We start from the raw sequence: 144,179 nt of genomic DNA on the forward strand, positions 1-144,179 counted from the left end.
TGAAATGGTAAGGGGGTACAAAAGTACCCCTACCATTTCACAAAGAAAGTGTCAAAATGGTTAAATAAGACAAACACACTTTTGAAAAATTCCTTTATTAAAAATAAAAAAAAATTAAAAAAAGATTCCAGCGGTGCTAATCCACTCTTGCTATCCAGCGACGGGTCTCCGGGGTCCAGCGATGGATGATCATATCCAGCGACGGGGGATCTCTCAGTCCAGCGCTGTCCATACATCCTTCTTCTGTCTCCACTCCGGAGACACTGCAGAGATCCCAGCGCTGACGTTTCTTATATTAGGAGGGCGGGCCACCCGTCACCTGACCCCGCCCCTCTGACGCTGGAGAGGGAAGCCAGGGGTTCCCCAGTGACGTGTGGGTGACCCCGCCCCCTCTGATGTAACGGAAACCTGCGTTACATCAGAGGGGGCGGGGTCACCCACACGTCATTGAGTGTTCTCTGTATTACGGGACCCGACAATAGCCGCAAGTGATTTTAAAAGACTTTTTTTCCTGCACAAATGACACTTTGTGCAGGGACAGTTCTAAGCACCAGAAACATGCGCCCCTTCACAGGCATACTATAGATACCCCCCAGCTACGAAATTTAAAGGAATATTACACTTTTATTGTTTCACTTTAAACATTATTAAAATCACTGCTCCTGAAAAAACTGCAGTTTTTAAAACTTTTTTTTGCATTGATCCATGTCCCCTGGGGCAGGACCCGGGTCCCCAAACACTTTTTAGGACAGTAACCTGCATATTACCCTTTAAAATGAGCACTTTAGATTGTGAACTTTCGAGTCCCATAGACTTTAATAGGGTTCTAAAGTTCACACGAAGTTTAGGTCTGTTCGCAGGTTCTGGTGCGAACCGAACAGGGGGGTGTTCGGCTCATCCCTAGTCATACGATAGGTGCTTCCCAAAGGAGGCGGACAACCACACCATAGCAAACTAATTTTAATGTATAATATGGTGGGGACATCAAAAACAAAAACAAAAAAATCCATGGCAATGTGAGACCAGGGCTCCTTAGGAATGGGCAAGGACATGAGAAGACCAGCAGGAGCTTGTGTGGAGGATGTAGACTGAGCACAGACATGACAAGTCTTGACATAGTCCTTGACATCCGAGCGGAGAGTAGGCCACCAGTTGTGGCGACTGATGAATAGAAAGGATTGGAGGAACCCAGCATGACCTGCCACCTTGGAATCATGTCCCCAGCAAAGGATCTTAACTCTTAGCTCAGTGGGGACGAAGGTCTTGCCAGGAGGAATATTTTACTACAGGGTGGTGGATTGGGCAAGAATGAATGAGGTCAGAGTGATCGGCTCAGGTTCAGGTGTGGGTTTCTCTTTCAAATGACTTAGGCCGCGTACACACGCGCGGACTGTTGGCCCAACTTTGTCCGTCCAACAGTTTGAGCGAACAGTCCGCTCAAACTTAGCATGGACGGACATGGCCACACACGACGGACGAACAGTTTGCTGAAACCGTGCGCGATGACGTGAACGGCACGTACGACGGGACGAAAAATACGACGTCCTATACACTGCAATGCAACCTTCCGACGTGGAAATCCTTTCTGAGCATGCGTGAGACTTAGTTGGCCGAACAAGCCTACACACGAGCGAACAGTCCGCTGAAACCTTGTTTCAGCGGACAGTTTTTCGGAATTTCCGTAAGACCTTGTTCGGCCAACTGTCCGCTGAAACTGTCCGCTGAAGCCCCACACACGAGCGGACTGTCCGCCCAAACACTGTTCAGCGGACAAGGTTGGGCGAACAGTCCGCGCGTGTGTACGCGGCCTTAGAGAGAGCATAAGGCCGACTGTTGCAGCAACAAGGTTTTTACGTAATAGTAAAATTAAAACGGGAGAAAAAAAGGCTCCACCTGGCCTGTCTGGGATTCAGGCGTTTGGCATTCTGTAAGTACTGCAGATTTTTATGATCAGTGAAAATCGTTATGGGGTGAGGGGGGAACCCTCCAAGAGATGACACCACTCCTCTAACGCTAATTTAATTGCAAGAAGTTCCCGATCACCAATAGCATAATTTTTCTCTGCCTGAGAAAATTTTTGGGAGAAGAAAGCACATGGTTGACGTTTCTTCTCAAAGGACTGAAGAAACACAGCTCCCACCCCCATTGAAGAAGTGTCCACTTCAACAACAAATGGATCCCCAGGATTAGGTTTCCTCAAGACAAGTCCAGAAACAAAGGGCTGTTTCAAATCGTGAAATGCAGAGACAGCTTCAGGGGACCACTCCTTGGCATTTGCACCCTTCTTGGTCAAGGCGATAATAGGTGCAGCAATGGAAGAGTAATTCCTAATGAACTGCCTATAATAATTCGTAAACCCAAGAAAGCACTGTATGGCTTTGAGGCTGTCAGGAAGAGGCCAGTTGGTAATGGCCGAGACCTTTCCTGGATCCATACAAAGACCCAAACTAGAGACAAAGCATCCCAAAAACAGGACCTCAGAACATTCAAAAGAACATTTCTCCAGCTTGGCATACAGATTGTTCTCTCTAAGGCACTGAAGTACAATCCGGACATGGTTTTTGTGGACAAGCTGATTTTCCGTCATCCAGATAGATGACAACTAATTGATACAGCCGAGCCCCGAAAATGTAATTGGCATTACATAAACCAAAATAACCAAATATTTGTAATGCCGATCCCTAGTGTTAAACGTGGTTTTCCATTCGTCACCTTCCCGTATTCGGATCAGATTGTATGTATCTCTGAGATCCAACTTGGTAAAAATGGAGGCACCTTTCAACCTGTCGAATAGTTCAGATATTAATGCCCCTTTGACACTGGGATGGTATGTCCGTCTGTGGTAAAACGGCGATTTTTTTTGGGCGATTTACCGTCAATTTTTCAGTGCTATTCGACTGCTAGCGAGGCGCTTTTACCCCCTGCTAGTGGCCAACAAAGGGTTAAAACCACTGCAAAGCGCTGCTGCAGCAGCGCTATGCTGGCAGTATAGCCACGCTGCCCCATTGATTTCAATGGGCAGGAGCAGTGAAATAGTGGTGTATGCATTGCTCCTTCACTGCTCCAAAGATGCTGCTAGCAGGACTTTTTTTAGAGTCCTGCCAGCGCACCGCTCCAGTGTGAAAGCCCTTGGGACTTTCACATTGGAGACACAGCAGCGACTCTTTCAGGGTGCTTTACAGACGCTATTTTTAGCACTGTGGTGCCTGCAAAGCTCCCCAATGTGAAGGGGGTCGTAGGGTAAAGGATATTGATTTTTGATTGTCACTGGGTTTAAGCCTTGATAGGCAATGCAGGATCTTAAGCTACCATCTTTTTTGGCAATGAAAAAGAACCCTGCTCCCGCAGGTGAAGAGTATTTCTGGTACAGCCGCCTATTGGGATTGAGGTTGCTGAATCGAGGTTCCTAAGGAGGCCTGAAGCTGCTTGGACTGGGAAGCCAAATCCTGGAGGAATCGCATCACCTGAGTCTGATTAGATTCCTGGGATCTCGAGTCTGGGCACTATGCCATGCAATGGATCATCAGCGGGTAGCGGCACATCAGCCGGCTCCATGGCTGATCAAACTGTCAGGTCACCTGAGGCCAGGTGGAGGAATGCACACCGTTGGAGTCCGCTAAGGTAGTGGACCCTACAGCTGACTGCTGCGGATGGAGCTCTGGGTGGTTCAGGAAAGCAGGCCCACTGGAGCAACAACAAGGATCCCACTGGAAGCTAGAGCATAAGATTCCCCAGGGCGTGGAGTCTAAGAGCCAGCAGGTATTCACCAGAGCCTCGAGTGGTGAGGATGGACTGCTCTGCAACTGGCTCCAGGTTGCGGCCCTCAGGGTCTCCCAGCTCACGCTCACGGTAGGATACTGGAGGATAGAGAGGAAGCAGCAGTCCAGGGCAACAAGGAATAGTCAGGAGATAAGCCAAAGGTCGGAGCAACTAGCAGACAAGGATTAGACAAAGAACATGCCAAAGGTCAGGGTAACAAACAGGCAGGGATAGTCAAAGAACAAGCCAAGATCGGTGAACACAGACATAGAGCACACAGCAAGAAACGCACAGGAAGCCAAACACACAATATTGAAGGCGAATCTTGCAGTGCACAGGTTAAATGCATAGCTCCCAACTGTCCCTGATTTCGAGCAATGTCCCCCTGTCCCACTCCCCCCCCCCCCCCCCCATTTGTCCCTCATTTTGGACTGATCTATATAGTTCTATATAAAATTCAATTTTTATCTTTCAAAACAGTGTTTCCCAGTGCTAAACCTTTCATCCAAATTCTAAATTGCTGCATTTGTAAATATTAAAAGCCAATATAAAGGAATAGTAGTGGTAAAAAAAAAAAAAAAAAAAACCTTGTGGATTTAATGAACCTTTTTTTTGGTTAATTCTTCTTTAAGGGAATGTGGCGGGAGCGTGTCCTATGCCTACATATGTTTGCTAGTAGGTGTCCCTCATTCCCATCTCAAAATGTTGGGAGGTACTGTATGTTAATATAGTGTTCCTAGTTAGAGGCTGGGGTAGAGCCATACTTGAGGGAAGATTATTTAACCACTACAATACAGGGCACTTTCGCCCCCTTCCTTCCCAGCACAATTTTCAGCTTTCATCGCTCTCGCAATTTCAATGACAATTGCGCGGTCTTGCTACTCTGTACCCAAATTAAATTTTTATCATTTTGTTTGCACAAATAGAGCTTTATTTTGGTGGTATTTATTCACGACTCCGTTTTTTTATTTTTTACGATATAAGCGCAAAAAAAGCAGAAATTTGGAAAAAAAAATATTTTCTATTTTAAAAGAAATCCAATAAAATCAAATTTTGTCATAAATTTAAGCCAAAATGTATTCTGCTACATGTTTTTGGTAAAAAAAAAATCCGTTAAGTGTATAATAATTGGTTTGTGTGATCACGGACATATGTACGCAAATGATCACGTACATATGTGTGCAGATAATCATTGGCACATGTGATTTTAGTGGGACATATGTTTTTTTATTTGGGGTCATGCCTTTTTATTATTTGGGGACATGTGTGTTTTGGGGACATGTGTGTTTACACTGTGTGGTGATGTGTGTTTACACTAGACTAGTGATCAGTGAGTAAAAAGCTGTAAAAACAGCTCATACTCACTGATCACCAGCCGGCTGCAGCGATCTGCTCTCCTCTCCTCAGCGACGACTTCCGTGTGAGGAGAGGAGAGCCGATTGCCTAACAACCGGCTGTTTGTTTTGATCACATGACGGCTGTGATTGGACACGACCGTCATGTGATCAGGAGGGCCAATCACAGAGCCCTCCTGCTGATCCGAGATGCGCCGTGTCCGGGTGACACGAGCGCATCGGGATCGCGCCACTGCCAGGTGCCCGCGCGCGATCCCCCTCCTTCTGAAGGATGTTCCTGAACGTCCAGTTAGAAGGAGGCGGCTCCCACCTGGCCGTATATGTACATTGGCTGGGTGGGAAGTGGTTAAGGATGCAGGTGAACAGCGACTGGCCTCTCAGTTGAACACAACAGAAAGGTGAGCAAACAGACATGAACACTACTGCAGAGTCATGACACAACATGAAGCAGTGAAAACATGGAACGGCGTTCTCGGTTCCCCAGCGTAGGCTTCTCTTATTTTGGGCTTCCCTACATCTGAGGTGACCCCTGACCTGATGGTATTAGAAATTCAGTATTATGCCAAGGAATATGGGTTTGTGTGACAAGAATTGCAAGTATTCCCTTGTGTCTTGGCTGTTGCTTTTGTTTGGTAATATTATTTTACCATTTTGACTTGAAGTAAAGAGTAAAAATGTGGCTTCTAGTTGGTATTTCATAGGGAATGCCTAAATATTTGAGTCATTTCCAAAAAAAGGTAATTGGCGCACAAATGAATAGTCCCTTTGTAGAAAACGCTTATCCATATAATAGGATACTCGTTATTTAGGGAGATGTCCTGTGGTTGGTCTCAATGTGCAGCTGCTAACCCACTTTGGACTTGGTGGAATAGAGTGCAGAAAATAAACAATCAAAAAACAGCGTATCAAAGAAACTCTTGGTATAATATGAAAGAAACACTCTTTATGATTGATGGATTTTATGCTTTTCAGATCGCAGGAGGATTGGATGTCTTTGTTTTTTATAGTTTTTTTATATCTAATAAATGACTTTTTAAGTGTTTTTTTCATATTATACCAAGAGTTTCTTTGATGCACTGTTTTTTGATTGTTTATTTTCTAAATATTTGAGTGCCAGCATATGAAGTGGGTTTAGACACTGTCAGGAAGCAGATAGTATGGAGTACATTCTCCTAATATGCTGGACTGGTGAGAGTGCCAGGGTCTTGAATATCAAGGTACGTGATGTACCGCTCCTCCCAGGGCCTCCTGCTTTCTAGCTCCCTTGTTACCTCCTCCCATGCTCGCCTTCAAGACTTCTCCAGAGCCTCTCCCATCCTCTGGAACTCCCTGCCCCAGTCTGTCCGATCAGCCCCTACCCTGTCTACCTTTAGGAGTTCCCAAAAAACTCATTTATTCAGGAAAGCCTATCCCACACCCACCTAACTGTCCCCGAGCCTCCCCCATTAAATCATTCTCTGCAGCTATTACCTTTTGTACCACCACCCCCTCCCTTTTAGAATGTAAGCTCTACGAGCAGGGCCCTCCTGTACCTTTTTGTATTGTACTGTAATTGTGTTGTTCCCCCCCCCCCCTATACATTGTAAAGCGCTGCGTAAACTGTTGGCGCTATATAAGTCAGTAGCTGGTGTAAGTTAAGCGAGGAGGTGGCCCTCTTGGTGGTGAGAAGAGGACCCCTCAAAAGGAACATGTGTCAGGTAACTTGAGCCTCCATGTTCTATGGGTCCCAAGGGCATGGTTGGACTTTCAGAGCCTCAGCATGGAACCATAGGAAGAATGCAGGGCCCTGTGATGTAAGTAGCTCCTGACTGATCTGAGGGGTAAGTGCTGCTGCAGACGAGGGGGATGGTGTGATTTCCATCGGGCATTGAGGCCAGGAACTAGAAAAAGAAGGGGGGAGGCACCAACTGAGTTTAGTATTAGAGTATGTTTTAATACACAAGGTGAAGAAACACTTACAGGATGAAGGGTTAAAAATGGTGCTCACATCATGGATGTAACGCCATCCTAAAGGCTCCTCCGGCTAGGTCCTGGTTGCTAGCAATGGATGGTGGGAGACCACGGCTTTCTGCAGCTTCCGGAACTTCAGGGACTCATGCTGACCAGCGTGCAACTGTAAGGCGGAAATTACATCACTGAAGGATCGGACGTCGGGGCTGTACCATCAAGGCTATGCGATTGGAGCTCACAGCTTACTTTACTGGTCTTTTTTATGGACTCATTGGACAGAGTTTCATTCCCAATTACACTGAATTACCCAGAGACTATCTTTATAATTGGACACTCAAGCTCCATGTGCCAGATGTTTATGTTTATACGTTTATTATGTTTTTTCTTCTATAACTTTTGGGGCCGGGAACTGGCTGCACAACCCAACCATGAATGGCCCTGCTTACACACTGCACAAGTTTGCTGGAGTGATCTAAAGCCCCATACACACTATCAGATTTCCTGCTGATTTTTGTCTTCAGATTTACCAAAACCATGTAGTGCAAGGGCCTGCCTGATTGCATACACATTGAAACTCCTAAGGTTTCACCTCATATTATATGGTTTTGGTAAATCTCAAGGAAAAAATCAGCAGAAAATCTGATAGTGTGTATGGGGCTTAAGTCACCTCAACAGCTTGCACCTTTAATAACTTAATTTAGCCAATAAAGAGTATCAGATAAACTCCAAACTTTCTATCCACGAAGTGGGTTGAATGCCTCTGTATGACACTCAATCTGTAAACAGAAAGGTGATTCTTCAAGAGACATCACTGGAAATCGGATGAATATTGTAGCCCAATCTCCAGTGATTGTTTTTAACCACACTCAGGGCATTCTTTTTCTCCTTTTTTTTTGTCCTAACCTGAAACAGGGCTTTAGATGTTAGCAGTTATGAATAGGGGTTTAAAGTAGAATTCCTGCTTTAATATCACTTCAAATAGTTTGTTTGGGCATTATTTTTTTGGGTTGGGTAGTGGTAGGTGAATAGAATGAAAAAACATTATTAAATGCCTTGCTCTACTGCTATTATTCACTGCTTGGATGTTTCCATGAGGAGATCAAAATCAGTTAAAGTGGTGGAATAATTTTTTTAACTTTTACCTACAGGTAAGCCTATAATAAGGCTTACCTGTAGGTAAAAAGAATATCTCCTAAACCTGTACGGTTTAGGAGATATTCCCCTCACAATGAGCCGCTGACTTCAGCGGTGCATGCGCTCCGGGGATTCTCGGCCGAAAGTCTGGCAGACGCCGGACCTTGTCGCAAAGAAGTCTTCTTCACGCATGCACGGGAGTGACTACATCATGGCTCCGGCCACTCACAGCGCCAGAGCTGCAATACCCAGAAGATACGCCGAGGCAAAATGTCAGCTCCCTTGTCGTGGATCAAGTGAGATACCGGCGCCTCGTTCTAAGGTAATTATTTCATAATGAGCTAGTATGCGGTGCATACAAGCTCATTATGCCTTTTACTACCGCTTTAACTAAAGCCCACCATAGATGGTTTAAATCTTGTCTGGTTCATCAGGAACTTGGGTACAACCAGCCTGCCAGATTTTACATGTGATTATCACTAGTGGCTGTTATAGTGCCTATATGCTGTATGTTTTATATGCAAGAATTGGTTAATATGTTACTGTAACTTGTATATCCTCATTTTACCTTGTAGAACTTTAATAGCCACATTTGTATACAGTACACGGACCTCTGCTATGTGTATTGTTTCATTTCTTTCTTAAAGTATATCCTTCCTGCATTAGTGAAAAATTTATATACAAGTAATAGGACACAGAAAGGATTATTTGGAAGTAGAAATGATCCTCTGTGCATTAGCAATAATCCTTAGTAATACTATCTTTATCCTAGTTCGCCTTTATGATCTGGGTGGAGTGCGCCCAATTGTCGTGTGACTTCCTACAGAAGAGTAAGGGGGGGGATGCATATTTTTCTTAGCGAAAACATGGACACCCAGAGTCTTATGATTTGCATACATAGCCTGTCTATCGTAACCATTGCTGCATTATGATTCCACCTTTTGCAATCCGGCGGCATATATTAGGAGGAGTGGCTCATCTTTGCAGGTAAGTGCTAAATCCGTAGCTAGAGTACATTCCAAACCCCCTGTTTGATAAAGCAGGGACAGCAGCTACAATCACATGCCATGAAATGGCAGTACAGGCTTCAGTGGACAAGGCACATCAATAATTATTGAAACTCTTATTATTGATCTGAGTTCCTGTTGTGGAAAAAGTACAGGAACTCCGTTCCCATGTGTTCCTGCAGGACTTGAGCCCTATTGGATGTCGATTGTCCAAGAACATGAGTGGGGTGTGAAAAGTCAACCTCCTGAAAGTTACTACCTGCTATTAGTCTATACTATGACCTGGATAAAAGGAAACCTTCATAGACTTGCCTGCTTAGGGTATTTATTGTTAATTGAAGTTTAGATGTAGTGCATCTGGCTTCTCTACTGCCTGAATTTCCCTTGTTGGCGGTATTCTGTTCTGTACAGCACAACTGTTGAGACATGTGAAATAGCAAGCTGGCTGTTGTGAACCAGCCTACTGTAAGTATTCGGCTATCGCTCACAAACAGGGAGAGAAAGTTGCACAACAAAGGATCATGTAACATGATGCCACAGACCCATGCAGCAGCACACATGGGCATGCCATAGATTCCGGTTACACATAACATAAACTGATTTTGAACTCAGTTATAGCATCTCTTGGATAGCGTTAGCAGTTTGGTAATTGATTTCAATTGCTGCCAGTTATTTCTATTTATTTTCAGTGAGTTCACATTTTCAGTTGTTATTGTAACATTCATTGGAAAGCAATTTTTATTGCTGACACTCCTATTTAACTTGTTTGCTGTTCCGCATTTACACGAAGGTTATTTCATGCAAAGACTTTTACATTTTATGCTTCAGAATAACTGAGTTAAATCTAATTGCAGTAAATGTCAACCAGGGAATGTATTGTATTCTGTCAATTTATTCTACCAGAACTGTTATTACAGAAATTATTTAAGCACCCCCCCCCCCCCCCTCCTATGCCACATTTGGGCAAGACCGGATTAACGTAGGGGCTATTGGAGCTGCAGCTCCATGCCCCTACCATATTATCAGCACAATATATTGATTCTAGACACAATTACTGCCTGCCAACTGCTGGCCGCTAGATTGCCTTGCCGTCGCCAGACAGCTGAATTATAGGTCCAATACAGACAGTGAGCTGGCCGGAACCCACTACATACATTGCCCTGCAGAACGGCCTCTTTTGGTGCGGTACCAGTGTGCCGAGGCTGAGCGCACTCCTCCACTTGGAGTCCAGCACACTTCCCTGTCGGGTGCAGCTTGATGTCCCGGCCAGCATGACGTCATCCAGAGGCCAGCCCAAGAGGTTCGTTGGGAAGGGAGTGTGGGTGGCGCCACTGTGAGCAAGGAGGAGGAAGCACTATACAACAACTGCAAGTAAACTTTGCATGGGGCTGGGGAAGTCGGGCACATAATAAGTTGCATTTGTGCAGCTCAGTGTACTGGCTGAAGTGGGTTAACTCTTGGGGAGGAGGGCTATTAGCATTAGTGCCGCCTAATAGTGCCAATTAGTGCAGCTCATCAGTGCCACCTATCAGTGCAGCTCATCATTGTCACCTATCAGTGCCACCTATTGGTGCAGCATATCAGAGCCCATCAGTGCCACATATCAGTGCTGCCTCATCAGTGCCACCTTATCGGTGCCCACGAGTGCCACCTATCAGTGCCCATCAGTGCTGCCTATCAGTGCTCATCAGTGACCATCAATGCAGAAGTGCCACCTATCAGTGCTGCCTATCAGTGCAGCTTATCAGTGCCCATCAGTGCAGCTCATCAGTGCCACATATTAGTGCCGCATATTAGTGTTGCCTTATCAGTGCCCATAAGTGCTGCCTAAGAGCATCTCCTGTCTTATTAGTGCTGCCTATCAGAGCCCATAAGTGCTGCCTCATCAGTGCCCATAAGTGCTGCCTATCAGTGCAGCTCATTAGTGCTGCCTATCAGAGCCCATTAGTGCTGCATATTAGTCCTGTCTCATTAGTGCCACCTTATCATTGCCCATCAGTGCTGCCTATCAGTGCAGCTCATCAGTGTCCAATGGTGCAGCTCATCAGTGCCTCATATCAGTGCAGCCTCATCAATGCCACCTTATTAGTGCCCATCAGTGTTGCCTATCAGTGTAGCATCATCAGTGAAGAAAAATTACGTATGTTCAAAATGTTATGACATACTAAGAAAAATGTCAGTCTTTTTTTGATGTTTAACAAAAAATGTAAAACTCAGTGGTGTTTAAATACCACCCAAGAAAGTTATATTTATGTGAATAAAAAATGATAACAATTTCATATGGGTACAGCATTGCAATTGTCATTCAAAGTGTGACAGCGCTAAAAATGTGTCTGTGCATTTCCTTAAAAAGGGCCACTGAAATCCTCAGCACCAGGCCCTTAATGATGCTCTTAATCCGGCCCTGGGAAGAGCCCTTAACCGCAGTACGAAAGGCAGTCTATCTACCTAGGAGGAAGCATATACCAGCCGCTGTAATATTTCATGCCATACACAGAGTGGTGCACTGACGCACCTGGTACATGTGAGTACCCCATTGAGGGATTGTTCTTATTTGTTTAATAAAACTTTTAAAGCGATTTCACACTATCAAGGCTTTTTATTTCCCATTATTCCCGTGATACTGTGTGGGAAGCCCAGAATCCTGTCACCATTATAGAACCCAGGGGTGGTTCACAAGTGTGTATTGACTGAGCGTAATTGCTAAGTCAAAAGCTTCAAGGTGAGCATTCAGTACCTAGGGGGCTACTGGAAAAAGAGCACAAATGCATGATCTACAACACCTGTCAATCATTTCTAGAAGCATGGATTTATAAGCATGTCAGCAGTGCTATTACTGGATACCACACATATGCAATTTTTTTCAACAGGACTGTCACAGTATTGTTTATAAAAGGACTTGTCTTTTGCTATTTAAAGTAGGACTAGTGTTGTTCCCTATATACCACCTGACACTTATATCTGTGTTACAAAGCACTTGGATGCACATGAGCACTTTATTATTAATGTTTTAATTTACATATTTATTGTTTTATTTTTGTCTTATCACATTTATGTCACATATGTCAGTGGTCATCAACCTTGTCCTCAGGGCCCACTAACAGGCCAGGTTTTATGTATTACCTTGGGGAGATGCAGACTAGAATACAGTAATCACTGAGCAGCAAATGATATCACCTGTGATGTATTTCAGTTATCCTGCAAACCTGGCCTGTTAGTAGGCCCTGAGGACAGGGTTGATGACCACTGACATATGTCACTTAGGTCAACATTAACACTACATGTATTTGTTTTAATTTTCAGCACGCATTTATTGTGTAATATTCTAAAGCGCAGCGTATAATTTACTATAAGAGCCCTTAACTGGCAAGGACTCAGCACATCGTTTACACTGATAATCCAGACACTGATCATCAGTTGCCAGATTATTAATGCAGCCCCATTAGTGCACATTAGTGCCGCCTATCAGTGCCACCCATCTGTGCCTCCTCATCGGTGTCGCCTATCAGTGCCCATCAGTGCTGTCTAACAGTGCAGCCTCATAAGTGCACATCACTGTCTCCTCATCAGTGCTGCCTATTAGTGTTGCTTCATTAGTGCCTCCTCATCAGTGCCCATCCATGCAGCCTCATCAGCGCACATCAGTAAAGAAGAAAAATTACTTATTTGCAAAGTTTTAACAGAAACTAAGAAAAATGTATTTATTTATTTTTTTTTTTCTAAATTGTAGGTCTTTTTTTATTTGATAAGTAAAAAATAAAAAACCCAGTGGTGATTAAATACCAGCAAATGAAAGCCCTATCTGTCTCAATTTTTTATTTTATTTCACTTAAGTACAGTGTTGCATATCCATGCAATTCGAAAGTGCAACAGCTGGAAATTGGCCTGGGCGGGAAAGGGGGGGGGGGGAAGTGCCTGGTATTGAAGTGGTTAAATAATTTTATGGCCAAAAATGCAGATATTAGCATGTGTGCAAAAAAATGAGTAAAATCTCTTCAATGGGGGTCACAGACAAAAATACAATTTTAGCTTGTGCCCACTTTATCCAAAACTCAAAAAAAAAATTAGGTATAGTTAGGATTTAAAAGCCACAGGTTTGTACATGATAGTCGGAGGTTATGACACCGGATGGTGTTTGCTGTATTCTGGTCAGGACAAGTTTTATAACCATATAAGTTTGTATATTGATCGTTCTGTGTCATCAACGTTTCCCTCACCTTTCCTTTTCCACAAACGTAATAGCTGAAATATGATAATTAGGTGACATATAAATGATGGTAACTAGTATGTTAGAACATACGTGTTTGTACAAGCAGGCAGCTTTAGTGTTTTCCGGTTGCCTAAAACTCTGACAAGCATACAGGGGGAGATTTATCAAAACTGGAGAGTGCATATTCTGAGGCAGCTCTGCAATGAAACCCACTCACATTGCACATTATGGGTTTGATTTACCAAAACTGGAGAGTGCAAAATCTGGTGCAGCTCTGCACCAATCAGCTTCTAACCTCAGCTTGTTCAATTAAGCTTTGACAAAAAAAAAACCTGGAAACTGATCGGTTTCTATGCAGAGCTGCACCAGATTTTGCACTCTCCAGTTTTAGTAAATGAACCCCCGTATGTCTACCATAAGTATAATAAAAAGAACACTCCAGGAAAAGAAGTATTTGCATTACCATTCATCTGATTGCATAGTTACTTAGTACACAGTGGAATCTGTAGCTTTGTTTGCAGGCGCAATGTAAATATAGACTGTTTTCATTAACAACGGTTGTATGGCATGTGATGACCACGCAACAGGATCTCCGTAAGGGAGACATTTCAGCACCTCCCTGCTGGACAGCAGGACTGAACATACAGGCAGCCAAAGCCGTCTAGACATGAGACAAGTCCTTTTTGAACTCTACTATGTTTGCACTAAATGTATAGATAATATAATGTTATGTTGAGACTTGATTTAGCACAACTGACAGCATTGTATAATGTGGTGTTGCAATTTGTTAAAGCAGTATTAAAGTGGTTGTAAACTCTAGCAATAATATAAAAAAAACTGCAAGACAAAGGCATAATGAGCTAGTATGCAAAGCATACTAGCTCATTATGTATTACTTACCTTAGATTGAAGCCCCCGCAGATGTCCTCATTCACCGCTCCGGCCAGCGACATCGCTCCCAGAGTTACTTCCGGGTATCGCGGGCTACGGTGCTGTGATTGGCTGGAGCCGTGATGACGTCACTCCAGGACTACCACAAAAAAATAGAGCCCCCCCCCCCAGCAACAATAGATCCCACAGCAGCCAGCAACAATAGACCCCTCCCTCAACAGTAGATCTCTTCCAGCAACAATTGACTCCCTCAGCAACATAAGCCCCCTCCCACAGCAACAACAGATCCCCCACCAGTAACAGTAAGAGACCTCCTCAGCAACAATAGACTGCCATGCAAAAATAGATCTTCTTCAGCAACAATAGATTCAGCAGCCATGGACCCTCCAGCACCCCTTGCATACATACAGTACACTCAGTGCTGGAGGTGCCAGAACTGTGTTCCCCCACATTCCCATTGAAAAAAAGGCCTGCTGATATGTGCCTGCTGTACCATGTACTTGTATTAAAAAGTATCCTGTTCTCTTTGTATTGCTTCCTTTGTGTAAAATCGCTGGTGTTCCTTCCAGTCACTCTGCTTTCCTAATGAAAACTTTCTAGCTGTGCATGGAACTCAGCCTCCTCCCCCTCCCCACACACACGCACACAACCTTTCTCTGAGAAGATCAGTGTCCTGCTGTTTCTCCTCTCCCCAGCTCTAAGGCTGCTTTCACACTGAGTCGCTTTACAGGCACTAGAGCGCTACAAATACTGCCTGCATAGCGCCTGTAAAGAGCCTCTCCTGTCTCTCCAGTTTGAAAGCCCAAGGGCTTTCACACTGGAGCGGTGCTTGCAGGATGGTAAGAAAAGTCCTGCAAGCCGCATCTTTGCAGCGCTGTAGGAGCAGGGTATACACCGCTCCCAAAGCGCCCCTGTCCATTGAAAACAATGGGGCAGCGCTGCCAAACCACTGACATAGCGAGCAGTTTTAACCCTTTTTCGACTGCTATGCATCCATCGGTGGTTCAGTGTGTACCTCTGACACACCGCATCTCCGATCTCGGTAAAGAGCCTATCACGTGGGTCTTTACCATGTGATCAGCTGTGTCCAATCACAGTGTAAATAGGAAGTGCTGGTTATTGGCTTTCCTCTGCTCACTCTGACAGAGCATGTTAGGAGAGGAAAGCCGATAAGCAGCTTTCCTCACAGGGGGGAATAATCAGTGTGATGATTTTCAGTGCAGCCTCATCAGCGATGCCTGCGAGTGCCCACCAGTGATGCTAATCAGTGCCCATCAGTTCTGCCTTTCAGTGCCCATCGGTGATGCATGCCAGTGCCCGTCAGTGCTGCCTATCAGTGCACACCAGTGCCGCCCATCAGTGCTGCATATCAGTGCTGACTATCAGTGCCCATCATTGCCACCTATTAGTGCCCATCATTGTCACCTATCAGTGCCCATCAGGGCCGCCTATCAGTGCCCATCATTGCGACCTGTAAGTGCCCATCAGTGCTGCATATCAGTGTCACCTGTCTGTGCCCATCAATGCCATCAGTGCTGAATATTAGTGCCTCCTCATCACAACCCATCAGTGCTACCTCATCAGTGCCCATTGCTGAATATTAGTGCCTCCTTATCACAGCCCATCAGTGCTACCTCATCAGTGCCCATTGCTGAATATTAGTGCCTCCTTATCACAGCCCATCAATGCCGCCTCATCAGTGCAGCTTATCAGTGTCTGTCAGTGCAGCCTCATCAGTGCATATCAGTGTAAGGGAAAAAATACTTATTTATAAAATTTTATAACAGAAACTAAGAAAAACATTGTTTTTTTTCAATTGCAACTGTCGTTCAAAGTGTGAGAGCTCTGAAAGTTGAAAATTTGCCTGGGCAGGAAAGGGGTGAAAGTGCCCAGTGGTTAAACTCTCAGATACAGCTGTGAAAAAAAATGACCGGCAGGACAGTTTTAGTTAGCAAGAACATGAGAAAATGTACAAATGCAACATAAAACAAAAACTAGCACACATATTGTAAATTCCTCCTTGCATGCACTATGCTGGCTCCAGGGTTTGCAAGGCTGAAACAAGGCTTTGGTTTTACTATAATTCAGCAAAAACTTCCCAACAGGATCCTTGAATATTCTGATAGTTTCATATTTATATTCAGGTTCAATAAACAAGTGGATTGTTTAGGTACAACACTTTTGGTATCCTAGATAAGCATTTACCTTAGGAGAGCCTTCAAAAGTTTGAAAAACTTTATTACTTTTTCTGTTTAACAATATCAAATCGTTTCATTCACAAAAAAGGGTGTTAGAGACGGAAATCTTTGCATTGTCTGCCATCTAGTGGATATATTGCATATTGCAGCAGCCTAGAACATTTGAATTCATATACACTGGGCTTATTCCCTTGGGTGGCGTATGTTATAAAATTTCAGCCAACATTTTATATATATATATATATATATATATATATATATATATATATATATATATATAAAGTGGTGAAGAGTTAAAACCTCTGTCAGAATTTTTCTTCTATGTGTGAAGATTTTATGTGCATTTTCCTTCTTTTGCGGTCACTATAATGAAACTTGGACAGGGAAGTACAGATATAGCACAGTTAACAACATTGTCAGAAATAATAATTCCTACCTACTGCATTGAAGATGTGTTATTGTCATATCTGTGTCCACAGTGGAGAGATTTGCAGTAACTTCCTGTCCTGACTTGTAAATACAAATCTATGAGTGCTCCTTTTAGAGGAACCACCTGTGGTGAAGGTGATGAAAATAAAGCTGCAGCTCAGGGGCGGCTGAAGTGAGTGGCCTGGGTGGGATGTTTCTAGGTAGCTTATGTCAGAAGCCTAGGGAGGGGAGGAAAAGGTTTGTTCTCACATGCAGTAGATCACCTTTCAGAGGGAGATGATAGGTGGAGAGGAGGCGATATGTTGCTTCCTCACTGCCTGTTTTACCCTAAAATATCTGAACCATCGCACCTTAACTATGTGCATTGCACTCAGTTGCAGGGAAGGTACAGCTCAGCCACTTACACCTAAATGAGTTGTGTTCAGTGGCAGTACTGACTACCAAATGAGACATGCAGTTAAATTTTTGGCTTCAGCATGTGCACAGCCCCAAGCGGCTGCATGCTCCTCTTTAGGTGGGCGGTCAAGGGTTGGTAAAACTACTGCCTGCTTTTACTTTCCTGGCCACAGGTGTGAATAAGCCCTTAGTGTAATATTTCACTGCATCTGAGCTCCACAAGCCAAAAACTCTATTTTATTAATTTCTAATATTCAAAGCAAAATCCCCCATCCATCCATGTCTCCATGCTTTATTTTGCTGAGAAATCACTTTCAAGAAACAACCCCCTAGAAGTTTCTGTCCATGGCCATCTAGAAGAAGGGCAAATGATTCAAGAAGCATTTACTTCCTGGAATCCATCTGCCCTTATCTGAAACATGCAGGCAGCAGAGTGTGCTTAGGTGAGAAAACCCTCCTCCGCTCCCTCCTAAACACTCCTGGGATATATGACATAATTTGCCTAGGCAAGAAACCAGAAATCAACTGAAGAAATATATTAAAAAAAAAGTGTAAAACAAGTAAATATGATATACTTTCCTATGTATTTAGTAATGCTAGCAGCATGAGGATTAAAAATAATCAATGTTGATTGGAAGAGTGAAGTTCCATTTTAAGGGCTCATTCGTACCAGGTGCTCTGAATTGCAGTGATCAGCAATGATCGACATAGGCTCAACACAAGGGCACTTGAAAAACTGTCATGCATTGCGTAGCAATACATAATGTCTGCATTTTTGTATGGTGCATAGAGTTGAATGCCAAAAAATGTTTTAAAAAAAATAAACAGCACTATGGGGGTTACTTACTAAAGCTAGAGAATGCAAAATCTGGTGCAACTCTGCAAAGAAACCAATCAGCGTCCAGGTTTTAATATCAAAGCTTAACTGAACAAGCCAAAGTTAGAAGCTGATTGGCTACCACACACAGGTGCACCAGATTCTAAGTACACTAGTTTTAGTTAATCTACCTCTATGTGTTGTAACACCAGATTACTCTGCCTTTCACTTGCCATACCATCTTGCATGTGTTGTATGGAGCATAAGGACTTGTTTACACTTGCTTTGCTCTCTGAAGAGCAACTCATGTTCTGGTTGTCATTTGACAGGCAGTGAGGAGACATTGTATTGCCTTCTCACAGCCTGTTGTAACCCCCTTAATATCAGACAACCATGTGTGTTGTGTGCAATCGAGGGCCGATTACAGCGTGGCCCCATTCACTTTAACGGGTCCTGCTTGGTGGGCAGTACTGCCTGGCAAACGCGAGGGAAGGGTAACATTCCGTCTGTGAAGCCTCTGTAGAAAAAGGGGGAGAGCCCCCCCCCAATGGTAGGTGCAAATGAGCCTTAACGTGTGTGGGATGCTGTGACTGAGTTTTAATATCACACTTGTATTTTAAATCCTGACAGAGGTTCTAATCTTTCTCCATTCTATATAAAACTAAAACATGGAGCTTTAGATTGGCTTTAAGAATATGCACTCTACCACACACGATCTCTTCATTCCAGAAATATGATTATAGCATGTTCTGTATCCTGTAATATTTCAGATATTGTATATGGCTCCCACTGCTGGCAGACTGAGGAATGGCTTATATAATGATTTATACTAGTGAATACTGCATTGGTTGCAGGCAAGATGGTTGGGGTTCTCCACACACTGCAAAGCTGTTACCGGCCTGTAGGGAAAAGACAAAATACAATGATAGATTTTACAGAATGGAATACATATCATGAACTGTAAATGCGTTGTCTGCAAAAAAATTGGTATGTCTGATGTTAAATCAGTTAAATTTTATTAAAAATCAAATATAATGATCAATGGCCATAGAATGACTACTCTTATTTGCGGATGTTATTATTAGTTGTCATTGTTGATATTATCAGGAAACATACTGCTGTAGGACCAAGTATAAAGTGAGCAGGATAATTAAAAAGGGAATACTTAAAACATTTTGCCCGACTTTGTTCTTTACCCAGTTAGTCAACTGTTTGCCCCATTTCCCCTACAAATAAGCCCACAGTATGGGCGCAGAAAGCAAGGTAGATAAAGTCCATAGGGATCTGTTATAGTCCCATAAAATCCTGAGCTTTATGCAGACACTTGTGTCAGCCTTCTGTAGAGTTAGTGAGCATTAGTATTCAGGAACAGAGGAAGACATGAAGAATGCAACCATTTGAGTGTAGCAACTCAGTGTGAGGTGGCCCCAGGGTACCATCCAGCATCTTTGGCTTTCCTTGCCCAGCTCAACCTCTCTATCGTCTGACACAGAGGCCCCTGCAGAATGGAAACCCACTACGTTGTTGATCTATGATGAGCTTTTAACCCTTATATATCTTTGAATTTTTATAACCATTGTTGATTAAAGTGTGCTCTATTGCTGCACTTATAGTAGATGGAGCTTTATTCTATTCCTCTGTTCCTACGAATAAGTCCAATTGAGGTGAAATGCGTCAGTGGGTGTGGCCAATAGGTGGGTACTGTCTTAGGAAGCTGGCTTGGCCAAAAAAAGATTTACTAGGTGACAGTATCAGTGAGCAGCTCTGATTTATATTCCTGGTGTCTTGTCGAGTGAATATGCCCTCTTTTGGGCTGGCCATCTTGCAGATTGTCAAACCAGCATTAAAGCAGAACTAAACCTTCCGATTCTTTTCAGCCAAGGAAGCTGACATCTTAGTCTCTGTTTGATCTACAGCTGCCATGGTGCTGCATATGTGATCAGAATAGTGAGCAAAAAGATCACCATTTAATTCAGTTATGTACTTGATATGTTAAATGCATTTTAAATGTAGTATATGTACTTGGATCTGTTATTATACTTGTCCCCTGGGAGTGGGAGGGGGGGGGGGGGCAGAGAAAGCAGCAGTGTTTGGACCAATCTAGTTCTTCTGTGTTTCAGAGTGCAGTCATTATAACATTGGGTGCTTACTGACATTAAGAGAAGATATATTGATGACCTCATCAGTCTGGCGATTCTCTATTGTTATTCAATCAGAAGGGTGGGGGTGAGCCAAAATGTATTTCTTAACATTGAGTGTTTTCCATTACTATATAATATGGTTATGGCAAGCCAGAAAGTTGGTTGTAAACATCAGACATGAAATATGAACAAAGCATATCCCTCTATAGTGTGTACTTATCTTAATTAAGAGCTAAGTGTCATTTCTGTCTGCAGCTTCCTTACTCTGCTATCAACATTAATAATTTCTGACAGGTTGTCCTTACAGCAAGAGAAAAAGGGTAACAGGGGAGGGATCTCCAACTGATTGACAGCCTCAGCTCTGTGTGCTGTGTGAAGGGGGTGTGTCCCTTCCCTCCAATCATCTCCCAGAGCTCCCCTCACTGAGCTCTGCAGAGTGTGACTTCAGCTCTCTGTCCCCTTTATTTCTGAACTCTCAGACAAGCTTATGAATTCGGCACTTTGAATGGCTGTAGAGAGGAGAAGACCGTAGATAAACAGGTACAATGTATATAGGAGGATTTTCTTCATCTCTGTCTACCACCTGAGGATAGTCCCCTCACTGGGTATATGTACAGGTTTACAACCACTTTAACTTTATAGGTAATTTGCCTTTACTAAATAATTGTCAGGCTGGGGTTAGCCAAAGTCAAAGCAGTATTGCTCTACTTTATTAGTGGTTCCCTGTTACTTTACAGTTGGTAGACTGGGATGAACCAAAGACCAAGCCATGTCGTTTAACTTCATTGGTGATTCCTGATTACTATACAATTGGCAGTCTGGCGTGAGCCAATGACCAAGTTGCATTGCTTAAATTCACTGGAAACAAAGAATGCCACTGACTTGGTTATTTAGTCTGGCAGGGGCGTCAGGATTACAATATTGGTTGAACAGAATTACAGTTCTTTTGACTGTCCAAGTGTATGTTTAGGCATTTGCATGGAGCTCTGCAGTAGCAAGCCAAGAACAAAGGGGTGTGCTTACTTATAGTTGTCAATGCAGGAATACTTCAGGTTGTGCTCTTCAATGTAATGTTGAAGCTCTAGCAGTGACTCACTGTTGCAGGAATTTCTGAAATATAAAAAAGCTTTTTAGCATAATTTACATGTAAACATCCAGCCAAAGAGGGGGCACCATAGATATACACATACATTGGTAACATACATTGATATGTTTTCTATATCTGTAATGGAAAATGTTTGAATGGCAAGGCAATATATACCCAAGACATAATCATCAATGACATACAGGTGTAAAACATATTAGAGAGGCTCTGTTTCACACAGATGTGTACGGGCACATGCCGACCTGTCCGTTCTCTTGCGCTGCATTAGCACATGCTAATATGTGTTGTGTTAAGGCAGTCTATTGAATGGTCTGCAAATGCACCAAAACAGACAAAAAAAGATAGACAAACACAGTTTTTTCCGAGACACACAACATGTCAGTGCATTATCGTGCATTGTGGTGCACTGCAGCACATGTGCCTAGGAGGTGCATTGCTTTAATGGATTTGGAGTGCCATTAACAATGAATGACACACAACATGCTAATGGGTGTATGGTGCATTGCCGTGCATTGGGGCATTTGTTACTGCAGTGCCCAACAAGGAAAGATGTGTTTGGGCCTTAATTTGGAGGACCTTTCCTGACACACAGTTGACTTTTTGACTGAAATGAATTAAAGTGGTTGTAAACCTCAGACATGAAATATGAACAAACTATATCCCTCTATAGTTTGTGCTTGTCTATATCACGAGCACTAATGGGGGTTATTTACCAAGGGCAAATCCACTTTGCACTACAAGTGCACTTAGAAGTGCAGTCGCTATAAATCTGAGGGGTAGATCTGAAATGAGGGAAAGCTCTGACGATCACGTGCAAACTAAAATGCTGTTTTTTATTTTCCTTGCATGTCCCTCAGATTTACAGCAACTTTACTTCCAAGTGCACTTTGCACTTGTAGTTTGCACTTGTGGTGCAAAGTGGATTTGCCTTTCGTAAATAACCCCCTAAGTGTCATTTCTGTGTGCTGCTTTGTTCCTCTGCTATCACCATGAATCACTTCTGACAAGTTTTCCTGACAACAAGAGAAAAAAAATGACAGTGACAGTGGAGGGACCTCCAGCTAATTGACAGTATCAGCTGTGTCCCTTCCCTCCAATCGCAGAGCTCTCCTCACTGAGCCCTGCAATGTGTAACTTCAGCTCTCCCCCTGCTTTTTTCTGAATGCTTAGACAGCCTTATAGATTATTTAGTTTGAAGGGATGTAGAGAAGAGAACACTGCAGATAAACATGTACAACTTATGTAGGAGGATTTATTTAATCTCTGTGTATAACCAGTCACTTCACTAGGTATATGTAAGCGTTTGCAGACACTTTAAAGCGGAGGTCCACCCTAAAGTGGACCTCCGCTCATCGGAACCCTCCCCCCTCCGGCGCCACAATTGGCACCTTTCAGGGGGGAGGGGGGTGCAGATACCTGTACAGTACAGGTATTCTGCACCAACTTCCGGGATAGCTCTCTGCGGGAAAGGGGCGTAGATTACGCCCCTTTCCGCAAGTGCCCGCCCCTTTCCGCAAGTGCCCCGCTGCCTGCTGGGAAACACACAGATCCCAGAGGCAGCGGGGACCGTCCTTATTGCGCATGCGCAGTAGGGAACCGGGAAATGAAGCCGAAAGGCTCCATTTCCTGATTCCCATACCCAAGATGGCGGTGGCAGCACATGACAGACGATCTAGAGATCGGCTTCGGGTGCCGACATCGCGGGCGCTCTGGACAGGTAAGTGTCACGATTTTAAAAGTCAGCAGCTGCAGTATTTGTAGCTGCTGGCTTTAAAAAAAAAAAAAAATGCGGAGTCCCGGCGGACTCCCGCTTTAAGGAAAGTTGCAATCAGCCTTCTTTTTTAGGCAAAGCGGACCATCCTCCTCCCCCCTTACACTATCGGATATTATTATTTTTTTTGGTAGGAGGATGTATAAAGTACCTATTCAGTGGGTGGACAAGGCAGAATTTCTTTTTGACCGGGCTATTTTTGTTGCAGTATGTGCAGCTGCTGGCTTTTAATATTTTTTATATTTTTTAATAGTTTTCATCAGCTGTGGGGTGCATGCCGCCTCCATTGCAAGTAGTGCCACGTACACACGACCGGACTTTCCGGCAGACTAGGTCCGACGGGATCAGTCTGTCGAACAATCCGATCGTGTGTGGGCTAGTCCGACCGTTTTTTATAAAAAAAAATCAGACGGACCTAGAAATAGAACATGTTTCAAATCTATCCGATGGACTCAAGTCCAACGGACTAAAGATCAGGCAAAAAGCGTTCGTCTGTGTGCTAGTCCGATGGACCAAATACGATGCAAGGGCAGCTATTGGCTACTGAACTTCCTTGTTTAGTCCCGTCTTACGTCATCACGTTCAAAATTAATGGACTTTCGAAGGGACTTAGTCCTTTGTGTGTGGCCAAGTCCGTTTGTTCATAAAGTCGGTCGGGCCTCTGCCGAAAGTCCATCGGGAAGACCGCCTGACCTAGTCCGCCTAAAATTCCGGTCTTGTGTACGCGGCGTAAGGGAACCCAGCAAAGTAGCCTTTTGGCTTCACGCCGGGAACCCTAATGCGCATGTGCGAGGCTCCGCTCCTCTCTCCTACTGGCCCAGCGACAGGATCAGGAGGAGGTGGGTGTCCCAGCCGTGACATCAATATAAAGCTGGGGCTCCCGAAAGTGGGGAAAGCATACCTGTGAAAGACAGGTATGCTGTATCCCCTCACCCCCCTGGAAAGGTGCCAAATGTGGCATCGGGGGGGGGGAGTACAATGAGTGGAAGTTCCACTTTTGGGTGAAACAGCACTTTAAGTGATAGCTTAAAATGCTTAGATATGCTGACACCTTAAGAGTTCCCTTCATTGGAACTAAGGGGCCAAGCCCAACCCCTGAAAAACAACCCCACGCCATTGCCCCCCCCCCCCCCGCCACCACCAAATGATTTGGACAAGTGCGCAAGTTTTGGGTGGAGGAACTTGACTGGCTTACACAGAGTTGATCTCAACCGGATAGAACACCATTGGGATGAATTAGAGCAGACACTGCGAGACAGGCAAATATAAAATGTAGAGCTGGTATTTTTGCCTGTTAATGTTATACAATGTTAATCTATGGCAGTGTTATAAATTGGTATTTGGCACCATCTAGTGGCCTAAATGTGAAATGGACTTCATTTATTATCCTTTTCAAGAACATGGAGAAATGTTACAGGAAGTGACTGTTTCTTTACATTATACAAGTGACCTACCTACCCACAATGCCAAGTGACGTACCCATGAACACTCAGTACTGAAATGCATGCTGGGTAGGCTATAAAAGACCCAGCGCAGCAATTTTCTGCAAGGAGCTGTGGGTGGGTGTGTCCCACAGCACTGCGGCATGCTCGGTGTGGAGCAACATTTTTAAGCCAGAGGAGGACTTCACACCACAGCATGCTGGAGCAGTAGTGTGGTCGGATCGGGAAGGATCCAGAGGCACCCTGATGGAGGTAACTGAGGACTCCTGGTGACCTTGTGAAGCAGAACAGCATGACAGCGTGGCGGCAGCAAATAGACTGAGATCTTGTGGAGCCGAGGCATCCGTTTGGACCCAGTTTGGTGAGAGGGCTGCCGCCCATAATACTTAACGCACCTCTGCACACTTAGACTCAGACCACAGTGTTGCTGGGACCTGTAGTCCCACAGAGGACACTGTGGGACTACAGTAGACTGAGTTAAAGCAGGCATCAAGCCTGCATTCCACTGAGAACTGACACTGTGTGATTTGGAGACAACTACACTGGAGGTAGTTATAAGTGTGCTACATAACAAGAACAATTCCAATACTCATCCTACATTATTCTTTGTTGTTAAACACTTCGGATTACAATTACTTTGACACAATAGCTAGCAGAATACTGAAGACTAAAGACTGCATCTTTATTGCAAGGCCTTGCATTCGATTTCTATAGGAAAGGACTGCAATATAAAGCGGGAGCTAAGGCATTGTCACTTTGAGTATTGGTCCCACTTGGAGACACACGTTTAGGGGTTATCTAAGAATTATTTACATGTTAAAATTGTTTTGAATACCCACTGGACTGTCACATTACGTTTGTGTGACGGTGTAGTTATTGTAACTATTATTTTATACCAGTTTCAGTAAAAACACATTCTGGTTAATTACAATTTGTGTGCAGTGTTGTTCCTTTTCCTACAGGTGGAGCAACAGATACCCAGGTAAAGGTACACTATTGTGGTATTGTACATTGTGAGGTTATCCTCTGTTGTTAGCTTCACACCAACATTTCACCACAGCTCTGTCAAGGGGATTGACCTAAGTTATTAGGGGTGCAATAGCAGAATGCAGGCCCAATCAAATTCAGAAGCTCCTTCGGGGGCCATTGCTACATATATTTACACACACAGCAAAATTATAAACGCAGCCCTTTAGTGTTTGCCCCTATTTATCATGAGCTGAACTGTAAGATCTACGACTGTTCACAAATCTGTCTAAATCTGTGTTAGTGAGCACTTCTCCTTTACTGAGATAATCCACCCACCTCACAGGTGTGGCATATCAAAATGCTAATTAGACAGCATGATTATTACACAGGTGCGCCTTAGGCTGGTCACAATAAAAAGCCACTCTAAAATGTGCAGTTTTATCACAGAGCACAATGCCACAGATGTCGCAAGTTTTGAGGGCGCGTACAATTGGCATGCTGACTGAAGGAATGTCCACCAGAGCTGTTGCCCTTGAGATGAATGTTCATTTCTCTGTCATAAGCCATCTAAAGGCGTTTCAGAGAATTTGGCAGTACATCCAACTGGCCGCACAACTGCAGACCACGTGTAACCACACCAGCCCAGGACCTCCACATCCAGCATCTTCACCTGCAAGATTGTCTGAGACCAGCCACCCGGACAGCTGCTGTAACAATCGATTTGCATAAAGGCTTACATTTGATGGCGTCTGCCACTTTAGAGAGGTGTTCTCTTCACGGATGAATCAGGTTGTCACTGTACAGGGCAGATGGCAGACAGCATGTATGGTGTTATATGGGTGAGTGGTTTGCTGATTAGTGATGGACGAACTTCCGACGGGACGTTTTGAGAACCGCAAACGCGGCTAAAAGTTCACGAACCGCAAAGTTTGCGGCGGACCCCATTGACTTTAATGGCGGGCGAACCTTAAAAACCTCCAGGTCATATTTTCAGCTACAAAATACTTACTAGCTGTGCACACATAGTCCCACCACATGGACACTGACATAACAAATTAAGTGAATCTGGGATCGACAACGGCAAGCATTCTTTTTTTATCTGTGAAATTTTGACAATTCGGGAGCGCATGAAGGCCATGGAGGAGAGGCAAGGTCAGGGCAGGCTATGAAGGGGGTGCAGGAGATGATCAGTGCCACAGTCAGGGCAGCGTAGTCCTGTGCTAGTGTCCCAGTGTGCCAACCTGTGCTTGAGCCCCTCCCTCTACCCGGCCCTTACCCCCACCTATGCAGGGCTCCCCTGCGGTGGTCCGGAGGTGCCAGTCCAGTGCTGATCCTCAGCCATGGTGCTGGCACTGCCTGCTGACTGGCTTCTCCGCTGCTATCTCCCTCACTGTCTGAAACCAGCACCGTGATAGAGACTGAGCACTGACACCAGCACCGTGATAGAGAGCACTGACACCAGCACCGAGATAGAGAGCACTGACACCAGCACCATGATAGAGAGCACTGACACCAGCACCATGATAGAGAGCACTGACACCAACGAATCACTGCACGATCAACTTTAAGACGTGTGGGCAGTAAAGACAGTGGGCAGTAAAAGTTATATACCTTCCCTGCCCGTGTTTGCTAGACCACGTGTCTGTGGTCAGATGTATCTTGGCACCGACACTGTGTGCCAGAGATACATTCACTTGCCGCTGAACATGGCCATATAGCTCTGGGATGCCCTTCTGTGAGAAATACTTCCTTCCTGGGACCTTCCATTGTGGTGTTCCAATGGCCACAAATTTTCGAAAGTATAGAAAGTATATTATACATGTACAACCCTATATACTGTACACCTATAAAAGGACCTTTGTGGACCTAGTAGCTAGTGATTTGCCGACACCAAACACCAAACTGTCCCTCAGTCCCTACACTGATAAAAGACAGCTGCAGAATTGGTCAGCAATCAGCTCAGCAGCACAGCAGTCAAGTATAATATGCTTTCTATATTTGAAAGAAAGTATATTATACATGTACAACCCTATATACTGTACACCTATACCAGTCCTTAAAAGGACCTTTGTGGACCTAGTAGCTAGTGATTTGCAGACTGTCCCTCAGTCCCTACACTGATAAAAGACAGCTGCAGAATCGGTCAGCACTCAGCTCAGCAGTCAAGTATAATATGCTTTCTATGTTTGAAAGAAAGTATATTATACGTGTACAACGCTATATACTGTACACCTATACCAGTCCTTAAAAGGACCTTTGTGGACCTAGTAGCTAGTGATTTGCAGACTGTCCCTCAGTCCCTACACTGATAAAAGACAGCTATAGAATCGGTCAGCACTCAGCTTAGCAGTCAAGTATAATATGCTTTCTATATTTAAAATAATGTATATTATACATGTACAACCCTATATACTGTACACCTATACCAGTCCTTAAAAGGACCTTTGTGGACCTAGTAGCTAGTGATTTGCAGACTGTCCCTGCTCCAAACACCAAACTGTCCCTCCCTACACTGATAAAAGACAGCTGCAGAATCGGTCAGCAAGCACTCAGCAGCACAGCAGTCAAGTATAATATGCTTTCTATATTTGAAAGAAAGTATATTCTACATGTACAACCCTATTGTCAGGAACCATGAAACAGACAGAGACAGAAGTACACTAAAATCACACTTGTTTATTAATAAAAATAAAAAAGGTAAATAGGAAAAAGTGAAGTCAAGCAAGCCAGAGTCCAGTAACCAGATCGGGTAGTCAGCTAGTCCAAAGTTCATAAACCAGATCGGATAATCAGCCAGTCCAGACGTCAGGGATCCAAGGAGAGCAACTGGAAGCCAGGAGGGATGTAGCAAGCCAGTCTTGAAACAGCAGGAGATGGTTCCTAGTGATGTGACCAAACGTGAAGGCAATGGAGAAATTAGCTGGAAAACTTTAAATAGGCAGGCCAGACAAGCATCATCGGGAACAGCTGGTAACTGTGGAGAGAGAAGAGAGCTGGCAATTAGCCGACAGCTGAGCGGCCAGCCCAGAGGAGGAAGGGCTAAGCCAGCCCTGACACCTATATACTGTACACCTATACCAGTCCTTAAAAGGACCTTTGTGGACCTAGTAGCTAGTGATTTGCAGACTGTCCCTGCTCCAAACACCAAACTGTCCCTCCCTACACTGATACAAGACAGCTGCAGAATTGGTCAGCAAGCACTCAGCAGCACAGCAGTCAGCAGTGCACCATAATATACTTGATTTGCAGACTGTCCCTGCTCCAAACACCAAACTGTCCCTCCCTACACTGACAAAAGACAGCTGCAGAATCGGTCAACAGTGCACTCAGCAGCACAGCAGTCAGCAGCAGTGCACCAGAATATACTTTGTATCTTTGAAAGAAAGTATATTCTAAGTGTATTACAACCCTATATACTGTACACCTATACCAGTCCTTAAAAGGACTTTTGTGGACCTAATAGTAATAGCTAGTGATTAAACTGACTGTCCCTGCTCCACACAGCGTCCTGTCCCTACACTGACAAAAGACAGAATGTAAAATGGCCGCCAGATCAGGTCTATTTATAAGGTAGGGGGTATGTCCAATTGTCCATGTGCTGAAATGTCTCAATGGGCTGTCCCCCATGATGGATGTGTCATCATGGGTCAAAGTTCTTTCACAATCTAAACACATATGTCCACCGCGCACCAGAAGTCCGCCGGTTTGGCGAATCGCGAACGAGCAAAATTCGCCACGAACCGCAAGGCCATCTCTATTGCTGATGTCAACGTTGTGGATGAAGTGGCCCATGGTGGCAGTGGGGTTATGATATGGGCAGGCGTGTTCTATGGACAATGAACACAGGTGCATTTTATTGATGGCATTTTGAATGCGCAGAGATATGATGACGAGATCCTGAGGCCCATTGTTGTGCCATTCATCCACGACCATCACCTCATGTTACAGCATGATAATGCACGGGCCCAAGTTGCAAGGATCTGCACACAGTTCCTGGAAGCTGAAAACATCCCAGTTCTTGCATGGCCAGCATACTCGCCAGACATGTCACCCACTGAACATGTTTGGGATGCTCTGGATTGGCGTATACAACAGTGTGTTCCAGTGCCTGCAAATATCTAACAACTTCGCACAGCCATTAGAGAGGAATGGACCAACATTCCACAAGCCACAATCAACAACCTGATCAACTCTATGTAAAGGAGATGTGCTGCACTGCATTAGGCAAATGGTGGTCACACCAGATATTGACTGTTTTTCGGACCCCCCCAATACAGTAAAACTGCACATTTTAGAGTGGCCTTTTATTGTGGCCAGCCTAAGGCACACCTGTGCAATAATAATGTCTAAGCATCTTGATATGCCACACCTGTGAGGTGAATGGATTACCTCGACAAAGGAGAAGTGCTCACTAATGCCACGTACACACGATCGGAATTCTGGCTAGAAAAAGACAGATGAGAGCTTTTCATGCGACCGTGTGTATGCTCCATCGGCATTTAGCTGTCCGAATTTCCGGCAGCCAAAAATTGATAGCATGTTCTCAATTTTCCTAACGGAAAAACTATCTATCAAAAATTACGATCGTATTACGATTACGCATGCTCAGATTCAACTACGAGACAGAAGCTATTGGCTACTGGCTATTGAACTTCCTTTTTCTAGTCCCGTTGTGCGTCAGAGCGTTCTAAGCGATCAGAATTTGGTGTGACCGTGTATAGGCAAGACATGAGTGGAATTCCGTCGGGAAAAGCATCAGAGCTTCTTCCGATGAGAATTCTGATCGTGTGTACGCGGCATAACACAGATTTAGAGAGATCTGTGAACAATATTTGAGAGAAATAGGCATTTTGTGTACAGAGAAAAAGTCGTAGATCTTTGTGTTCAGCTCATTATAAATAGGGGCAAAAACAAAAGTGTTGCATTTATAATTTTGCTCAGAGTGTATATATATATATATATATATATATATATATATATATATATATGTAGCACTGACCCACGAAGGAGCTGTTAATTTGACTTGGGCCTGCACACTTCAGAGAAACCCCCTTTAGCGTAACTCTGTCCCCTTGGCACAGCTGTGATGCAATATACAGCACAATATAAATAGTATAAGATACCTGTATCGATCCCTTAGGATCTTCTGGCTCCACCTGGTGGGGAAAGACAGTATGCCACACAATTGTACTCTTAACCAGAAATACTTTTACTGAAAGTATAACAAGTAAATGGTTACACGGATTGCACTGTCGTCCCAACGTAGAATGTCAGTACAGTAAGAATCAACAGTCAAATATAATAAGCAATATACAAGTGTGTTATTATCTAGACCTGGGAGCTCCCGCTACTTAAAGTTTTACGTGAGGCCTCACTTAAAGTACTTTCTCCTTTATCTTCGTTCTTCACTAGCTTAAGTAGTTCCTCAGATATTTGTAATCCAAAGGGGTAAGTGAAAAAGTTAACTTATGCCGCGTACACACGACCGGACTTGGCTACTGGCTATGAACTTCCTTATTCTAGTCCGGTCGTACATCATCAGGTTCTAATCCGTCGGTGTGATTGTGTGTGGCCAAGTCCGTTCATTCGGAAAGTCCATCGGAACTCTGCCGAAAGTCCGTCGGACCTAGTCCCTCGAAAAGTTTGGTCGTGTGTACGCGGCATAAGAATGCTCCAGGTATAGTTCCAAGAACTTGTAATCACACTTGGGCGCTAGAATGAACTGGGCCTCAAACCTACTCAGTGTCAGTTGCTCAGTTACGCTTCCATGGAACAACAGGTTCCAGCAAGGCCTACGAGTGAGTCTAACTGCGTGCAATAGTATTGAACGGTGGGCCGCAACCTGCTCACCAATTGGATCAGAGTTCTGAATGATGACTTGAGTCCGGTAACTGCAGCTTGCTTCAGCTTAGACTGGGTCAGATGCTCTGTGTCGCTCCGCTGACTGGATCCGGTCTTCCTATACTCTGACAAGCGTTTCCGAACCTTCGCCAAATCCGATCACCAGCTCTCAGGCTCCGTCAAGTCACCTCGCAAACGGTCCGGTTTGCAGTCTGCGGTGACTTTCTGTCTATGTGTCCAAGGATCCTCCTCACATTTCCGCACAGGCAGGCAGCGTGGTCCCAAGAGACCAAATATGGCCACTGCAGTCCCTTTTATACCCTACCCATCATGCACTGCATATCAGAGTGTTCATGGGTAGGTCACACGGACTCCTGGATAACAAAGGTCAAATCTCTTAGCAAAACAAACAGTACTTCCTATGAAAGTCTTTGTCTTTATAATCACCATATCTTGTGCGTTACCAGATTTTGTCAATAGATGGCTCCAAACACTGAGCCATCTCAATGTCCACAGATTTAACATTGACATATGCATAACCACATTAAAGCGGAGGTCCACCCTAAAGTGGACCTTCCGCTCATTGGAATCCTCCCCCCCTCCGGCGCCACAATTGGCACCTTTCAGGGGGGAGGGGGGTGCAGGTACCTGTACAGTACAGGTATCTGCACCCACTTCCGGAGTAGATTCTGCAGAATGTACGCCCCTTTCCGCAGAATCTACGCCCTTTCCGAAAGTCCCCCGCTGCCTGCTGGGAAACACACGGATCCCAGAGACAGCGGGGACCATCCTTATTGCGCAGCGCGACTCGCGCATGCGCAGTAGGGAACCGGGAAGTGAAGCCGAAAGGCTCCACTTCCTGATTCCCATACCCAAGATGGCGGCGGCAGCACCCGAGAGACGATCGAGAGATCGGCTTCGGGTGCCGACATTGCGGGCGCGCTGGGCGGGTAAGTGTCATTATTTTAAAAGTCAGCAGCTGCAGTATTTGTAGCTGCTGGCTTTAAAAAAAAAAACGGCGGAACTCCCGGCGGAACTCCCGCTTTAATAAATGAATATGTCCCGCTACACATATATATCTATATATATCTATATAGATAGATAGATAGATAGATATCTTGTTTTTATGAAAAACAACTGATATATTATACGTATGCTTTTCTGCTTCTATTAAAATGTATATAAACCTAAGAACAAAATAGTTATATGTTACAGTGCAGTATACCAGTCCTTGCGGTGGCTGCATTAGTCTTTTTTTCAGGCTTTCCACTGTATGTAAAGAAGGTGTTATGGTTGCCATCCAGGCCAAACTTTAAACATGTCTTCCTCTCTTTTTATCCATTTCACACAGTTTGATAGGCATAGTAGTTCACAGAGGAAGATAACATTGATTGTGCTTCCAATAAAGCTCACAGCAATTGATGATAATGCTGCATTTCTGGCAAGATCAACATGCATTTTATGTACTTGAATAAAATTAAATCAGCCATTACACTGCTAAGCTGCAATAAATTATTTTTTTTTGTTCTTGGGTTTACATATCTTTTAGAAAAGCAATGTGAATTTTTTTTTTTTATTGTGAGTATATTTGTCTTACTTGTCTTGTCCTTCAATATCATCAATTACCCAAAGCTTCACGTTAGATACTGTATTTGGGTTCATACTTGGTATCTCCACTGTCCTTAAAATACTGGGAGAAAAAAAAGTAAACATCTAGGTATGCGTTTAAAAGGTGACAAACATCTCTATTATGAACACTATAAAAATACATAATTTCTCATGATTGGCAAAGCAATGTGCCTGTTTGCTTTTTCTGGTGCCATTTCTAAAAGAATTCAGGTCACTATTTTTGTTTTGGCCTAACAGCAGTATTCATACCAGGGTCCTGAGCCATCTTGGTGTGTTGCTTTGGCTTGCCAGGGGTGCCGTGCTGCATCTGCTATTTTCGCAAAGTGTTAGGTGTTTCCATAGTGCAGGTCGGTCAGCCATCATCGCCATAAAAAAAAGCATATTGCTAATCCAGGGCAGATGGCTCTAAAGTGAAAAGGGGTATAGGGACTCTGATGTGAGGGGGTGAGGTTTCTGATATAAAGGGTGGGAAGGCTAAGGACTCTGATGTGAAAAGGGGGGGGGGGGCACTCCGATATGAAAGGGGGGCTAAGGACTCTGATATAGAAGGGGGGTGAGGACTTTTATATGAATGGGGGAAGGCTAAGGGCTCTAATGTGATAAGGGGGGGACACAGACTCCAATGTTAAAAGGAGGGAGGCTGAGGACTCTGATGTGGAAAGGGGGATGAGGTCCACAAGCATGCACACATGGTGTGCTGGGTGTGCCTGGGCACACCCTAAACACCTCACGTGGTGCAGATCCCCCCTGCTGCCTGGACCCCTATGTCATTTACTGGCCGTATATGTAACTGAAGCATAGTAAACTGTTTTATTTATATATATATAAATAAACACATGCACACATGGTTGTGTGTTTGAGCTTTGGAGTGCAAACCCTAATGCGACAGGCTGCACACATATATGGTTGGAATTTTGATATGAAGGGGGGGGGGCTAAGGACTCTGATGTAAGAAGGGGGACATAGACTCTGATGTGAGGGCTGAGGACTCAGATGTGGAAAGGGGGAAGTTGGGGAGTGAATATTGCATTAAGAATTAGTATTTTCCATACACTGGAAGAGAAAATAACTCAATACCTTTCTTTTCTGGCGATGGCACCATCTGTAGAACCATTCAGCATGACATTTACTGTTCCACAAGATGCTTTAGCAAACTAGAAGGAAAACAAGACAAATATGAATGAGTAATGCCGCGTACACACGGGCGGACTGTATGGCGTACTTAGTCCGTCGAAACACATTTCAGCGGACAGTCCGCTCGTGTGTGGGCTTCAGCGGACTTTTTCAGCGTGCAGTCTGGCGTACTAAGTATTTTGGATTTTTCGAAATTCTGTCCGTCGTACTTTGGTTTCAGCGGACAATCCGCTCGTCAGTAGGCTAGTTCGACGGACTAAGAATGGCGCATGCCCAGAAAGGATTTACACGGCGGAAGGGTGCTTTGCTGTGTATTGGACTTCCTATTTCTAGTCCCGTCGTACGTGCTGTACACGTCATCGCGTAAGCTTTCGACGGACTGTTTGTGCATCCGTGTGTGGTCAAGTCCGTTCAGTCGAAAGTATGACGGACTGTCCGTCGGATTGTATGACGGACTAAGTACGCCATACAGTCCGCTCGTGTGTACGCGGCATTAGAATGATCAAGGATAGTAGAATATCACTGCATTTGCTGTAGATTATAAAGTAAAACAAATCTAAATACTTCTCCCAAAATGAATAGAACTTATCTTGATCAGGTTAGAACTTTCGGTAACAAATGTCTTTATATTCACTGCGTCAACTATAGAGCCAAGTTTACACATGCAGCAGATCTTTCCCTCCCTCTGAAAGGAGATTAATGGATTGTTTTTCAGAGATTTTTGACAGGTGGTGAGGAGGTGTTGTGTAGCCTCCTCAGCACCTGTTTGTAAATCTTGCACCATTGTGCCGCAACTGTGGTTGCAGGGTAGTTGCAGCCTGGCCCCATTCACTGCCCGCTAAAAATGCGACAGGGGGTATAACTTTTTCTGCGGTCAAGAAGCAAAGAATCATGGCCGCAGTATGTGTACATCCCTGTCCAGCTGCAGTTCAGCTTGATAAAATATTAAAAGTTGCATATACATGTAGAGCAGTGGTCTCCAAACTGCAGCCCTTTGCTTGTCTTTATCCAGCCCTTGGGGCATTGTTCCTCCCACTGATACAAGGCACTATTCCTCCTACTGACACCAACGATGAGGTACCATGCCTTCCACTGGCACCAATGACAGGGCACTATTCCTCCTACTGACACCAATGATAAGGTGCCATGCCTTCCACTCACACCAATGACAGGGCACTATTTCTCCCACTGAAACCATCGATGAGGTGCCGTGCCTTCCAATGGCACCAATGACAGGGCACTATTCCTCCTACTGACACCAATGATGAGGTGCCGTGTCTTCCACTCACACCAATGACAGGGTGCTATTCCTCCCACTGACACCAAAGATGGGGCGCTATTCCTACCCCCCCCCAATTCCAAAAATACCATTGATGGAGCACCATTCCTCCTACTGACCACAGGAGCTATGCAATTTGTTTTTACTTCCAGTGACTACCAAGCCTGAGCCAATGTTTACTCCCACTGATGCTTAGGCTTTTTTTTTACTCCCACTGGTCACAGTCTACCCCCCCCCCCCCCCCTCATAAGGTCTTTATGTACTTTATTTTAGGAACAAAATGATCCTTTAAAACCACATTAAAATATAATGTATACATGCAGTCTTAGACTACAAGAAAATGGTACCTGGCCGCACACAGGATCAGCAGACTAGTAGCTAAAATAGTTTCAGCTCGGTTCTCCACCTATAGAAGAACCTAATGCATTTCACCCATATGGAGCTTAACCCCTTCCCACCTGAGGGTAGAACAAATGTTGATGCCTAAGCACAATTTTGCCACTTTGTCATGTGTTAGTAAAATTACATATTGTCACAACTACTTTGTGTATCCAAGTGGATCACACCTCGTTTTTTTTTTTAGGACAAATTAAGCTTTCATTTGGTGGTAAATGGGAAGGAATATCTCCTAAAAAAGATTTTATTAGCAAAAGCAAACTGGCCCAAAATAGTGAAAAAAATAATATTTTTTTTAAATGTAGCTGTATATCTCTTGCTATTACCATAAGAACAGCCCAAAATAAATTCTTCTGCTCCTGACAATTGCAGCGATACCACATATGTGTATGTTAGTTGTTGTTCGTACCCATAGTACGGCCCAGAAACAATGGTACACATTTTGCTTCTTTAATGATCCTGCCTAAACACACTGACACTAATTTAAACATTTTTTAAAAAAAATTCTACCCAAAGTACCCTGGTTGTGACCTTTGACCTCAACCTTGACCTTTGAACCTGACCTTGACCCCAACACTAACCCTAGCAAACCTTGAAATAATTTTTTCTTTATTTTTTCTTTAATTTTTTTACACACTTTTTTTATATACAGCTCTATCTCCTGCAAAGAGACAAAGATACAATGTATCTTTCACTCCATTCAGAAGAGGAAGTAAACACAAGGGTGGACTCACAGTGACTCATGACCAATCAGAGGCTATCACAGTGATCAGGTGACCCAGAACCATGAGTTAGTACGAGGCCCAGGGCTCTCAATAAGAGCCCGGTCTCTGCAGGGAACGCGCTCCCAAAACAGAGACAGATATGCATGTAGCACGACCTGCTGAGGGACTGCTTGGAATTACCTGCTCTTCTGCACTGCCAGGACCTGGTGAACATTCCAACCCACCTGACACTTTGGGTTCCGACATGCTTGAACCACCTTAAAGTAATGAATCAGAAAACTCTGTGTATTTATGTTCTGAGAATATTTACTAGAACAGATTAAAAGAGGAGGTAATAGATCTATTGAGTTTTAGGCAACAGTGCCAACTCAGCAAAGTAATTCCTCTGAACGACACAAGCAAGATATTAGAAATGGACAGTATATTATATACTCTTCCTCAAAGAAATACTACTAGCACCTGAAGGGATAAGTACAGCTAACTTATTTTACTGACACACTTCTGAAGAGTGAAACCTTGGCCAGCCTATAACTGTTGCCCTAAGGTGAGGTCTGGCCTAGAGGTGATGGTATAATGACCCTTATGGCAGTAATAACAGTAATGTTCCCGTTGCAGATCTGATGGTCTTCACTGGCACGTAGGAGCTCATTAACTGTAATCCAATAAGGTGTAGTAAGAAACAATAGTTTTCTTGTAATGAATGAAAGCTAAAGGTGTCTACGCACAGTGTTCAAAGAAAGTTCAGTAAAAGTATTCCTAAGGTAAAGATGTCTGTGCAAAGTGTGCCAGTGAAACTGTGACAAAGAATGGGTAAAGGTTGGGCGATTGCCCTCTTACCAACGACCAGGCTGATATGTCTTCCGGACAGTATCTCATGTAGTGACACTCGTGTAGCGGATCAGCCATTTCGATCTCCCGATGTGAAGCTTGATACCTCGATTGGCAGGCGACTGGATTGGTGCTGGAAGGATGTCAGATTACAAGCAATGGAGCAAGGCCCCTCTCATACGGGTTGAAGTGTGTTATACCATGTGGTAGGCTCCGACCACTCTCAGCTAGCACGGAGAGGTCTGTTTCACATCAGGCCCAGGAGGAAGAGAGCTCCCCGTGGGCTTTTGCTTCTTTTATAGCTACGCCCAGCAATCTACCTGATGGTAGCAAAGATCAAAGATTGGTAGCCCAGGCGCATAATCACCTAAAGCAATTATCAGTCTGAGGAACTACTCATCCCACAATCCCTTTCGCTTGGCTCACAAACATGATGTCACCCAATAACACTGGGCACTAGAGGGACATGATGTATGGAAATACTGGAGAATTACTGTACTTTACAATTATAGTTTATATTGCTACATACATATATGAGGCCCCAAGGACAAAGACCCACTTCCGTTAGGCCACATATATATGTACAGTGAGCAGGAAGGGGTTATATATGATTAAGCCCCACATGGGTGAAATGCATGAGGGCGGTTCTTCTACGGGTAAAGAACTGTAGGGCTTAATTGTAGGCCTCTATGATTAAGCCCCACATGGGCAAAAATATTAGATGGGTTCTTCTATGAATGGAGAACAAATCTGAAGCCAATTCTCATCATTTTAGCTTTACAGTCCGCTGATCGTGTGTGCGGCTGGGTGACATTTTCTGGTAGTCTAAGATGAGTCTGAGGAGCCTTATATTGTATATTTCCTTCAGGAGCATTAGAGCGGTACTATTTTTTTAGTTTAGCCTACATTAGTATAGATGCAGCAGTCATTACACTTACAGTAGCAGAGGCCATCTTCCAGAAAGAGGAGCGAGAATTGTTGGTACATTCATTCCATGCAGGACATGCTTTATAGTTCATTCCTGAAATGAATCATATAAATACATAAGAGGCATATACACTGATTATGTCTCCATATCAAGTGTTGAAGTAGGCGGAGACAGCACTGTGCTTTTATACACCTTTCTATCGCTCATGACCATTTGTTCGGTGATCTATGTGGTACAAAGATTCTTACAGGTCTAAAATGGAAAGAAATACATCTGCTCTGCTGGAGACTCTCTGTTATCAAGACAATGCCCAAGGCTGGCCACACAAGATGCTTTTTTTTTTTTTTTTTTCGTTTCAACCAGCAAGTTGAAGGAAAGAAAATTAATTGATTTCTCCATCCACAAATAAGAGGTGAATGGGGAAATCCCTTCTGTTGAGCTATTATATTGGGAAGACTTTAATTTCCCCTGAAGACATTTTTTCTAACAAAACAATGCATTGGGCACAGTATCTGACATTATAATGTTTTCACACATGCACCCTGGTTACTGATGCTGATAGTGCCATTTTGTATATCGCCAAGTATTATTTTAATGTTTGCTGATTTTGTACACAAACTTTTTTTGAAAGCGTATACACTGAGATTAAGAGGTGTAGTGGTTTGAGTGGCTGAATATCTGCAGCCCCACTGTTCTGCGGTATCGGATGTATGCCCTGGAAGCCATCGATGTTGGTCCTGTGAGTTGTTTGTGAAATCCTGGGAAAGACATCGGAGCGGGTCTGAAGCAGGAAGAAGCGTGGAATCATGGTATAACAACAAGCGCTTTTTGACCTCCTTGTGTTTTAAGTGATCATGACAGTAAGGTGTTTGGCTATCTTTTCTGTTGGTGGTGGCTGGATTGGTTTGCTTGCATCCTGGCACAAGAGAAATGGAATCTTTTGTTTTCACAAGTATTTTTGTAGACTTTTTATCACTTTATTATTCTGAATATAAAAATAACTTTTTTGGGGTCTTTATTTGAAACATAAATTGCACGTGGTGTATTGTAGATTTAAAGGGACAATAGCTATGTCTGATGTTTGTGAACACCGAGAATAGCACATTTAATGTATGGTTTTACATGTAGCCAGTGGCGCAACTAGGATGCCCTTCCTTCCGAGCCTGGTGTCAGAATGCCAGGGCTTGGTCGCAAGTGCAACCTCTGTGACCCTAATAGTTCTATCTCTTGTGTTAGCATTTTATTTTTGTCTTTTTTTTTTTTTTTTTTTACTATTTTTTTTTTTTCATTCTTTTTTACAGTTTTTAGGAGCCCCAATGGGGGTTTTGGTGAGATATCAGGGATCTATACAGACCTCTGATGTTCCACCTGTGAGACAGAGAAGAAAGATTGAGGACTTCAATCTCCTTCTCTTCAGCCTCATCTGTACAGAATGAATGGACACGAATAGATCTGTACAGAGCTTCCCATTTATTCACAAATTGAAGCTCTCGGGTGCTGCCGTTGCCATTGTTTGTAAGGGAACGCGGTAGTGAAGCCTTGCTGTTTCACAGCCTGTTCTCTACTATGCATGTGCTGTGTGAATGGCCCAGCGGCGGAGGAAGGAGCAGGGGGCCGAACCTTCTGGGTGATCTAGCCGCGATACCCAGGGGGTCAAGTTCCTCCATCCATGTCTTTATGGACTTTGCTGAAGAAGTTTTGCTGGAAGACTTTCCGGTACATACTAGCTCATTATGCCTTTGCCTTACAGGGTTTTTTTTTATTTTTACCATGGTTTTTTTTTCTGCCATTATACAACCACTTTAAGTGGAATACAATGAGACATCTTCGAGAAACGATCAATCACCATAAGGATAACTGTGTTGCCCTGAGAGTTGGGTAACTCCACAATGAAATCCATGGACAGGTGGGTCCAAGGCCTTTCTCCATTGGGCATGGGTTGTAGGAGGCCCACTAAAAGGTGTCGTGGTGTCTTACTCTGAGCACACATGGAACAAGCAGCTAGAAGGAGGCTACATCAGCATGTATACTAGGCCACCAAAATTGTTGGGAAATTGCCCAAAAGAGTTGATTCTTCCCAGGGTGGCCAGCAACCTTGGGAGAATGGTAAGTCTGGAGCACGGCAGTATGGAGACATTCAGGGACAAAACAGCGGTCACAAGATTTCTCAGGAGGAGCATGGACCTGAGCGGCAAGAATTTTTTCACCCAAAGGAGAAGTGAAAAACAAGATATTTGGGGGGCACACCCTAAAAAATGCATAAAGAAGGTGCTGCCATAAGACCATACAACAGAACAAAAATATTACAGCGCACACTTGCAAAACTAACATTTACCTCCAGCAAGGCTTTTTAAAACACCTAGACATCTCCCAATCTATGGATAGTGTAGGACCCACTAATCATGGGGTACTTTGTCGCAGTAAGTGGGCTTAAGCACCATATAGCAATATGGTGTGACCAAATCCCCATATTTTTTGATGTTTTTTGAAAATGTCTAGGTGTTTTAAAAAGCCTTGCTGGAGGTAAATGTTAGTTTTGCATGTGTGTAAGCTGTAATATTTTCGTTCGAAAGGAGAAGTGAGACTGGTGCGAACCGTAGCCAGAAGATTGCAGACGAGACGCTTAATTTGCAGGGTTTTGACCTGCCTTGTGGCGCAATGGATTGCACCGGAATACTTCAACCTGTGGTACCACTACGGGTAATTTGTTCTAGCTTGGCAGAGCCCTAGGATATGGGCGGTCCTTTCCCTTCAAGTTACGACATCACTTCCGGTTTTTCCTGTGCCAGTGATAAACTGGAAATTATGTCAGCAGCTCCATGGACCACATGGCCCGATCGGAGCTAAGTAAGTAAGCAATGTGTCTGCAGTGCACTCTCAGTGTGTAGTATGAGTAGGCAACCGGTACCTATGCTCTATATTATAATTGTTTGACTAGAACCTCAGTCCTATAGTATGAGTCTGTGACCAGAACCTCAGTTCTATAGTATTATTCTGTGACCAGTGCAACAAGCTTCTAGAATTAATGTGGACCAGTACCTCAGTCCTATAGGATAAGTGGGTGATGGGCACAGCAGCCCCATAGCATCAGTCTGACAAGCACAATAGCCTGTGGCCCTATAGGATGACAAAGTCTGGGGAATGCTCGGAAAAACCCAAGCCTACTTACCAACCAGCTCGCAGACAACCGAATGAACCTGTCTAACAGTTCGTTAAAAGCAGGGGTTTAGTCTGCACGCATTTGCAAACGCATGCGTAAGCCACAGAGCCTCATCACGGCACCCTGGTATCTGTGGTCCTAACACTAAAATATGAGTGTCCCCACAGTGGAGGCACATGCATTCTGATGGATAAATGAGGGAAGGTGGACTGAAGGAGAGCCCACCCCTTCTTAAAGATACAGGAGTACCCCAAGCACCCAGCAAGTAGCACAATGGCTGCAAAGGTGTTGGTGCGCTGCTGGACCAATAAAAACACCAATGTGATAACAAAAAACTCGCCACCGTCCTCATCTATAGCTGGCTGTCACAGTAAGTAGCATTGGAAGGCTGAAACAGGTAACAACAAAGCCTGGGGAATGCCCAGGAAAAAAAAAACAAGCCTACTTACCAACCAGCTTGCAGACAACCGAATGAACCTGTCTAACAGTGCTTTAAAAACAGGAGTTTAGTCCGCACGCATTTGCAAACACATGCGTACGTTTTGTTGTGTTGAACTCTCTTGCTCAAGCAACTTGGAAGCACCTTTCTGTGCAATTTTATACTTTTAATACTTTTAATCTAAAACATCTGTTATTCCATCATATACCAAATGTTCTTGCTCAAATCATACCCTTGAAGAAGGAGAAATATATTTTCACTCCGAAACGCGTTGGCTACAAGAACTACTAGCTCATTATTGGTATTATGTTTTTGATGACAACGCTGAAAAAATCTGTTCTAACATACTGTTTATGTGCTTTTTATATATGTTCCGTACTTTCACATTAAATAAATATACCTTTTTCATTATAAGGTTTGTGCTTTAAAAGTCCACCACCAGGGGATCTGTTCTTGTTTCATGTAACAATTTGGATGTGGCACAACTACATGCTCGTTATCAACCAACATATCTTTTCATATTTTAGTGTTGGACCACAGATACCAGGGTGCCGTGATGAGGCTCTGTGGCTTACACAATTGCAAATGCGTGCGGACTAAACCCCTGTTTTGAATGCACTGTTAAACAGGCCCTATAGGATGAGTCTGTGACCAGTGCAGAAGCATTAGAGCATATATCTATGACTAGTCCAGCCGCCCCAAATGAGAGCCATACACCCAGCAGGCAGGAATGTCAGTAGCAGAGCTTAGCTATGCTTTATAGGTCAGAAGACTTGCTGTATGCAGATAACATTCCCCATAGAATAGTGTGAGCTCTCCCTTGGCATGTCACGTTCAGAGGTTTGCTGTACATGCTGGAACTAATTGCCTTTCATGAAGTATGACTTTTGTGTACATACAGTAATTGACTTGTGTGTTCATTGTATACAATGTACATATGCAGTATGTGACCTGTGTAGGTACATTGTACATAGAAATGGCCTGTGGCATATACATTGTGTGTGTGTGTGTGTGTGTGTATATGTGGGGTATACATTGTACATACTGTATATGACCTGTGGGTTATGCATTGTCTGTGAGGCTGTGCTATATTCCATGATCTGCGAGGCAGTGCTATATACCATGATCTGCGAAGCTGCGCTATATACTATGATCTGCGAAGCTGCGCTATATACTATGATCTGCGAGTCTGCGCTGTACCATAATCTGTGAGGCTGTGCTATATACCATGATCTGTGAGGTTGTGCTATATACCATGATCTGTGAGGCTGAGCTATATACTCTGTCCTGTGATGCTGGGGCTGTATACTCTGTCCTGTGATGCTGGGGCTATATACTCTGTCCTGTGATGCTGAGATGTATACTTCTGACATTATGGGTGGAAGCAAGTGGAATACAGGGGACGGAGTGGGTGGATTATATGAGGGGTGAGGCCAAATTGGCCACTGGTCGCGACAAAGCGTCAGCCCTTGCATTCTTAGTACTGAGTAAGATTGAGACAATGTAATTGAAACTTGACAAGAAAAGAGCCCATTGCGCCCTTCTGGGAGAGAGGCATTTAGCCTCAGAAAAGAATGTGAGATTCTTATGGTCATTAAAAATGAGAACCAGCACAGTGGTACCTTCAAGGAGAGGCCTCCATTCTTTAGGGCCTAAAATGATCACTAACAACTCTGTCCCCAATCTCATAATTGCATTCCACAGGTGAAAAATTCTTGGAAAAGTAGCCAGCCACAAGGATGCATAGCGCTCTCAGAGGTAGGGCGTTGAGAAAGAAGGGCACCAACTCCAGTCTCAGAAGCATCCATCTCAAGGATAAAGGGTAACGTAGGGTCAGGATTTGCCAACACAGCAGCTGAAACAAAGGCAGCCTTGAGACTCTCAAAGGCCTTAATGGACTCCAGAGACCAACTCTGTGGGTTACTGACCTTTCTGGTCATATCATTCAGGGTCTTTACCAGAGACGAGACGTTACGAACAAAACTTTTGATAATAATTGGCAAAGCCAAAAAAAACGTTGCAGATGACGTATATCCATGGGTCGGGCCACCGTAGGACTACTGAAAGTTTCTCTGGGTTTATCGAAAAACCGACAGTGGAAATTACATAACCCAGGAATTTAACCTGTTCACGATGGAACTCGCACTTATCCAATTTACAAAAGAGATTGTTCTCTCTCAGCTTCTGAAGCACACGACAGGTGGGGGCTCTCTAGGGAAAAAATGAGGATATCGTTGAGATAAACCACCACACATAGCTGCAACAAATCTCGGAGGACATCGTTGATAAATTCCTGGAAAACTGCCATAGTGTTGTAAAGGCCAAATGGCATTATAAGGTGGACATAATGGCCTGTTCTGTTATTAAATGCAGTTTTCCATTTGTCACCCTCCTTCATCCTCACAAGATTGTATGCTCCTCTCAAATCCAGATTTGTGAAAACCATTGCTCCCTTGAGGTGGTCGAATAACTCCGTAATCAATGGAATTGGAGAGCATTCTTACATCGTGAAACGATTGATACCCCTATAATCAATACAAGGTCTCAGTTCACCACTCTTCTTCTTCTCTTCTTCACAAAGAAGAAACCAGCACCAGCTGGAGAGGAGAACTTGCTGATGAATCCTCGAGAACATGCATTTGCAACATACTCCTCCATGGCCTTACCCTCCGAGACCGACAAAGTGTAAACCCGGCCACGAGGGGGTATGGCACCAGGTTGAAGGTCAATTGCGCAATCATATGACTGGTGTGGAGGCAAACTACCGGCTTGAATTTTGTCAAAGACATCGCTAAAATCGCAGGGAGGAGCGTTAAGAAGTGCATAGGACCTTAGCCGCATTCTGGAAACATGTCTTGCTACATTGTTGTGACCAGGAGAGAACCTCAACATGAAGCCAATCAAAAGAAAGGTTGTGCCTCTGTAACACAGAATAACCAATAACCAGCAGAAACTTAGGTGAGGAAATCACTTGGAATTGGATTATCTCATGGTGAAGAGCCCCTAAGGCCATGGGCAATGGAACAGTCTAATGAGTCACATGGGCAGGCTGTAAAGAGCCTCAATAGCTAGTGGAATAGCATGAAGCTGCAGTGGAATCGACATACACAAACAAAATTGAAGTCCTTTTTTCCCACAAATATCTTTTGGTGGTATTTGATCATCTCTGCGGTTTTTATTTTTTGCACTATAAACAAAAAAAGAGCGACAATTTTGAAAAAAAAGCACAATATTTTTTACTTTTTGCTATAATAAATATCTCCATTTTTTTTTTCTCAGTTTAGACCGATATGTATTCTTCTACATATTTTTGGTAATAAAAATTGCAATAAGCATATATTGATTGGTTTGCGCAAAAGTTACAGCGTCTACAAAATAGGGAATAGATTTATGGGATTTTTATTATTATTTTTTTTACTAGTAATGGCGGCGATTTGCATTTTTTAGTGCAACTGCGACATTATGCTGGACACATTGGATACTTTTGACACATTTGTGGGACGATTGACAATTATACAGTGATCAGTGCTATAAAAATGCACTGATTACTGTATAAATGTCACTGGCAGGGAAGGGATTAACACAAGAGGGCAATCAAGGGGTTAACTGTGTTCCCTAGTGTGTGTTCCAACTTTAGGGGGGAGGGGACTGACTATGGGAGATGACAGATCGTGATTCAACTCACGATCTGCATCTCCTCATTGCACAGAACAGGGAGGTATCTGTGTTTACACACACACACACGTCCCTGTCCTGCCTCTCATAACCACGATCGCATGTGGCCGGCGGTCATCACGACCGCCGGTCACGAGCATTGGCCCCCCGCAGTGCAGCGGGCCTGCTATCCCACTTAAGGGGGCCAACGTACAGCTACGATGGTTCGCAGGATCGTGCCGACCTGCTGCAGTATAATGGTGGGGGCTGGTCGGCAAGTGGTTAAAAGAGAGTCTTTCTCCGAGTCTGGAGTCAATGAGGATGGCAAACGTGATCAACTTCTCCAACTCAGTGGGTATATCTTGGACTGCTATCTCATCTTTGATGGTATCCGAGAGACCATGAGAATAAAGCACCCACGAGGGCCTTATTGTTCCACGCAACCTCTGCTACCAGAGTATGGAATTCAATGGCGTAATCGGCAACCGTTCTCGTACTCTGTTTGATGGACATGAGGCACTTGGCAGCAGAATTGGAGCATGCGGGAACGTCAAATACCCTTTTAAAAGAAGCCACAAACTCTGGGTAACTCAGGACAACAGATTTTTGCATCTCCGATAGAGGGTTTGCCTAGGCCAAGTCCCTCTCAGAAAGCAAAGATATCACAAAACCTACTTTACTTCTGTCCGTGGGAAATGCCTGGGGCAGCATCTTGAAGTATATCTCAACCTGATTGAGAAACCCTCTGCATTGAACTGGATCACCCCCAAATTGCTGTGGAAGTGGAGTGGAACCAGACATACCTCTTATAGGAGGTAATACTCGAGGTGGGTGACTGCACAGAGACTAGAGCAGCAGCAGGGACGTCCTGCAACACAGGTTGTACCAGAGCAGCCACAGTGGGAGATTCCAGGTGAATCGTGCGATTCAGGAGCATCTGTAACACTAAGCCCTTGTACACATGGTCGGAGATTCCGACAACCAAATTCCGACGGATTAATTCCGGAAGAGGTCCGGAAGTGATGTTGCATACACACGGTCGGACTAAGTTGTCGGAAAATCCAATTGTACATAACGTGATGACGTTATTTCGTTACGACGGGACTACGTTCAGGCTAGTAGCCAATAGCTTTGGTCTAGGAATTAGATCTGAGCATGCGTGGCACTTTGTCCGCCAGAGTAGGCTACACATGATCGGAGTATGTCCGATAGGAGCATTTTGGCAAGTTGGAAAACTTGGTCCGTCGGATATTCCGAAGGAAACAGTTCGATGCAGACCACACAGAGTCGGAATATCCGACAAAACGGTCCGATAGGACACATTCCGTCGGAATCTCAGATCGTGTGTACAAGGGCTTAGACAAACTGATCCATACGGTGATCCTGCTCATTCAACCTAGAAAAAACATTACCAACAAGTGGATTAACTGCATCTTCTGAATTCATGGGCTTCACCTACTGTCAGAAACCATGAATCAGACTGAGACAGAAGTGCAGTTAAAAATCACACTTGTTTAATAATAATAATAGTAAAAGGTAAACAGAGCAACGTAGTCAAATTATAGCCAAGACAGGCCAGGAAATCAGGAAACCGGAGAATCAGCATAGTGGAACAGCAAGCAGGATCAGGAACCAGAAGGGATATCAACCAAGCAAGTCTTCAACAGGTACGCAGGAGAGAGTTTCTGGATATGTTGACCAAGGCGAAGACAGAGAGGGACTGAACTGAACAGCTTAAGTAATCAGCAGCACTGACAACCAGGATATCATCATCATTTGAGTCACTGTGGAAAAGATTAGAGCTGGCAATTAACCGACAGCTGAGTGGCCTTTTCTGAGAAGGAAGGGCTGAACCCAGCCCTGAAACAATCTTTGCGAACCTTTCCTTGTTGTTTCACTGGGACACTGGTGCACAGGCAGCTTTACTTTGGGAACAATTCACTGCACCTTTATTTGTGCACCGTACATAAGCATCTTTAGCTACAGTCATCACCAGATATGATACCACTCTGTTACTACACCTTATTGGATACAATTAATGTGCTCTGACTTCTGGTGAAGACCATCAGATCTGCAACGGGGACATTCTGTCATTGCTACTTAGAAGGCCCTCATACCATCGATGTTTAGCTGTATCTCTTATTAGGCTGTAATGTTAAACAAGGCCGGCCTGGGTTTCTCTTTCTAGAACTATTGTCAGAATTGATACGTAACCTCTGCTTATCCTTTCAGGTTGTGTTCAAGTGGTACTCCACTGTATATATTTGTATATAATAATCTGCTGTTGCCACCTGTCTTAACTAGCATTTTATTGAGGATTCATTCAACTGAGTTTATGCTGTTATTCCAAGCTGAGTTGAACCATTACCTCCTTTGTGCAACCATATCATAACTGAAGTATTCCAGTAAACATTAACATTATATAAAAGTATTGAGTGTTGTCTTATTACTTAAAGGTGTTATCTGAACCCAAAGTGTTAGGTGGGTTGGAATCTTCACAGGGTCATAGCAATGCAGATGAGCAAGTAAATCCAAGCAGTCCCCAAGGGGGCTGTGCTACATTTGGGGGCTCGTCCGGGCTGCCATCTGCAGCAGGCCCTAGCCAACCTAGACATGAGCCACAATCCATGTGGGAGGCCGCTTGGGTAGCTGTGGCTGCCTGGGGCAGAAATCAGGGAGCTAAACTGGAGAGAAGCACTGTTCTAGAGATCTTGGGAGTGAGCACACTGAGGGAGAGATTAGAAAGTGGGTGAGAGCTCTGGCCCCAGGTCACCGGGCCTACATTGTAGACACATAAGCTGAATACAACTTGGACCAAAGTGGGGGGAGAGCCTGATGAGCAGCAGCTCCCATCAAGGGCTCAGGAAAAGCGCCCAGTCTCGGTGGGAGCCGCCCCAAAGGGGCCAATGTCCCTCCTGTCTCTTTATATGAGCTGGCTAGTCGATAGTTGGGTGAAGAATGGTGCTGGAGATGCCAGCCACAGATATCGGAGACTTAGGTTTTTCTCAGGCCAGTTAACGACTCCTTTAGGGAAAGATGAGTTTGAAACCTGGATGAGTTAAGCTCTGCAGGGCACAGAAGAATCAAGTGTCCGAGAGGCTGTGAAATGACAAAGGCTCAGTGAGTGTCTTCGAGACCCAGAAGCTGATGTGATTCGTAATCTGAGGATGGGAAAGAAAACTTGTGTTGCCATGGTCTACATCAGGGGTGTCCAAACTTTTTTCAAAGAGGGCCAGATTTGATGAAGTGAACATGCGCGAGGGCCGACCATTTTGCCTGACATTCTTTGAACAATTCTCTTGCCTTTGTGGCTGTGTGTGTTGAAGAGATGAGCTCGAGCGTGTTATTTGGATATACCGTATTTATTGGCGAATAGCACGTACCTTCACTTTAAGAGGGAAGTTTCAGGAAAAAAACATAACATTTTAAATAAAGAGCTGTGAAGCAAAATAAGGGTCAGAGCCCATCTGAGCGCCCACCATTGCTGGGAATGTAGCACCCACCATTGCCAGGAATGCACCCACCATTGCCAGGATTTCACTCTCTATTGCCAGGAATGCAGCCACCATTGTCAGGAATGCAGCCACCATTGTCAGGAATGCAGCCACCATTGCCAGGAATGCAGCCACCATTAGCCAGGAATGCACCCACCATTAGCCAGGAATGCACCCGCTATTGCCAGGATTTCACTCACTATTGCCAGGACTGCACCCACCATTAGCCAGGAATGCACCCACTATTGCCAGGATTTCACTCACTATTGCCAGGAATGCACCCACCATTAGCCAGCAATGCACCCACCATTGCCAGGATTTCACTCACTATTGCCAGGAATGCAGCCACCATTGCCAAGAATGCAGCCACCATTAGCCAGGAATGCACCACCATTAGTGAGGATTTCACTCACTATTGCCAGGAACGCACCCACCATTACCCAGGAATGCACCCACCATTGCTAGGAATGCAGCCACCATTGCCAGGAATGCACCCATCATTACCAGGAATGCAGCCACCATTGCTAGGAATGCAGCCACCATTAGCCAGGAATGCACCCACCATTAGCCAGGATTTCACTCACTATTGCCAGGAACGCACCTACCATTACCCAGGAATGCACCCACCATTGCTAAGAATGCAGCCACCATTAGCCAGGATTTCACTCACTATTGCCAGGAATGCACCCACCATTAGCCAGGAATGCACCCACCATTAGCCAGCAATGCACCCACCATTGCCAGGATTTCACTCACTATTGCCAGGAATGCAGCCACCATTGCCAGGAATGCAGCCACCATTAGCCAGGAATGCACCCACCATTAGCCAGGATTTCACTCACTATTGCCAGGAACGTACCCACCATTACCCGGGAATGCACCCACCATTGCTAGGAATGCAGCCACCATTGCCCGGAATGCAGCCACCATTAGCCAGGATTTTACTCACTATTGCCAGGAATGCACCCACCATTACCAGGAATGCAGCCACCATTGCTAGGAATGCAGCCACCATTAGCCAGGAATGCACCCACCATTAATCAGGATTTCACTCACTATTGCCAGGAACGCACCTACCATTACCCAGGAATGCACCCACCATTGCTAAGAATGCAGCCACCATTGCCTGGAATGCAGCCACCATTAGCCAGGATTTCACTCACTATTGCCAGGAATGCACCCACCATTAGCCAGGAATGCACCCACCATTAGCCAGGAATGCAATCACCATTGCCCTCAGTGCAGCATTGGAGGGGACATGGAGGGGGCAGGATGAGCGCCAAAGAACAGGAGAATCTCCTGTTTACACAGCGCCCTCTTTAAGAGAAAGTCCCACCTCCTTTGATGGACAGAACAGTCGTCCAATGATGGAGACGGGACTTCCTATTACAGAGGCTGCTGTGTAAACAGGAAATACTCCTGTGTGCATGGCACTCATACCGCCTCCTATCTCCGAAGCAGCCAGACTGAGCCTATATATCTTTTGTGACCCCGGCGTGGGAGATTGCCAGGGGCCACAAAAGATATATATGTTTAGATAACCAGGCAGGCCGTTCAAAACCGGACCGCCGGCCGTTCAAAACCAGACTGCGGGTCATGATTGGCCCACGGGCCGGACTTTGGACATGCCTGGTCTACATAGACACCCTGTATGCTGTATTTAGAAGAGTTGAAACTATTGCAGATCTGAGGTACACATTCAGCCACACCCACCAGCAGAAAGGGGAGAGTCTGAGTACATATCTCGAGTAGACAGAATGATGCATCATATTATCCTAAAGAGGGGTATTGATCCCAAAGATGCTGACCAAGCTCATCTAACCTGGGTTCTGCAAGGGGCTAGGCCAAATCATCTGATTGTAATAAAGTTGTTACTAAAGAGAACAAAAGTGACGTCTACATACCCTGAACAGATAAGAGAAGTACAAGAAGAAGAGGCTTTATTAGAAGAGAAAAGCCAAAGGACCAGGTAGGTGGGTCCTATTGCTGGAAATAGAGAGAAAGTGGTGACCCGAGCTGTTCACGCATAGATGAGTTACTCTGAACCGGTAGGGCTGGCCATTCCTGACACTAATAAGCCAGCAGGCAAACTAATGGCTCAGTTAGCTCAGGCACAAACTCAGATGCCTCATGCCTTGATGTGGGTAATGGAGACCCAAGCGAAAGTCCAAGGATAAGGGACTCGCCAAGGGGAGTCAAGATTTCTCCAAGGATGAGAGAAGAGATGTTACGGATGTGAGGAGGTTGGACACTTTTGGGCTGAGTGTCCCAAGGCCGGAATTAGCCCTCAATTACGCACGGACAGTCTGAATGCCTTACAGAAGCTACTCTTCCCAAAACAGGTGGGAAACTTCAGGGGACCTCAGTAAAGGAGCTAGTTGAGAGTCCCGAGGGAAACCTGAGCTCCAAGGCATAGGGAAGAGCTAAGAAGAAAAGGGGATGCAAGCCACTTGTTGCCCCTCCCTTTACTTCAATAAAGGAAAAAGCTAAGAACAAAAAAGGGACACAAGCCATCTGTTGCCCCTTCCCTTTCCTTGGCTAGGAAAACAAAAGAAACTAAACCCTCGAGAAAGGAGAACCCGAGGCAAGAAATCAATGCACACCATACTAAGCGAATAGTTAGACCAACTCCGCTACTTCCAAAGTGGCTGATTAGGGCCCAGACCATAGAGTCACCAGCTGGGAATCTACCAAAGAACCTAGTAGGGCCCTCCCCTATAGTCTCGATACAAGTGGAGGGCATTTATACTCAAGCCATACTGAATACGGAAGCCCAGGTGATGCTGCTGTACCAAGACTTTTATCACAAGTATTTTAAGCATAGCCCTTTATGCAAACTTGAGGAGTTAGAGATTTAGGGCATCCAGACCTAGAAATGCCCATACGATGGATATATACCCATCAAGATAACCTTTGATACTTCTCTGGCTGGAAAACCAGAGACTTTTGACACATTGGCTGTTGTCTGCCCCGACCCCTGGGGCAGGCCTAATTTCTTTGTTGATAGGCACCAGCACCAATCTTGTGAGGAGACTACTCACTCCACTGGCCCTGGAGGGCCCTCCAGTAGGGTAGATCCACCCTCAGCTCCAACAGGCCTTTCAGCGAGTAGAGAAGAAGGCCCCCCGTGGAAGGAGCAAGAAGACTGTGGTGATTGGATGCTGACAAAAAGGTATTGCAGAAAGGCAAGAGGATTTGCTTGAAGGCCACTGTTAAGCTATCACGGGACCAGCTGGGCCCATATGTGGTGATGAAAGCCAATTCAGCAGAAGAAGATGTGGGAATAGAATTGGTACCGGAGATTATACCTACTAGGGCTCTATTGACAAGAGGGGGAAAATCCCTGTCAGTATGAGGAACGTCAACTGATTAGCCTGAAGCCTCGGATGGTGATAGCGAAAGTTAGTGCTGCCACCCCAGTGACGGGGAATGACCTAGTGCAGAAGGGAAGTGGAGAAGAGACCACTGTCCATTGCCCAAATTTATCCTTGGGATGGGGGGAGAAGATTAAAGCCCAACTCTTCAGATGGGAGAAGATGTACTCCAAAGATGACTTTGATGTAGGCTGCACCAGGAGTGCCCAACATCGAATTTGGTTAACTGAAGATAAGCCTTTTCGTGAAAGGGCCAGGCGAATCTCTTTGTGTGATCTGAGGACCTTAGAGGACAGCTGGTTGAGCTGAAGAAGTCAGGGGTCATTAAGGAATCCAGGAGCCATATGCATCCCCTATTGTGGTGGTGAGAAAAAAGAATGGGTGTATTGACTATCGAACCTTGAACCAAAGGACTATCCCAGACCAGTACATAACCCCCCCCCCCCCCCCCCAACCCATATAGAAGAGGCTCTGCAGTGTTTAGAAGGGGCCAAGTGGTTCAATGTGCTGGATCTGAAGAGTGGATACTACCAGATATCCTGTATCCAGATTATCGAGAAAAAATGGCCTTCATCAGCCCTCTGGGATTCTTATAATTTGACCGAATGCCACAAGGAATAGCTGTGGTCCCCACACTTTGCAGAGATTGATGGAGAACACTGTGGGTGATATGACTCTGGTAGAAGTACTAGTGTACCATGATTACATCATCATTTTTTTTTAACAATGCTGGAGGAGCATGAAGCTCGGTTAGAGAAATTATTTTCAGCGGTTACACACAGAGGGACTGAAATTGTAGCTAGAAAAATGTCAGTTCTACCAGACCTCAGTTACGTATCTTGGACATGTGGTCTCAGCCGAGGGGATAGCTACGGACCCTCAGAAGTTGGAGGCTGTTACTTCCTGGCCACGCCCAAACACCGTCACTGAATAGAGTTGTTCTTGGGATTCTGCTCCTATTAAAGGAGATTCACAAAGAACTTCTCACAGATCACTTGACCGCTGAATGAACTTTTGCAGAAACAGACAGAAAGGGATCTGCAGAAAGCCCAGAAGGGAGGCCCCAGAAGGCCACAGGAATCCATTAAGAAACAATTGGCAGTGAAGTGCGAAAAGGCTTTTGAGCGACTAAAGGGGAGCCTTGTGGAAGCATCAGTGTTGGCCTACGCGGACCCAGCCAAGCCCTATGAATTGCACATGGATGCCAGCAGAGATGATCTTGAGGGAGTGCTGTACCAAGAGTCGGAGGGAAGACTCCGCCCAGTAGCTTATGTGAGCTGCAGCCTTATCCCCCCCTAAGAAGAACTATCCTGTGCACAAATTGGAGTTCTTGGCCCTCAAGTGGGCAGTGGTAGATAAGCTATGTTACTATCTGTATACCACCTTTGTGATGAAGACGGATAATATCCCTTTCACTTACCTACTAACCACAGCCAAGCTGGATGCCACTGGACATCGGTGGTTGGCCACTCTGTCTGAATTTAGTTTCAGTCTTAAATACAGGCCAGGGGTGGGGAATCGGGAAGCTGATGCCCTTTCCCGAAGACCCCATATCACAAATGTAGGACAGAAGAGTTGGGTTTCTTTGCCTCTGGAAGGAGTGTTGGCTGTGTGTCAAGGAGTCGAGCATAAGCACAGAGGGGCAATAGGAGCTGAAACTATGGGAGTCATTCCTAGCCCAAATATTAGTGCCCAAATATTACTGTGATTTGACACAAGTGCGCAGTCAAGAATTGTCTCAATTGACAAAAGAAGATATGAGGCAGGATCAACTGGAAGACCCACTGGGAAGTCTTATGAAGAAGCCTCTATCTGTTCAAGACCCTGTTGAATAGTTCTATTGAGGGACCAAAAGCAGTCCATAGACAGTAGGAATGAATGTGATTAATGGATGGAGGCCCATCTGAGGAGCCAGAGGGTGTTCGTCAACTGTTCCTCCCTGAGAAATACAGACTAAAGTGTGTTCATGGTCACTTAAGCCCAGACAGAACCTTCATGTTAGTCAGGGATCCATTTTTATGGCCATCCATGAGAGCTGAGGTGAAAAGCTACTGTCACTCTTGCATCAGGTGCATTCAGAGAAATACTTTACCTGTCAGGGCAGCCCCAATGGGCCATCTCCAGAGTCAGGGACCAATGGAGCTGGTGTGCATTAATTTCTTGTGTTTGGAGCCTGACTTGAGTGGACGGAATAATGTCCTGGTTGTGACAGATCATTTAACCTGCTATGCCCAAGCTTTCCCCACTATTGATCAGCAAGCCAGTACTGTAGCAAAAACTCTAGTAGAGAAGTTATTCATTCATTATGGGCTGCCTCAACGCCTACACTCAGACCAAGGTCAGGACTTTGAGAGCAAGTTAATCAGAAGACTATGTGAACCCTTAAGTATAAAGAAAATCCAGGACCACTCCTTACCACCCTCAATGGAATCTGCAACCCTAGCGTTTCAACCGTAGCCTGCTGAATATGTTGGGAACCTTTCCCTTGGAAAAGAAACAGCATTGGGGAGAGCATATAGCTGCAGTAGTTCATGCTTATAAGAGCACTTCAAATGATTCTACTGGGTACTCCCCCTACAGACTAATGTTCAGAAGAGAAACTCGTCTACCAGTGGCCTTGGCTTTTGGAACATCGTTAGATCATACCTCTCAGGCCTCCTACTGGGGGTATGTTGACAGGCTTTGAAAAAATCTAAAGATGGCCTATACATAGGTTGGACTTGTGTCTCTTTTCAACCTCACTTACTATGTAACTATGTAACTATGAGAAAGCCAAGGAAACATCCACTACCAGAGAACAGAGGAACAAGAAAAACTTTGATCTCAAAGTGAGGGTTCAGGACCTACAACCCAGAGATCGAGTGTTGTTACATAATCTGAGAGTGCCTGGGAAGCATAAGCTAGCTGATCAATGGCGCTCCCAACCTTACATTGTCTGTAAATGATTATCTGGGCTTCCTTTATACCAGATTCGGCCACAGAATAAGACTGGGCCATTGAAGACCTGGCACCAAAACTATCTGCTGCCTTTCCGAGGCTGTCCGATTACCGCCATCTTCCTGTCTGGAGACTTATCAATCCCCTACGCTGAGGCCTAGGGTCGGGAAAGGTTGCCAACCCATGCCACCTGAAGAAGAGAGTGATGAGGAGGAATTGGCTATTGATTGATTATGGACCTCCCCTCTTGAAGACAATCAGGAGATACGTCTCCCACTTCCGGAAGTTGAAGTACTAGATTTCCACCCACTAGGAGGAAGCGAGGACGTCAAGATGGAACCCAGTGACGTACTTAATGTGCCAGAAACCCCTGGCTTTACCATCAATGAAGTAGAGAGAAAGACTGTACATAAATTAGAGCCTGAACCCGAGTTTGAACCAGAGCTGGAACCAGAGCCCAAACTAGAGTTTAAACCAGTTCTTGAACCAGAGCTAGAACCAGAACTTGAAACAGAACTGCTGGAAAATGTCTACTCCAGATCGAGGCAGAACATATGCCCCCTCCCCCAAAAAGACTGAAGTATGATACCTTTGGAGAAAATTCTGATGAACTGTTCCTACTGCTCAGCGTCCTAGTGAAGCACTTGCCTCCTTTATTGAACCTTTAGTAAAGAATGACCTTGATCCACCCCCTGACACTATTGGATGAGCCACTAATTTGTTACTGGCCTGTCATGAACTTGATATGACCCTGCCTGACAATGTACATACATTTTTGTTAGAAGATCCCTCTTTGCATCTTCTAGTTTGTCATATAATTAACCATTCAATGTGTAGGATCACCTCAATATATCATAAGATAGTCATATTATGATATAGTGAGGTGATCCTACAGGTTGTGCTCTGTCTTCAGGGACCAAAAACTTTCAAGTGGGGGAAGGATGTAGCAACATGGATGACAATTGCAACAAACAGCTATTCCCTAGCCTGGCTGTATATCATATTGCCCCTCTAGTGCCCAGCGTTACCAGACTGACATCATATTTGTGAGCCCAACCAAAGGGATTGTGGGACTAGTAGTTCTATCAGATGGCTATTCACCTGCATGACCAGAGATCCACCCCAAGCTCTCTTCCTCCTGGGCCTCATGTGTGAATGATCTCTGCGTGCAAGGGGCGTGAGGTTGCAGCCTATGACGCGGTCTACAGTCATCCGACCTGACCGAGAAGGGGTCAAGCATTGCCTGTGATTCATCAGGCATCTTACCAGCACATCCTCTACAGTGCAGCAACCCATGCTTCGTTCTCCACAACGGGTGATCTTTACAAGAGGGTCCGCAGCCAGAACACCCATTCCGGTCTGCCCATCTTTGCAAACCTTTCCTTGTTGTTTCACTGGGACACTGTGCACAGACAGCTTTACTTTGGGAACACTTCACTGCACCTTTATTTGAACACCGTACATAAGCATCTATAGCTACGGTCATCACCAGATATACTACTACTCTGTTACCACACCTTATTGGATACAATTAAGGATCTCCGACTGCCGGTGAAGACCATCAAATCTGCAACGGGGACATTCTGTCATTGCTACTTAGAGGGCCCTCATACCATCGATGTTTAGCTTCATCTCTCATTAGGATTTAAGATTAAACAAGGCCTGCCTGGATTTCTCTTTCTAGACGTATTGTCAGAATTGATACTTAACCTCTGCTTATCCTTTCAGGTTATGTTCAAGTGGTACTCTATTGTAGATATGTGTATATAATAATCTGCTGTTGCCAACTGTCTTAACTGGCATTTTATTGAGGAGTCACTCAACTGAGTTTGTACTGTTAGTCTAAGCTCAGTACAACCATTACCTCCTTTGTGTAACCATATTTTAACTGAAGTATTTCAGTAAACGTTAACAGAATATAAACCTATTGAGTGTTGTCTTATTACTTAAAGGTGTTGCAATGATGTCTGAACCCAAAGGTGTCAGATGGGTTGGAATGTTCATGGCGATGCAGATGAGCAGTTAAATCTAAGCAGTCCCCAAGGGGGCCGTTCTACAGCTGTACAAAGAGAAATTTGTAGGCTATCATTGCTGAACCTCTTCTAAAAGTTAGTTTCCTGCTGTTGATGCAGTGCCTTCTGTAATTTCTAAATCCCTAACCCAAGCATGCAGCAAGTCCTGATCTGTATGCATAGTCCCAGGATATCATGTATAGTACATCATAAAGATCTGCCTGCAAGAAAACAATCTACAGGAATGATTGTGATGCCTCAATTTAGCTAATGAACAAATAAAAGAAATAAAAGAAATCACAAGGATAGGGGAAAAGATGTTAGAGGAATAGAAGCATATACTGCAACTTTTATAAATTCTTTAAAACACAGGTTCCTTTTTTTTAAATTGTCCACCTTTCACGTATTTTCTGTATAATCCTGATTCAGCTATATTTTAAGGGTCGGTCCACTCAAGATTGACATATTAGTTATCGGCGAGTCTGGTGAATTGAGTCAGCTATTCTATGGGATTTTTAGATTTTTTGTGGAAACCCCAGCATTGGAATATACCCTTCCTAGTTCCCAAGTCTGTTCCTGAGAACCGTGGGGTGTCCTCGCCTCCTGTTGTATTCCCCATAATATAACTTAATTAGAAATCCATCAGGAAGAGTTTGACCCTCTTTTGTTCGTGATAAGTGTGATGACAGGGAAACTGGAGCTCACGGGTCTTACAATTGGAGGCCCTGAGAGATGAAAGAATTACGATTATTTAACTCTCCAGCATTTACAGTAGTTAGCACTGTGGCACCAATTTTGAGTGGGCCAACTATATAAAGGACAAGTTCACTTTTAAAAAAAAAAATGCACATCTTTTTACGGGTAAAAAAAATCAGCATTTAATATTTTTTTACTAGGAGCCTCAAAAGTATTGTACTAGTGATCAGCAGATCGTGGGTGCCATGCAGAACTCCTGCAGACCTGTAGCTGTGTATCTGTCTGCTCGTACCTCATACGGGCAGGCATACACACTGACAAGAAGAGAGAATGAATTACCTAGAGTGAGCAACAGTACCATGGTAGACTACAAGCCGACAACTGCAAAGGCTGTCGGTACTTGTAGTTTCCCATTCATAGAACTCTGTGAATAAATGACATGGCTGCGTTTTTTTGCCCCTAAGCGCCCCTGCGTGTTAGTCTATGTGTCCACGCACACATAAGCTTTTATAGGGGTTTAAAGGCAGGATAAACTCCACAGCCTGGAGCAGCAGCATTTTGGCAGAAAAAAGCTTAATGCCCGTAAACACGTGTGAATGCATCTAAATGCACATTAGCCTTTAGCACTTGACTATTAATTAATTTCAATGTCCAGTAGAATTTATTATTCTGCCCAATGAAATGAATTAATGACCAAGTGCTTGAGGTCTGTAAACATGCCTAAACACGTTACACACTTTTACATTAGTCAGGCATTTTTTCCTGGCAAAATGTCCTGAGTGCATGAGGCCTTAGTTTATATCGATCAATATACATGTTTTAATCACAAGGCTTACCTGGACCAGCAGTCTTCCCACACCACATAAGGCCATTGAATAGGAAGCCTAAGAAAGTGTCCTCCAAGGTCATAAAACTTTCAGTGGCTTTTGTATAGCGATGAACCAGATCATTTGTTCTACTCCACAGAAGACTCTTAAATAAAACATAATACATTCAGTTACTAGAAAAAAGAATCTGAGCACTATTATTCTACATGCACAATATACCTGATTACACTATAATTTCTAATGACAGGGCTGAATGGTACTCCTCTGCTCCTGTATTCTGTACGGTATGGATTAATTTTTCTGCTATATTTATGTCTGTTACCAATAAAAATAAAATAAAAAAAAGTAATAGAAGAACTCCAGATATGGCAATTTTTACATACTGTAGGTACCAGTGGCAGCCGGTGGTAATTTTTTTTGGGGGGGGCGGCAAACAGTTCCACCCCCCCCATTGGTCGACGGGTGGCTTCCTTTGTTCTGCGGCATTGACAGTTTTCTCTTCCTCTGCTCTCCACGGGCATCGGAAGCTCCCATTTCCTCCCTCCTCCTCGGTGGCCAATTGGGAGTTATCTCTTTTTGGCCAATCGGAAAACGGTTCTCAAACCTGCTTCTGATTGGCAAGATTGATGGTTATTCAGGTGCCCAATGCCCTTAAAGGGGCTGGATGCATGAAAAGGGGGTATCCGCGGTGGCCGTGGATAGATTCATGCTATGCATGAATCTATACATTATTCATATAGGGCAGGTTTTCTCAACCTTTTAATCCTAGAGGAACCCCAAAAATGATTTTCAGGTCTCGAAGAACCCATACTAAAACCAATTTATCAGGGGTCAATAGGAACAATGCCACTGATACTGGTGGCCAAAAGGAAGAATGCCCCCCTTAAAGTGATCCTCAGATTGCCCCCCTTAAAGACAGCTAAAAAGATATTTGGTGTCATGCTGCTGGCTTTGCTAAGTGGTGCTGAACCATAAATTCTGTAGGCACCACCAAAAGGGTGGTTCATTAGCCACAGCTCAAGGAACCCCTAGCAACCTCTGGAGGAACCCCAGGGTTCCACGGGACCTTGGTTTAGAATCGCTGGAGTCGATTATTTTGTATGCATAAAAGGGACTCTACAGCTTGTCACAAATGTCTGGGGGTGCAAAGAACTTTTTTTCACATGGTGTGGGAGTGTACCAAGATACAGCCTCTATGGTCTAAGGCAGCCTTTCTCAAACTTTTCAACACAGAGGAACCCTTGAAAAAGTTCTCCGGTCTCAGGGAACCCTTGCTAAAAATTAGAAATCTTCAACTCATGATACAATAGTGTGATGGTCAGTGGGAAGAATGCCCCTTCCACTTGCGGTCAGGAAGAATTAACTCCTTACAGATAGCTAAAAAGATCAATGGTGACAGTGGGAACCTATCAGAGAGGCAGAAATTGCTTCTTGCTCAAGGAACCCCTAGCAACCTTTGGGGGAACCCTGGATGAGAAAACCTGATATAGGGTGTGGTGTGGATAGAGGGTGCGGCGCCCGGGCACCCCTAATGGACGGGCTGCCACTGGTAGGTACATTGTTCCAGCTTGGAAATCTTCCAATGGAGATACTAGTTCTGGTGACCTGGGGGACCCCAAGTAATTCCCTAAATTTGCAGGCATTTCCTTTCACTTCCTGTTTGACTATGGGACAGGAAGTGAATGGAAATATCCACAATGGGACACAGATGACAAAAAAAAAAATCTGACAGGTTATAACCCTCCCTTACTCTATCCCAAAAAAGTTTTGCCTATAGTTCTACTTTATTGTTGGTCATGCACAACTGGAATTGTGTGTAATTCCTGCTGCAAAATTTGAGCCCTGGCCCTGTCTGCAAACTTTGATGTGAAAATTAAATGTGTTGGGCAGAAAATTATTGGCCAAATAATGATTGCAGCCAATCAAACACAGTCACTGTTAAGGTATTTTGACAGCGGTGGGAACAGTGGCTGTCACAGCACAATAACTCTAAAGGAGATTCCTCCATCTACCCTGTTTAGTGGGAATGGGAGAATCCATTGATGGTCAAGCGAAATCTTGATGCATTTGCTTAGCCTTGGGCTGAGTTCATACAGGCACTGGAAGCAGATGATTGTCCAACGCTTGTATTTTTCAGGCTCTGTTCAGTCTGCACTGGAAATACTTTTTTGCAGAGTAAAACAATTTAAATTTTTGACATAACACATTATCCCAAGCAACATTCGGTTCACTGACTGGTTGAAGGCGAAGATTCAGTATAAGCTTTCAGATCCCACAGTCATAGTGCAACATTTTGATGTCCATGTGTAATTAATCTTAGTAATCTTGTGTGGGTTTATGAGTTAAATATGTAATGAATTACCTTGTCACATGGGATTGTTTGTCCTGTCACTTGGGCTAGTTTTTGGTAGTCTTCCTCTGTGATTTTGCATGGATCTTTCCTAAATACTGCATCTGTTAGTTCTTGCCATATTCTATCGCAGTCCTTCACCCTTTGGGAGAAAATATAAACTGATCACTTTTTTCTTTTGTATACAGACTAGACATGATCATTTTGCCAATGTCTACTATGCCATTGTGAGACTATTGTGGGGTTGATTTACTAAAACAAGAGCACTCAGAATTTGGTGTAGCCAATCAGCTTCTAACTTCACTTAGTTCAATAAAGATTTGACAATAAAACTTGGAAGCTGATTGGTTTCTATGCAGAGCCGCGCCAGATTATTATCAAATATTATTTCAGCTTTGACTTTTTTAAATAAACCAAGCAGTTTACACTATGAAGCCCCTTTTTTGTGATTTACACGTTCATAACATGCTGAGTATTGGAGAGCTGGAAACAATATCTGCATGCTGACCGGCAGGCTGCACTAAAAAGCACTTACTGACCTCCTTGAGTTCTGTGTTACAAGATGAGGAGAACTCTTCACTGAGCGGTGGTGGTCACCGTTGTGCAGAATGTTTTGCACGTTTGTATACACAAATTTATTTGGCAGATCAAAATCTGTTTAAAGTTTTAAATTGGACCATAAATAGAACTTTCACTTTCATATTTCACGTGTGGCATTTGAGAGTTTATTCAAGACTTATTTTTATTTGCATTATTATATTATTTTATTGTTTCATATTTACTTTCGTGTTTGTAGTCTTGAGCTATTTGTCAGCTCAAGATTGCTTAAAGTAGAACTATAGACAAAACTTTTTTTTTTTCATTTTGGATCAAGGGATATAACCCCTGTCATATTTTTTTTTTTTTCGCCATCTAAGTCATATTGCAGAGATTTCCCTTCACTTCCTGTCCAATAGCCAAACAGGAAGAGAGAGGAAATCCCTGTAAATGAAGGGAATTCCTTGGGGGCCCCCAGGTCACCAGAACTAGTGTCCCCATAGGAATATTTCCCCACTATTACTTTTCTGGGGACTAGACATGTGCAATTTGTTTAGCTTCCGAATTCGTATTTTAACAAATTCGTTAAATCCGAAATTTACGAATTTTTCAATTTCCTAATTTTGAATTTCCGAATTTTGAATTTGGAGATTTCGGAAGTTCGGAAATTCAAAATTTCGGAAATTCTAAAATTCTAAATTAGGAAAGTCAAAATTTCAGAAATTTGAAAATTCCAAAATTTGGAAATTTAAAAATCCGAAAATAAGAATGAAAATCTGAAAATCTGTAATAACTATTAAATTATAGGTATTGGAATTCCCTTGCAAATTTGGCTGTTAGTGAACAAAACGAGTACTAATTTATCCGAAGATATGAATTCTCTGAAAAAATGAATACTGTCTCTAAACGAATGGAACATAATGATCTAATAATAATAAATAATCGTAATAAAACCTTTTTATTATTAATTTGTTTCATTCCATTTGTTTAGATGTGGCATTCATTATTTCAGATCATTTGTAACTTTAGATAAATTTGTATTCATTACGTTTTACAAACAGCCAAATTTGAAAGGAAATTCCAATACCTATAATTTAATTGTTATTATTAGTTATTTCAAATTTTACCGATTTTCCTTATTTTTGGATTTCTGAATTTCGAAATTCCGAAAATTCGGAATTTGAAATTTGGAAATTTAAAAATCCTAATTTTCAGATTTCCGAATTCTGAATTTTCAGAATTTCTGAAAAAAGCAAAAAAACTAATGAAATTAAAACTAACACATTTTTTGTCAGTGCACATGTCGAGGGACAAGCCAAAATTTTGGTAAATTAATTTACTTTCACTTTCCATGATAATGGTAAACAGGACAAATAGAGATCATGAATCTTCTTAGCGGGGGCACAGACCGCAATAAAAATTGACAAGAGTTCTAATCCCTCTTCACTCTATCCAAAACAAAAAAAAAGTTTTGCCTTTAGTTATACTTTAAAGATTCAAATTGGACTGTGTATGAGACATCTATTAATTCATTTCATATTTCACATGTGTGACATTTGGGACTTTATTTAGGACTTTTTTTTATTGTCATTAATGTGTCGTGTTGTCTAATATGTATTTTCATGTTTGTAGTGTGGACGCTTTACTTTTATCTGATTGTTTTTTATGTATATAGTACTTGCATGTTTAGGTGGTAGCAGCTCTACTTATCGCTCGATGGTGTGATATATTTTATTTCTTCTGTGATATTTAATGGCGCAGGGGGTTTTAGCGTGACTGCAACATTATGGTGGACACATCGGACACTTTTGACACCATTTTGGGACCATTGTCATTTATACAGCAATCAGTCCTATAAAAATGCACTGATTACTGTGTAAATAATACTGACAGCGAAGGGGTTAAACACTAGGGGGCGATCAAGGGGTTAAGTGTGTCCTAGGGAGTGATTCTAACTGTAGGGGGAGGGGCTACCGCTGACATGACAGCGATCACTGCTACTGATGACAGAGAGCAGTGATCTCTGTCATGACACTAGTCAGGACGGAGAAATTTCTTGTTTACAAAGGCATTTCCCCGCTCTACCTCTCCACACTGCAATCATGGGCCGCAGGCAAACATCAAGCTCCCGGGACCTGCGGGCATGCTCCCGCGGCGTGCAGCTGTAACGCCCGATAGGTGGCAAATTCAAAGGGACGTACAGGTACGCCCATTTGCCTGCCTGTGCCATTCTTCCGACGTACATCTGTGTGTGGCGGTTGGCAAGCGGTTAAGCACTGATCACTGTATTAATGTCGCTGGTCCTCAAAAAGTGTCAAAAGTGTCAGTGTCAGAATGTCCACTGCAATATTGCAGTCCTGCTAAAAGTCCCTGATTGCCGCCGTTTCTATTAATAAATAAAAAAAATAAGAATATACGTTTATTGGAATTTTTATACCAAAAATATGTAGCAGAATACATATTAAAGTAAATTTATGAAGAAATTCGATTTTTTTTTTCATTTTCTTATTGAAAGGCTTTATAGCAGAAAGTAAAAAATATTGTTTTTTTTTGGCGTTTTATTGTTCATAGCACAAAAAAAAGAAAAAAATGCAGACGTAATCAAATATCAACAAAAGAAAGCTTCTTTTTATGGGAAAAAAGGACATACCGGTACATTTTATTTGGGTACAGCATCACATGACTGCGCAACTGTCAGCGGTGCCATATCGCAAAAAATGGTCATGAAGGGGGGTAAATCTTCCAGTCAAGTGGTTAAACTGTTTTTTATTTTTATTACCGGTTTGTTATTAGACTGTGAGACAAAAAAAGGTGCACTTGTAGGAAAGTCACATGTGGGACAAACATACATCCTGCAGAAAGGAGTCAATGGTGGGAATCAAATCCAGGGCCCAAAGCTACAGAGCAAGAGTTCTAACCACCCAGCCACCTTTCTGCCCACATACTGTTCACTCAGTCACATATCAAAATCTGAACCTCTTATTAACTTGTACATACTTACCCCTCTTATGCATTCAGGAATTGACAATGGAACATGATAGGCCGGTTACCTACAGCTACGCATGAGAAATTTACGGAGGCTGTTTCATGTTTCATTTGAACACTTAATATAGATTTTAGAATGTATATTCATTCATTCACATTACAGAACATGATTGTAATAACAAAGGCCATACACAAAAAATAATAACCTGTTTTTTAGCTGTGTTACCGTCGCCTTGGGCATTCTGCAGAAAGGTAACTCTAGTAGAAGCTTGATAAATAGAAATATCTTAGAATTTTTCATGTCTCGTCTTTTAAAGCTGCGTACACACGATCAGACTTTTCGACGGGAAATGTGTCATGACAGGCTGTTGGCTGTAAATCCGATCGTGTGTATGCTGCATTGGACAATTGTTGTCGGACTTTCCGCCAACAAATGTTGGATCACAGGTTTTCAAATTTTCCACGGACAAATGTGTGTTGTCGGCTTTTTCCGAGTGTGTGTACACAAGTCCATCGGACAAAAGTCCAAAGTACAAACACGTATGCTCCGAAGCAAGGACAAGCTGGAAGCGGCCGGTCTTGTAAACTAGCGTTCGTAATGGAGAATTCGTGACGGGGCACTTCTTCTTTAATGGGATAATAATGAAGCTGCTTTGCTGGTGATACTGATGGAGTAATCGCAAACAAATTTTCAAAGGCTTTTTTTTCTAGTGATATCAAAAATAATATTATTTAATTATTATTTTTTTGGGCAAGTTACCACAACACCATTATCCCGTAGTTTTTAAGATCAAAGATACAACTATGTTGGTGTCCCTTGTCAATTTTATATTGTATTTTTTTTATATATATACATAACTGTCTACTCCCAAACTGTAATTTTCTACACATTTATTTTTATTGTGTATTAAAAAAAGAAAACAAATAAAATTAGACATGCAATCTGCTAATAGAACTTAACCAAAAATCAAATCATTATTGAACCAAAAAAAATAATGTCAAAGCAATAACTCCAAGGCCAATAATAAATAACACGTTATCTGCTCCGATTCCGCAACTTGTCTAGTTGATTAAAGGCCGTTCAGAAACGAACTGAAAAGCGCAAAATGAAATGCACAAATCACCACTCACCAAACTTCTACTAACACGAAACTAGCAGAAGGAGCCCAAAGGGTGGCACTAAAGAGCTGAAAAAACATGTAGTACGCCACTACATTCATGTTTGTTGGCCAACAATTGTGTGCCATGTGTATGCAAGACAAGTTTGGGCCAATGCCCTTCAGACAAAAGTTCACGGTTTTGTTGGTCAACAATCCGATCATGTGTACGAGGCTTTAGGTTATCTAGGCTTCTTGGGTTATTACCAAGTCACTAACCACATTTGATGCCACAGCGGGGCCCTTCTACTCAAGAGGTAAGTTGGAGCTAAGATGTATTAACATCCCTTTTAACCACTTGCCGACCCCCTCACGCTGATATACATCGGCAGAAGGGCTCGTACAGGCAGAATCATGTACCTGTATGTGGCCCTCTAAGAGGCGGCTGGCATCATGCGCCCACGGCAAACTCCGTGAGTCGGGTCGTGGGGCCCATGGACTCTATCGCCGCTGGGATACCTGCAATCGCCTCACGGGGGGGGGAAGAACAGAGAGATGCTTATGTAAACAAGCATCTCCCCCGTTCTGCCTAGTGACAGTGTCACTGATCTCTGCTCCCTGTGATCGGAGCAGAGATCAGTGATGTGCCACACACAGCCACGTCCCCCCACGGTTAGAAAAACCTCCCATGACACACTTAACTCCTACACTGCCACCTAGTGGTTAACCCCTTCACTGCCAGTGTCATTTACACAGGAATCAGTGCATTTGTATAGCACTGATTGCTGTATAAATGACAATGGTCCCAAAAATGTCCAATGTGTACACCATAATGTCGCAGTCACAATAAAAATCTCTGATCATCGCCATTTAAAAGAAAAAAAATTATTAATAAAAATGCCATAAACTATCCCCTATTTTGCAAACGCTATAACTTTTGCGCAAACCAATCAATAATCGCTTATTGCGTTTTTTTTTTTACCAAAAATATGTAGAAGAATATGTATCGGCCTATACGGAGGAAAAAAAAATTTTTTTAGATATTTTTGGGGCATATTTATTATAGCAAAAAGTAAAAAATAATGCTTTTTTTAAAAATTATAACTCTTTCTTTCTTTATAGCGCAAAAAATAAAAAACGTAGGGATGATCAAATACCACCAAAAGAAAGCTCTATTTGTGGAGAAAAAAGGACGTCAATTTTGTTTGGGAATCACGTTGCACGACTGCGCAATTTTCAGTTATAGCGACGCAGTGCCAAATCGCAAAAAGTGCTCTGGTCAGGAAGGGGGTAAATTCTTCCGGGGCTGAAGTAAAAAATAAAGAAATATAGTCTACCCAAATGCACACAGGAAAAGTATCCATTCTGCAGACTAATCCAAAGTTTCAATTAAGTGGGAATTAAAGTGGTATTAAGTGGCATTACACATCTCGGCAATGTGCTGTCACTCAAGCTCAGAAGAAAAATGCTCAAGAAAAAAACAAACTTTTTTTGAGGTTGATTACTGTAATGCACAGCTCACTTCTGAGTGCACCAGTTTTAGTAAATCACCCCCATAATGCTCTTTATTTTTTTTTCTTTATGCATGATTTTGTGCCTAAAAATCACTCGCTTTCCATTGGCTGAAAAAAAAGACTGAAAATGCCAGAAAAATGTGCTCACACTCAAGTGTGAATTCATTGCAAAGAACAATGGATAATTCTCCTTGATGCCTTTCACCTAAGAAAAAAAATCTGTTTCAGTTTTTGGTGCTCTGACCCTCTAACAATAAATCATACACATTAGTATTAATAATAATATTACTATTACAATAATGTATATGGAAATCACTTGAACTCACCCATTGGCTGGATACAGGGACATGTAGTGGTAGCACCGTCCTACAACAATGTTTCTCAGATTCGGCGTGGTTCCTGGCCCAGTATACCTTTTGTTTGGTACTTTAGTAATACGTTGTGCCTCAGCATCACCAAAACAGGATGCAAGAATTACAACTGCTAGAGCAAGTATAATCTTTTTCCATAGGAGCCTGCTCATCCTCTCTTGTGTATTCATACTAAGACTCTAATTAGGATTGCAACTTTCGAATGTGCTACCCACGCCTGTATTAACAGTCAGACAAGTTAGTGAGCGGCTGCTGCTGAATTTATATTCTGTTTGGTCCTCCCTCCCACTCCTGTTTACAGCTTATACAGACAAGTCTTTTGTGAAAATTTGAAAGGGCATACTCTCTCAGCATGATAAGAAGTTTCTAAAAGGAGAAAAAAATGTCACATAACCAACACTTTCCCTGGGCTCACTACTTAAACTACTGTAGCGGCCATAACCCATTGCAGGGCAGCCTTGACTGAATGGGCTTACCGATTACCTTCTCCTGGCCTGGTCCTCTGCGTCTAGGGGTTCCCGGGGGTTGATACCCAATGACTTGTACACTGACACAGATAAAGTCCTTTCAAAAGGTTTTATTTTGCAGTAGAACTTTCACAAAACACAGTCTCTTTGGGAACAGAGGGTATGGGTGAAGAACTCAGGTACCTTGAACTACAGGTTTAAAGAGGAAGTAAACCCCTTCAAACCACTTTGACCTACAGGTAAGCCTAGATTAAGGCTTACCTGTAGGTCCAAGCAATATCTCCTAAACCTATATGGTTTAGGAGATATTTGCCCAAAAATGGGCACCGCTGTCTACGGCGCATGCGCCGTAGACAGCGGCGCGCAGGCGCACTAAATGCGGCAAATCCAAGAATGGATTTGCCTAATTTGTCGACTCCCGTGCGCATGCGCGGGAGTGACGTCATCGCGGCTTCGCCGAATGGCAGCGTCGGAGCTGCGAGACGCGACTCCCGTGCGCATGCGCGGGAGTGACGTCATCGCGGCTTCGCCGCTGTCATTGGTCGGAGCTGCGAGACGCCACCAGCAAGATGGATGCGGCGGACTACAGGGGACAGCGGCGACTTCGCTGGCTCCTGTGTCAGGTAAGTGACACATAATGAGCTACTATGCGATGCATAGTAGTCCATTATGCTTTACCTTTGCAGGGAAAAAAAGAGGAAGTAAACCCATCAGGGTTTACTTCCTCTTTAACAAAGTCTCTACTTCCACCCAGAGAGTAGCCACTCGCAGCTGGGTACTTCAAGGCTGAACAGACCTCTAGCCAGAGGTCATGGCAGTCAGCACGTTGACTCAAAACTTGAACAATCAACTGAAGATGAACAGGAACCTTTTTCCAACTGTACCTGGAACGTTTCCCGCTTCCTTTGAGGTACGGAAAAAGTGTGGACTCGTCAATGTCCTTCCCAACTCAGTAACCAGGCACTTCTCAGGATGCCACTTGCCGGCCCTCCTCCCCCGGTCACTTGTGCGAGCTGTGGTGCCCCTCCAAGCCGAGAGCACACCCGGACACTTTGAATCCTCCCTCAGTTACAGCGCCTCGGACCAGCAGGTTTCCGAGACTCGGGAACAGACAAATCCCTACCCCAGACCAGTCGGGTCTATCAGGGGCCACTGACAGGAACATGCTGCGGGATGTCAAACACCCCGTGACCGGGACCCCTCACGGGGCTACTCTGGTCCTGGAACCAGAACAGACCACACGGGTCTCTCGAACAACTCCGGAACCCTGAACACGTGACCCACACCTGCTTAAGTACCCCCTCCCAGACTCCTCAGTGGGCCCGGCACTCCTGCTGATTGGCTCCGAGAGGGCCATACCCAAACATCCAACCAGGCCTGGTTCTCGTCTGTCATGTGCACCTCACCGTTCACATGACCAGGCAGAACATCAATCATGGCCTGGCCAGACTGGTGTTAAGGCCTACCTACACAATTACCCTCAGTACTGTAGGGTCCTGAGGCAAAAAACAAATTTACAATGCGTGTAATATTTGATCCCAAATGTCATCTGCTACACTTCTTTCACCTTTCACAGCGATTACCCACAAACTACAGCAATTTTCATATTTTAGATGTGGGTCTAATGGTTTCGGTGATACTTTTATAATTACAGGTTACACTAAGGGCCGGTGCACACAGCGATGCGCGGCGAGGCGTCTCCGACTTGCCTCGCCGCGACTTGCACGGACCTCAGCGGCGACTTGCAGAGGACTTCTGTATAGAAGTCAATGCAAGTCGCCCCCGAAGTCGCCCCAAAGTAGTACAGGAACCTTTTTTCTGAGTCGGAGCGACTCGAGTCGCTCCTCTCAGAACGGTTCCATTGTACAGAATGGGGGCGACTTGCGGGAGCGAGGCGAGGCGAGCCGTGTCGCCTCGCCTCGCGCCGCAGTGTGAACCGGCCCTAAAGGGTCAGTTCACTCTGTCAGGCTATGCAGAAGTCAGTGGTCAGAAGTTTCTCTTCAAATGCAGAGAAGTCTTGTTGTCAGGTTATTGGCAGGTGTTAGTGACCTCAAATCATTGCCCCTCCTGTAGTGATATAAAGGGTGAAGATTGTGCCTTTTTATAAGACAGCTGTGGGTGGGGTCCAGTGCACTTGGGTAAAGTAGCAGGACACCCCTAATCAGCAAAGATGTAAGGTTGTGCTGGAGCTAAACTAAAGAGCCCTCTGTAAGGCTAAACTGTAAGGGTGGTGAGTGAGAACACTTGGGAGCAGATAGAGAAGCCTTAACCCTCAGCTAGCAGTTCCCATGGCTTGGTTTCAGGCCTAGGGAGGAACTCTCATTGTGTGTGAGGCAGGTTCACCCTATGAGTAATGCCTATGCTAAGGGACTGTTACATCTAGGGAAGATGGCTACAATTACTGTGTGAGACTTTGAAGTGTTTGGCACCTGATGGCCACTGCTTAGAGAGTTAAGAGAAGGAGGAGAGTGTTCTGCACTGTGTAATTCTATCAGTGAGTCGTATTCTCTGGATGTATCGGAACTATCTGCAACCTTAAGAGATGTGCTGTAGTAAAGTAATGCATTAAAGTGGTCAAAATGCACTTTGACTGGGCATTTGTTCATTCAGGTAGCAGGCATTGGGATTGTGTGTATGGCAGGCCTCAGACCAGGAGTAGTGTGACACAATATAGTGCAGTTTCTCCAAACAGGATGGTGGCTGTCCCATTCAAGAGGTAGGGTGAGTCCAGCGTCAACTTGGCATGAAGCTCCAGCCAATGAGAGGGACTGTCAGGAAATAAATACAGCTAATGCACATTCTTGTGCAGCTAATGCTCATTTTCACACAGCTAATGCTCATTCCCATGCAACTAATGCTTGTGCACATGTACCAGCACGCAGACAAGCTTGGACTAGTATCCAGCATGCACTGACATGTAGGCGCATTTGTCTGCGCCAGTGCACATTGGTGCGCACATCCACAAAGTTGGCATCAAGCTGCCTATTTAAAGGAGATCCTTGAAAGTGCTAATCTCTGGATGTTCTTCAACTTTCCCATGATCCTGCTTTTGCTGACTGATCTTCCATTACTGAATCAGTATTTACTTTCTCGTTCCTTGACCTTGCTCCATGGGTTGTGGGTACTGACCTCAGCTTGCCTCTGACTATTCTCTACCTGATTCCCTGGTACAGAGAGGACCGGAGCGGGACGGACCGCAGGGATGGATAGAGGAGGGCCGGACATGACCGTGTGTCTAGTGACACACGAAGGGGTGGGATTTAGAAGGGAGAGGCGGGGCCGAAGGAAGGGGAGCGGCCAGTTAAAAGAAGGGGGCGGAGCCGGGAACAGGCAGTGCGGAAGGAGGAAGACACGAGGAGGCAGTTTTTTCACTGCTCCTCGTTTTTCATCCCGAACATGGCCGACGTGGAGGCGCTGCTGGAGAGGCTGCGGGCGGCGGCATCATCGCGGGGACCGGACTGGCTGCAACAGCAGGTGGCGGCGGCGCTGGACGGGTCCGTGGAGCGGGAGGAACGGCCAGGAGGCGCGGACGGCGGCGGAATGGCGGCACGTGGGCGGATTTCCCGGCCGCCGACAAGGTACTCGCCTGGGACTGTGGGGGGGCCTGCTAGACTATTCAGGAGTCCGCGGGGGGAGCACTCCCTCCCGCCTGCTAAGAGGAGCCAGCCACTACATCCGGAGGGGTTTGGGCGGCCTGCAGGCCGCGGACATGCGGGAGGGGGCGGGGCCACGGAGTTTCATGGCGGGCCTTTGCCAGGCCCGAGCGGGACCTTGTCACCGGGGGTTTTGGATGCTGCAGCCCTGCAGGGGCCGGGGGGGGCTTCCAGAAGGAGGGTCAGGCGCCCTACGGATGCCGGAAGGGTGGCCGTCAGCAAGGGGACTTCCGCGGGGGTGTCTCCCCCGGCCGCTCTGCACGTAGCGGGGGGGGCGGACGGCAGGACCCCCCGCACGGCTCGTGTACATGGACGCACGGCTGCGGATATCCGAAGCGGGACCGGAGTTACCCCGCCAGCAGCCCTGCGGGAGACGAGGGGGGCGGGCAAACAGGCTCCTCATGGCGCGGCCAGGAAGGGTGTTTTTGTGGCCAGGGGTCCACCATTGACGATCCCCCCGGCAGCCCTGCACGGGTCGCGGGGGGTTGACGGAAGGAGCAGCGTTGGGCCAGCCGCTGGGGGCCGAGCGGGCGGGGGTAGGGCCAGTCCGGAGGGGGGGCAGAGACTGTCAGGTGAACAGGGGCGGGCATCACGGAGCAGGAGCGGTGCCCGGAACGGCCCGCCTGCCAGCAGAGCCGAGAGACGGCCGGTCCCGCTGGACAGCGGGGGGCAGCCGCCAGTCAACGAGGGGCGTGGAGCAGCCCGCCTTCCAGGGGCCCCTCGCCAGGGGGGTCGCCGTGTGCGGAGGACTTGGCCGGTGCGAGCAGATCCGAGGGGGAGCTGTCGGAGGAGGAGGAGGTGCCCAGTCGACCGATCACGTCCAGGGAGGTCCGAACAGCGGCTGTGGGGAGTCCGCCCAGTCAGCCCGGTAAGTCGACCGACAATGTTGTTTTCACTGCTGCTTTACGGGGTTTGTTGGATTCTGTGTCGGTGGGGGGGGGAATGACGGGGTCTCCCGCGCCGCCGCTGGCGACCTCTGCCCAGCCGCGGGGCGGGAGTGTGCCCGACGAGGTGGCGCGGGGCCAGCTGCAGGACCTGTTGGAGGGTTTGCGGGTTCTGGTGGGCCGTTTTGCTGGTAACCCGGTTCTGGATCCCGTGGTGGGGCGGGGTGTCGACTGCGTGGAACAGGCCGGCGGTGCGACTCCTGGGGTCGCCGACGGGGTGCTCAGTGGGGGGTCGGGGGCGATACCCGTGGGCGGTCAAGTGCCGGAGGTTTCGGATAAGGTGAGTACGGCGGATTCGCCGAGCACGGAGAAGACGGCGAGGTCGGACATTGTGAGGATCGCAGATGCGGCTCGGTGCGAGGTATATGTATGCTTCGAGGGACCATTGGGGGCGCATTTAAAACAGGAGGTGAGGGAAAAAATCTGGAAGGGGGAGTATGTGGAGATTTTCTCCCTTTTGCCCCTGGAGAAGTTCAACCTGGATAGGGTTAAGCCTGATGATACGAAGAAGGAGGATGAAGAGAAGCGTCGGTACCGTTTAATCCCGCGCACGTTTGCCAACTGGCTACAAGCGTTCGCCATTTTGGCAAGCGTCATCGGGGAAAAGAGCCCCGAACACTGTTCGGCCCTATTTTGTTACATGGACGCGGTTGGGGAGGCCCATAGGGTTTATGGTGGCACGGCGTGGCTTCGCTACGACGAGCAGTTCCGTCAACGCAGGGCGGTGCGACCTGCCTTGCGTTGGGACCACAAGGACATTAGCCTCTGGATGAGGCTCATGGCGTCGGCAAGGACCCCTGATCGGCCATTTCAAGGGGGGGCCGGGAGTAGCCACTCTTCGGGACTGTCGGCCGGAAAAAAATGGGGAGTGTGTTGGCAGTTCAACGAGGGCTCCTGCAAGTTTGGTGGTGCCTGCAAGTTCAAACACGAGTGTTCGGGCTGCGGGGGAGGACATGCACTCGCGCGGTGTTTTAAGAAGGGAAAACGTGCCGGAGAGCCTTCGCACAAGAGGGACGACGCCGGTGATGTGGGAAAGGATGGTTCCTTTCCTAAATAGGTACCCGGATAGGGCGGCAGCGGGGTTGCTCTACGCCGGTTTTCGGCATGGGTTTAAGATCCCGTGTGCGTTATCGGTGGTGCCCCCGCTGGCGAGGAATTTGAAGTCGGCTTTGGAACACCCGGCGGTGGTTTCTGAGAAGCTGGCGAAGGAGGTGGCCTTGGGTCGGATGGCGGGGCCTTTTACGACGAGGCCGTTAGCCGAGTTGGTGGTGTCGCCGTTGGGGGTGGTTCCCAAAAAGGAGCCTCACAAATTTCGGTTGATTCACCACTTGTCATTCCCGAAGGGGGGGTCGGTGAATGACTTCATTGACCCGGAGGCTTGTACAGTGTCGTATACGTCGTTTGATGCGGCGGTCCGCTGGGTGAGGCGATACGGTCGCAGGGCGTTGATGGCGAAGTCCGACGTGGAATCTGCGTTTCGACTGTTGCCGGTTCACCCGGATAGTTTTTATTTGCTGGGTTGTTGTTGGCAGGAGCGGTTTTATGTAGATAGATGTTTGCCGATGGGTTGTTCCATTTCCTGCGCGATGTTTGAGGCGTTTAGCTCCTTTTTAGAGTGGGTGGTTCGGGACGTAGCTGGTGTTGACTCCGTCATCCACTACTTGGATGATTTTCTCTGTGTGGGCCCTCCTGCTTCCAATGTGTGTGCGATTCTGCTGTCCACGTTGCAGCACATTGCGGAGAGATTTCGGGTGCCTTTGGCTGCTGACAAGATGGAGGGCCCGCGTACAGAGCTGAGCTTCTTGGGCATAGTGATCGACTCCGTGGCGATGGAGTGCCGATTGCCGGAGGGGAAGCTCAGGGACTTGCAGAGGGAAATTCGGGAGATTCACGGTTGTAAGAAGGTTCGGTTGCGTGCGTTGCAATCATTGTTGGGGAAATTGAATTTTGCGTGTAGGATCATTCCCATGGGGAGGATATTTTGTCGCAGGCTGTCGGCGGCCACGGCCGGGGTGCGGTCGCCTACACACTTTATCAGATTGACTAGGGAGCACAGGGAAGACCTTTTGGTGTGGTATCGATTCCTGACCGAGTACAATGGCAGGTCGGTGTGGATGTCGGGCCCGGTGAGTAACTTCGACGTGGAGTTGGTTACTGACGCCGCAGGATCCACAGGCTACGGAGCGTTCTTTCAAGGTCACTGGAGCGCGGAGCCGTGGCCGCGATCTTGGGTGGAGGCGGGTTTCCTTAGGAATTTGGTGCTGCTGGAACTTTTTCCGGTGGTGCTGGCCTTGGAACTGTGGGGGCAGGCTTGCAGGAACTTGAAATTGCGGCTCAATTGCGATAATATGGGGGTTGTGCAGGTGATCAACAGCATGTCGGCGTCTTCACAACCCGTCATACGGCTGATGCGGCAGTTGGTGTTGCGCTGCTTGCAGTTGAACATTTTGCTTTATGCTGTGCATATCCCGGGGGTTGATAATGCCCTGGCTGATTCTTTGTCTCGGTTCCAGTGGGACAGGTTCAGGACTCTGGCGCCGGACGCGATGGAGGAGGGAGTTCCCTGCCCGGGCTGGATTTGGGAGTTGGCATTGGAATCGCCGCAGGATGGATCCGGCGGTCCTTAAGTGCGGCCACATGGTCGGCTTATACTAAGGTATGGTTGGAATGGCTGGCTTTGGTCCGGGAGGCGGAGGTCGGGGCTGGGGAGCGTGAGATGAGGCTTTTGGTGTTGTATTGGGTGACCAGGAACATGGAGGAGGGGAAGTCGGTTTCCTCCATAAATAGGAAATTGACAGGGTTGGCGTTTTGGTTCAAGCTGCGGGGGATGGCGGATTGGACGAAGGATTTTTGGGTGAAACAGGCTGTTAAGGGATATCGGTTGGAGCATAAATGTCAGGATGCGCGGCGGCCTATTACTTTCGGGAATCTTTTGGCGTTGTGCGCACAATTGGGATCGGTGTGTTCATCGCGCTTTGAAGGGTTGTTGTTTTTGGCGGCTTTTTCGCTGGCGTTCTTTGGGGCTTTCAGGATCGGGGAATTGGTGAGCCCTTCCAAGGCGGTCGGGGGTGGTTTGTTGGCGCAGGATGTAGCAGTGCTCGACGATACCGTATCGGTGCTGTTGAGGAGGTCAAAAACGGACCAACGAGGTGTGGGGGTTCGTCTGTCATTGCATGCGTTGCCGGGCTGTGTGGCATGCCCTGTTCGGGCGGTGGGTAGCTTTGTTCGGGAAAGGCCGGCAGGGGGTGGTCCTTTATTGGTTCATGCGGATGGGTCTTTCTTGTCCAAATACCAGTTTGTGGCGGTACTGCGAAAATGCTTGCAAGGGTTGGGTTTGGATAGTGCAGCGTACGCTTCCCACTCCTTCCGTATCGGGGCGGCCACGGAGGCCGCCAGACGCGGGTTGGATGAAGCGGACGTGCGGAGGCTGGGGAGGTGGGAATCCAGACGATTCCGTGGTTATGTTAGACCGCAGTTGGTTTGTGAATAAATTAAAAAAAAAAAAAAAAAAAGGGGGGTTTTTTGTGTACAGTGGGTGGTGAGTGATTGCTATGTTCTGTTCTGTTGTTTCAGATGGAGGGCCTCCGCGCCTCGTCTGGATCCTGGGGCATTCCTATGTGTGCTGGGGGGCCAGGAGAGGGGATGCCAGACCAGGTGGGAGACAGTTGGGGATCTCTGGGCGGGAGGCGACCATCCGGTGGCTGGGTAGGCCGGGTATGATGTGGGGCGGGGTGGTCCCAGAAGTGGAAAGATATGTTGGTTTGGATGGGCCGCCGGATGTGTTGGTCGTGCATGCAGGAGGTAACGACCTGGGTGTTCGTACGGTCAGGGACCTGATCGCGGATATCAAGGCGGACCTGGTATACCTGCGCACAGCTTTCCCGGACACGTTGCTGCTGTGGTCAGACATGGTGGCGCGGACAACTTGGCGCATGGCCCGGTCTGTGTACAGACTCAACAAGGCTCGGATTAGAATCAATAAGGTGGTCGGGAGGTTTTTGGCAAAAGAAGGGGGGATGGTGATTCGCCATAGGGACTTAGAGGTCAATGTTGGCCTTTATTTAAGGAAGGATGGGGTCCATCTTACGGATGTGGGCATTGATCTTTGGTCGTTGGGGCTTCAGGAGGGCATTCAGGCGGCCCTGCGGGTGTGGAGGTGCCATCAAGGATGAGGTTTCACCCTTTCAGGCTGTGGCGGTAGTTATTTATTGGTCAGTGACGGTAGCAGTTATAGAGGTGGAAAAAGTGGGTGGGGGGCTCGTCGGTAGATGGCCCCTCCGGTGTGTACATCAAACGTTTTGATGAATACTGGTGTTGTTGCACTGCGGGAACGGTGGTTGTCTCCGAGCGGGACAGCTGGAGGCCTATGAGGTTATGGAGAAAGTCCCGCAGTGCCCCCCCTGGGTGTACAGTGGTGTGAAAAAGTGTTTGCCCCCTTCCTCATTTCCTGTTACTTTGCATGTTTGTCACACTTAAGTGTTTCGGAACATCAAACCAATTTAAACAATAGTCAAGGACAACACAAGTAAACACAAAATGCAATTTGTAAATGAAGGTGTTTATTATTAAAGGTGAAAAAAAATCCAAACCATCATGGCCCTGTGTGAAAAAGTGATTGCCCCCTAAACCTAATAACTGGTTGGGCCACCCTTAGCAGCAACAACTGCAACCAAGCGTTTGCGATAACGTGCAATGAGGCTTTTACAGCGTCCTGGAGGAATTTTGGCCCACTCATCTTTGCAGAATTGTCCTAATTCAGTTACATTAGAGGGTTTTCAAGCATGAACGGCCTTTTTAAGGTCATACCACAACATCTCAATAGGATTCAGGTCAGGACTTTGGCTAGGCCACTCCAAAGTCTTCATTTTGTTTTTCTTCAGCCATTCGGTGGTGGACTTGCTGGTGTGTTTAGGATCATTGTCCTGCTGCAGAACCCAAGTTCGTTTCAGCTTGAGTACACGAACAGATGGTCGGACATTCTCCTTCAGGATCTCTTGGTAGACAGCAGAATTCATAGTTCCTTTTATCACGGCAAGTCTTCCAGGTCCTGAAGCAGCAAAACAGCCCCAGACCATCACACTACCACCACCATATTTTACTGTTGGTATAATGTTCTTTTTATGAAATGCAGTGTTCCTTCTACGCCAGATATACTTGGACACACACCTTCCAAAGAGTTCCACTTTTGTCTCATCTGTCCACAGAATGTTGTCCCAAAAGTCTTGGGGATCATCAAGATGTGTTGTGGAGAAATTGAGACGAGCTTTGATGTTCTTTTTGCTCAGCAGTGGTTTTCTCCTTGGAACTCTGCCATGCAGGCCATTTTTGCCCAGTCTTTTCCTGATGGTGGAGGCATGAACGCTGACCTTAACTGAGGCAAGTGAGGCCTGCAGTTCCTTGGACGTTGTTGTGGGGTCTTTTGTGACCTCTTGGATGAGTCGTCGCTGCGCTCTTGGGGTAATTTTGGGCGGCCGGCCACTCCTGGGAAGGTTCACCACTGTTCCATGTCTTCGCCATTTGTGGATAATGGCTCTCACTGTGGTTCGCTGGATTCCCAAAGCTTTGGAAATGGCTTTATAACCCTTTCCAGACTGATAGATCTCAATTACTTTCTTTCTCAATTGTTCCTGAATTTCTTTGGGTCTCGGCATGATGTGTAGCTTTTAAGGATCTTCTGGTGGACCTTACTGTGTCAAGCAGCTCCTATTTAAGTGATGCCTTGATTGTGAACAGGTGTCGCAATAATCAGGCCTGGGTGTGGCTAGAGAAATTGAACTCAGGTGTGGACAACCACAGTTATAGTATGTTTTAACAAGGGGGGCAATCACTTTTTCACACAGGGCCATGATGGTTTGGATTTTTTTTCACCTTTAATAATAAACACCTTCATTTACAAATTGCATTTTGTGTTTACTTGTGTTGTCCTTGACTATTGTTTAAATTGGTTTGATGTTCCGAAACACTTAAGTGTGACAAACATGCAAAGGAACAGGAAATGAGGAAGGGGGCAAACACTTTTTCACACCACTGTATATATAGATATATACGAATATATATTTATAGGTATATGGGAAGAAGGAGTTTAGCTCCGTCACTGACCAATCAATCTGGTAAAACATGTTGTTTCTTGGTTATATGTGTTTATAGGTTATTTAAGGGTATTTATTATTAAAGTAATTTGGAGTTTTATTTTGGTTGTTTTTAATAAAGGCTGTTGTGGCCAGTTTACTCCACGAGAACTGTGTGGTCTATTATTAAGGGGAAAGGGGTAGGAGTAAAGGGGCTATTTCAGCTGAGTGTATATCTGGGCTACACGGGTCAAGAGAGGACCGGAGCGGGACGGACCGCAGGGATGGATAGAGGAGGGCCGGACATGACCGTGTGTCTAGTGACACACGAAGGGGTGGGATTTAGAAGGGAGAGGCGGGGCCGAAGGAAGGGGAGCGGCCAGTTAAAAGAAGGGGGCGGAGCCGGGAACGGGCAGTGCGGAAGGAGGAAGACACGAGGAGGCAGTTTTTCCCACCCACCCTCCCTTTATAGGTTGTTGTTACTGTAGGCTGTGTTAATGTTTGTTTGTCATTGCAGGTTCGGGAGCAAGGGTCGTCATGACAGCTGGGGTTGGCGGTAGTTATTTATTGGTCAGTGACGGTAGCAGTTATAGAGGTGGAAAAAGTGGGTGGGGGGCTCGTCGGTAGATGGCCCCTCCGGTGTGTACATCAAACGTTTTGATGAATACTGGTGTTGTTGCACTGCGGGAACGGTGGTTGTCTCCGAGCGGGACAGCTGGAGGCCTATGAGGTTATGGAGAAAGTCCCGCAGTGCCCCCCCTGGGTGTATATATAGATATATACGAATATATATTTATAGGTATATGGGAAGAAGGAGTTTAGCTCCGTCACTGACCAATCAATCTGGTAAAACATGTTGTTTCTTGGTTATATGTGTTTATAGGTTATTTAAGGGTATTTATTATTAAAGTAATTTGGAGTTTTATTTTGGTTGTTTTTAATAAAGGCTGTTGTGGCCAGTTTACTCCACGAGAACTGTGTGGTCTATTATTAAGGGGAAAGGGGTAGGAGTAAAGGGGCTATTTCAGCTGAGTGTATATCTGGGCTACACGGGTCATGACCACAGCCTGTTACTGCACATTGTTCTGCCTGCTTCCCTGGTACTGCCCTCAGCCTGCTACTGAACCTTGCTCTGCTTGCTTCATGTCCATATTGCTGCCTCACTGTGTATGACCCTGGCATCTGTCCGTGGCAGTCACCTGCTACCAAACTACCAGCACCCGTGCTTCTTTGAGCCTTGTACCTCTATCACAACATTCAGGGGTGCTTGGACCAGAGCCACAAGGGAAGCCCTCTCATCAACTCTAACCAAGGTACATGACAGGGACCCTTACAAGGTTATGCTGGCTACTGTTATGAGATTGTAAGTAGGTAAATATTCGTGCTCAGTTAAACATAAACAACTAACAGCAGCTGAACACCATAATTCAGATACTGGGCGCAGAAATGCAAAGAAAAAAATAAAGTGTAGCGCTTGTTCAATAAATAATGATTAAATAATCGCACAAGTGAAACGTGCAAAAATGGTGACAATTCAAAACCAAAATAAAGTGGCATTCAAATTAAATCAATATTTACATCTAAATGTGCAATAAAAAATGAATAAAAATGCATTCATATGTGAGTCCATAAATCATAAATAAATGTCCATAGAAATATAAAAAAAAATCCAACAGACAGTGTGACTTGATTGAATAAAAATAATATACTTGACCACGTGGGACCCGTCAGCTTTAATCACCACGAATAAGATGGGGGCTCACCAGATCATCAGCGACCCCCTGTTTAAAGAAGGTTAGTCAGCGCGTATAATGTCACAAATTCTGGCTCCAGATGACCAGATGTGAAAAAACGGGTGTCTCCTATCTGCAGACTCCGCAGCTCAGGTGATCAGTCACCGCAAACTTCCCAAACATTTGCCAGTGTTAAGGCCCATGCAAAATAAAAAGTGCTCCAAATCGTGTGATATCTTTTTTTTTTTTTTAAACAATAAAAGTTTATTGAAGCAATTGACATCACAATACAATATAAAAGAGAAAAGAAATATCCATGGGCTTAAGCCCAAAATGCACAAAATAACATATTGTTCTGTCATAGAAACCGCTACAGAGTACCTTACATTTTGGTAACATAAAGCAGCAAGGAGAAGAAAACCCAAATAAAACCAAGGCCTCTGTAAGTGCGGGGTCTGAAAAAATTACCAATGACCCCCAGTGACCAGTGCACCTGAATACATTCGATTGTTGGGGGTGAATTTTAAGTGTCTGTAGAGAGAAAAGGAAAAGAAGGGGGCGAGAGATTAAGAAGAGAAGTGGTGGGGGGGGGTGAGAAAAAAAAAAAAAGGAGGAACTGTGACCTGAGAAATGCGTAGCCCTCCACAGATTGGAGGTGGATTAGAGCATGAGTAGCAAAAACCTGTGAACAAATGGTGTCGAGGTCGCAAACTGGCTTCAGTGCGGTAGCAGAGGTGTCAGTTTACAAACCTGTATACAACAACAAACCAATATGTATAATATTAAACTCTATTGTAAGGCCTTGGTTGTGTCACACAAAACCGTCCTACTGCTAACCAGGTAGATATATATAGGCTAGGAGTTCAACCATTTTGAAGTTTCGCAAAAGTATCTGAATATTTGAAAATAAACCATGGTCTCCACAGTCTGTGGAATTTGTCCGTCCTTTCTGTAGCCATTGCAACCGTTTCTTCCATCTTATATAAGGAGTCCACTTCGGATAACCACTCTTTTAAGGAAGGTGGATGTGGGGACTTCCAGTGTCTAGGAATGATCGCTTTGGCAGCGTTCAGCAAGTGGCGTACTACTGATTTTTTGTACTTTCCTAGCGAGTAGCTTGAGATGTGGAGTAGACAACATTCAGGTGTAAGGGCAAGGCCTGTCTCCGTGATGGCACGAATCTGCGTGCAGGTCCCGCCCCAAAACTCCCATAGGCTCGGACAGTCCCACCATATATGTATCATATCACCCTTAGCACCACCACATCTCCAGCAGGACTCTGACGTTCCCGGGTACCATTTATTGAGTCTGACTGGTGTAAGATACCAGTTCGTCAGGACTTTGTATGCTGTCTCTTGTGCGCTAGTGCTTATGGAGCATTTGCGTGCCAATATGCAGGCATTGCTCCATTGCTCGTCTGTGAAGGTCTTGGAGAAAAACCTCTCCCAGTCCTGTTTATGTCTGGTTGAGCGGTCCGTCCTAGTGGCCTGTAGCCAATTGTAGATCAAGGATGTCGCCCTTCTCACTGGTTCACCCGTGATGCACAATTGCTCAAACCACGTCTGTTCTCTCATAACTTGCGATCTGTTAGTCGGGCAGTGGACGTAATCATGTAGCTGTCTATATTGCCAATATGTGAAGTGTTTTGCCTGTAGGTCCTGCGCTAAGTCCCGAAAGGTCTTAAGTTTGCCCCTCTCCAAGCAATGTGCCACAGTCATAGGTGTCCCATCGGCCCTATTTGGGAAAGACGCCGTAGTGTGTCCGGACGCGAACGTGGGGTTGTGAGCCAGGGGTGTCAAGGGACCCGGTGTGGAGGCCAGTCCACATTGTTGCGAGGCTTCCCTAAAGACTTCCAAAGTTGGCCCTATCAGGGGGTGCGTCGTCAGTGTGGCCGGTCGAGCTTCCTTAGCTACCCATGGCAGGAACCTCAGTGGGGTTTTAGTCAATCTGTCTTCCAACCCCACCCAGTCTTTGGTCGTGGCATGACAGTTCCAGTCCAGAATGCGGACCAGGTGCGATGCATAATAGTAGAACCTGAAGTTTGGCAAGTTAATCCCCCCCTTTGCCTTTGGTAACGTCAAGTTGGAAAGGTTAATTCGAGGTTTCTTGCTGGCCCATATAAAATTTCTCACAATTGCTGTCAAGTGGGTGAAGAACCGCCTGGGCAGTTTAATGGGAAGGGTGTGGAAAAGGTACAGCACCCTCGGTAGTATTGTCATCTTAATGGCAGCCGCCCTCCCGAACCATGATAGTGGGTGAGAGTGCCAAGCCTGGAGCTCCGTACGTAGGTCATTCAAAAAGGACTGAAAGTTTTGGGTGTAAAGACTGTCTGAGTCGGGTGTGAGCCAAATTCTTAGGTACTTGAGTCTGCGGTCTACCCATTTAAAGGGGCAATTAGACTTGGCAGTCAACAGGCGCGCAGGACCTAGGGAAATGTTCAGTACCTCAGATTTCTCACAGTTAATTTTAAAATTGGAAAGGTATCCAAATATCTAAAATTCTTTTAATAAGTTGGGAATCGAAATGTGGGGTTGGGTCAGGATGAATAAAAGATCATCCGCGTAGGCGGCTAGTTTAAAGTGTGTGGGTCCCTGCATAAAGCCCCTAATCGATGTGTTTGCATTGATCATGCGAATGCACGGTTCCAGTGCAAGGATAAACAATATTGGTGATAGCGGGCAGCCCTGGCGCGTGCCGTTGCGTATGATTACAGGTTCTGAAAGGGTCCCGTTTATTTTCAGGTGGGCCGTCGGGTGTTGGTATAGCGCCGTGATCCAAGTCATTAGCTTCGGTTGAAAACCCACCCGTCTGCACACTGCAAACATGAAATCCCATGCCACTCTGTCGAAGGCCTTCTCCGCGTCCGTGGACAGGAGAAGGCCCTCGACAGTGTTCCCCCCAATGCAATGCAAAAGATTCACCACCTTGATGACATTATCCCGAGCCTCTCTCCCCGGCATAAAGCCCGCCTGCTCCGGCCCAATCAGCTCAGGCAGAAGTGTGCTCAGCCTTGTAGCAATAATTTTTGACAGAAGCTTTATATCCAAGTTGAGCAGCGAAATCGGCCGGTAGCTGGAGCAAACGTTAGGGTCCTTCCCCGGTTTGGGGAGCACAGTAATGTGTGCTAAGTTAAAAGTGGGTGGGACCTCCTGAGGCGTGGAGAGAGAGTTTAAGGCCTTTAACAAGGGTGTCGTCAACAGAGGCGTGAAGGTCTTATAGTAAATGGCTGAAAAGCCATCTGGGCCTGGGCTCTTCCCAGCTTTCAATGTTTTAATAGCCTGGATGAGTTCCGGGGCCTCAATAGGCCTGTCCAGTTCCCTGGCATCGTCAACAGTAAGACCCGGCATGCCACTGCGTTGTATGTACTGTTCTATAATCTCACGTCTCGACCCTTCTACCGTTGCTGGCTTATGTGGGGGTGGAATGTTATATAGCTTGGAGTAAAACCTATGGAATTCCGCCGCAATACCGTCCGTATCATGAATCAGCTGGTTCTCACGGTTCCTGATCTGGGTGATAGTATTGGAAGCCCGCACCCCCCTCAATGCTTGCGCCAAAAATTTGCCACTTTTGTTACCATGTTCGTAAAAAAAACCTCGTCGGAAGAACAAAATCCGTTTGGCCTGTAGGTCTAATTTATCCTGAAGATTCCTGTGCGCCAGTAAAAGGTCATCAGCCAGAGCTACCGCTGTTGACCTTTTGTGTTGTGCTTCTAGGGCCCTCACTTTTGCGAATGCGTCTTTTAAGTCCTGTTCCGCTACTCTCTTCTTTTGTGCTGCCAGGCCCATCAGTCTGCCTCTAAGGACACATTTGTGTGCCTCCCATACAGTCATATGAGAAACATCATCGGTGGTGTTCTCTCTAAAGTAGTGTTGTATAGTCTCCCTTATCTGTTCCAAAGTCGTGGGGTCCGTCAGTAGTGCGGGGTTAAGTCGCCAGCTACTTGACTGTCGACGAGTCGCCTGTAGTGTTAACGTTAGGGAGATCGGCTCGTGATCAGATACCGATCTCGTCCCTATGCGTGCGTCTTGCAGATTAGTCAGGTCCCTTTGTGTCAAGAATAGAAAGTCAATACGAGTGTATTTGTTGTGTATAGCGGAAAAATAAGTGTAATCTCTACCCTGGGGGTGCTTGACCCGCCAAGAGTCCATCAGCGCCATAGAGTGTAGCATAGTCCTAATTTTCTTAAGTTTACGGTACGTGATTGCTGACTTGCCATCCGAGGTATCCTCGAGGGGGTCCAACGAGACATTGAAATCCCCCCCAGGAGTATACACCCCGTTGCGAACCCAGAAAGTTCATCTATCAACTTCTGACTAAAGCTCACATGTGCTACATTTGGGAAGTAGACGTTCGCCAGCGTGATGGGGAGTCCCCTAACCGTTCCCTTGAGGAAGAGGAACCGTCCCTCAGGGTCTGCTAACTGCTGTGTGAGCTCGAATCCAGAGTCTCTCCCCAGCAATATCGTGACCCCTTTAGTCTTCGAGTCAGGACTAGCCGCATGAAATGCTTTAGGGAAGCATTGGTTCGTCATTTTAGGAATTGATCTAGCCCTGAAGTGGGTTTCCTGTAAGAACACAAAGGACGGTCTCCCCCTCCCCAAGTGGCGTAGTAGTTGCGACCTCTTTTGTGGAATGTTGAGACCACGCACGTTGTGCGAAATCACTGTAGGGTTCCTACCTAGAGCAGAATAAATCATTGTGCAGCAGGAAAGGGGGGTGAGAAAGAGAGAAAGGGAATGGGAATCAGAGAAAAGAAGTGAGGGAGAAGAGTAGGGGAGAAGCCAAAGGAGGCAGAGGGAGCAGGGAGGGAGAGGAGAAAGAGGGGAAAAGGAGAGGAAGAAAGTGCGTAAAGTAAAAAGGTGGAAAGAAGGAAGGGGTAGGGAAGCCCACAAACTGACACCAAGTAAGTGGGTCAAAGATAACTGGTAATTAACCCCTGGGGGGCGGCCCCCAGAGGCGATTCTTGAGAAATGGGGTCGTGAATTAACCCTCCCAACGACAACCCTAGTAAACCAGGGAAGTCAATCAGGGAGCCAATTCACATCACCCCCTGTGGGGGTAGTGGGAGTAACACCCAGAACAATGTCAACAGCCCAAATCCCAGGCAATCCGGGACAAATGGTCTGTGTCCAAATATCTGCCGCTCTCCGCACCCTCCCAGCCCCATATTTAGTATGCTAAAACTTAACCTATGTATAACATGTATATCAACCGTAACCATAATCCCCGAACAGGGGGATGAACCATATTATATCCACAGCGTGGCACTTATAGTAATCAGTTCAGCCGACCGCCGCTGCAGGCTACCTGATGTCCACATGTGCAACGCGGCCCAATACGTCCCGCCACAAGAGCGCGTTGATATGCCAACCTCCAAACACAGTGACCAAGCATCAACAAACCATGGGCAGCGCTCCTGCTGGCATCCATATCCTTCTCCGACGTATGTAGGAGTGACGTACCTTTGAGACCTAGCCGGTCAGGGCTGCTCTGTATGGTTGTAAAGTCAAGGTGGGAGCCGCCCTGAACCATTTCATGCTTCCGAACGGTAGGCCTCCATGCAGTTGTCTGCCACTCTCCAATGGGCAAATAAGCTAGTCAGAAACAAACAAAACGAACGAAAAGAAAGGAAGGCAAAAATGTCAACGAACAGTAGAACCAAACTTGTATCAGAAGAGTCGACTCAAGATTCTCGTCGGATCTTGTCCGCCCATCCATGTCCAAAGCTTGGGTGAAGCATCCCTAGCCGATTGGTCACTCTTCTGGGTCCGGGTTCAGCTGTAAGGCTCTAGGAGCAGAGCAGCGTCTGGGTGTAGCGCTGGTGCCCAGTGCTGGTTGCTTCTGGAACTTCCCCCTTTTGTGCGGAGGCTTAGAGGGAGTAGAATGGGGAGACCCCCGGGAGGATTGGGAAGCAGGGACATAGTGAAAGTCCCTGTACCAGTCAGGAAGATCAATCAGAGGTATTTGGACGTCCTGGCAGAACCCTTGTAAGTCATCAGGCGTGCGCAAATACAGTTGCCTGCCCAAGACAGTCACATTCAGAGCGAAAGGGAACTTCCACTTATAAGGGATATTTTGTCTCCGTAAAGCTTCCAGCAGGGGGCGCAACGCACGTCTGTTGCTTAATGTTATGGGCGAGAGGTCCTGAAAGATGGAGATTTCTGTGTCATTAAACGTGATGTGAGCATTACGCCTTGCTTTCGCCATAATTTCCTCTTTTAATTGAAAGTCAGGGGCAACATATCACATCTCGTGGTGGGGCTGTATCAGCAGGCCTGGCTCTCAGGGCTCTGTGAGCCCGCACAAAATCAATTTGTGTGTCAGTTTGGCGTTCCAACAGTTCATTGAACACATATTGTAGAGCAGAAGGGATGTTGCTGGGTTCAACCGACTCCGGGATGCCTCGTACCCTAATGTTGTTCTTCTCCCCCTGTTGTCCAAATCCTCCAACTGCCTGTTCATCTCAATGAGATAGGCTGTGTGGGAATCTGTGATTTTTTCCAGGCGAGCGATAGCTTTGTCCCGTTTTGTACCGACCTTCTCCACCCCCTCTAGCTTCTCTGAGATAGACAGGACGTCTGCCTTCAGCTCTGTGATGGCGGATGAAAAAGTGCCCTTAATATCCGCTGCTATTTTCATCATGTCAGTGAGGGTGAGGGGGTGATCCACCTGTGCTTCCCTTACCTCCTCCTCATATGCGGATTGCGAATCCTCGCTGAACTCGTCCTCCCCACGAGGCTGCGCCATCTTGGATAAGGCCTTGGTGCGGCGGGGCTGTGATTTAAAGATGTCCGGGATGCTTCTAGTGCCCGAGATCGGTGTGGAGCGACGTGAGCGGCTGCCGGAGTTGTGGCGAGTGGGTCTGCTCATGTTCACCGGCGGTTACGGTGAAATTCGTGCTGTCGGGGCTGAGGGTATAGCGGAGCTCCTCTAGTCTGCTGCCATCCGCTTCGAGCTCCAAGCCACGCCCCGTGTGATATCTTTTAACACCCAAAAAATGTTTTTCTTTATTGCATAAAGTCAGATGCTGTAAAAAGGACTCCACCGAGTCTCCAATGTACAGATAGCGATTAGAATACAAACAGCGTTGAAAACGAAAAATAAAACTGCTGGCAGATAAAAAAAAAACCTGTATGTGGTTTTAAATTATGACCGCACATGCGCAGGACGTGTGGGCGTGGCTCAATATCCATACCAGACCTGAAGGGCCTGGTATGGAATTTGGGGGACCCCCACGCAATTTTTTTTTTACATTTTGGTTCTGGGTTCCCCCTTAATATTCATACCAGTCATAAAGGGCCTGGTAATGGACTGGGTGGATTTCATGCTGTTTTTTTTCAATGACTTTTATCTATTCATTACAGCCGCGAGTACTTTGAAATTACTTTTTTTCCTTTAGAAATTTCATTTTGTGCAGGGACTGTTCTAAACATGGGGAATGCACCACTTTACAGGCATACTATAGACACCCCCCAGGGTAAGAAATTTAAAGGGATATTTTACTTTTATTGTTTCACTTTAAGCATTATTAAAACCACTGCTCACAAAAAATGTCAACTTTTAAAACTTTTTTTTGCATTGATACATGTCTGCTGGGGCAGAACCCGGGTCCCCAAACACTTTTTATGACAATAACTTGCATATAAGACTTTAAAATTAGCACTTTTGATTATTCATGTTCGCGTCCCATAGACTTTAACAGTGTTCGTGTGTTCGAACAAATTTTTTGCTTGTTTGGTATGTTCTGGTGTGAACCGAACCGGGGGGTGTTCGGCCCATCCCTAACTATTGCATAAAAAATGGGGGTCACTCATTCAGTGCATTCACAGAAAGCCTTGCATTGCCCTGTATTTGTCAATGAATGCAAGGTATTCTCTGATTGGACAAGGAGAAGAATGTGATGTCACCACTCTGCCTCTCCATCTCATCCAATCAGAGAACATACACATTGTATTCTATAGAAGACCCCTTCTTATGACTATGCATAATGGTAGCTGCTCGGTACAGGAATAGGAAGACTGCAGCAATCACTGTAGTAGCTCAGACTACTAGAGTGATTCTGTGCTTCCACAGTGGTTGCACAGGTATGGGGTATGTATACTCACATTCTTTTCATGCTGGAACAATGTAACTATGCAAAAAGAAAAACATTAGTTCAAGTCTTTATTTGGTATATAAAATATCTGTCACGCTAGGAGGTTCTGTAGGTCAGTAGTGCACATTGTTCATGAGAAATATGTATAACACCTACAAAGGCAGCAATGGATGTGATTTTGTTCTTTTAGGTTTTCATTTTGTTACATGTGATTGAATATCTAATACTTCTACACATAATACTCTGTGGTCCTGAGTCCTAGACATGCTACACTTCTCTGGGGTATTTGGTAGTCTGCATTTTCTGCTAACATGTAGCAGCTGTATCTTCCAAAGAGCATGGCTGGAATGCGAAACAGTCTCTATTCACTGTGATAATAAGTTTACATTCCTATACAGCAGCTGAGAATTGTAGAATTACATCACTGTAATATCCTTATATTCATTTTTAGTCCTCCTCTTTTGGGGGGTTTATGAGAAATGGCCCTCCCCAAACAGAATTTTTGTGCTAAACCTGTAGGTAAATAGGAGAACCAAAACCTTTTCTAAGTGTTATGCCGTGTACACACAATCGGAATTATGGTCGGAAAAAGCTCTGATGGCTACACACGTACACACCAAATTCCGACAGTCAAGAACGCGGTGACGTACAATACTACAACAAGCCGAGAAAATTAAGTTCAATGCTTCCGAGCATGTGTCGAATTGTTTCCAAGCATGCGTAGGAATTTTGCGCATCGGAATTGCTACAGACGATCGGAATTTCCGATCAAAACTCTTTCCATCTGAAAAATTGAGAACATGCTCTCAATCTTTTGCTGGCCGAAATTCCTCTAGCAAAAGTCCGACACATGGTCGCATTCTCCGATGAAAATCTCTCATCTCTCTTTTGCTGGCTGAATTTCAGATCGTGTGTACGCGGCATAAGAGTGGATTTAATAATAAAGGTGGCAGTGCCTCCATGCAGGACAGGGCCTTCTGTTAACAAAGAGGATTCTTTTCCTGGGAAATTAACCAGTAATCTAATTAAAGTCATTGGGAGCAGAAGAACTATGGCAACCAGCGTATAACATTAAAGAGGAGCTCTGGCCCACCCCCCAAAAAATTAAAACTTTTACTATTAGGGCACTTACCTGTCCAGGCCTCCAGCGGTGTAATCACCTGAGCCGATTCTTGAATCGGCTCTCGGGTACTGGCGCCGGCTTCCTACTGTGCATGCCTGAATCGTGCTGTGCTTTGTGAATGGGCTGGCCATGGGGGAAAGGAGGAGGGGGGCTGAACTTCTGGCTCAGTTTGCTGTGGCAAAGTGAGCAGGAAGTGGGAGCGAGTACCTATCAAGACCAGGTACCCCTTCCCCTCTCCCCCCCCAAAAGGTGCCAAATGTGGCAACGGAGGGGGGAGCAGGCAGACAAGCTGAGCTTCATCTTTTGTGTGGAGCTCCACTTTAGCAATAGGTAAATGGATGCATACCAGTATGGAAATAAGACAAGCTTCATATAAGAAAATATTAAAAATAGTGCATACATCCAATGCACAAACAGGTATTATCAGAAAAGGGCCCAACATATATGCAAATATATATAGTTGTTACCTCCAGATGAATGCTGCAGCTAAGTTTAACTACAGGGGACCCTGAGGATGATGGCAATGTGGCATCAATCGTTATGTTGGAGAACTGAAGACAAGATCAGTGGTGATGATTTTCAACAGTTGTCCAACCTGCCTGGAACGCAGCCCCTCCCTAGCAGAGACTGGGTTGTGGCACTGCAACACAGAGTCACCTATCTACTCTGTGCCTTGGACCCTAGTCGTGTCTAATCTAAGAAAAAACGCTGACAAACAACTGTTAAAGTAAATAATTAACTATAACTATATACAGTATAAATATATATAGTTTTCAGCAATTATCAGCAGTTACAACACAAACAATCACAAAACGAGTGCATGCATTAGTAGTAGTCAATACTGCCAAAAGGGCTCATATAAGTGCAAAAACCACAAAAAAGCTCATAAATTATCTTCAAATACCTTCAAAAGATTGGATCTATCTTGCAAAAAAGCATTACAGTAAAAAGTGTGCAATCCTCCACCATGAACCTCCTTAGTAGGATCTTTAATGTAATGTATAAGGTTAAAATAGGCAGGTTCCCTTTTAATCAGCAGAGATAACGTTAAAGCCCAACTCCGCAAAAAAAAAAAAAGTTTTCCCATCAAGTGGGGCTATCCTGCACTGCAAAGGCCAATTGCTCATTTTTTGTTTTGGTGAGAGGAGAAAGGAGATATATTTACCTGATCCTCTAATCCTTCATGCGCTGGTCCATGCAGTCTCTCTACCTTCCCCCCGGTATAGCAGGCTTGAGCGGTGGACTGTTTCTGACATCATAAACCCCAAAACAGGCTCCACAAACCTGGTCAGGATGTGAGAATGCCTTCAACAGTTCACTGCTGAATTATGGGGGAGCACCGTTTGCCATATCGTTTATTAAAAGTGCACTGGCATATATAGTACAAAAAGTTTTAGGCAGGTGTGAAGAAATGCTGTAAAGTAAGAATTCTTTCAAAGCTCTAGATTTTGCCAGTTTATTTTTATTAATTTACAAAATGCAAAGTGAGCAAACATAAACCAAATTAAATCTATTTTTGGTGTGATTACCTTTTGGCTTCAAATCAGCATCAGTTCTTACACTTGCACACTTGTTCACTTGCACAAAGTCAGGGATTTTGTAGGATTAGAGTGAGGTGTATGATTAAACCAAGCAGTTGCATTTGCTAATGATCATCAATTTCACATGTAGGTTGAAACACAGTAATTAACTAAAACAGAAAAAGCTTTGTAGGAGTCTTAAAACTGGGTGAGGTAAAGCCAAACTCTGCTTCTAAGGTTGTGGAAGAAGTTTCATATCACAGATTATACACCGGGGCAAGAGCTAGCACAACAACAAGGTAGTTTTACCGCATCAGCAAGGTCTCTCCCAGACAAAGATTTTAAAGCAGATTGGGATTTCAAGATGTGCTGTTCAATCTCTTTTGAAGAAGCGCAAAGAAATTGGCAACATGGTCGGCCAAAGAAATTTAATGCAGCAGATGAAAGACACATCATGCTTACTTCAGTTCAACAGCAGTGCCATCCAGCAGTGCCATCAGCACAGAACTAGTCGAAACCAATAGGACGCAGGTATACCCATCTACTGTACAGAGAAGTCTGACCAGAAGTGGCCTTTATGGAAGAATTGTGGCCAAAAAGCCACACCTCCGACATAGAAACAAGAATAAGTGTCTCAACTGTGCATGAAACAGGAACTTGGGTTCAGAAAAATGGCAGCAGGTGCTCTGGACTGATGAGTCAAAATTGAAAATATTTGGCTGTAGCAGAAGGCAGTTTGTGCTCCGCAGGGCTGGAGGGTGGTATAATAATTAGTGCCTGCAGGCAGCAGTGAAGCATTGTGGAGGTTCCTTGCAAGTTTGGGACTACATTTCTGCAAATGGAGTTGAAGATTTGGTCAAGATTAGGGATGAGCCGAACACCCCCCGGTTCGGTTCGCACCAGAACTTTCGAACGCACACCAAATTCGAACGAACTTTAGAACCCCATTGACATCTATGGGACTCGAATGTTCGAAATTAAAAGTGCTAATTTTAACGGTTAATATGCTAGATACTGTCCTAAAAAGGGTTTGGGGACCTGGCTCCTGCCCCAGGGGACATGGGTCAATGCCTAAAATGTTTTTAAAAATGGCCGTTTTGGCGGGAGCACTGATTTTAATGAGGATTAAAGTGAAAAAAAGTGAAATATTCCTTTAAATATGGTGCCTGGGGGGTGTCTGTAGTATGCCTGTGAAGTGCCACGTGTTTCATGTGTTTAGAACAGTCGCTGCACAAAATGACATTAAACAGAAATAACATCATTAAAAAATGCTTGCGGTTTTAATGTTATATCTGGTTCCTGCAATATGGTTGAAAACCATTGAGAAAAATGGCATGGGTAGCCCTGCCTGCCCATTACCAGCCCCTTTGGGTCTTGTACGCATATCAAGGGGAACCCTGTACCCATATTAAAAAAAGGAAATGCGTGTGGCCCCCAGGCCCTATATACTCAGAACAGCAGTATGCAGGCGGTGCAAACAAGACAGGGACTGTGTAGGTTTGTTGTGTTAAGTTGAATCTGTTTGTAATTTTCAACTGGTACATTTTTAAAGTGTAGCTCCAGTCAAAAAAACTATTTTTAAGCTTTTTGGAAAAGATAGGGAAGGGTTATCACCCCTGTATAATTTTGTTTTGTCGTCCATCTTTTTTCATCTCACTTGCTGTTGTCTCCTTCCGTTTGCAAGTAGGAGATGTTTGTAAGTTGGATGTTTGAAAGTAGGGGCCTGCCCTATATGCTCTGCAGAAATGGCGGAACAAGGTGTTGGTTTTTCCACAACATTGTAAGTCCTCAAAGTGACTCTTGCTGGGCGCTGGAGCGCCCTGCTGTGAACGATTATATGAAGAATTGTAACTACATGCCATTGTTGAACAGTGGTAGAAAAATTGACCTTTGGTGGTTGTGGTGCTGGTGCCACAACACTATAAGTCCTCACAGTTACTCTGGGTGGGCACAGGAACGGGCCCTCCTGTGAAATATTATATCAAGAATTGTAATTACATGTCCCTGTTAAACAGGGGCAGAAAAATTGGGCCTTAGGCACTGGTGCTGGTGCCACGACACTGCAACCTCTCCCATATACTCTAGTTTTATTGCAGGAATTAGCCCTGCTGCAAAGAATTGCATCAAAAATTGTACTTAAACGCCCCTGTTAAACAGGGGCAGAAAAATTGGGCTGATGGCATCACCCAGAACCAGAAATGTTCTTCCAACATATCAGCGGAGGAGGAAGAGGATAGACAATCAACACAACAGGACAGTCACTCAGCATCAGCATAGGCAGTCTTGAAGGGATGTGTTTTTTCCAAAAAAATTATTCGGTTACATCAGCTTCAGGTGCTTGGTAGCTGTGAGTGATCCAAGACTGATTCATCTTGATGAAGGTCAGTCGATCAACTGATTCGGTGGACAGGCGCACCCCTGTGATTGGTAACAAAGCCACCAGCAGCACTGAAGGTGCGTTCCAAAAGAACGCTGGATGCAGGACAGGCCAGTAGCTAAATTGCATACTGTGCAAGCTCTGGCCAGTGATCCATCCTCAAGACCCAGTAAGCCAGAGGATTTTCGGTGGGAAAGGTGTCCAAGTCTGACCTTGCCCCTAGGTATTCCTGCACCATGTAAATCAGACGCTGGCGATGGGTGCTGGAACCGATCATACCTATGGGCTGCGGACTAAAAAATTGTCTGAAAGCATCAGTCAGACGGCCACCTACTCCACCGCTCCTTCTGACCGATGCCTCAGCAACACGTTGTCCAGGACCAGGAGTTTGTAACCTCCCAGTCTCTGGGAACGCGTTGCACAGACCTTTCTGCAAGGCCTCCCGGAGATGTCTCATCCTCTGCGATGGCAAGATAAGGTCGGTAACCTTACCCTTGTACCGTGGATCAAGGAGAGTGGCCAGTCAGTAATGGTCCCTCTCCTTGATCCGAAGAATACGAGGATCCTTCCGCGGGCTTTGCAGGATCAGGGAGGCCATGCAGCGTAGGTTAGCTGAGGCATTCGGTCCGGAGTCCTCTGGGTCACTAAGGGCAACATGATCCGCAGCTACCTCCTCCCAGCCACGTACAAGTCCACGTGTTTCTTGGGACTGTAAATAATCCCTACAAGACTGCTGCTGCTGCTGAGTGCCAGCCTCCACCTCCATGCTGACACAATCATCCTCCTCCTCCTCTTCCTCCTCCTCATCCTCTTCCTGTGTGATGGGTGGCACAGCAGGAACACTGTCTGGATAAAGGGGGCCTTGAGAGGCAAGGAAGTCCTCCTCTTCCTGCCTCTGTTCTGCCTGAAGTGCCCTGTCCATTATTCCACGCAGCGTATGCTCCAAGAGGTGGACAAGAGGTACAGTGTCACTGATGCATGCACTGTCACTGCTCCCCATCCTTGTGGCCTCCTCAAACGGTGACAGGACAGTGCATGCATTCCTGATCATGCCCCACTGGCGTGGTGAGAAAAAAACGATCTCCCCTGACCCTGTCCTGGTGCCGTAGTCACACAGGTACTCATTGATGGCCCTCTGCTGCGTGTGCAGCCGCTGCAGCATGGCCAACGTTGAGTTCCACCTGGTGGGCATGTCACATATAAGGCGGTTCTTGGGCAGGTTCAACTCCTTTTGGAGCTCAGCCAGCCGAGCACAGGCATTAAATGATCGGCGGAAATGCACACAGACTTTCCTGGCCTGCTTCAGTACATCCTGTAAGCCGGGGTAACTGCCCAAGAACCGCTGCACCACCAGGTTAAGGACGTGAGCTACACAGGGCACATGGGTCAGTTGTCCCTGTCGGAGGGCGGAGAGGAGGTTGGTGCCATTGTCACAAACCACCATTCCTGGCTTAAGCTGGCGTGGCGTCAACCACCTCTCAGCCTGCCCCTGCAGAGCTGACAAAACATCCGCCCCAGTGTGGCTCCTGTCCCCCAAACAAACCAGCACGGCATGGCATCGTTTTGCCTGCGTACTTGCGTAGCCCCTGGAACGCCTACGGAGCACCGCTGGTTCTGAGGACAGAGCACTGGAAGAGGCCATGGAGGAAGAAGAAGAGGAGGGGGTGGAGGAGAGAGGTGTGTCACAACCAATAGTAGCATTTTGGAGGCGTGGTGGCGGAACAACCTCCAACACTACTGCACCTTGTCCTGCATCCTTCCCAGCTGCCAGAAGAGTGACCCAATGGGCCGTGAAAGACAGGTAACGTCCCTGTCCATGCCTGCTGTACCATGAGTCAGCGGTAATATGCACCTTACCGCTGACCGCCCTGTCCAGCGAGGCAAGGACATTGCCTTCCACATGCCGGTAGAGAGCCGGAATCGCCTTCCGTGAGAAAAAGTGGCGTTTGGGGACCTGCCACTGAGAAACCGCACATTGTACAAACTCACGGAAGGGGGCCGAGTCTACCAACTGAAAAGGCAGCAGTTGAAGTGCTAGCAATTTAGCCAAGCTAGCATTCAACCACTGGGCATGTGGATGGCTGGGAGTGAACTTCTTTCGCCGGTCCAGCAGCTGGGGCAGGGACATTTGCCTGCTATAATCGGACGTGGGTGTACCGCTAGCAGAGTTCCCGGAAGCACTTGGCTGTGACACACCTAATTCTACTCCTTCATTCCTCTCAGAGCAGGTTTCAGAGAGGACTGAAGGTCTAGTGGGGTTGGAGATGCCAGCTGATGAGGAGCAAGGAGAGGTCCGCTTTGTTCTTTGGTGTGGGTCTTTGAGGTACGCTTGCCAACGAGCTGCATGGCAGGTCAACATATGTCTGGTCAAGCATGTGGTGCCCAAGCGGCTGATGTTTTGGCCACGCAAGATACGCTTGAGACATATGTTGCAAATAGCAGCAGTGCGATCTGATGCACTCATCTCAAAAAAGGCCCATACCAAAGAACTTTTAGAATAACGTGCAGAGGCAGCGCCCTGCACAGGCGGAGCTCTGCGGTGTGATTCAGTCGGTGTGCTGCCCCTAAGCTGGCCCCCGGAGGGCATCCTGCCTCGTTGGACATGTGCCTCCTCCTCCTCCTCCTCTCTCCTACCAGGCACCCACGTGGAGTCATTGCCCTCATCATCCCCTCCCTCTTCATCGCTGTAGCAAACCTGGCAGTATGCTACAGCTTGTGGAACATGACTGCCAGATTGCTGTCCTTCTTGAGCATCCCCTCTCTCTGCGCTCACGCTACTGCCTTCCTCTAGCTGAGTGTCATCATCAGAGCCCACAAAACACTGGGCATCCTCCTGGAGCATGTATCCAACACTGTGCTCAAAGAGTTCAGGAGACTCCTCAGGAGGACGTGGTGGGTCTAGGTAAGGAGTCACTGATGATGACTATGGCCCTCCAGTTGTTCGAAAACTACAATTCCCATCATGCCTAGTCATGTCTGTGAATGTCAGAGTTTTACAATGCCTCATGGGATGTGTAGTTTTGCAACAGCTGGAGGGCCGTAGTTTGAGGATCCCTGCCCTATACTATGCTTGTAACACGTTACTAAGCTGGAGCCACTCCTCTCTCAGGGCACAAAAGTGTTTCCATTAGTGGTGACTGGGAAAGGGGGCAATCCAAGATTTCAGAGTTATCATAGAATTAAGAATACAGCAAGAATCCTAGCTTGATTGATACTTTATGTTGGTGTTCATCAGATATATATTATTGTACCAATAGATGTATAACAACTAATGTACGACAAACAATGTCCACATTGTTACCTACTTATTATTGTGCAAACTTAATAAAAATGATATTGAAATATATAATGTATCATATAATGTAGCATAACCTGAAGGGCCTGGTATGGATTTTGGGGGGCCATTCGCTCCCACTTCTGTCAATCACAGCCAGTGTGCCAATGAGGAGATAGTGGGGGTCGAGTCTGAGCCACGGCTCTATGTGCCTTATGGATGCATAGAACTGGAGTGAGCATGCACCAGTGTCCTCATAGCAAATGGCTTGATATTGGGGGCACTGATCAAGGGGAAGGAGCCAGGAGCTCCGGTGGAGACCCCCGGAGAGGAGAATTGGGCCTGCTCTGTACAAAACCACTGCACAGAGCATGTAAGCATGACATGTTTATTATTATTTTTTTTAATCCAAACCTTTAATGTCACTTAAAGCCTATGGCTCCCGCTGCTCTCAGTGTCTCCTTTGAGACCAGGAAATGAGAGGAGCCGTGCTGCAGCCGGGACAGTGCTGGAGCAGTGAGAGGAGCCAGATAAGTGTTTGTAGATGGAAAAAGGGGGGGGGGGGAGGGGCCAGGACAGGTAATGGAGCATTTTGACTTTATTACCACTTTAAGACGACTAAGCCAAATAGATGAAGCAAGGGGGTTGGTTCAGGCTTAATCGACTCTTTACGATGGTCTAAAGGTTTTTGTGTCTGCTAATTTGTTCATTGTACAATGACATTTCCAATTGTTAGACGTCTCATATTGTTCTGTATTGTTTATAAACTTTGAGAAATGTATTATGGGAAAAAAAACAAGGAGGTCTGTGACTTGCAATCCTGGTGACTCTTCCTGTGCATCTTCTAGACTGCAGACCTAACACTGCTGCAGATTAAACAAAAAAATTAAAAATAAAACCTGTAAAACAATGGCATTGTGTGCTAGTATGCATCGCATAACCTTCAGAGCGCATGCACTGGTGACATCAGCGCCTGCATGCAGGGTGAATATTTCCTAAATGGTGTACATTTAGGAGATATTTTACCTAGAGGTAAGCCGAACACTAGGCTTACCTCTAGGTAAAAATAACAAAGCAGGCGTTTTTATTGCTTAAACAGTCGAATTTGCCTCAACAGCCTCCCTAATGCCGCGTAAACATGTAGCCGACTATCCGGCGGACTTAGTCCGACGGACTTCCTGTCGGACTTCCCGCCGGACTGTCCGAACGGGCCACTTGCCCACACACGGCACTTTTTCAACGGACTAATACGGCGTACTAAGTCCGCCGGACTATCCGCCGTACTTTTGAAATGAACGGACTCGCCTACACACGCGGAGGAAAGTCCGCTCATTTTGAGCACGTCTCCAGGTAACCGGGGCCAGCGAAGGAGGCGTCGCTGGCCCCGTCACCTGGTATGGACTTAAAGGGGAACCCCAACGCCGAAAAAATCGGTGTGGGGTCCCCCCCAGGTCCACATCAGACCCTTGTCCGAGCACGCTACCCGGCCGGCCAGAAAAGGGGGGGACAAGCGAGTGCCACCCCTCCTGAGCCATACCAGGCCACGTACCTTCAACATGGGGGGGTGCCTTGGGGAAGGGGGGGGCGCGCGGCCCCCCCACCCCAAAGCACCTTCTCCCCAGGTTGATGAGAACAAGGGCCTCTTCCCGACAACCCTGGCCGTTGGTTGTCGGGGTCTGCGGGCGGGGGGCTTATCGGAATCCAGGAGCCCCCTTTAATAAGGGGGCCCCCGGATACCGGCCCCCACCCTATGTGAATGAGTATGGGGTACAATGTACCCCTACCCATTCACCTGTAAATAAAAGTAAAAGAAAACACAACACACAAGGGTTAAAATAGTTTATTGCACAGCTCTGGGGGTCTTCTGTCCGTCTTCGGGGGCCTTCTCACCGGACTCCTCCGCTATCTTCTGCTAGCTCTTTTGCTAGCGGAGGAGCCCAGCATTCTTCTTCGCCGCCGCCCTCTTCTTCCGACTTCGAGGGTCTTGTCCCCCTCTTCGGTTCTTCTTGCCGGGCCACCGCGCCTTCTTTAGCTCTAGCTCTTTTATAGGCGGTGGCCCTGTCATCTGTCGCCGCTGTCGCCGACGTCGTCGCCATTGCCGTCTTCTGTTCTTCTGTTCTTCTGTTCTTCTCTTCAGATGTTGCCTCGTCGCTCTCTTTGCTCACAATGACGGGGACACGGCGCGCGGCAACTTATATAGGGACATTACCGGATGATGTCCCTGCCCAGTATGATGTCACAGTCCCAGCATCCTCTGGGACTGACATCATACTGGGCGAGGACATCATCTGATGATGTCCCTATATAAGTCGCCGCCATTGTGAGCAGAGAGAGCGACGAGGCAACATCAGAAGAGAAGAACAGAACACGGCGTTGACGGCGGCGACAGAAGACCGGGCCACCGCCTGTAAAAGAGCTAGAAGAAGGCGCGGTGGCCCGGCAAGAAGAACCGAAGAGGGGGACAAGACCCCCGAAGTCAGAAGAAGAGGGCGGCGGCAAAGAAGAATGCCGGGCTCCTCCGCTAGCAGAAGATAGCGGAGGAGTCCGGCGAGAAGACCCCCGAAGACAGACAGAAGACCCCCGGAGCTGTGCAATAAATTATTTTAACCCTTGTGTGTTGTGTTTTTTTACTTTTATTTACAGGTGAATGGGTAGGGGTACATTGTACCCCATACTCATTCACATAGGGTGGGGGGCCGGATTCCGATAAGCCCCCCGCCCGCAGACCCTGACAACCAACGACCAGGGTTGTCGGGAAGAGGCCCTTGTCCTCAGCAACATGGGGACAAGGTGCTTTGGGGTGAGGGGGCTGCACGGCCCCCCTTCCCCAAGGCACCCCCCCCATGTTGAGGGCACGGGGCCTGGTACGGCTCAGGAGGGGGGCCGCTCGCTCATCCCCCCCTTTCCTGGCCGGCCGGGTAGCGTGCTCAGACAAGGGTCTGATGTGGACCTGGGCGGGACCCCCACGCCGATTTTTTCGGCGTTGGGGTTCCCCTTTAAGTCTATACCAGGTGACAGGACCAGCGACGCCTCCTTCGCTCGCCCCGGCTACCTGGAGACGCGCTCAAAATGAGCGGACTTTTCTCCGGGCGGGAAAAGTCCATTCATTTCAAAAGTACAGTGGACTGGCACACACACGGCAAGATTGTCCACCGAAATGCGAGTCCGACGGAAAGATTGGAGTGCAAAAATACGTTCTAAGTCCGCCGTACTTTTGGTTAAAAAAAGTCCGCCAGAGGCTACACATGGGAGGGATTACAATAAATAGCAGCTAGACTCAAAATCAGTTTACCGTGTCAGATCAGGCATGAATGAAAGGATTCTACACCAAGCCCCAATGTAATGAGAAGATTTACACTGACCACCAATGTAACTGCGACATTTAGCCTGCGTTCACATTTGTGTGTCAGGAACGCATGCAAAATCTGCAGCTGCCCTTTAGCAGATACACAGTAATGCCATCAATTGTTAATGACACCCTCACACATCCGCTGACATGTGCCTCGGCACCGTGTGATTTTGAAAAAGGGTTAGGGACCGTCTTCCGCATTTCTAGCACATAGAGCAGCCCATTGAAATGAATGGGCTGCCCCACACGCGACCTACATCTTTATCCACCCTGTCAGTACACCTTTACATCATAAAACCCCTGCTAACCTCTGCACCCCAAACCTCCCCCCTCCTCTCCACACCAACCCTCCACCCCCTTTAACTCTACCTGCCTACTCTGCTCATCTTTGGACCCACCTATTCGCTTGCCTTTGCAGAACAGGCAGATGTTAGGCTTAATGACCACAGTTGTAGGCAGGACTTTCAAGCATGCCCCTTTACCTCCCCAGGGAGCAGCATTCAGTATAGGTGATGGTGGATTTGACCTGGGGGGGCATGATATACATATGAATGGCCCCAATATTTACATGTAAACACAGGGTCTGCAGGTGAGTCATCTGTACACAACAATAAGGCAGAGCTGGGCAGCATTAGTAGCAGCACTTCACACTGAGACATTGGGACACAGCACAAGACTAAAACTTCAAGGAACGAGGGAATTTAAACCAGGATAGTTGGCAAGTAATGTATGTGGCAGCTGCTTTGGGCCCCACAACAATGACAGGGCCCAGGGCAGCTGCCCCTTTTGCCCTGCCTTAAAAACGGCCCTGTGACTGCTAGCAATCTTGTCTTGTGAAAAACTTGTATGGACAAGGTTTCATCGTAAAGTGGATGTAAACCTGATTCATGAACTTTTTTCATGTGCTCTGATTAAACCAAGAGTCTTTTGGTGAAATCCATTGATCAGAAGTGACGATCTAGTGATCCTCTCTCCCATTCACTAACATACTTTTGACCAATAGATTCCAAGCCTGCCCACCACGACAAGGTAGACTCTTCTAGGGCAGGACCTACACTAAACTACACTAAGCTACCCTACTGGATGCTAGTCATCGTTTTTCTAATGTTGGATGTATGTTTGTAGTAGGCCTCGTCCTATAATCTGTGTGTGCGATCTACTCTCTCCTAATCAGTCGTTTTCTTTCCTTCAACCCCTCCAAATTGTACAGTGTATGGCTATCTAAATGTGCTTCTAAAGCCCTAAGTTTTATCACCTTAATGCATTCTATGTACTAAGGAGAAGGACCTTCTCTGCTGAAGCTGCAGCATTTGATCCAGCTTCCGCCGCTGTCTCTCTCCTCATTGGACAGACTGATAGCAGTGGGAGCGATCAGCTGCTGTCAATCAAATCCGATGACATGTGGGTGCGCGGTGGGCCGAGTCCCACTTTCTGTGTCAATAGATGCAGCAACGAGTCTCGGGAGTGAGCACGCACAGGTGCCCCCAGGGAAAGCGGCTTTTCGTGTGGGGGCACCTGATGAAGAGGAGGGTCCTGGAGCGTCAGCGGGGGTACCCAGAGGGGCTGCTCTGTGCAAAACCATTGCATAGTGGGGGTAAGAATATGCATGTTTGTATTTTTTTTTTATAAAAATACCCAGTCTAAAAAGAAAATATCTGTTATTACTATATTTTTAGATATATATAATTTTTTTTTTTTTATAAAACTACTAGAAGTATGCTGTACAGAGGAAAGATGTTAAATATTTATACATTTACATGTATACATATTATATAAAAAAGGGGCCTTACAGTTGTCACCAAACTGCAGCCCTGGGGTCAGATGTGGCCCTTTGCTTGCTTTTATCCAGACCTTGAGGCATTAATCCTCCCACTGACACCAATGGTGGGGCACTATTCCTCCCACTGACACCAATGATGGGGCACTATTCCCCCACTGACAGCAATGATGGGGCACTATTCCCCCACTGACTCCAATGATGGGTCACTATTCCCCCCACTGAATCCAATGATGGGGCACTATTCCCCTCACTGACACCAATGATGGGTCACTATTCCCCCCACTGAATTCAATGATGGGGCACTATTCCCCCCACTGAATCTAATGATGGGGCTCTATTCCCCCACTGACTCCAATAATGGGCCACTATTCCTCCCACTGACTCCAATGATGGACCACTATTCCCCCACTGACTCCAATAATGGGCCACTATTCCTCCCACTGACTCCAATGATGGGGCACTATTCCCTCACTGACTCCATTAATGGTCCACTATTCCTCCCACTGACTCCAATGATGGGGCACTATTAACCCACTGACTCCAATAATGGGCCACTATTCCTCCCACTGAATCCAATGATGGGGCACTATTACCCCACTGACTCCAATGATGGGGCACTATTCCCCCACTGACTCCAATAATGGGCCACTATTCCTCCCACTGACTCCAATGATGAGGCACTATTCCCCCACTGACTCCAATGATGAGGCACGATTCCTCCCACTGACTCCAATGATGGGGCACCATTCCCCCCACTGACTCCAATGATGGGGCACTCTTCCTCCTACTGACTCCAATGATGGGGCACTCTTCCTCCTACTGACTCCAATGATGGGGCACTATTCCTCCTAATGGCTCCAGTGATGGGGCACTATTCCCCCACTGACTCCAATAATGGGCCACTATTCCTCCCACTGACTCCAATGATGGGGCACTATTTCCCCACTAACTCCAATAATGGGCCACTATTCCTCCCACTGACTCCAATATTGAGGCACTTTTCCACCACTGACTCCAATGGTGGGCCACTATTCCTCCCACTGACTCCAATGATGGGGCACTTTTCCACCACTGACTCCAATGGTGGGCCACTATTCCTCCCACTGACTCCAATGATGGGGCACTATTTCCCCACTAACTCCAATAATGGGCCACTATTCCTCCCACTGACTCCAATATTGAGGCACTTTTCCACCACTGACTCCAATGGTGGGCCACTATTCCTCCCACTGACTCCAATGATGGGGCACTTTTCCACCACTGACTCCAATGGTGGGCCACTATTCCTCCCACTGACTCCAATGATGGGGCACTATTCCCCACTGACTCCAATGATGGGGCACTATTCCCCCACTGACTCCAATGATGGGGCACTATTCCTCCCACTGACTCCAATGATGGGGCACTATTCCTCCCACTGACTCCAATGATAGGGCACTTTTCCCCCACTGACTCCAATGATGGGGCACTATTCCTCCCACTGACTCCAATGATGGGGCACTATTCCTCCCACTGACTCCAATGATGGGGCACTATTCCTCCCACTGACTCCAATGATGGGGCACTATTCCCCCACTGACTCCAATGATGGGGCACTATTCCCCCACTGTCTCCAATGATGGGGCACTATTAACCCCACTGACTCCAATGATGGGGTCACTATTCCTCCCACTGACTCCAATGATGGGGCACTATTCCTCCACTGACTCCAATGATGGGGCACTATTCCTCCCACTGACTCCAATAACGGGCCACTATTCCTCCCACTGACTCCAATGGTGGGGCACTATTCCCCCACTGACTCCAATAATGGGCATCTATTCCTCCCATTGACTCCAATGATGGGGTACTATTCCCCCACTGACTGCAATGATGGGGCACTAATCTTCCCACTGACACCAAAGATGGGGCACTATTCCCCTACTGAATCTAATGATGGGCCACTATTCCTCCCACTGACTCCAATGATGGGGCACTATTCCTCCCACTGACTTGAACTAGTACTACACCACTTCATGTAATGTATATAAAATGAAAATGTGTCACACAATGGGGATTAGAAGCAGATATGGAGCACCATTGGGATCAACATTAATGGCAAACCTGTAGTTGAGCAGGTCTTCAAAGCTGATTGGGGCATCAGTGGGCAGTCTGCGGGGCAGTCGGGGAAGAGCAGCCCGGCACAGAGGACAGGTCCTGCTCTGCTCTGCCCATCGCTGGATGCATTCCGGGTGGAATTGGTGACTGCAGGGCAGAGTCGTGGTGTCTTCCCCATCTTGAAAACCTGAAAAACAAATGGTACATATCAGCTGGTCCTCACCACCCGGCTGGATGGGTGGCGGTGGTGATGGGGGTTGTTGAGCAGCTCTGCCGCGGTCTCTAGGAGAACGGCTCCTATGGTCCTCCTGTCTCCTCCTCCGATGGGCTCGAGACCTCGTCCGATGGGCGATGGGTGACTCTCCGCTGTCCTGACGAGAACGCCTCTGCCGGGATGCGGGACGAGAAGGACGAGGCATCTTGATGGTATAGGGTGCCTTTTATACCTGAAAAAGGCTAAAAAATTATAATATTAGCAATAATATTATAATCAGCTATAAGATGGTAGAAATAGCGATAAGTATCAATTAAAATCGATAAAATCGCAGTCAGTCACAAGGACAAGCAGTAAATCGCTGTGAGATCGCAGAGCAACAGCTCAGCGCAACCGCACTCAGCAACTCGTAATGAGAAGTGACCTGAGACAGGCTCAGCCTCATCGTCATCTAGTACGCACCTGTCATTCATCTTATGGTGACCTCACAACATCGTATTTGTTGCCCATATGTCATCATACAACACTGTACACATCTACATCTTATATCATTACATTCATTTCACATTTCATTACACTCTAATGGGTTTTTTAAGGGTTTCATTCTTTAAAATTGTCACTAGGTGGCAGTCTGTCCGTTTCCACAGCTCATTTGCATACAGTTATGTCCCTGTCCAATCAGCTGAAGGCTGAGCAGTTAGGACGGTGTGAGACGGGCGCCATCTTGGGTAATGGTTCTCTATGAGGAATTGATATATGAGTTATATTTGCTGGGAAAACTGAAGAAATCACCCAATCCGGGAATTTTGGTGATTGAGGAGAGCAGAGCTTTACAGGTGAGGAGTACAGAGGGGAGGAGAGCCGGGGGTAGGTAGGAGAAGGTGGTGAGGGGTAGGTAAATAGGTGGGGGGTAGTAGGTCAGACGCAATGTATGTGCTCTGTGGTGTGAGGTGAGCTCTGAGGTGTAATGGGGAGCATATGGCCGGCTGTAGAGGTGATAATGTCCGGGGGAGGGGGGACAAACATAGCTGGAGCCCCCCCATCACCCCTCATCTGCCCCCCAGTCTGTGTTTCCTAATCCCCCCTCATCATTGCTGGATAAGAGGGGGTGCAGGTGTGGGGGAGGGGGGGACTGTCACTAATACAGGCATGGTACATGACACTTCCATGACCACTAATGATGGGGGAGGGGTAAAAGTGTTTGTAAACCTCAGACATGGAATATGTAGAATGCATATCCCTCTATAGCTGGGGTCGGCAACCCATCGATCCCCACACAGTGATGTGGGACTGTTTATTCGCAGCGGATGCCAGAAAAACGCATGGGCAGTAGGTTATATGCTTTACAATGACATCGTTCACACCAATGCTTGCATTTCCAGTGCGTTCCAGTTGTAGAAAAAAAAGGAGAACATGCTGCATTTTTCCTATAAAACGCATCAAAAATGCACCTAAACGCACTGGAACACGCATGTCCTTAGGGCCGCTTCACGCCATAGAAACGCAGATGCTTTTCTGCATGCACATTTTTGATGTGTTCCAGTGCGTTTTTAAAGCAGTCCAGTGCATTTTTTCCCTCCATTTTATCTTAACTCTGAGGGCCAGTTCACACCAGACGCAGTTCCGTTCAGGTCCGTGTGCTTTTTTTTTTTGCACTTAAAACGCATGCACAGTGTTTTCCATGTATTCCAATGGCTCTAGTTCACACCATGCAGTCAGTTTCCGGTCAGTTTCTGGTGCAGAAAAAACGGAACTGCACAGAACTGCATGTGGTGTGAACTGGCCCTAAATAAGGACATGTGTGTTCTCGTGCGTTTTTTGCGCTCTGCAGTGCATTTTTGATGCTTTTTACAGCGTTCCAATACAGTTCAGTGCAGGAAAAATGCAGCGTGTTCTACTTTTTATTCTGGAACTGCCAGCCCTGGTGTGAACTATGCCATTATAAACCATATAACCTACTTTCCATGCGTTTTTGATGCTGGAAATAAAACGCACTGGACTGCATGTGGTGTGAAGATGCAGTTCTGTATCGTTCTGTTTTTTTTCTGCACCAATACAGTCGGGTGCAGAAACTGACCGGAAACTGACTGCATGGTGTGAACTAGAGCCATTGGAATGCTTGGAAAACGCTGTGCATGCGTTTTTAGTGCATAAAAAAGCACACGGACCTGAACGGAACTGCATCTGGTGTGAACTGGCCCTAAATAAGGACATGTGCATTCCAGTGCGTTTTTGGTGCATTTAGTTGCGTTTCAGTGCGTTTTGATGCGTTTTACAGCGTTCCAGTTCCAGAAAAAACTTAGAACATGCTGAATTTTTTCTGCACTGGGCTGTACTGAAACATGGTAAAAAGTGTCAAAAACGCACTGGAACGCAACTAAATGCACTGAAACGCGCATTTAAGAAAAGAGGTAGAAAAACGCACTGGAACACATCAAAAACACGCATTAGAGAAAAGCATCTGGAATGCATCCGGACTGCGTTTCTATGATGTGAAGTGGGCCTAAATAAGGACATGTGTGTTTTCGTGCATTTAGGTGCGTTCCAGTGTTTTTTATGCGTTTTACAGCGTTCCAGTGCAGGAACAATGCAGCATGTTCTACTTTTTTGTTTTTTTTCTTGAACTGGAACGCATTGGTGTGAACTAGGCCATTGAAAAGCATATAACCTACTTTACATGCGTTTTTGATGCAGAAAAAATGCACTGGACTGCACGTGGTGTGAAGCGGCTCTTAGGCCTGACTCCTCACCTATGCAGGTTGCAGTTTTCATATTTCAGGTGCGTTTTGCATTTTTCATCCATTGAAGTCTATGGAACCAAAACCAGAAAAACATCCCCGGCCCTTTCCATAAAACGCACAGATGTGACCTATAGCCATACTGTAGTGTGTTTCTGCAAAACTAAAAATGCACAAAAAAATGCACAGGTGTGAACCAGGCCTTACCCGTGGGCTGAGATTCAGAGCCAGCTGTTAATCAGGCAGCTGGTGGATCCCAACAATATGGTCGGGATCCTTCCAGATCCTATAGCTGCTCTGCCATGTTAGCTGACAACGGGCAATAGTGCTTGTCTCCCTTCCCAGGTACTGAGCGGCTGTACAGTACAGGAGTCACTGATAGCTGGTAGTTCTCACCATGTGCAGTCCAGTGCGTTTTTTTTTCTGCATCAAAAATTCATGTAGGTTATATGGTTTCCTATGGCATAGTTCACACCAGTGCGGTCAGTTCCGGGGCTTTCCAGTTCCAGAAAAGAAAAGGAGAACATTTTTCCTGTACTGGAACACAGTAAAATGCATGAAAAATGCACTGTAATGCATCAAAAACGCACCGGATCCCATTAAAAAGAAAAGAAAAAAGCATCTGAATGCATCCAAAAATGCACTGGAACCAGGGCCGGTGCTACCACTAGCCGGACTAGGCAACTGGCTATTTTACTCCTACTCTGCCATGTCAGGTAGCGCCGACGTTACCCCCCCCCCCCCCCCCCCTCCCCCGCCTAATGAGATTGTATATGTGATGACAATGAAAAGTCATTTTAAAATGTGTGTGAATGTATATGTATTATATTGACTGATCTGCCAAATGTCCTCCCCCCAGTCTGTATTTGATGGGCACAGGTGAGATGGTATTTGATGGGCGCTGGTGAAGGAGCATTGATGGGTGCTGGTGAGATGGTATTTGATTGGCGCTAGTGAGTCTGCATTTCATTGGCGCTGGTGAAGTGGCATTGATGGGCGCTGGTGAGATGGTATTTGATGTGCCCTGGTGAGTCTGTATTTGGGCACTGGTGAAGTGGCATTGATGGGCACTGGTAGGCTGAATTGATGGGGGCTGGTGAGGCTCCATTTGATGGGCGCTTCATTAAAATGGTGGGGTGGACTTGGGCAGGGTAAAGGGGGTGGAGCCGGGGCGGGGCGGCAAAATGTGGTTTTGCCTAGGGTGTCAAAAATCCTTGCACCAGCCCTGACTGGAACGTACCACAAAATGAATTAAAAACACACATGCAGAATCGCATTCGGAGCAGATCTGTAATGCGTTTTTGTGGTGTGAACGGCCCTAAATGTCCTATCTGTGAACTGAAGCCGTATGGGCAGAATTATTATTGCATGTTTCTTCTGACATGTGCTGCACAATGCTCTATTCTGTTTTTCTACTATAAATGGATTATCTTATTAACAATAGAGAGAATAACAATAGACTCTCAAATGTTTAATATTAATAATTTTGAATAAAAAAAATGCGATGATTGTATTAGGGATGGTTCCCACTGATGTGATACCAGAAATCGCATGTGATTCGCACCAGACTGCTGTGCGACGCAAATTTAGCCATACAGGTTGACCAAACTCATGCAGGACCCTTTTTTTTGTCTGCACCAGAATCGGATCTCACCCATGCAATCCGATACCTGACCGAATTGACAGGCGCAGCAGCATTTAGGCTCCATGCACACTGAAGCTGATAAACTGCAGTTTATTGGAGTTTGGGCGTTTTTTGTAAAAGCCCATAAACTCCACTCTATGTTAGCCTATGTGTCCATGCACACATGGACGTTTTTCAGCTTTAATGAGCAGTGGAGTTTATGGGCTTTTTTCTGAACGCCAGAAATTCGCGTTCAAAGTGCCGTTTTTCAGCGGCAAAAAACGACAAACGCTCATTAACGCTCATTAACGCTCATTAACGCTCGTTCATTAGTGTTCGGCATTCTATTTTTCAATGCATTGTGGGATTTTTGGAGTGTCCTCTGTGTATTTTTATGAAAAACGCCCATTAACGCTAACGCTGTAAAACGCTCATTAACGCTCATTAACGCTAGTATAAAACGCTGTTAAAAGCAGGTTTTTCAACCAGCGTTTTCTGCCAGCAATCTGGCGTCCAGAAATAGCTTTTTTGAGCTTCAGTGTGCATGGAGCCTTCAAATCTGTAACCAGGAGCACTGGAGAAGGAAGAGGCTGAGGAGCATGCGGCGGTGGCAGAGCAGAGGAGCCCTGCATCCAGGCAATCCAGATTCCAGAGTCCACGGGGTGTCGAGGACGGAATGAAAGCCCATAGCCCAGCCGATGGTGACAGCAGGTAGGTGATGGTGGCAGCCGAAGGGGGTGATGATGGCGGAGGGTAATGGTGCCAGGGGGTGTTGGGGGATTGAGGCAGGAGGTAATTGGACTAAATAATCCGCACTTATTATATCGAAAATAACAAAAATATGTTTTTATACCTTAATATCTACCTTAAATCACATTTCTATTTGCCTAGCGTACTTGTTTGTAGCCTAAATACTGAACTTTGCACCTAAAAATATAATTTTGTAACTTTAGTGAAATGCCAGTAAAAACTTGGCTGTGCCAGTAAATTTCGGGTGTCGTGCCAGTAAATTTCAATCTGGTAGGTTGGCAACACTGATCCCCCACACCCCCAACCCCCGCTGACTTGCAGCGCAGTGATCTCACATTCTGCGCCTCACCGGACCAGGGCTTAGAAATCCCCTTGGCTTAATCTCCAAAACGTCCCATGGGCAGCACCGACCAATCAAATTCACCAACCCCTTCATGTCAGCGGGGAATTAGAGTGAATGCCGAGGGTATTTCTAAGGCCTGGTCCGGTGAGGCAGCTATACCGGGGCTCAGAACGGAAGATTGCCACGCTCCAGGTCACGGGGGGAGGGGGATGAGCAGGGGGTCCTGTGTAAGTTCACCTTACAGATTTTTATGTAAAGGGGAACTTACACTTTAAACAGGCAGAATCATTCAAGGCTGCATCCCCACCTGTGGTGTAGCAGGCCCTGGTTAGGACCTTGTAGTCCCCACAGTTCCAGTGTGTTAGGCCTTGGTCTGAACAAAGGAGAAATGCTGGGCCTTGTGGTCTCCCCAGTTGTATAGCATTAGCAGACCCTGTTTAGGACACAGATGAAAAGCTCAACCTTGTAATCCCCCCAGCTGCAGAGTAGTAAGCCCTGATTTCGAGAGGAGGATTACTGAGACCTGTAGTCCCCCCATTTGCAGTGTAGTGGGTCCCATTGAGGACAGAAAAGGAATGCTGGGACCTGTAGTCCTGCCAGTTGTAGTGTAAAAGGCCTTGGTTAGTCTTCTTTGTGGGCGTGCTTTGGACCGGCTATGGAGTGAGGTTGGAGGCTGCTAGTCTCTTCTGCATGCTTTCATTGGACCGGCTGTTTTTCCAGGCGTGCGTTTCACCAGCTATATTGGAAGGTGATTTCACATATGATTGCAAATATATGCAACCAAAACCTCTGTGTTTTATATAATTTTTTTTTTTTTTACTTTCAATGTATTTCTTAATTTGGAGATGACATTAGAGTAGAGTTAGGGACCGCACTTTGCAGAGGTGCCTTGACGTGGCAGTGCGGCTTCACATATATTTGCAAATGTATCCAACTGAACAAAAAGGGGGCGATTTTACTACAACTGGTGTTCAAACTGTGCAAACAATTTAGACATTTTTATTTTGCTGGCTAGCTGGTAAGTGTCCCGGAAGACTCTGTGTATTGTATTGTTCTGTGAACTGCCATGCTTAACCCCTTCTCAACCAGCCACTGCAGTTAAGCTGACCATACACCTATAGATTATCTGCAGATTTTCTAGGGTTAGATGGAAAAAGTGGGAGATTCCTCCATCCACACAGTTTAGCGAACATGGAGAAATCTGTTGCACTTTCTCCATCTAACCATAGAAAATCTGCAGATAATCTATAGGTGTATGGCCAGCTTTATACTGCGGCAGGTTGGCTCCCCTGGAACAGACAGATCTCCGTGCTGTCAGGGGTGAGGAGAGCGATCTGCGATCCTGCCTCAGCTGCTGCCTCTGCAGCTAAAGTGGGTAGGGGCCAATGTATGTAATGCGGGCAGGGTCACAGGGGGGCCCCATGATCTCCTATTGCCCAGGGGCCCCATGAGTTGCCAGTCCGCCCCTGGGTCACATGACACCAGGGAGGGAAAATGGCTAAATGGGCCCGATTTGGACATTTTCACTTAGGGGTGTACTCACTTTTTTTGCCAGCAGTTTCGACAATAATGGCTATGTGTTGAGTTATTTTAAGGGGAAAGTAAATTTACACTGTTATACAAGCTGTACACTCACTACTTTACATTGTAGCAAAGTGTCATTTCTTCAGTGTTGTCACATAAAGATATAATAAAATATTTACAAAAATGTGAGGGTGTACTTACTTTTCTGAGATACGGTAAGTCAGGGGTTCTCAACCTTTTGAAGAGTGAGGGCCACTTAAAATTATTGTTATGTCTTGTTTTTGGGAGCCAATTGGGCCGCTGCTGTGTCTCAGCCAATCAGTAGGGAGAGTCTCGGACGACCGAGACACTCGTGCACATCACTTGACGGAGATGGGGCTCAGGTAAGCATTAGGAGAGGCTGCTGCACACAGATTTTTTATCTTAATGCATATAATGCATTAAGATAAAAATCCTTCTGAATTTACAACTCCTTTAAGTGATTTGGTAACCGGTCACAGCCCATAATGAACTATGAGGTTTTACCACCCCCTAAACTGCAAATGTAAATGAGCCCTTACTGTCCTGAGCCTGTAAGCTGCTTTCACACTCATGCGTTGTGGTTTACTCACACGGCAAGTGCAGCGCAGTGCTCCTGCGGCTTTCCTTTTCCGGCTAGCTGCGTTTTGCCATAGACTTTTAATATATCTTGTGAGTGTGGTGCACTTTCTGAAAGCACAGCAACTTGCAGGATATAATAGAAGTATATGGCTCAGTGTAGCTAACCTGCAGGAAAGCAGTAGGTGCACTATAAGTGTGAAAACAGCCTAATAATCCATTTTTATAAGTGCTAAATGCCTATTGCAAAAGTGCAATGTATATGATGTTTAATACGCTGACCTTTTTCTTCTTTCAGCTTCTACTGGCATCGCTCTCCATGCTGCTAGGAATGTCCCAGGAGAAGTGCACTTGGTATCAGTCTGCCTGGTACAGGAGCCGGCGCTACAGAGGAAGCATCGGCTTATTCGGCTCCCTCCATCTGTTTTCTCTTCTGCCAGTGCTGGGTCCATGCACTCTGATGCTCTGGGATGGCGGGTTGCAAACCCATTGATCATAAGTACGGCTTGCGACCCACCCTCCCAGAGCATAGGCATGCACTTTCCTGGTTTGATGTTGGGGGCACATCAAAGGTCTCCGAGGGCCATATGTGGCCTATAGGCCACAGTTTAAGCATCCCTGGCATGGGTGAATGAAAAAAATTAGGGATGCACTGAAATTTCGGCCGCCGAAACAAATCGGCCAAAAATGCCTTTTTCATGCTGGCTGCAATGGGGGGAACATGCTGGCTGCAATGGGGGGAACACGCTGGCTGCAATGGGGGGAACACGCCTGCTGCAATGGGGGAACACGCTGGCTGCAATGGGGACACACTGGCTGCATCTTAAGGACACTGGTGAGGCTGCATCTTAAGGACATCTTAAGGACATCTTAAGGACACTGGTGAGGCTGGTGAGGCTCTTGTATCATGTGTACAGTTTCTGACCGTCTCCTGTACCATGTCCCCAGTCTGTGACCGTCTCCTGTACCATGTCCCCAGTCTCTGACCATCTCCTGTATAAAAATATATATTTTTTAAATATGTTTTGGTATCGGTGCTGTTTCGGTTTTCGGTCTAGTGTATTTTTCATTTTCGGCACCAAGAAACCCATTCGGTGCACCCCTGAAAAATATATATATGTTTCCCTGTGTCTTTAAGATTCCTTAAAGGATAAATCCACCTTTGGGAACATGTTACATGTTCCATCCATTTTTAAGATGCAACATGTAACATGTTCCTACTGCTGCAGCCATTCACCGTTCCCTCCTCTCCTTCTGGCAGCAGCATGGGGAGAAGTTCCCCATACTAGCTGTTACTTTTTGAAAACAGTGCGGCCGCACGGGGCTCTGCTCACACGGCCGCATTATTCATTCACAGAACTGTGTGTGTGTGTGTGAATGATCTACAAGCATCGGCATCCTTTGCGGCTGTTGGTTTGCAGTTCTCAATGAACTACCACCGCGCTGTTCAGTGCTGTGGTAGTTCATGGAGTCTTCATGTCAGTGTGAAACTGCCTGGCTGTACGATATACAGGGCAAGCAGCTTACACTGACAGTCTGCAGGAGACCTGCATGGTAAGGCCATCTGCTGATCGCTGGTGCCATGTTTTCCAGGCTCCAAAAGGCAAAACAAATTTGCATTTATTTATTTGAAGTGAACTTCTCATTAACCTCCCTGGCGGTTGTCCAGAGTGTGGCTCGGGGTTACATTTCAGCACCATTAGCGGTAACCCCGAGCCACATTCGGGATTGCATTGCAGGATCCTGGTGCAGTGTACTTACCTTGTCCCCAGGATCCTGCAATATCCCCCCCGCTGTGTCTGTGGGCTGTGTCTTCCGCCCGATGCCTCTGTGTGCCGGGCTTCGCTGGATGCAGGGGAGGACACAGTGAGAGTTACTTACCTTGTCCCCTGGATCCAGCGATGTCCTCCGCACTGTGTGATCGAGCCGTCCTCCGCTCGATTCACAGTGCCGAATGCTGCCGAGCTCCGTTCCCTGCGGCGTTACGGCACACGGGAGCGGAGAACGGCAGCAAATTCAAAAAAGTAAAAGTACACAAAACACACACAGCACTGTAATCTTACAGATTACAGTACTGTATTACAAAATTACACACCCCCTTTGTCCCTAGTGGTCTGTGCAGTGCCCTGCATGCACTTTTATATTATAAATACTGTTTTTTCTACCTGGAATTTGGAGATTGTGCATAGCAACCAAAAAGTGTAAATTTTTCAGTGTTTTAGGATTTGATTATATTATTGAATATTTTTGTATTATTCTTTATTATATTATAAACTTTATCATACCCGGGATGTCTGCTAGACTCTGGTTTGAACATATTTAAGTGAGTTATTCCTAATAATTACAGGACTACAATATAAGACGCCAAATTTCCATGCAAAATAATTGTACCGCTTTCAGCACCTAAATCCAGACTGAATCACACCGCCAGGGAGGTTTAAATAGGGTTACTGGCAATAGGTAATAGTACAAGAGTAGAAAGACTCTAATCTCTTCTACTCTTGTACTATTACCTATTGCCAGTAACCCTATTTAATTTCCCATCAGAGGATATACACTCTTTTTATTTTATTTTTTTAGTGATTCTTTTTGTATTATAAATACTGCCTGGAAACTGGAGATTGTCCATAGCAACCAAAAAGTGTCCCTTTATGTCAAAAGTGGTTTTAGACCAGCTAGAAAACAGCGGTAGTAAATTAGAACACTTGCAGAATTGAGTGATAGTGAATCATGGGGAAATTCATTTTATTATTATTATTATTATTATTATATTATTATTTTTTAGAATTATTTATATTTATTATATTATGTTATGATTTTGTGTTTCAAACTTCATCATACCCGGGATGTCTACTAGACTCTTGTTTGGACAGATTTAAGTGTGTTATTCCTAAGAATTACAGGCCTACAATATAAATGGCCAAATTCCTATGCAAAATAATTGTACTGCTTTGAGACGCAAAAATCAGACATAATCATACCGCCAGGGAGGCTACGGCTGGGTTCACACTATTGCAAATTGCATGCGGGAGGTGCAAAAACATCACTCCGGCGCCTGCGTGAGGGAGCCTCAGGCACAGCACAGAGCTCCGAAGGAATGGCATGAATATTCAGTTTCTTCAATGTACATGCGCTGGTGACGTCACTGGCTGCTGCTCACTGGAATATCTCCTAAACAGTGCATGTTTATTAACCACTTCGCGCCCAGGCCAATTCTGACATTTCTCTCCTACATGCAAAATTCCTATTTTTTTTGCTAGTTTGCATACATAGAACCCCCAAACATTATATATTTTTTTAGCAAAGACCCTAAAGAATACAATGGCGCTAGTTGCAACTTTTTATCTCGCATGGTATTTGCGCAGCAATTTTTCAAATACGTTTTTTTCAGAAAAAAAAAGTTTCATGCTTAAAAAAAAAAAAAAAACAGTAAAGTTAGCCAAATTTTTTTGCATAATGTGAAAGAGGAGGATATGCCGAGTAAATAGATACCCAACATGTCACGCTTCAAAATTGCACACGCTCGTGGAATGGCGCCAATCTTTGCTATTTAAAAATCCCCATAGGCGACGCTTTAAATTTTTTTACTGGTTACATATTTTGGGTTACAGAGGAGGTCTAGGGCTAGAATTATTGCTCTCGCTCTAACGTTGGTGGAAATACCTCACATGTGTGGTTTGAACACCGTTTTCATATGTGGGCGGGACTTACGTATGTGTTCGCTTTAAAAAAAAATTTTTATTGTTAATTTTATTTATTTTTTTAGTTTTACACTTAAAAAAATAAAATAACAAATTGATGACTTTTATTCCTATTACAAGGAATGTAAACATCGGTTGTAATAGGAATATGGCACGATCGGACATATTTACAGTGAGATATGCGGTCAATAAGACTCCATATCTCACCTCTAGGCTGGGAAGAATAAAAAATAAATAAACAAAAAAAACGATCCTGGCTTCCTAGCCAGATCGGCGCCGTTAATTTGAATACAGAGGCCGGGGTGTGACATCATAACATCACGCCCGGCCTCCGATTGATCATAGAGACTCCGGGGACGGGAAATCTCTATGGTAAATCTCCGCCGGAAATCTCTATGGTAACTTGCTGGGGCCTGCGGATCCGGTGACCGACTCACCGATGGAAACGGTGAGTCGGTAGAAGCACCGGAGGGCGGCGGGAGGGGGGATCGTATGAACGATCATGTGGCGGAACATCCGCTATGATCGTTCTTATGGTGCAGGGAATCGTCGGCTGAAAACGGCAATATCTGAATGATGTCTGTGGCCTCAGGCATCATTTAGATATAACGACTGAAAGCCCATGACGTCAATAGACGTAGTATGGGTGCCAAGTGGTTAAATATTCCTATTACCTACAGGTAAGCTTTATTATAAACTTACCTATAGGTAAAAATGTCATAAAAGACTTTACTATCACTTTAATTCAGAGTCGATAACCCATCTCCATCTAGTGGTCAAATTTTATAATGACACATCAATCTATACAATTCGTCTTGAAAGGCAGCACCCTTTACAAAATCCACGGTCACCTCCTAATCAATTTCATCAACTAAAAATCTAACAAATAAAAACAGACTGCAGGTGAAACAGCGTGTTCACCTCCCATGCAGGAAATGTGCACAGGACGCCCCTTTCCTGTGTGAACAGACCCTCAATGTCACCCCAAACCTGGGTAGCAGTCTTGTGACAAAATATGCAGGAGCTACTTTGGCGCTGGCTGCCCTCTGCTGTCACACAACAAATGCACCAAAAAAAAGCAACGTGTGGGCCAGGTGTGAAGGCAGCCTGATTGTTAATGGCAATTAAATATATGGCACATTGAACAATCTTTTCAGTCTTTTAATTGTATAGATCATTATTTTTCAAACTTTTATCAGTCAAGGCACCCTTTAACCACTTCAATACAGGGCATTTATACACCTTCCTTACCAGACCAATTTTTAGCTTTCAGCGCTCTCACATTTTGAATGCCAGTTACTCAGTCATGCAACACTGTACCCAAACAAAATTTGTATCATTTTTTTCATACAAATATAGCTTTCTTTTGGTGGTATTTAATCACCACTGAGTAATTTTTTGCGACATAAGTGAAAAAAGAGCAAACATTTTGAAAAAAAAAAATACTTTTTTTTTTAGTTTCTATGATAAAATTTTGCAAATGAGTAATTTTGTTGATAAATTTGGGCCAAAATGTATACGGCTACATCTCTTTGGTAAAAATAAACCAAATTAGTGGATATTATTTAGTCTCTTTGAAAGTTATAGAGTCTACAAGCTATGGTGCAAATCATTGAAAATTGATCACATCTGATGTACTGACGGCCTATCTCATTTCTTGAGGCTCTGAAATGTCAGGAAAGTACAAATACCCCCAAATGACCCCTTTTCGAAAAGTAGACAGTCCAAGGCATTTAGTAAGAGACATGGTGAGTTTTTTGAACTTGTAATTTTTTCCCACAATTCATGGGAAAAAGAAGAATGTGTTTTTTTTTGTTTTTGTTTTGTTTTTTTACAAAATTGTCATAATAACAAGTTATTTCTCATACACAGCATATGCTTACTTCCAATTACACCCCAAAATACATTTTGCAACTCTTCCCGAGTATGGCGATACCACATGTGTGGGACTTTTAAACAGGCTGGCCACACAGAGAGGTCCAACATGCAGGGAGCACCGTAAGGGGTTCTAGGAGCATAAATGACACCTCTAATTTCCTATTGCATTTGTGAAGGCCCTGGAGCACCAGGACAGTAGAATTACCCACAAAATTACCCCATTTTGAAAAGCAGACACCCCAACATATATTCTGTGAGGCATAATGAGTCTTTTGAACTGTTAATTTTTTCCACAAGTCTTCGGAAAACGTGGAAAGAAAATGAAAACATTTTTTTTTTTTTTTTACACAAAGTGTTCAGTTTATAAGTTATTTCTAACACATAGCATGTATATAGCATGTATATAGCACAAATTATACCCCAAAACACATTCTGCTACTCCTCCTGAGTATTGCGATACCACATATGTGAGACTTTTACACAGCCTGGCCATATACAGAGGTCCAACATGGAAGTGGTACCTTCAGGCGTTCTAGGAGCATAAATTACACATCTCATTTCCTTCCTACCTATCACACTTTTGAAGGTCCTGGAGCACCAGGACAATGGAATTACCCACAAGATGACCCCATTTTGGAAAGCAAAAACCCCAATGTGTATTCTATGAGGCATGGGCTGCAAATAGGTACTCTGACGGGCTGGTGACAGGTATTGTTACTCCGACGGGCTGGTGACAGGTATTCTGTTACTCCGACGGGCTGGTGACAGGTATTCTGTTACTCCGACGGGCTGGTGACAGGTACTCGGGTACTCTGACGGGCTGGTAACGGGTACTCGGGTACTCTGATGGGCTGGTGACGGGTACTCGGGTACTCTGACGGGCTGGAGACAGATACTCGGGTACTCTGATGGGCTGGAGACAGGAACTCGGGTACTCCGGCGGGCTGGAGACAGGTACTCGGGTACTCCGACCGGCTGGTGACAGGTACTTGGGTACTCCGACGAGCTGGTGACAGGTACTAGGGTACTCCGACGAGCTGGTGACAGGTACTTGGGTACTCCGAAGGGCTGGTGACAGGCATTCGGGTACTCGGATGAACTGTTGACAGGTACTCAGATGGGCTGTGACAGGTACTCGGGTACTCAGAAGAACTGTGACAGGTATTCGGGTACTCAGATAGACTGTGACAGGTACTCAAATGAACTGTGACATGTACTCGGGTACTCAGATGGGCAGTGACAAGTACTCGGGTACTCAGAAGGACGGTGACAGGTACTCAGGTGGGCTGTGATGGGTGATGCAGGTACTTTGATGGGTGGTGACAGGTCCTCTTTATTGGTGTGATTTGTGTGTACACTAGGCGGTAACGAGATGTTACCGCAATCTCCTCCTCACACACGATCAGTGTGTGAGGAGGAGAACCCGGTAACATCTCGTTACAGACCTCATCCACGATCGCCGCACTGCGGGCCTCCATGGGCCCGCAGGAGCTGTGAAATACCGAGGCCGTCATTTGACGTCCACCCAGGATGGGAGATCCCATCTGTGGACGTCATATGACTATGGCCGGGAATTGAAGTGGTTAAAAAATACGGACAGTCTGGAGGCTCCCCATTTCAACAGGCAAAAACGATTCTAATAGTTTTGCATAACACAGCAGCATCCACACATGTAGGACCCCCAACATTAGGGGTGATTTATACTTCCAAAGAAAATCATCTTTTATAAACTGGTATTGACTTCCAATGTTTCTCTTTTCCCTCAAATTTTCTCCATCACTCAGCTAAAGTGCCCTCAAGAAGGTTGTAATGGTGCACAATGGAAACCTGTGGCTAAAAGGCAGCTTTACCCACATGCTGGCTTCTATACAGTTTTGGGGCAATTTTCGGGCATTTTGCCAAGGCACCCCTGAAGAAACCTCATGGCGCACCCCCGGGGTGCCTGGACATCCTGGTTGAAAAAAAGCTGGTATAGATAATATGGTTATATATATATATAACATTGTTTTAAGTTCCTCATTTTAGGATTGTAGGCTCCACTTTAAAGTGTATCCCCAGCCAACTTTCACAAGGTGGCCTTCCTTATTGCCATCATGTCTGCGAGGTGAGTACTAGCAATATTGTCTTGTATAAAACTTGTATGGACAAGGTTGTCTTGAGGCCTGGAGCCTCCTTTCATCGTAAAGTGGATGTAAACCTGATTCATGAACTTTTTTCATGTACTCTGATTAAACCAAGAGTCCTTTGGTGAAATCGATTGGTCAGAAGTGACGATCTAGTGATCCTCTCTCCCATTCACTAACATACTTTTGACCAATAGATTCCAAGCCTGCCCACCACGACAAGGTAGACTCTTCTAGGGCAGGACCTACACTAAACTACACTAAGCTACCCTACTGGATGCTAGTCATCATTTTTCTAATGTTGGATGTATGTTTGTAGTAGGCCTCGTCCTATAATCTGTGTGTGCGATCTGCTCTCTCCTAATCAGTCGTTTTCTTTCCTTCAACCCCTCCAAATTTTACAGTGTATGGCTATCTAAATGTGCTTCTAAAGCCCTAAGTTTTATCACCTTAATGCATTCTATGTACTAAGGAGAAGGACCTTCTCTGCTGACGCTGCCCACCCAACCCCCCTTTTCCTTACCTGAGCCCATCTGATCCAGCTTCCGCCGCTGTCTCTCTCCTCATTGGACAGACTGATAGCAGTGAGAGCGATTGGCTCCAGGTGCTGTCAATCAAATCCAATGACATGGGGAGTGCGGGGTGGGCCGAGTCCCGCTTTCTGTGTCAATAGATGCAGGAGCGAGTCTCGGGAGTGAGCACGCACAGGTGCCCCCAGGGAAAGCAGCTTTCTGTGGGGGCACCTAAAGAAAAGGAGGGTCCTGGAGGACATACGGGGGTACCCAGAGGGGCTGCTCTGTGCAAAACCATTACATAGAGCGGGTAAGTATAGGCATGTTTGTATTTTTTATTTATTTTTTAATAAAAATTCACAGTCTAAAAAGAAAATATCTATTATTACTATACTTATAGATTTATACAATTTTTTTTTTTGTTTTTTTATCTCAAAACAACAATTACTATAAAACTACGAGAAGTATGCTGTAAAGAGGAAAGATGTTAAATATTTATAAACCTTAACTATTAGGCCCCCTTCACAGGGGACGGATGGGCTGGACGGGCTCCGCGAGCTCGGTGGGGGAATCGCTCCGTTGATCCTCGCCGAGCCGGAAGATGACAGGTCTGTCTCCTTCACTGTGCAGGGATGGACCTGTCAGAGCCCCGCTGTTCTCTATGGGCAGATCGAATGAAAATGGACTGCATGACGGTTCGCATCCGATCCCATCCGATCCGCTGGAGGGATGGCAAACATATCGCCATCTGTCTGTTTTGAGCGGATCTTGTTGAATCGGATGGCAGGCGGGTGTCAGCGGACACATCTTCACTGATATCCGCCTGCTCATACGAGTCAATGGGTGGCCTGCTCAGATCTGACTGAAAATGGATCCGAGCGGGTCAATCGTCTAAAAGGGGCCTTAAATTTGTCACCAAACTGCAGCCCTGGGGTCAGATGTGGCCCTTTGCTTGCTTTTAACCAGCCCTTGAGGCATTATTCCTCCCACTGACACCAATGATGGGGCACTATTCCTCCCCACTGACACCAATGATGGGGCACTATTCCCCCCAAGGACACCAATGATGGGGCCCTATTCCCCCACTGACACCAATGATGGGGCACTATTCCCCCCCACTGAATTCAATGATGGGGCACTATTCCCCCCACTGAATTCAATGATAGGGCACTATTCCCCCCACTGAATTCAATGATGGGGCACTATTCCTCCCACTGACACCAATGATGGGGCACTATTCCCCCACTAACACCAATGATGGGGCACTATTCCCCCCACTGACACCAAAGATGGGGCACTATTCCTCCCACTGAATCCAATGATGGGGCACTATTCCTCCCACTGACATCAATCATGGGGCACTATTCCTTTCACTGACTCCAATGATGGGGCTCTATACCCGACTGATTCCAATGATGGGGCACTATTCCCCCACTGACTCCAATGATGGGGCACTATTCCCTCCACTGATTCAAATGATGAGGATCTATTCCTCCCACTGACTCAAATGATGGGGCACTATTCCCCCACTGACTCCAATGATGGGGCACTATTCCCCCACTGACTCCAATGATGGGCCACTATTCCTCCCACTGACTCCAATGATGAGGCACTATTCCTCCACTGACTCCAATAATGGGCTACTATTCCTCCCACTGACTCCAATGATGGGGCACTATTCCCCCACTGACTCTAGTGATGGGCCACTATTCCTCCTACTGACTCCAATGATGGGGCACTATTCCCCCACTAACTCCAATGATGGGGCCCTATTCCCCCACTGACTCCAATGATGGGGCCCTATTCCCCCACTGACTCCAATGATGGGGCCCTATTCCCCCACTGACTCCAATGATGGGGCACTATTCCTCCACTGACTCCAATGATGGGGCCCTATTCCCCCACTGACTCCAATGATGGGGCACTATTCCCCCACTGACTCCAATGATGGGGCACTATTCCCCCATTGACTCCAATGATGGGACACTATTCCCCAACTGACTCCAATGATGGGGCACTATTCCTCCACTGACTCCAATGATGGGGCACTATTCCCCCACTGACTACAATGATGGGGCCCTATTCCTCCCAGTGACTCCAATAATGGGCCACTATTCCTCCCACGGACACCAATGATGGGGCACTATTCCGCCACTGACTCCAATGATGGGGCACTATTCCTCCACTGACTCCAATGATGGGGCACTATTCCTCCCACTGACTCCAATGATGGGGCACTATTCCTCCACTGACTCCAATAATGGGCCACTATTCCTCCACTGACTCCAATGATGGGGCACTATTCCCCCACTGACTCCAATGATGGGGCCCTATTTCCCCACTGACTCCAATGATGGGGCCCTATTCCCCCACTGACTCCAATGATGGGGCACTATTCCTCCACTGACTCCAATGATGGGGCACTATTCCCCAATGATGGGGCACTATTCCTCCACTGACTCCAATGATGGGGCTCTATTCCTCCATTGACTCCAATGATGGGGCACTATTCCCCCACTGACTCCAATGATGGGGCGCTATTCCTCCACTGACTCCAATGATTGGGCCATATTCCCCCACTGACTCCAATGATGGGGCCATATTCCCCCACTGACTCCAATGATGGGGCCCTATTCCCCCACTGACTCCAATGATGGGGCTCTGTTCCCCCATTGACTCCAATGATGGGGCACTATTCCCCAACTAACTCCAATGATGGGGCACTATTCCTCCAATGATGGGGCACTATTCCCCCACTGACTCCAATGATGGGACACTATTCCCCCACTGACTCCAATGATGGGGCACTATTCCTCCCACTGACTCCAGTGATGGGGCACTATTCCCCCACTGACTCCAGTGATGGGGCACTATTCCCCCACTGACTCCAGTGATGGGCCACTATTCCCCCACTGACTCCAATGATGGGCCACTATTCCCCCACTGACTCCAATGATGGGCCACTATTCCTCCCACTGACTCCAGTGATGGGGCGCTATTCCCCCACTGACTCCAGTGATGGGGCACTATTCCTCCACTGACTCCAATGATGGGGCCCTATTCCTCCCACTGACTCCAATGATGGGGCCCTATTCCTCCCACTGACTCCAATGATGGGGAACTATTCCTCCCACTGACTCCAATGATGGGGCACTATTCCCCAACTGACTCCAATGATGGGGCACTATTCCTCCACTGACTCCAATGATGGGGCACTATTCCTCCCACTGACTTCAATGATGGGGCACTATTCCTCCCACTGACTCCAATGATGGGGCACTATTCCTCCACTGACTCCAATGATGGGGCACTATTCCCCCACTGACTCGAATGTAGGGGCCACTATTCCTTCCACTGAATCCAATGATGGGGCACTATTCCCCCACTGACTCCACTGATGGGGCACTATTCCCCCACTGACTCCAATGATGGGACACTATTCCTCCTCTGACTCCAATAATGGGGCACTATTCCTCCACTGACTCCAATGATGGGGCACTATTCCTCCACTGACTCCAATAATGGGCCACTATTCCCCCACGGACTCCAATGATGGAGCACTATTCCCCACTGACTCCAATGATGGGGCCCTATTCCCCCACTGTTTCCAATGATGGGCCACTATTCCTCCACTGACTCCAATGATGGGGCACTATTCCCCCACTGACTCCAATGATGGGGCCCTATTCCTCCCAGTGACTCCAATAATAGGCCACTATTCCTCCCACTGACTCCAATGATGGGGCACTATTCCCCAACTGACTCCAATGATGGGGCACTATTCCTCCACTGACTCCAATGATGGGGCACTATTCCTCCCACTGACTCCAATGATGGGGCACTATTCCTCCACTGACTCCAATGATGGGGCACTATTCCCCCACTGACTCCAATGATGGGGCCACTATTCCTTCCACTGAATCCAATGATGGGGCACTATTCCCCCACTGCCTGCACTGATGGGGCACTATTCCCCCACTGACTCCAATAATGGGGCACTATTCCCCCATTGACTCCAATAATGGGGCACTATTCCCCACTGACTCCAATGATGGGGCCCTATTCCCCCACTGACTCCAATGATGGGCCACTATTCCTCCACTGACTCCAATGATGGGGCACTATTCCTCCCACTGACTCCAATGATGGGGCACTATTCCCCCACTGACTCCAATGATGGGGCACTATTCCCCCACTGACTCCAATGATGGGGCACTATTCCCCCACTGACTCCAAATGATGGGGCACTATTCCCCCACTGACTCCAGTGATGGGCCACTATTCCTCCACTGACTCCAATGATGGGGCACTATTCCCCAACTGACTCCAATGATGGGGCACTATTCCTCCACTGACTCCAATGATGGGGCACTATTCCCCCACTGACTCCAATGATGGGGCACTATTCCCCCACTGACTCCAGTGATGGGCCACTATTCCTCCACTGACTCCAATGATGGGGCACTATTCCCCAACTGACTCCAATGATGGGGCACTATTCCTCCACTGACTCCAGTGATGGGGCACTATTCCCCCACTGACTCCAATGATGGGGCCCTATTCCTCCCACTGACTCCAATGATGGGGCCCTATTCCTCCCACTGACTCCAATGATGGGGCACTATTCCACCACTGACTCCAATAATGGGCCACTATTCCCCCACTGACTCCAATGATGGGGCACTATTCCTTCACTGACTCCAATAATGGGCCACTATTCCCCCACTGACTCCAATGATGGGGCACTATTCCCCCACTGACTCCAATGATGGGGCACTATTCCCCCACTGACTCCAATGATGGGCACTATTCTTCCCCACTAAATTCAATGATGGGGCACTATTCCGCCACTGACACCAATGATGGGGCACTATTCCCCCACTGACTCCAATGATGGGGCACTATTCCCCCACTGACTCCAATGATGGGGCCACTATTCCTTCCACTGAATCCAATGATGGGGCACTATTCCCCCACTGACTCCACTGATGGGGCACTATCCCCCCACTGACTCCAATGATGGGGCACTATTCCTCCACTGACTCCAATAATGGGCCACTATTCCCCCACTGACTCCAATGAAGGGGCACTATTCCCCACTGACTCCAATGATGGGGCCCTATTCCCCCACTGACTCCAATGATGGGCCACTATTCCTCCACTGACTCCAATGATGGGCCACTATTCCTCCCACTGACTCCAATGATGGGGCACTATTCCTCCCACTGACTCCAATGATGGGGCACTATTCCCCCACTGACTCCAATGATGGGGCCCTATTCCCCCACTGACTCCAATGATGGGGCCCTATTCCCCCACTGACTCCAATGATGGGGCCCTATTCCCCCACTGACTCCAATGATGGGGCCCTATTCCCCCACTGACTCCAATGATGGGGCACTATTCCCCCACTGACTCCAATGATGGGGCCCTATTTCCCCACTGACTCCAATGATGGGGCCCTATTCCCCCACTGACTCCAATGATGGGGCACTATTCCTCCACTGACTCCAATGATGGGGCACTATTCCCCAATGATGGGGCACTATTCCTCCACTGACTCCAATGATGGGGCTCTATTCCCCCATTGACTCCAATGATGGGGCACTATTCCCCCACTGACTCCAATGATGGGGCGCTATTCCTCCACTGACTCCAATGATTGGGCCATATTCCCCCACTGACTCCAATGATGGGGCCATATTCCCCCACTGACTCCAATGATGGGGCCCTATTCCCCCACTGACTCCAATGATGGGGCTCTGTTCCCCCATTGACTCCAATGATGGGGCACTATTCCCCAACTAACTCCAATGATGGGGCACTATTCCTCCAATGATGGGGCACTATTCCCCCACTGACTCCAATGATGGGACACTATTCCCCCACTGACTCCAATGATGGGGCACTATTCCTCCCACTGACTCCAGTGATGGGGCACTATTCCCCCACTGACTCCAGTGATGGGGCACTATTCCCCCACTGACTCCAGTGATGGGCCACTATTCCCCCACTGACTCCAATGATGGGCCACTATTCCCCCACTGACTCCAGTGATGGGGCACTATTCCTCCACTGACTCCAATGATGGGGCCCTATTCCTCCCACTGACTCCAATGATGGGGCCCTATTCCTCCCACTGACTCCAATGATGGGGAACTATTCCTCCCACTGACTCCAATGATGGGGCACTATTCCCCAACTGACTCCAATGATGGGGCACTATTCCTCCACTGACTCCAATGATGGGGCACTATTCCTCCCACTGACTTCAATGATGGGGCACTATTCCTCCCACTGACTCCAATGATGGGGCACTATTCCTCCACTGACTCCAATGATGGGGCACTATTCCCCCACTGACTCGAATGTAGGGGCCACTATTCCTTCCACTGAATCCAATGATGGGGCACTATTCCCCCACTGACTCCACTGATGGGGCACTATTCCCCCACTGACTCCAATGATGGGGCACTATTCCTCCTCTGACTCCAATAATGGGGCACTATTCCTCCACTGACTCCAATGATGGGGCACTATTCCTCCACTGACTCCAATAATGGGCCACTATTCCCCCACGGACTCCAATGATGGAGCACTATTCCCCACTGACTCCAATGATGGGGCCCTATTCCCCCACTGTTTCCAATGATGGGCCACTATTCCTCCACTGACTCCAATGATGGGGCACTATTCCCCCACTGACTCCAATGATGGGGCCCTATTCCTCCCAGTGACTCCAATAATAGGCCACTATTCCTCCCACTGACTCCAATGATGGGGCACTATTCCTCCACTGACTCCAATGATGGGGCACTATTCCTCCCACTGACTCCAATGATGGGGCACTATTCCTCCACTGACTCCAATGATGGGGCACTATTCCCCCACTGACTCCAATGATGGGGCCACTATTCCTTCCACTGAATCCAATGATGGGGCACTATTCCCCCACTGCCTGCACTGATGGGGCACTATTCCCCCACTGACTCCAATGATGGGGCACTATTCCCCCATTGACTCCAATGATGGGGCACTATTCCCCACTGACTCCAATGATGGGGCCCTATTCCCCCACTGACTCCAATGATGGGCCACTATTCCTCCACTGACTCCAATGATGGGGCACTATTCCTCCCACTGACTCCAATGATGGGGCACTATTCCCCCACTGACTCCAATGATGGGGCACTATTCCCCCACTGACTCCAATGATGGGGCACTATTCCCCCACTGACTCCAATGATGGGGCACTATTCCCCCACTGACTCCAGTGATGGGCCACTATTCCTCCACTGACTCCAATGATGGGGCACTATTCCCCAACTGACTCCAATGATGGGGCACTATTCCTCCACTGACTCCAATGATGGGGCACTATTCCCCCACTGACTCCAATGATGGGGCACTATTCCCCCACTGACTCCAGTGATGGGCCACTATTCCTCCACTGACTCCAATGATGGGGCACTATTCCCCAACTGACTCCAATGATGGGGCACTATTCCTCCACTGACTCCAGTGATGGGGCACTATTCCCCCACTGACTCCAATGATGGGGCCCTATTCCTCCCACTGACTCCAATGATGGGGCCCTATTCCTCCCACTGACTCCAATGATGGGGCACTATTCCACCACTGACTCCAATAATGGGCCACTATTCCCCCACTGACTCCAATGATGGGGCACTATTCCTCCACTGACTCCAATAATGGGCCACTATTCCCCCACTGACTCCAATGATGGGGCACTATTCCCCCACTGACTCCAATGATGGGGCACTATTCCCCAACTGACTCCAATGATGGGCACTATTCTTCCCCACTAAATTCAATGATGGGGCACTATTCCGCCACTGACACCAATGATGGGGCACTATTCCCCCACTGACTCCAATGATGGGGCACTATTCCCCCACTGACTCCAATGATGGGGCCACTATTCCTTCCACTGAATCCAATGATGGGGCACTATTCCCCCACTGACTCCACTGATGGGGCACTATCCCCCCACTGACTCCAATGATGGGGCACTATTCCACCACTGACTCCAATAATGGGCCACTATTCCCCCACTGACTCCAATGATGGGGCACTATTCCTCCACTGACTCCAATAATGGGCCACTATTCCCCCACTGACTCCAATGATGGGGCACTATTCCCCCACTGACTCCAATGATGGGGCACTATTACCCCACTGACTCCAATGATGGGCACTATTCTTCCCCACTAAATTCAATGATGGGGCACTATTCCGCCACTGACACCAATGATGGGGCACTATTCCCCCACTGACTCCAATGATGGGGCACTATTCCCCCACTGACTCCAATGATGGGGCCACTATTCCTTCCACTGAATCCAATGATGGGGCACTATTCCCCCACTGACTCCACTGATGGGGCACTATTCCTCCACTGACTCCAATAATGGGCCACTATTCCCCCACTGACTCCAATGAAGGGGCACTATTCCCCCACTGACTCCAATGATGGGGCCCTATTCCCCCACTGACTCCAATGATGGGCCACTATTCCTCCACTGACTCCAATGATGGGCCACTATTCCTCCCACTGACTCCAATGATGGGGCACTATTCCTCCCACTGACTCCAATGATGGGGCACTATTCCCCCACTGACTCCAATGATGGGGCACTATTCCCCCACTGACTCCAATGATGGGGCACTATTCCCCCACTGACTCTAATGATGGGGCACTATTCCCCCACTGACTCCAGTGATGGGCCACTATTCCTCCACTGACTCCAATGATGGGCCACTATTCCCCAACTGACTCCAATGATGGGGCACTATTCCTCCACTGACTCCAATGATGGGGCACTATTCCCCCACTGACTCCAATGATGGGGCACTATTCCTCCACTGACTCCAATGATGGGGCACTATTCCCCCAATGACTCCAATGATGGGGCACTATTCCCCCACTGACTCCAATCATGGGGCCCTATTCCACCACTGACTCCAATGATGGGCCACTATTCCTTAACTGACTCCAATGATGGGGCATCTTCCCCCACTGACTCCAATGATGGGGCACTATTCCTCCCACTGACACCAATAATGGGGCACTATTCCCCCACTGACACCAGTTATGGGGCCCTATTCCCCCACTGACTCCAATGATGGGGCACTATTCCCCCACTGACTCCAATGATGGGGCACTATTCCTCCACCGACTCCAATAATGGGCCACTATTACTCCCACTGACTCAAATGATGGGGCACTATTCCCCACTGACTCAAATGATGGGGCACTATTCCTCCACTGACTCCAATGATGGGGCACTATTCCCCCACTGACTCCAATGATGGGGCTCTATTTCCCCACTGACTCCAATGATGGGGCACTATTCCCCCACTGACTCCAATGATGGGGCCCTAGTCCTCCCACTGACTCCAATGATGGGGCACTATTCCCCCACTGACTCCAATGACTGGCCACTTTTCCCCCACTGACTCCAATGATGGGGCACTATTCCCCCACTGACTCCAATGATGGGGCCCTATTCCCCCACTGACTCCAATGATGGGGCACTATTCCTCCACTGACTCCAATGATGGGGCACTATTCCCCAATGATGGGGCTCTATTCCCCCATTGACTCCAATGATGGGACACTATTCCCCAACTGACTCCAATGATGGGGCACTATTCCTCCACTGACTCCAATGAAGGGGCACTATTCCTCCACTGACTCCAATGATGGGGCACTATTCCCCAATGATGGGGCTCTTTTCCCCCACTGACTCCATTGATGGGGCCCTATTCCCCACTGACTCCAATGATGGGGCTCTATTCCCCCATTGACTCCAATGATGGGACACTATTCCCCAACTGACTCCAATGATGGGGCACTATTCCCCCATTGACTCCAATGATGGGGCACTATTCCCCCACTGACTCCAATGATGGGGCACTATTCCTCCCAGTGACTCCAATAATGAGCCACTATTCCTCCCACGGACACCAATGATGGGGCACTATTCCCCAACTGACTCCAATGATGGGGCACTATTCCTCCACTGACTCCAATGATGGGGCACTATTCCTCCCACTGACTCCAATGATGGGGCACTATTCCTCCACTGACTCCAATAATGGGCCACTATTCCTCCACTGACTCCAATGATGGGGCACTATTCCCCCACTGACTCCAATGATGGGGCCCTATTCCCCCACTGACTCCAATGATGGGGCACTATTCCTCCACTGACTCCAATGATGGGGCACTATTCCCCAATGATGGGGCACTATTCCTCCACTGACTCCAATGATGGGGCTCTATTCCCCCACTGACTCCAATGATGGGGCCCTATTCCCCCACTGACTCCAATGATGGGGCTCTGTTCCCCCATTGACTCCAATGATGGGGCACTATTCCCCAACTGACTCCAATGATGGGGCACTATTCCCCCACTGACTCCAATAATGGGCCACTATTCCTCCCACTGACTCCAATGATGGGGCACTATTCCCCCACTGACTCCAATGATGGGGCCACTATTCCTCCCACTGACTCCAATGATGGGGCACTATTCCCCCACTGACTCCAATGATGGGGCACTATTCCTCCACTGACTCCAATAATGGGCCACTATTCCTCCCACTGACTCCAATGATGGGGCACTATTCCTCCACTGACTCCAATGATGGGGCACTATTCCCCCACTGACTCCAATGATGGGGCCCTATTCCCCCACTGACTCCAATGATGGGGCACTATTCCTCCACTGACTCCAATGATGGGGCACTATTCCCCAATGATGGGGCACTATTCCTCCACTGACTCCAATGATGGGGCTCTATTCCCCCACTGACTCCAATGATGGGGCACTATTCCCCCACTGACTCCAATAATGCGCCACTATTCCTCCCACTGACTCCAATGATGGGGCACTATTCCCCCACTGACTCCAATGATGGGGCCACTATTCCTCCCACTGACTCCAATGATGGGGCACTATTCCCCCACTGACTCCAATGATGAGGCACTATTCCTCCACTGACTCCAATAATGGGCCACTATTCCTCCCACTGACTCCAATGATGGGGCACTATTCCCCCATGACTCCAATGATGGGGCCCTATTCCCCCACTGACTCCAATGATGGGGCACTATTCCCCCACTGACTCCAATGATGGGGCACTATTCCCCCACTGACTCCAATGATGGGGCACTATTCCTCCACTGACTCCAATGATGGGGCTCTATTCCCCCATTGACTCCAATGATGGGACACTATTCCCCAACTGACTCCAATGATGGGGCACTATTCCCCCACTGACTCCAATGATGGGGCCACTATTCCTTCCACTGAATCCAATGATGGGGCACTATTCCCCCACTGACTCCACTGATGGGGCACTATTCCCCCACTGACTCCAATGATGGGGCACTATTCCTCCACTGACTCCAATAATGGGCCACTATTCCCCCACTGAATCCAATGATGGGGCACTATTCCCCCACTGACTCCAATGATGGGGCCACTATTCCTTCCACTGAATCCAATGATGGGGCACTATTCCCCCACTGACTCCACTGATGGGGCACTATTCCCCCACTGACTCCAATGATGGGGCACTATTCCTCCACTGACTCCAATAATGGGCCACTATTCCCCCACTGACTCCAATGATGGGGCACTATTCCCCACTGACTCCAATGATGGGGCCCTATTCCCCCACTGACTCCAATGATGGGCCACTATTCCTCCACTGACTCCAATGATGGGGCACTATTCCTCCACTGACTCCAATGATGGGCAACTATTCCTCCCACTGACTCCAATGATGGGGCACTATTCCCCCACTGACTCCAATGATGGGGCACTATTCCCCCACTGACTCCAATGATGGGGTACTATTCCCCCACTGACTCCAGTGATGGGCCACTATTCCCCCACTGACTCCAGTGATGGGCCACTATTCCTCCACTGACTCCAATGATGGGGCACTATTCCCCAACTGACTCCAATGATGGGGCACTATTCCTCCACTGACTCCAATGATGGGGCACTATTCCCCCACTGACTCCAATGATGGGGCCCTATTCCTCCCACTGACTCCAATGATGGGGCACTATTCCCCCACTGACTCCAATGATGGGGCACTATTCCACCACTGACTCCAATAATGGGCCACTATTCCCCCACTGAATCCAATGATGGGGCACTATTCCTCCACTGACTCCAATAATGGGCCACTATTCCCCCACTGACTCCAATGATGGGGCACTATCCCCCCACTGACTCCAATGATGGGGCCCTATTCCCCCACTGACTCCAATGATGGGGCACTATTCCCCCACTGACTCCAATGATGGGGCACTATTCCCCCACTGACTCCAATGATGGGCACTATTCTTCCCCACTAAATTCAATTATGGGGCACTATTCCGCCACTGACACCAATGGTGGGGCACTATTCCCCCACTGACTCCAATGATGGGCCACTATTCCTCCCACTGACTCCAATGATGGGGCACTATTCCTCCACTGACTCCAATAATGGGCCACTATTCCCCCACTGACTCCAATGATGGAGCACTATTCCCCCACTGACTCCAATGATGGGGCCACTATTCCTCCCACTGACTCCAATGATGGGGCACTATTCCCCCACTGACTCCACTGATGGGGCACTATTTCCCCACTGACTCCACTGATGGGGCACTATTCCCCAACTGACTCCATTGATGGGGCACTATTCCTCCACTGACTCCAATAATGGGCCACTATTCCCCACTGACTCCAATGATGGGCCACTATTCCCCCACTGACTCCAATGATGGGGCACTAGTCCTCCCCACTAAATTCAATGATGGGGCACTATTCCCCCACTGACACCAATGATGGGGCACTATTCTCCCACTGACTCCAATGATGGGCCACTATTCCTCCCACTGACTCCAATGATGGGGCACTATTCCTCCACTGACTCCAATAATTGGCCACTATTCCTCCCACTGACTCCAATGATGGGGCACTATTCCCCCACTGACTCCAATGATGGGGCACTATTCCTCCACTGACTCCAATAATTGGCCACTATTCCTCCCACTGACTCCAATGATGGGGCACTATTCCTCCACTGACTCCAATAATTGGCCACTATTCCTCCCACTGACTCCAATGATGGGGCACTATTCCTCCACTGACTCCAATGATGGGGCACTATTCCTCCACTGACTCCAATGATGGGCCACTATTCCTCCCACTGACTCCAATGATGAGGCACTATTCCTCCACTGACTCCAATAATGGGCTACTATTCCTCCCACTGACTCCAATGATGGGGCACTATTCCCCCACTGACTCTAGTGATGGGCCACTATTCCTCCTACTGACTCCAATGATGGGGCACTATTCCCCCACTAACTCCAATGATGGGGCCCTATTCCCCCACTGACTCCAATGATGGGGCCCTATTCCCCCACTGACTCCAATGATGGGGCCCTATTCCCCCACTGACTCCAATGATGGGGCACTATTCCTCCACTGACTCCAATGATGGGGCCCTATTCCCCCACTGACTCCAATGATGGGGCACTATTCCCCCACTGACTCCAATGATGGGGCACTATTCCCCCATTGACTCCAATGATGGGACACTATTCCCCAACTGACTCCAATGATGGGGCACTATTCCTCCACTGACTCCAATGATGGGGCACTATTCCCCCACTGACTACAATGATGGGGCCCTATTCCTCCCAGTGACTCCAATAATGGGCCACTATTCCTCCCACGGACACCAATGATGGGGCACTATTCCGCCACTGACTCCAATGATGGGGCACTATTCCTCCACTGACTCCAATGATGGGGCACTATTCCTCCCACTGACTCCAATGATGGGGCACTATTCCTCCACTGACTCCAATAATGGGCCACTATTCCTCCACTGACTCCAATGATGGGGCACTATTCCCCCACTGACTCCAATGATGGGGCCCTATTCCCCCACTGACTCCAATGATGGGGCACTATTCCTCCACTGACTCCAATGATGGGGCACTATTCCCCAATGATGGGGCACTATTCCTCCACTGACTCCAATGATGGGGCACTATTCCCCCATTGACTCCAATGATGGGGCACTATTCCCCCACTGACTCCAATGATGGGGCGCTATTCCTCCACTGACTCCAATGATTGGGCCATATTCCCCCACTGACTCCAATGATGGGGCCATATTCCCCCACTGACTCCAATGATGGGGCCCTATTCCCCCACTGACTCCAATGATGGGGCTCTGTTCCCCCATTGACTCCAATGATGGGGCACTATTCCCCAACTAACTCCAATGATGGGGCACTATTCCTCCAATCATGGGGCACTATTCCCCCACTGACTCCAATGATGGGACACTATTCCCCCACTGACTCCAATGATGGGGCACTATTCCTCCCACTGACTCCAGTGATGGGGCACTATTCCCCCACTGACTCCAGTGATGGGGCACTATTCCCCCACTGACTCCAGTGATGGGCCACTATTCCTCCCACTGACTCCAGTGATGGGGCACTATTCCCCCACTGACTCCAGTGATGGGGCACTATTCCTCCACTGACTCCAATGATGGGGCCCTATTCCTCCCACTGACTCCAATGATGGGGCCCTATTCCTCCCACTGACTCCAATGATGGGGAACTATTCCTCCCACTGACTCCAATGATGGGGCACTATTCCCCAACTGACTCCAATGATGGGGCACTATTCCTCCACTGACTCCAATGATGGGGCACTATTCCTCCCACTGACTTCAATGATGGGGCACTATTCCTCCCACTGACTCCAATGATGGGGCACTATTCCTCCACTGACTCCAATGATGGGGCACTATTCCCCCACTGACTCGAATGTAGGGGCCACTATTCCTTCCACTGAATCCAATGATGGGGCACTATTCCCCCACTGACTCCACTGATGGGGCACTATTCCCCCACTGACTCCAATGATGGGGCACTTTTCCTCCTCTGACTCCAATAATGGGGCACTATTCCTCCACTGACTCCAATGATGGGGCACTATTCCTCCACTGACTCCAATAATGGGCCACTATTCCCCCACGGACTCCAATGATGGAGCACTATTCCCCACTGACTCCAATGATGGGGCCCTATTCCCCCACTGTTTCCAATGATGGGCCACTATTCCTCCACTGACTCCAATGATGGGGCACTATTCCCCCACTGACTCCAATGATGGGGCCCTATTCCTCCCAGTGACTCCAATAATAGGCCACTATTCCTCCCACTGACTCCAATGATGGGGCACTATTCCCCAACTGACTCCAATGATGGGGCACTATTCCTCCACTGACTCCAATGATGGGGCACTATTCCTCCCACTGACTCCAATGATGGGGCACTATTCCTCCACTGACTCCAATGATGGGGCACTATTCCTCCCACTGACTCCAATGATGGGGCACTATTCCTCCACTGACTCCAATGATGGGGCACTATTCCCCCACTGACTCCAATGATGGGGCCACTATTCCTTCCACTGAATCCAATGATGGGGCACTATTCCCCCACTGCCTGCACTGATGGGGCACTATTCCCCCACTGACTCCAATGATGGGGCACTATTCCCCCATTGACTCCAATGATGGGGCACTATTCCCCACTGACTCCAATGATGGGGCCCTATTCCCCCACTGACTCCAATGATGGGCCACTATTCCTCCACTGACTCCAATGATGGGGCACTATTCCTCCCACTGACTCCAATGATGGGGCACTATTCCCCCACTGACTCCAATGATGGGGCACTATTCCCCCACTGACTCCAATGATGGGGCACTATACCCCCACTGACTCCAATGATGGGGCACTATTCCCCCACTGACTCCAGTGATGGGCCACTATTCCTCCACTGACTCCAATGATGGGGCACTGTTCCCCAACTGACTCCAATGATGGGGCACTATTCCTCCACTGACTCCAATGATGGGGCACTATTCCCCCACTGACTCCAATGATGGGGCACTATTCCCCCACTGACTCCAGTGATGGGCCACTATTCCTCCACTGACTCCAATGATGGGGCACTATTCCCCAACTGACTCCAATGATGGGGCACTATTCCTCCACTGACTCCAGTGATGGGGCAATATTCCCCCACTGACTCCAATGATGGGGCCCTATTCCTCCCACTGACTCCAATGATGGGGCCCTATTCCTCCCACTGACTCCAATGATGGGGCACTATTCCACCACTGACTCCAATAATGGGCCACTATTCCCCCACTGACTCCAATGATGGGGCACTATTCCTCCACTGACTCCAATAATGTGCCACTATTCCCCCACTGACTCCAATGATGGGGCACTATTCCCCCACTGACTCCAATGATGGGGCACTATTCCCCCACTGACTCCAATGATGGGCACTATTCTTCCCCACTAAATTCAATGATGGGGCACTATTCCGCCACTGACACCAATGATGGGGCACTATTCCCCCACTGACTCCAATGATGGGGCACTATTCCCCCACTGACTCCAATGATGGGGCCACTATTCCTTCCACTGAATCCAATGATGGGGCACTATTCCCCCACTGACTCCACTGATGGGGCACTATCCCCCCACTGACTCCAATGATGGGGCACTATTCCTCCACTGACTCCAATAATGGGCCACTATTCCCCCACTGACTCCAATGAAGGGGCACTATTCCCCACTGACTCCAATGATGGGGCCCTATTCCCCCACTGACTCCAATGATGGGCCACTCTTCCTCCACTGACTCCAATGATGGGCCACTATTCCTCCCACTGACTCCAATGATGGGGCACTATTCCTCCCACTGACTCCAATGATGGGGCACTATTCCCCCACTGACTCCAATGATGGGGCCCTATTCCCCCACTGACTCCAATGATGGGGCCCTATTCCCCCACTGACTCCAATGATGGGGCCCTATTCCCCCACTGACTCCAATGATGGGGCACTATTCCTCCACTGACTCCAATGATGGGGCCCTATTCCCCCACTGACTCCAATGATGGGGCACTATTCCCCCACTGACTCCAATGATGGGGCACTATTCCCCTATTGACTCCAATGATGGGACACTATTCCCCAACTGACTCCAATGATGGGGCACTATTCCTCCACTGACTCCAATGATGGGGCACTATTCCCCCACTGACTACAATGATGGGGCCCTATTCCTCCCAGTGACTCCAATAATGGGCCACTATTCCTCCCACGGACACCAATGATGGGGCACTATTCCGCCACTGACTCCAATGATGGGGCACTATTCCTCCACTGACTCCAATGATGGGGCACTATTCCTCCCACTGACTCCAATGATGGGGCACTATTCCTCCACTGACTCCAATAATGGGCCACTATTCCTCCACTGACTCCAATGATGGGGCACTATTCCCCCACTGACTCCAATGATGGGGCCCTATTTCCCATCTGACTCCAATGATGGGGCCCTATTCCCCCACTGACTCCAATGATGGGGCACTATTCCTCCACTGACTCCAATGATGGGGCACTATTCCCCAATGATGGGGCACTATTCCTCCACTGACTCCAATGATGGGGCTCTATTCCCCCATTGACTCCAATGATGGGGCACTATTCCCCCACTGACTCCAATGATGGGGCGCTATTCCTCCACTGACTCCAATGATTGGGCCATATTCCCCCACTGACTCCAATGATGGGGCCATATTCCCCCACTGACTCCAATGATGGGGCTCTGTTCCCCCATTGACTCCAATGATGGGGCACTATTCCCCAACTAACTCCAATGATGGGGCACTATTCCTCCAATGATGGGGCACTATTCCCCCACTGACTCCAATGATGGGACACTATTCCCCCACTGACTCCAATGATGGGGCACTATTCCTCCCACTGACTCCAGTGATGGGGCACTATTCCCCCACTGACTCCAGTGATGGGCCACTATTCCCCCACTGACTCCAGTGATGGGCCACTATTCCCCCACTGACTCCAATGATGGGCCACTATTCCTCCCACTGACTCCAGTGATGGGGCACTATTCCCCCACTGACTCCAGTGATGGGGCACTATTCCTCCACTGACTCCAATGATGGGGCCCTATTCCTCCCACTGACTCCAATGATGGGGCCCTATTCCTCCCACTGACTCCAATGATGGGGAACTATTCCTCCCACTGACTCCAATGATGGGGCACTATTCCCAACTGACTCCAATGATGGGGCACTATTCCTCCACTGACTCCAATGATGGGGCACTATTCCTCCCACTGACTTCAATGATGGGGCACTATTCCTCCCACTGACTCCAATGATGGGGCACTATTCCTCCACTGACTCCAATGATGGGGCACTATTCCCCCACTGACTCGAATGTAGGGGCCACTATTCCTTCCACTGAATCCAATGATGGGGCACTATTCCCCCACTGACTCCACTGATGGGGCACTATTCCCCCACTGACTCCAATGATGGGGCACTATTCCTCCTCTGACTCCAATAATGGGGCACTATTCCTCCACTGACTCCAATGATGGGGCACTATTCCTCCACTGACTTCAATAATGGGCCACTATTCCCCCACGGACTCCAATGATGGAGCACTATTCCCCACTGACTCCAATGATGGGGCCCTATTCCCCCACTGTTTCCAATGATGGGCCACTATTCCTCCACTGACTCCAATGATGGGGCACTATTCCCCCACTGACTCCAATGATGGGGCCCTATTCCTCCCAGTGACTCCAATAATAGGCCACTATTCCTCCCACTGACTCCAATGATGGGGCACTATTCCCCAACTGACTCCAATGATGGGGCACTATTCCTCCACTGACTCCAATGATGGGGCACTATTCCTCCCACTGACTCCAATGATGGGGCACTATTCCTCCACTGACTCCAATGATGGGGCACTATTCCCCCACTGACTCCAATGATGGGGCCACTATTCCTTCCACTGAATCCAATGATGGGGCACTATTCCCCCACTGCCTGCACTGATGGGGCACTATTCCCCCACTGACTCCAATGATGGGGCACTATTCCCCCATTGACTCCAATGATGGGGCACTATTCCCCACTGACTCCAATGATGGGGCCCTATTCCCCCACTGACTCCAATGATGGGCCACTATTCCTCCACTGACTCCAATGATGGGGCACTATTCCTCCCACTGACTCCAATGATGGGGCACTATTCCCCCACTGACTCCAATGATGGGGCACTATTCCCCCACTGACTCCAATGATGGGGCACTATTCCCCCACTGACTCCAATGATGGGGCACTATTCCCCCACTGACTCCAGTGATGGGCCACTATTCCTCCACTGACTCCAATGATGGGGCACTATTCCCCAACTGACTCCAATGATGGGGCACTATTCCTCCACTGACTCCAATGATGGGGCACTATTCCCCCACTGACTCCAATGATGGGGCACTATTCCCCCACTGACTCCAGTGATGGGCCACTATTCCTCCACTGACTCCAATGATGGGGCACTATTCCCCAACTGACTCCAATGATGGGGCACTATTCCTCCACTGACTCCAGTGATGGGGCACTATTCCCCCACTGACTCCAATGATGGGGCCCTATTCCTCCCACTGACTCCAATGATGGGGCCCTATTCCTCCCACTGACTCCAATGATGGGGCACTATTCCACCACTGACTCCAATAATGGGCCACTATTCCCCCACTGACTCCAATGATGGGGCACTATTCCTCCACTGACTCCAATAATGGGCCACTATTCCCCCACTGACTCCAATGATGGGGCACTATTCCCCCACTGACTCCAATGATGGGGCACTATTACCCCACTGACTCCAATGATGGGCACTATTCTTCCCCACTAAATTCAATGATGGGGCACTATTCCGCCACTGACACCAATGATGGGGCACTATTCCCCCACTGACTCCAATGATGGGGCACTATTCCCCCACTGACTCCAATGATGGGGCCACTATTCCTTCCACTGAATCCAATGATGGGGCACTATTCCCCCACTGACTCCACTGATGGGGCACTATTCCTCCACTGACTCCAATAATGGGCCACTATTCCCCCACTGACTCCAATGAAGGGGCACTATTCCCCCACTGACTCCAATGATGGGGCACTATTCCCCCACTGACTCCACTGATGGGGCACTATTCCTCCACTGACTCCAATAATGGGCCACTATTCCCCCACTGACTCCAATGAAGGGGCACTATTCCCCCACTGACTCCAATGATGGGCCACTATTCCTCCACTGACTCCAATGATGGGCCACTATTCCTCCCACTGACTCCAATGATGGGGCACTATTCCTCCCACTGACTCCAATGATGGGGCACTATTCCCCCACTGACTCCAATGATGGGGCACTATTCCCCCACTGACTCCAATGATGGGGCACTATTCCCCCACTGACTCTAATGATGGGGCACTATTCCCCCACTGACTCCAGTGATGGGCCACTATTCCTCCACTGACTCCAATGATGGGCCACTATTCCCCAACTGACTCCAATGATGGGGCACTATTCCTCCACTGACTCCAATGATGGGGCACTATTCCCCCACTGACTCCAATGATGGGGCACTATTCCTCCACTGACTCCAATGATGGGGCACTATTCCCCCAATGACTCCAATGATGGGGCACTATTCCCCCACTGACTCCAATCATGGGGCCCTATTCCACCACTGACTCCAATGATGGGCCACTATTCCTTAACTGACTCCAATGATGGGGCATCTTCCCCCACTGACTCCAATGATGGGGCACTATTCCCCAACTGACTCCAATGATGGGGCACTATTCCTCCACTGACTCCAATGATGGGGCACTATTCCCCCACTGACTCCAATGATGGGGCACTATTCCTCCACTGACTCCAATGATGGGGCACTATTCCCCCAATGACTCCAATGATGGGGCACTATTCCACCACTGACTCCAATCATGGGGCCCTATTCCACCACTGACTCCAATGATGGGCCACTATTCCTTAACTGACTCCAATGATGGGGCATCTTCCCCCACTGACTCCAATGATGGGGCACTATTCCTCCCACTGACACCAATAATGGGGCACTATTCCCCCACTGACACCAGTTATGGGGCCCTATTCCCCCACTGACTCCAATGATGGGGCACTATTCCCCCACTGACTCCAATGATGGGGCACTATTCCTCCACCGACTCCAATAATGGGCCACTATTACTCCCACTGACTCAAATGATGGGGCACTATTCCCCACTGACTCAAATGATGGGGCACTATTCCTCCACTGACTCCAATGATGGGGCACTATTCCCCCACTGACTCCAATGATGGGGCTCTATTCCCCCACTGACTCCAATGATGGGGCCCTATTCCCCCACTGACTCCAATGATGGGGCACTATTCCTCCACTGACTCCAATGATGGGGCACTATTCCCCAATGATGGGGCTCTATTCCCCCATTGACTCCAATGATGGGACACTATTCCCCAACTGACTCCAATGATGGGGCACTATTCCTCCACTGACTCCAATGAAGGGGCACTATTCCTCCACTGACTCCAATGATGGGGCACTATTCCCCAATGATGGGGCTCTTTTCCCCCACTGACTCCATTGATGGGGCCCTATTCCCCACTGACTCCAATGATGGGGCTCTATTCCCCCATTGACTCCAATGATGGGACACTATTCCCCAACTGACTCCAATGATGGGGCACTATTCCCCCATTGACTCCAATGATGGGGCACTATTCCCCCACTGACTCCAATGATGGGGCACTATTCCTCCCAGTGACTCCAATAATGAGCCACTATTCCTCCCACGGACACCAATGATGGGGCACTATTCCCCAACTGACTCCAATGATGGGGCACTATTCCTCCACTGACTCCAATGATGGGGCACTATTCCTCCCACTGACTCCAATGATGGGGCACTATTCCTCCACTGACTCCAATAATGGGCCACTATTCCTCCACTGACTCCAATGATGGGGCACTATTCCCCCACTGACTCCAATGATGGGGCCCTATTCCCCCACTGACTCCAATGATGGGGCACTATTCCTCCACTGACTCCAATGATGGGGCACTATTCCCCAATGATGGGGCACTATTCCTCCACTGACTCCAATGATGGGGCTCTATTCCCCCACTGACTCCAATGATGGGGCCCTATTCCCCCACTGACTCCAATGATGGGGCTCTGTTCCCCCATTGACTTCAATGATGGGGCACTATTCCCCAACTGACTCCAATGATGGGGCACTATTCCCCCACTGACTCCAATAATGGGCCACTATTCCTCCCACTGACTCCAATGATGGGGCACTATTCCCCCACTGACTCCAATGATGGGGCCACTATTCCTCCCACTGACTCCAATGATGGGGCACTATTCCCCCACTGACTCCAATGATGAGGCACTATTCCCCCACTGACTCCAATGATGGGCCACTATTCCTCCCACTGACTCCAATGATGGGGCTCTATTCCTCCACTGACTCCAATAATGGGCCACTATTCCTCCCACTGACTCCAATGATGGGGCTCTATTCCTCCACTGACTCCAATGATGGGGCACTATTCCCCCACTGACTCCAATGATGGGGCCCTATTCCCCCACTGACTCCAATGATGGGGCACTATTCCTCCACTGACTCCAATGATGGGGCACTATTCCCCAATGATGGGGCACTATTCCTCCACTGACTCCAATGATGGGGCTCTATTCCCCCACTGACTCCAATGATGGTGCCCTATTCCCCCACTGACTCCAATGATGGGGCTCTGTTCCCCCATTGACTCCAATGATGGGGCACTATTCCCCAACTGACTCCAATGATGGGGCACTATTCCCCCACTGACTCCAATAATGCGCCACTATTCCTCCCACTGACTCCAATGATGGGGCACTATTCCCCCACTGACTCCAATGATGGGGCCACTATTCCTCCCACTGACTCCAATGATGGGGCACTATTCCCCCACTGACTCCAATGATGAGGCACTATTCCTCCACTGACTCCAATAATGGGCCACTATTCCTCCCACTGACTCCAATGATGGGGCACTATTCCCCCATGACTCCAATGATGGGGCCCTATTCCCCCCACTGACTCCAATGATGGGGCACTATTCCCCCACTGACTCCAATGATGGGGCACTATTCCCCCACTGACTCCAATGATGGGGCACTATTCCTCCACTGACTCCAATGATGGGGCTCTATTCCCCCATTGACTCCAATGATGGGACACTATTCCCCAACTGACTCCAATGATGGTACACTATTCCCCCACTGACTCCAATGATGGGGCCACTATTCCTTCCACTGAATCCAATGATGGGGCACTATTCCCCCACTGACTCCACTGATGGGGCACTATTCCCCCACTGTCTCCAATGATGGGGCACTATTCCTCCACTGACTCCAATAATGGGCCACTATTCCCCCACTGAATCCAATGATGGGGCACTATTCCCCCACTGACTCCAATGATGGGGCCACTATTCCTTCCACTGAATCCAATGATGGGGCACTATTCCCCCACTGACTCCACTGATGGGGCACTATTCCCCCACTGACTCCAATGATGGGGCACTATTCCTCCACTGACTCCAATAATGGGCCACTATTCCCCCACTGAATCCAATGATGGGGCACTATTCCCCCACTGACTCCAATGATGGGGCCACTATTCCTCCCACTGACTCCAATGATGGGGCACTATTCCCCCATGACTCCAATGATGGGGCCCTATTCCCCCCACTGACTCCAATGATGGGGCACTATTCCCCCACTGACTCCAATGATGGGGCACTATTCCCCCACTGACTCCAATGATGGGGCACTATTCCTCCACTGACTCCAATGATGGGGCTC

The 144,179-nt window shown here is 46.9% G+C and overlaps 1 protein-coding gene across 1 annotated transcript; it reads right to left on the minus strand.

Annotated features, from left to right (window-relative positions):
* Positions 1–16,527: 16,527 nt before the first annotated feature.
* LOC143975391 (ADP-ribosyl cyclase/cyclic ADP-ribose hydrolase 1-like) lies at positions 16,528–68,017 on the minus strand. The gene is made up of 8 exons (XM_077477750.1): positions 67,737–68,017; positions 61,290–61,419; positions 58,937–59,072; positions 38,345–38,427; positions 34,122–34,198; positions 33,013–33,105; positions 21,311–21,397; positions 16,528–19,045 (listed from the first exon to the last, which is right to left on the minus strand). The coding sequence occupies exons 1-8, from the start codon at positions 67,949–67,951 to the stop codon at positions 18,976–18,978; spliced, it is 891 nt and encodes a 296-aa protein (XP_077333876.1). The 5' UTR covers positions 67,952–68,017; the 3' UTR covers positions 16,528–18,975.
* Positions 68,018–144,179: the final 76,162 nt, after the last annotated feature.

This window comes from Lithobates pipiens, unplaced genomic scaffold (assembly GCF_037356315.1).
Source record: "Lithobates pipiens isolate NorthernLeopardFrog02 unplaced genomic scaffold, aLitPip1_a1.2 Scaffold_13, whole genome shotgun sequence".
Taxonomy (NCBI): Eukaryota; Metazoa; Chordata; class Amphibia; order Anura; family Ranidae; genus Lithobates; species Lithobates pipiens.

What these genes read in the sequence shown, in the direction of transcription:
- LOC143975391 (XM_077477750.1), bottom strand. Translation starts at nt 67,951, where the DNA reads ATGAATACACAAGAGAGGATGAGCAGGCTCCTATGGAAAAAGATTATA. An exon ending in AAACAATCCCATGTGACAAG is followed by an intron (nt 59,073 to 61,289) that starts GTAATTCATTAC and finishes GTTTTATTTAAG; the next exon opens with AGTCTTCTGTGGAGTAGAAC. An exon ending in GCCATCGCCAGAAAAGAAAG is followed by an intron (nt 33,106 to 34,121) that starts GTATTGAGTTAT and finishes TTTTTCTCCCAG; the next exon opens with TATTTTAAGGACAGTGGAGA.